This window comes from Tetrao urogallus (assembly GCF_951394365.1).
Source record: "Tetrao urogallus genome assembly, chromosome: 4".
In the NCBI taxonomy this organism is placed as follows: Eukaryota; Metazoa; Chordata; class Aves; order Galliformes; family Phasianidae; genus Tetrao; species Tetrao urogallus.
In genome coordinates this window covers 9,521,715-9,664,126 of record NC_136817.1, presented here as the reverse complement: position 1 = coordinate 9,664,126, position 142,412 = coordinate 9,521,715, and the positions used below count along the sequence as shown (strand labels likewise).

The following is a 142,412-nucleotide window of genomic DNA, read 5'->3' as shown; positions in this document are numbered from 1 at the left end:
GGGCCATGCACCCCAGTGCAGCGAGGTCGGCTTCGTAAGCGCCGACGCCGCAGCAGAAGGGTTGGGTTTGTCCTAGGGGTGAGTTGGTTTGCCCTTTTGCGCATCGCGTCCGTTCCGAACCGTGTACGGGTACATCGGAGGCGTGTGAAGCTGCTTGTCAGGTCAGAGCCGAGCGTCAGGCCGGGGAGACGCAGCCTAGCCAGACGTATCTCATAGCGTGACAAGGAACAGCCCGTTCCTCCCGTTGCAACGCGTTCAACTGGAGCGCTTAGCTTAGCTCGTTCCTCAGAGCACAGAAGAAAGGTTTTAAAGAACACTGTCCTGAAATCGACCCCCATGCGTGATCACGGCTCTCTTACGGTATCTAGAGAATTTTGGTGGAAATCTTTGCCATCTGAATGTGGCTCTAACGTTTCCTTTTTTGCTTGCAGAAGTTCGTTCTGAATAAAGTTGTCAAGGGTGCTAACATCACAATGTTAATCGCGTCCGTCTGCAGCGCCGTCGTCGTGCTGGTCATCACCTACCTGGGGTGCCGAAGTCTCCCTCGCTGCTCCTGCTACGACAGCACAACCGGGATGGTGAGTGCGGGGCTGAGAGCTTCGCGTTATTGCACGCTCACGTTACCTCGGCTTTGCCCCGGCCGTCCTGCTCCAGTGCTGCCAAGGGAAGGGGGTGTCAGAAGGACTTCAGCTTTCCGTCCTTCCTTTTGCTTCCTCCCAGTTCTTACTTACCAGCTCGCAGGCTGAGGTTTGTGATGGGGTTCTCTCCTTCGCAGGAATGGTTGCAGCCGTGTGACGACCAGACTCAGGCCGTGGAAATGGTTTGCGCCGTACAAAGTGAGTAACTCTTCTGATCTGCGTATTTGGGCGTTCGCTGGGGTTACGGAAGCAAGGTCCTGAATGCGCCTCAAATCCCCATAAGCAGAATATTCTGAGCGGGGACCCTGGAGTTTGTGCGAAGGGCTACGACGCCTTACAGTTCCCTCTCCCTTCCCCGTGCAGGTCCTGGGGATGGCATTCTTAACTTCCCGACTCGGTTTCCAGCACAGGACTGTGACACGGAGGAAGATGCATCGAAACCTCCGCCGTACATCAGAATGGCTTGAAAAAGTGACGGACTGATCTAAAGCTGCTCGTTGAGACGTACAGTGAGACGGACAAAACGAGTTTTTCCATCTGAAATCTTTATGCGCTTTTCCTGGGCCTTTTAAAAAATGCACACAGAAGGAGAGAAGCCGTCGAAGGCCCGACAAAGATCCCACCGCAAAGGGAGGGACCTGCAGATATTTGGGGACATTCAGACTCCGTGTAGCTGAAATAGCTCACTGCCTTTGCGAAGCGTGAGCTTTTTTATCCGGCTTTTGTACTTTATTTGTATCTTCTTTCACTGGAAATCATTGGCAGTTTGTCTAGCAGCGCTAGCTGTAAACATTCAATTATTAAAGATCATTTATTTTTAAAAGAAACGGATTGCGGTGTTTTCCCCTCATCTTCTTCCCATGCTCATTGAATCATCTGTCGCAAAGGGTCCGCGAAGGATCCGCCACGCTCAGCTGTTGGCTGAATAGTCGCCCTCCAGCCGGGACGGGGCAGGTCACGTCGAGGACAGGAAGACTTGCAGCGCCAGTCCGACGCCTCTGTCGAAACAGAGCTCTGGGTGCATTCGTGCCTGGGGCCAATTCAACTTATTTGTGAAGGATAAGGCTAGGTTGATAGGGGCTGAGTTAGCGCAGTTCCTCAGACGGAGTCACTTTCCTAGTTCACCTTTGGAGAGCGAAAGTTTGAAGTGCTCTGCTGAGCTCTTTTACAGATCTCGGCTTACGCGCTACCTTGGGAGGAGCCATAGCTTTCAGTTGAGTTTTCTGAGGAGTATAGATTCCCACCTGCACTGAAGAGTTCGCTTCCAGGTAGGCCGAGAAGCATCTGCAGCACGTAGGTCCGCAGGCTTTGAGCGTGCCGCAGGTTGCCGGTCCCACGGCACACGTTACCCGGCACTTCCGGCCGTGCGGGACCGGGCAGGTTCACCTCCTGACTCCAGTAACCTCCCGCTTACTGGAAGGGTGAGTCATGCTTGCAGTGTAGCTCCAGGAAGGAGAGAGGTAGGAGAGTGCCTTTCCCTTTCCCAACAGGTGAGGGAGTTATGCTGTTCCCGGCTTTTTTTTGCTAGAGACCCAAGTCTTCTTTCTTATACTAGGAAAAGAACCCAGACGCTTCGATGAAACTGGGGTTGTTTAGTTTGGAGAAAAGGAGGCAGAGGGGAGACCTTATTGCTGTCTTGCAACACCTGAAAGGTGCTTGCAGCGAGAGCAGGGTGGTCTCTTCTCACTGGTGACAGGTGACAGGATGAGGGGAAATGGCTTCGAGTTGTGCCAGCATCAGTTTAGATTGGATGTCAGGAAAAGCTTCTTTACAGAAAGGGTTGTTAAGCACTGGAATGGGCTCCCCAGGGAGGCGGTCGAGTCACCATCCCTGCACGTGCTTACAAACCATTCGGCTGTGGTGCTCGGGGACAGGATTTAGCGGAGGGCTGTTAAAGTGAGGGTAGCACAGTTAGGTTGTGGTTGGACTTGATGATCTTTTAAGTCCTTTCCTACCCGTGAAATTCTATGAGTCTATGGTTCTAAACCCTAAGCTGCATATTGAAGATTGCTTACAGAAGCTGGCACCTCCCTCCATTCCCCTTGGCACCCGGGTGCATCCGAAATCTCAGTCGCCGGGCCTGCTAACTGCAGGTAATTAGTCAGTGAGAATCCACCGTGAGCTTCCACCTGACTGTCTGTCACTCTGTTGTTTTACATTATTTGTCTCTAACATAGTAAGCCACAACGCGAAGCAGAAAGTGATGCCGTGCCTTGTCTGTTGTACTGTAGCAAGCATCAAAGCAGCGCGCGTGAGAGCATTCCCACCCTCCGATGCTTCTGGCAGCCTGCAACCAATTGTTTTTTCTCTTTGAGCAACAGAAACTGTTGTCCTTGTAGATTAAAAGCGAGCAAGGCTCCCCGAGAGGTTTGTGTGATTGCTGATTCTTTATACCATCTCGGCTTTGATTCTCTGTCTTTTGACAGATTTTGCCTTTGAAGGAGCAGCTTGCTGGAAGCGTTTTGTTGTCGAATGGTGCCGCTCAGCCACCACTCCGTGCCCAGGTGGATGCTGCAGTGCTACCGGAGATACTGCGTTGTAACATTGCCTTATACTGGGAGATAGGACAGAACCGAACGACGCGTGCAGCCTGGAAGCAGCGACAGTGACGCTCGGGGACAAGGAGACCCACTGAGGACCCCTCGAAGGAGTCGCCCTATCGGTCTATTCTGAAGTAGGAGTGTAGAAGAGGAGCGCGCTAGAAACTAGAAACTAGAAACTGTAACTAGAAACTAGAAACACGCAGTCGGTTCAGCAGCAGCTGCACAACTCCCAGCGCCTGTCTGTGTTTTGCAAATCGGTTTTGCAGTCCTGTCAGAGGTGCGATTGCGGCACCGCTATCACGGTACCGGCACCCCGGAGCCCTTACGGCTGCACGATGCAACATGTCCTTTTACAGAAGGAGAGTTTCGAGCAAGGAAACACCTGCATTGTGGCAATCGGTGGAAACTGTACCTCCGTTCCATGCCAGTTTCTATCATTGGGTAGCAGTGCAGAAAATGTATTCGTGCTTGCAGCTTCCAGCGCTATATGCAGTAGGTGCTCCACACGTGCATCACGTTCCCCCAAAGCCCGGCAGCAGCTCCCTCACCCCCAGCGTTCCCCGGTGGCAGCTGGAGGACACTATTCAGCGTGCAGGCACCGTCCCCAGCACCTCCAGGAGCGACGAACTTGGCATTTGCTCCTCCCAGACTTTTGCTACTTGGCAGGCTGTTCGCTGATCAGACGTTGTAATGCAACATTAATTAAGGAACCGGTTTCTGTGAGTTAACATTCCACTGAGTGTGGAGTACGTGCCGCAGCCGTTTCCTACGTGGAAATACAGAGAAGGAGCTCCACAGAAGAGCTCCTCAGGAGACTGTGGTTGTGAGCAGGTTGGGATACGTATATGATAACTGCTTCTTGGGGCTTTTATCACTTCCCTTCCCACCTTGTCATAGCAATGCCCGACAGTAACGACAGTTTCCTTTATTCCTCGGCCCTGTTGGGGCCGCAGCAGTGGGCGTGCTGATGGGAAAATGCAGGAGAAGCCAGAGGACAAATCTGCCACGCCGCAAGGGCTGCAGAGTTGCCCCTTCCAGTGTGATAATGCAGTCTGTGCGGGAAGTGACTCTGGGCATGGACAGTTCTTGTTTTGTAGGGAAATATGGGTTGGCCTAATGTATAGCAGAAGTGCTATCTGGATCCTCGATGAAGGTCCTCACCCAAGTTGTTGCTTGGTCTCACTGGCTCTGCTACAGCAGTTCAGTGAATCACAGAATCACAGAATCGCAAGGTTGGAAATGACCTGCAAGATCATCTAGTCCAACCACCCTCCCATTCCTATCACTAAACCGTATCTCGTAGATCCTCATCCAGGCGCCTCTTGAGCAGTACCAGGGCTGGTGACTCCACCACCTCCCTGGGCAGCCATTCCAGTGCCTGACCACCCTGCGAGAGAAAAAGTTTCTCCTCATGTCCAAGCTAAACCTCCTCTGGTATAACTTCTGCCCGTTTCCTCGGATTCTACTATTAGCCTGGGACAAGAGGCCAGACCCTTTGACACCACAGCCTCCCTTCAGGAGGTTGTAGAGTGCAATGAGGTCTCCCCTGAGACTCCTCCAGACCAACCAATCCCAGCTCCCTCAGCCGCTCCTCATAAGACTCGTGCTCCAGACCCCTCACCAGTTTAGTTGCCCTCCTTTGAACACGTGCCAGGGCCTCAATGTGTTTCTTGTAGTGAGGGGCCCAAAACTGAACACAGTACTCAAGGTGCGGCCTCACCAGTGCTGAGTACAGGGGGACGATCACCTCCCTGCTCCTGCTGGCCACACTATTTCTAATGCAGGCCAGGATGCCGTTGGCCCTCTTGGCCACCTGGGCACACTGCCGGCTCATGTTCAGCCGAGCATCAACCAACTCCCCCAGGTCCCTTTAAAAATACAGGCTGCTATCAGAGAGACTCTCCACGCTCTTGCAGTTTACAATTCCATTCTGTGTGTGCACAGATAGGTCAGTGTGACAGTTCTCTGCGGGAAGCCGGAGGGGGGGGGGGTCATTGGCATCTCAAAGGGAGCAAAATTTTCTGAAAAAGAGCTCATGAAGTGTGAGAGAGGCCGTGCTTGTCCTTGTTACAATGTGTCGCTGTAAATACATCTGCCGCTGAAAGCCAGAAAGAAACAGTGCTTTCAAAGTGCAGGACTGGCAGGTGCCGTACTGCTTTCACACTCAAACACGAAGCAGGTGGCTTCTTTTAGCACTGAACCGTACGGGCATGCTTCACAGAGCTACGAAGTTGTCTTACGGCAGGACCTAATGTGAAGATTTTGTAAGGAAAGGAGGCTTATGACGAGCAGACGGGAGGAGCGAGAGGAGCCCTGCGCTTTTGGGTCCTGTCAGATACGGTTTTCCTCAACTCCCTGAAATCCAGTGAGTACCTGAGCATCGCAGCAGTTGGTGGAGGGGTCAGGCGTGGTAGACGGTGTTTTTTTTCCCTTCGCCCTTTTCCCTTTCCTAATTTTTCTCCTTTCCCCTTTTCACTGCATGAAACAAATTGTCAGTTTAGGTCATCGGCAAACTTTGTGTATAATACTGTATTTAATCTGTTAAGAAACTGAATGTAAGGAATGTGTTCTTGGAGAAAATTGCTCAAAAGGAGGTTGTGCAAAGACGGAGTAGCAGCTCTCCGGATGGTTCTCTAGTTGTCTAACAGTTACCTAAATCATACTCCGTTGTTCCTTTGCTTCGATTAGGTCGCTAAAATATGTATAAGTCTGTTAAAGGGTGAGCAGAGGTTTTTTAGAGCTGAGTTCTCGAGGCTGTGTCTGAGATGCAGAAACTAACGAAAGCATCCGTTAATGGGACGAACACATGTTGGATGGAATGGCGCTGGCGGGATTGTGACCTTCCAATTCTAAAGGAACAGGTGTCTCTATGTGACGCCGAGTACGAGGGCCGCTCCGAAAGGGACGCCTTGTCTTTTGCGGCGTTGGCGCATAGCTAAGGGCGGTGACTGCGTTCCAAATGAGTGTTTTGCGGCTGGGAATTCTGTCAGTCGAGCAGCGCTCTCGATTCTTGCGTGTATGTGTAATTATGTTTTTTTTCGATTAAATTTGTAAGCGTCCATGGCTGCACGTTTAGTATAGATTCAGAAGTATTTTCTTCCTATTTAACTGCACCCAGGTTTTCTGTTGGAAATAGATTTTTTTTTTATTATTTTTTTATTTTTTTTTTTTTTTAAGGGGCTCTCATTGTAATCGCGATGTTGGATTAACATTACAACGATCTCATTGTAATTGTAATTACATGGATCACCTGACAAGGGCAATGAAATAATTAGGAAGCAATGCCTTCTGAATGCTAATGAAGCAGAAGGGCCGAGTCAGGGCCCGAAGCAGTGATTGAGCACCTGGGGGCAAAGCAGGGCCCACCCACGGGAGCTCAGGTGCAGGCAATGTTCTCTAGCGAGCGCGAGGGGTGGAGCTAGGGTGCACCCCTTCCCAGTCCTCATTTCAGGGCCGGCAGAGGAGGAGGGAGTATTTCTCTTGAGGTCCCTGCCTCATAAGGGTTTTTTTTTTTGAAGGTAAGTAGGTTTTTTTCCCCCCTTGTTCGTGTGCTCAGGCCGTTGCTTTTGAGCATGCCCTCGCTCACCGCGGCCCACGATGCTGTGGCTCTGCCGTCGCTCCTCTTTCCAACACGTTACCCTGAAACTGGTAATTACCAGCAGTTACTTGCTGCTGGCGAGGGAGCTTTTTCTTTTGCTTTTGCATGAGCTTTAACGAGGCCTCGCTTTGCGAGGCTATTGCAACTTTGTTGCTGTTAACTCCGCGTTCTGTGTATGCCCTTAGGTTATTTCCACCGTCAGAACGCAGAGCACCGCAACTGTTCTCTAACGGCTTCGATGTTGTCGGCGCCAAGAGCGCGGCTACGGAGCTCCGTGGATAGGGTTCAACTGGATAGTTATCTTGTTACTTAATTACTCACGCCTTTGTGTTGCGGAAAGGTAAACTGCGGGAATGTCACAATCGGGTGGAACTGGATTTAGAGCGGGAGTTGGATTTTACTTTCCTACTGGAAGAAATGAACCTCTCTCGCTTTTTCTTGAAAGTGTGACGGGGGGGGGGGGGGGAAAGAAATAAGGCAAAGTTATGTTAGGATGATTGGCACGGCCAGTGCTTTCTCAGAGCTTTTTCTTTTTGTATTTCTTCACTCCTTGAATATGAGGAAGTCCTGAGCATAGAGGCCAACTGGTGTTACATTTTTCCATAATTGGTTTTATCTTGGCAAGAAACGTCAGCTTGCTTTCCATTGTTGTGGAACTGCTTGATTTCATAGTATTTAAAACGTCTGAAACAGAAATGAGGGTGGGCAGCTAGAAGAATGGAGAGTTTAGGCGCGGCGCTGCAGGACCGTAGTGTAGTAATGAATCCTGTAATCTATCCCGCAGTGGTGCCGGTAATGAACCTCTGACCCATTGTTTTTAACGTCATTTAATGGAGTGGGATGTTAGCACGGGGCTTTGGACTTTGACAGTCCTTGCGGTCCCTTCCAACTGAAGCTTTTTTCTCATTCGCTAAGATTTGGTCTTTGTTCAGTGAGAATATATATATATATATATATATATATATATATATATATATATATATATGTATATATATATATTTAGTCCTAACTTGTTGTGGGTTTTTTAATGGAAATTTCTGAATATGTAAATGAGAAGAGCAAATAATTGTAAGTAGTTATTTCAAAGCGTCCTGTTGAACAACAACTTTTGCCAGTTAAGAACATAGGACATACAAGTATAGTCTCTTGGTGGTAGAGCTAATGTCTTGTAGTTTTGAATAATCCAAAGGTCGGGTGTCAGTTGCAGCTGGGACTGAATTTTTTTTTTTTTTTTTATGAAGATCTAGGTTTGATGCTCCATTTGGGTTGTAGGAGGAAAACAAGGGTGCTAATACAGTAATGTTTACACTTGCTCCTCGGCGGTATTGTTTAGAGCCAGGGCCCCCTTCTCAGCGACGAGCCCGAGGGGCTGGGAGGGGACAGAATGGGGACAGCCGACTTAAACTGGCCATAGGGTTCCATGTCTTGCAGAAAGATTTTGGAAGGGGTGAGAGTTCACCTGTGTCTGTCGCTTTGTGGGTATTCAGCTGAGCATGGTCGGGGTGGTGCCAGTGAGCAATTAGTGGATTAGCACTCATTACATACAGCTGCATGCATTCACATGTACTGTTGGAAGTAGTCACCTTATCTTTATCTGTGTGAATACTGCAAGCTCGACCCATTAGTTTTTTTTGTTGGAGAGAAGAGCAGGGCAGCCTTTAGTCACCCCGTGGGGTCTAACAGCAACTGCTATGCCTGCCAGTAGTGGCAAACGAGCTCTTATTTGAACAGACACAAAAGCACCTCTTGAAAACACAGAAAGCTTTCCTAGAAAGCTTACTGCAGAAGTTGGTAAAACGCGCTAGTTAATTACACGGAAGGTGCTTGTTTCGTGGTGTATGTATGTCATGGGATAACTTTTTCCCTTCAGCCATACAATCAGCTGGCATCCAGAGTCTAAGATTCCTTGATGCCCAAAATTGAAGAGGTTGTGTTGTGGAAAATTAGTCCTTTATTTTGCATTAGTTTCTAATTAAGTACAGGTCATTTAAATACGAAGGGGGAAAGAGAATGTTCCTCACTAACCTACTGGGAGGAAACATACTCTGACAAAATGCCAGTAGGGTATTTTGAAAGCACATGATACAGAAGTTACTTTGGTAATGTGACACTAGAGAACCTCCCCAGCAGAAGTTGATGAGAAGGAGTTTGAGCACAAAGGTCTTAAGCCTGGGAGTAGTGAAACAGCTATGCCCGAGAGCGGCACATAAGGAATCCAAGATGGAAAATACCAGGAGCGTAGAAATATTGGAGCATCACTGGGGAAACAGGCATATGCAAAGTAATACCTAACAAACCCAGTATGATTGCTTCGTGAAAGCTGATTTTATGTTATTTAACTTTACATTCACTAAAGAAAAGGCAGAAAAACACATCAGAGCAAGGCTATGTATTACCACAGTTGTAAAAAAAGTTTAATGAGTCAGAAAAGTTATTACAAAGGTGTAAAATCAGCTAAGTGTTACAACACAGGCTCTTTTCCCATTTTCTGATAAACATACAGCCGTGCAAGAAATGTATAAAACAAATGCAATAGTGCCTGGATTTTATACAGGAAAGGTATCTTAACTATAGCATACTTCCAGCTGTACACGAGAACTAAACAGTATTCATCGTTCTTACTAACATCAATGTAACTGGCTCTTAAAGTTTAAGGAATCATTTCAACTACATTGAAAAAAAAAAAACAGTTTACTCAATCACATCATTAAATTAGTGCTAGCATAGCTCCAAGGTTCTCTTTTTGTGAAGCACTGTCTGACTTGACACAATTTTCAAGTCAGTGGAAGCAAGGGTATCCTCAAAGGCCACCAGGTCCAGCTTCCGGGCACCTATCGCAGTCACCTACAGGTGGATCGGGTCGCTCAGAGCCTCGTCCAGCCTTCCGTCAGACCGCACGCTCCTGAAAGAAACGAAGATAGACTTTAGTCTGGTTGGGGCAGTTGTCTCATACTTCATTTAAAGAGGGAAAAATTGAAGTTGTGACACAAATAAACAGTTTTCTTTTCATTTCTTCCACCAACAGGTGGACTTAGTTTCTGGCTATTGCCACCACTATTCTGAAATTATTAATGGACTTACTTAAAAGCAAAGGCTGCGGAGAGACAGTTAATTGAGACAGCTACAAGCAGATAGGGCTTGGCCAACTCAGGCTCGCATACAAACAATCATCACAAGCCAGGCAGGTTCAAGCTGTGCATTTGCAGCAGCATACTCAGGAAAGAGGAGCGATAAAATTTAGTGCCAAGGAAGAGCAACCTGCCATCTAGTTTCCTGGTATTTGAGAGCTAATCATAGGAGGATGCTGTTTGCAGTTGCAGGAGATTAGAAACTTAAAAAAAATAGGTTAGAAAGCTTCCTTGAAAAGCATAAAGTTTTTTTTTTTTTTTTATTTTAAGCTTTATTTTGGTTAAGGGATATAAGGGAGAGAAGGTATTTAATTAAGTGTGCTATGGAAGAATGCTGAGCCCAACTGGCCTTCTTTTACTTAACAGAATAAACTCCTAAAGATAAACAACATTTTTTTTTTCTTCCCCAGAAGAGAAGTCTGAACTCATCTGCTCCATTGCCATGGCACAGGAGTCCACCTTTGAATCAGATACCACTAGAACAGCAAGCAGGGTTGAAATAGCAGCATCCCCAGCCAATGCGGGTAGGTGAGAATCTTGCATCTAAAGGATAAAGCAGAGTTAATACCTTAGTGAGCTTCACTCAATTGAGCTTTCCTTTCTGGTTCTTATTGAGATTCTTTTTGACAGCAGCATTACGCTCTAGCTGTTCATCTCACCTTTTGATTTCAATTCTTTTGTTTCCTACAGAATATTTCAGAATAGGGCATCCATTTGGAAATAAGTAGACAGCAGCATGAAACGCCCAGGGTGAACAAACTTGATTAACATTATTATGTGGTCCAAGTGGCACGTTTTTTTTTTTTTTTTTTTTTTTTTTTTTTTACAAGCCATTTCTGGTCACAGGATGTGACCACAGTAGTATTACAGGCATTTGGCAGCTGAAGTTACAGCTCTTTGGCAAAAGCCGCATTCAAATATCAGCGCAGAAGAGAACGCTGCAAGAAGTCACTTGCAAGGGAAGAAGTACTGAATTGCAATTTTATTAATGTATGTAGTATTAATAGCATAGCAGCCTTGCAAAGAACAGAAGTATTAAACTACTTGCTAACCGGACGCATTCGCTGCTTCCCATCTACGTCTTCGCATAGAGGTTTAGGAATATTTGCTGCCACACACACATTACGAGCACTACTTGGGCTGCTCCTACCAATCGCTATTTCATAGCAAACATTTTTCAGTGCAGCCACCTCATTTCTTTTTGTTAATTGAGTTTAAAGGAGCACGAAATATAGTAGTCTCAGTTCATTTTGAGAGGGTGAATGGCAATCCTTTTGCATATGCCTCTTTACATATAAGCACCTCTTTTTTGTCACCTCCTGCGACAGCTCTTTCGGACCTGTCTTATGCTAGTGAGCAGTCTCTTCAACAGCTGCCTGGAAAAGTAACTAGGTACGCAGTCACAAGAACGCATTTAAGGTGTGTTGCTTAGCAAGAGCAGTTTTTTTCCCCTGTAAGTTTTAAGTTAACTTAGTAGCATCTCCTTGTTTTCATCCACAAATACCATGAAGTTCACCTGCAAGCCCACAGGAAAGTTACATAGAGCCATTCCAGCAGCAAATCTTGGTTTCCTTTTCCTTCAGTGCTATTCCTGCCACCTATTTGCACCTACAGTTAAGTACACATCATCTGGCACAGATCTCTTGGTAGAAGGTAGGCAATCTGAGAAGCATTTGTTTTACTTTGTTCCCTTGTTTTTGCAGGACTTGGAATATCTCCCCAAAAAAGAAAAACAAGCAGAGAACAACCAAGCAGCCAGCTTCCTCCACTTCTGAAGCACTACTCGAGGCCCTGCTGTATGCACTGAGCCGGCTTCACCAGGAATCCAAGGACGACAAGCTGCCGCCATGCCACCTCCAGTGTCAGAGCTGCCAACGCTGAGCTCTTGGCCTCCTGGGATGCCTGTGTAAGAGGTAAGGTCCCTTCAGCCAGCGGCATTCCCACACAGCTAGGATTTACAAGACATTCATTTTTGCTTTTCCAGCCCAAGTCCACCTTAGCAGGGCTACTCACAGCAGCTGTAGCCAAGGCTTCAGCTATCATACTTAACTGGGAGCCCCTCTGAGAAGTTAGCTGCAGTTAAGATGTCATTTTGGAATTGGAGTACCTGAGCAACTTGAGATAGCACTTTAGTCAAAAAGCCTGGCTGCCAGCGGGGTATCACAATGTAGTTAACATCATGGCTCAAACCTAGAAATAGCAACTGTTTGAGATCGTAAGCCCACATCAACACTATCGCTCCTCTAAGCTTAGCAGCTGACCTCTGTTTCAACCTCAAAATTAATACTTCTCCTCTTTCTAGCAAGTAGCATGGATTACCACAGCAGAATCCTCAGAGCAGGGAACAAGCACCTCCGGCTAAGCAATCCATGTGGGAAAAAGCCTCATGTTCTATCGATCCCAGTGACTTTAGGGTGAAGATGCTTGTTGTTGCAGAAACCTCATCGCGAACCCATGAGGAACACTCGGCTGCCTGCTGCAGGAGGATTTCACAGCCACGCACACCAGCAAGGATTTTTTCCAAGGCACCTATCTGCTCTTCAGCAAAGCATGGAGCCCAGCTTATTCAAGTCCTGCCTCCTCTCTTTGAGCCTGCAACCAAGACCACCCCTGGGCCACAGTGTATGCTACCAGGGCCCACTCCAAGAACCCAGCTACATACACTCAGTCACCCCAGCAAGTCTCCCAGACCCAGGGCATTCCCCAAAGCTAAGGGGAATGCCCATCTCAGTACCACCCCCCCCCCCAAGGGAGCCCTAAAGGGGCAGGGGGGGGCAGCAGGGCCTACTTGGCCCCAAAGGGGTGGGAGGGAGATAGGGGAGGGTACGGGGCCCTTGGGGGAGGGCAGGAGGGGCCGGGAGGGCAGGAGGGGCCGGGAGGGCAGGAGGGGCCGGGAGGGCAGGAGGGGCTCCTCAGCCCCTGCCGCCACGGGGGCGCCCCCGCGCGGCCAGCCTCTCAAAAACAGACAGCAGAACCCACCCACCCACCAAAAAAAAAAAAATATCTCTTTAGAGATAGTGCAAATTTCGCGGTCTAGCATTGAAAAAAAAAATTCGAAAAACACCCCCCCAAGTCACAAAACCCACAGGAAAAACCCATAATCACTGCACTTAGTAAAATGCCAAAGAAAAACAACCATACAAAAAAAACACACAATTAACTCCATAAAAAAAGGACTCTACTAAAAAAATTCACTTACTGCAATACCAAACAAGCTACAACACCAAAGAAATCCATAAAAAAAAGCAGAACTTAAACACTCTACTAAAAAAAAAAAAAAACAAAACAATCAACCAAGACAAAATATCAAGCTACAACATTAATCAACTCTAAGAATGAATAAAAAAATAATCTAAAACAACTCATTTACTCCAACACCAAACATAACTGACATAAAACAAGGAACTCTATAAAAAGACAACAAATCAAACAAGACTCAACTAATAAAAAGAAAATACTCAGTTCTTTTAGTTGCAATACCAAACATAACTCAAGCTACAACATCAAGGAACACCATAAAAAAAAAACCTTAACAAAGCAAAAAAACTCAAGCAAGACTCTACTAAAAATAACAAGTCAACTGATTAAGTCCAACGCCAAACATAACCAAGCTACAACATCAAGGAACACCAAACAAAACACTTCCTGGAACTGTAGTACCAACCACAAACAAGAGCCCCAGGAAAACAACATGAAATCACATCACCCAACACTAAACCTAATAACCTCAAACTCTAAAACTTAAAGACAACAACAGAAACAAGCCCCAAAAAGCATAGTGACTAATTCCTATACCAGCAATAGGACTTCTATCAAACCAAGAACAGCCATTACCTCACTCAGTTTAAAAAAAAAAATATAACCATTTACTTCTAAGACACACAGACAAGAAAGAGCCAAAAAACCAAAAAGAAAACACAACAACGCATGTAAGCGCCCAACTTCATCCCTAAAGCAAACTCCACGACAACAACAGCCTCAGCTAAATCTCATTTCCAAAGACTGCAAGCCAATGGCTCAGACAACTAGGAGACGGATCTGACTAACCAACATCAGCCTTACTGCACAACCAGTAACTCAAACAAACCCAGTAGAACAAAACGTACACACTTACCAGGCAATCCAGACTCCTGGTGAGAGGACAGACGTGGCACACAGTCCAGCCAACACCCATCGCAGGTACCGCTACTGCTGCCAGAAGCTAAAAGGAAAAAAACAAAACTAAGTCGATGCTGCTCGATAGACCCGGGAAAGGTCCACGTTCTGTCACATCCCAAAAACCGCCAACACCAGGCACGCTCACCGCAGGAAGGAGGGTCAGCCCGCTCCATCGGCGATCGCTTCCACCTGCACGGTCCCGCTTCGTCGCTGCAGCTTCCGGCATCGACCGCACCGGGACCTGCAAAGGAAAACGCCGGGGAACGTCGGGACCCCCGATTCCCACAAGGAAGGGCTGCACGAGCAGCGCTCCCCGTGCGACTCCCTGCGTCAGCCCCTTTCCTCCGGGGATCCTCCGCCGCGCGCTGTCGGGGCAGGAAACGCGCCCTCCCGAAGGAGGACGGCGCTTCCTCCCCTTTGCGGCCCTCGCCTGGCAAAGAAAGAAAAAACAAGATCAAGTGAAACAAAGAAGTTTCTCACGCGTTCATCTCCTTCCAACTGCCCCCTGTACTGCTTCACGCCGGCACCGGAAGGATGAGTGGGAGGGCAAAAGCCGTGCCTTGTTCTCACCCCCAATGCAGCAAGCAGGAGGGGCTTCGGAAAAAAAAAAAAAAAAAAAACCCTCAAAAAACCACCAAAAAACAAAACACACGCAACCTAGGAGACAGGGAATGACAAAGGTAATCCTGCCCTCCAGCCCAGGCCAGGGGTGGCGCTTGCAGGCTGCACACAGGCACAACTCACCTCCATCTGTAAGGCCTCCTACTGCTTCACACCGCACTACTACTCCTTCCGGACCCTAGACCTGTAGGGAACATTAGAAGAATCGGTTGCGTTAGGACACCCTTAAAGATAACGTACCCAGTGCCCCTGCCGCAAACAGAGACACCTACATTTAAACCAGGTCACTTAAAGCCCCATCCAGACTCTCTGGGCCATGTGCTCCCTTGCAGCTAAGTCCTTCTCATGATACGGCCTCCCTTCCAGGAGGAAACAATATAATACAATATCCTGGATTGGAAGGGACTCCAAAGATAGTGGAGTTCCAGCCTCCCCATCTGATACTAGGCCTTGTTCGTGGCTCCATCCATCCTACTCTTCCACAGCCTGTTCCCATGCTTCACTGCTGAAAAGCTTCCCCCAGCATACAACCTATTACTACAACTCAAAACCATTCCTCCCTGTCCTATCTCTATCTACCCAGATAAAAAAAAAAAAATCTCCTCCTTCTTGTAAACCCCTTTTGAATACTGGAAGGCTGCAATTAGATCTCCTCGCTAACTTCCCTTCCCCTGAAGTAGCCCAGCTCCCTCACCCTGTTTTCATACCAGAGTCGCTCCAGCCCCACGTTCATCTTCACAGCTCCGCATCCTTCTGCTGCGGGGAACCCCAAACCTGCACACAGAATTAAAAATAGGGCCTCACAAGAGCAAAGAAAAGCAAACTCCTCCCCGTCTCTACTCCTCTTATAATGGAGCCCAGCATACCTTACCTGCCTTGTAAACTGTTACAAATTCACTTACACTGCAAAACAGACCCTGCAGAACACTCTACCCTCCTTTCTTACAGCCCTCCCTTTGCTTGCTTAAAAGCTGCTCTCTTCGCTTCCTGAAGCCTTCTCCAGAAGGAACAGCCTCAACTCCCACAGCCCACCCTCGTACAATAGGCAATCCATTGCCCAGATCACTTCCACAGCCCTAATCCAGAGCTACATTAGGCCTCAGGGAGAGGAACAACAGCCCTACTCTACAACCCCTAAGTAAAGAGGTGGGAGCTGAACAGCAACTCAACGCTAACCCTGAGAATCAAATGCAACTCACCATCATCTCTGCAACAGAGCCAGAAAAGCAGGGTAAAAGCCCAGCAGCCTTCTTATGGCAGACAGGGAGCCCTAGAAGTCCCCTGACCACTTCAAGCCCCAGCAGCAGACCCTCTGCTAAGGGATGGAGAGCGTGTCCCTGAGCCCCCTGCTCTCACAACCCCCGTGACCTTACTACTGCCATAGCTGCTTGCAGGTTTCCGCTGATCCTCGCTGCAAGGGGCTCCGCTGCAGCCCTCGCCCTGCAAAAGAACACAAAAACCAAAAGCTTAGAGTGAAGAACCAGCAGCTTAAAAAGAAAACAACATAAAAGCAGCCTCTCACTGTGCTTCTCACCCATGGTTGCACCATGCTTCATGCTGTTCCCACTCCCATCGGTGCAAACAGAAGGGCTTGTGGCCCTCACACGTAGCAGGGATGTGCTTCACCTCAGGAAATCCAGCAGCAACCCAGCGCAAACTCCTGAAAGAAAAAACAAAACAAAACCAAAATAAGAACCAGAAAACAGTAACCCCCTTGCCCACAAAATAAGAAAAGTCCAGCAGGAACCCCGCGAAAGTCCTCCACCGAAAGCAGACAGAGAGCCCAGCACTCACCCACCACACAAAGGAGCAGCAGGAAAACCTGTGTGGCTCCCAGCAGCCTCCGAAGGGGGTTTTAAAGGGCTGTGGGGCGGGCCCTGCCCAGGGCTTCTAACCAGGCGCACCTGTGCCTGGGCAGCCGGGGCCCCGCTGCACCTGCGAGTCGTTGTGTTGTTAGCACAGGCGGGCCTCGTTAGGGCTGACAGGGTGCTGACAGAGATCGTGGAACCCTTAGGCCCGGCTCAGTGATCGTCCCTGTGCACAAGGTGGCCGTGCGTGTCCCTGCGCTGTGAAGGGGGTGCTAGCACACTTAGGACGAATGGTGCGAGGCTGGGGATGAACGCTGGAGCCGCAGCCTGGGGGGAGGTGAAAGATACAGGGCGCTCCTGTGCACAATTAGAGGTTATTAAATTTTGTTTGAAATCTCTAACTGCCATTCACAAAAATACATGCATAACAGACCATGCGTGTTAGTGTTCCTTGTCAAATACTTTCGTACAACACTCGCCGTCTTTCTGACTGTCTTCCGGTGCTCCGCTGTCTTCTCGAGTGAAGGCGCTTTATCACAGACACGCAGGCAGACGACAAATCGCACCGGCAAATCCATTTCTCGTTGGCATGCGCACAGCTCGAGGTGCCTGCTGTCAGGATTCTATTCTATTCTGAGCGCTGCAGTCTCGATTTTCAGGTGGAGAGCATTCAAATAAAGTGCAAAGCTGAGAACTGAAGTGCCTGCTTACCCTCGGGGATGCCACGACAAATCAGGAAAAACCACCTAGTCTTATCACAGTGGTTTCTGCTGTTATGACAGTTATCATACTTAAATTCTGTACGAGCTTTCATCCGGGCACCGCGATGACAACCCTTGGTGCTAGCCAACGTGCTTCTGAGGTACACCTCCCTTAATTCCCGTGCCTCTCTATGACGTGCCAGCCCGCTCCCTCGTGAATCGGAGCATCCGGAGCGCAGCTCTGGTTTCTAAGAGACCGCCTGTGTTCCTGAGGCAGCCTCTTGACAGCGGCGGACAGCGGAGACACTGCAGCCATCCCCACTTGTCTCTGCCTGCGTCAGTGGCACTGCAGAGAATAAAGCCGCTCTACGACACTTATGGATCAGGCAGGAAAACCTTTGCAGAGCTACTTAAATTGGCTTGGGGCCGGTGCGTGCTGCCAGCAGGCCACAAAGTATCTGTAAAACAACAAGTGGGGCATGTGGAAAGGGAGGTGCTGTGCCTGTCCTTTTGGATCCCGCTAAAAAACGTGACCGGTGACACCGATCACTGACCCGACCGGATTCAGACGGAACACGGGCAGTAAAATAATGCGACTGTTCTTCCGAGCCCTTCGCTCGCGTCTGCTCTCTCAGCTCCTGAAGATGACAGTCGGTTAGTTCCTCCTCAGGCAAGCGGTTCATCCGATTCACGGGGCATTGCTCCCTTTCATTACGAAAAAGATGAAACAGCTGCTGAACAGGCCAATGTGAAGATACCGAGTGATCATTCGTGGTAACAAACAATAACCTTCAGACTGCACGGGTGACTCTGCGCCACAGGGCTGTGTTGCATAGCTCCCTCCCTGAAAACAAACCTCCGTAACACAGCAAACCCCGATCTCGCTCCAGGTTCGCGTGCGGACTGACCCATCCGGTCTCAAGAGATGGCAGAAGCCTGCGTAGCCTAACAAAAGGCTTCCTTAGCTGTTTTTTTTTTTAAACATATATACGTACTTTCATATGCACTTACGAAACAAACTATAAGCCTGACTAGTCTGGGACCACGGTGACAATGAACGCTTACACAGATGCGACAATTAAATGGCAATTAGCTAGCCTTTGTTCAGTTTGTCTGGTGTAAAATGGATATGACCAACTTACTTAGAATATTTCGCTGTGTTTTTGTGCGCTGTGCTGGCAAGCACTGAATGTGAGCCTTCAGAGTAAAAACGAATTCTCCTCGCTTCGTGTTCACTGTAAGCAAAACGCAAAACGTGCGTGTAACTGTTCGGTACTGCAGAACTGCCGGCCAGAAACCCTATCATTTAAAGGAGCTGAAGGTGCTTTTTGTAGTTCTTAGTTTAGAGCCTTTCCGTTCACACCCGAGGACTCCATCGTGCTATAAGAACGAACTCAGAGGAGATGACTCAGTCGATGCCTAGAAGGAAAGGACCGGGAGGACGCACTGAAATGTCACGTTACATTCCAGCTACCTCAGTAATGACTGTTTCTTAGACCACAAATATTTCTTACACTTTATTATTGAATGTGAGTGCAAAAAAACCCCAAACACAAGGAAGCGCATAGGCCTGCCGATAGCTATTTGCCGTACGGTATGTTGTGTGTCACAAAATAAGCCATAGCCTAATGTTTGGGAGCGAGGCTAGCGGGAAGCTGGACGGAAATAAGAGCGTGACTGTTCTATCGAGGGGACGAATTGCAAGGAAAGATTCATTATCGCAACCAGAGGCGCAGCTGCAGGAAGTCAGTTTAGAGTCAGATCCTTGCCTGTACCTTTTCCCAGATCTAACCGCAAGGCAGAACTGGTGGGATGCAAGTATCTACATGTGTGCATGTACGCACAGATATTCCCTGACAAACAAATTCTACTGCGAAGACAGTACGCCCGACATGTCTGTCTAAGGCAAGCATTCGATTTTGCACACTGTACCATTCCACTGTACGCGTCTCATTTCAAGCACTGACTTGAAGTCATGTGCCATAAGGAAAATGAGGTGCAATCGATCCTATTTCTGCTTTAACGTTGGGGTGATCTTTCAAAAACAACGCAACTCCCTCAACAAAACAACCGAATGCGATACGTCGCAAAGACGATGCCGCATTCGAGAGCTACAGGGAACGCAGCAGTGAACAACTGCGAGCACGGTTTCCGCCAAGCCTGGACTGACAGCGTTACTGCCTTGTTCAGGAAATGGAATCATAGGACCATAGAACCACAGAACGGTTTGGGTCGGCCCTTTAAGAGCATCTCCTTCCAACCCCCTGCTGCAGGCGAGAACACCTCCCACGGGACCGGATTGCTCACAGCCCCGTCCGGCCTGGCCTTGAAGGCTTCCAGGCTGGGGGCTCCCACGGCCTCGCTGGGCAATCCGTTCCAGTCGAAAAATAAATTTGTTTCCCTTTAAAGGCCCTGGCAGCATTTCCAAAAGCACAGGGGAAATGGTCCTCTGCCACGTGCCTGCCGCTGCCCTTAGCTCCGGAGCTTTTATGTACCCGAGAACTATCTTCTAAAGCCTGCCCTCGGTTATGTCCGTGGGGTGACTCCTATATGGCACTGTGCCTACGATGTAAGGACGGTCTCCTCGAGGAGTCCCCAGAAATGCTTGGAGTGTGCAAGGTCTGCTTTCTCTGCAGGGGTTCCAGGAACACACCGTGAGGGAGGTGCCTTTAAATGGGGAGCACTTGTGGGCTGCTGAAAATAATTCTAAGCCAGCATAAAACTTCTCCGAAACGATTTTAATCCAGCAGAAAACTCGGCTCGTTTCGGATATCGTGTCCGGCGCGCAGGGATCGTTGCGAGCACCTCTACGGCAAGATCCCCACTTAGCGGCAGCAAGGCTGCAGAATGATTTTAGTACAGAAAAAGCAGAAGAAGAATTTATCTAATTGAAATCTTATGGGGAATTTAATAGGCAAAATGCAGTTCCTCAAGCTGGAAGATGCTCGTTCAAATACTGAAGGCTTGAAAGAAATGTCAGAAATCATACACATCTTTAGGAATGTATTTTCAAATCACAATTCCACTAAGAATAAACCAGGATAAAATACACTGAGCAGATTCTGTTAGGGAAATGAATGAACTCCAGAGGAAGACAAGGATGGTAAATTTTTATCCTCTCCCCCCCCCCCCCCCCCCCCTTCCCCACTTTTCCCTTTTCCTTTCTGCAGCTCTCATAGGCCCTCCTCTGGGCCGTGTCAACACCCTGCTGCCTTACAAGGAGCCGCCTCCAGCGCACGTCAGCCTCTCCGATTCCAACTTTGCGGCCGTGTGGCTGCGCAGAGCTCACTGAATCCAAACGGGCGATGGAAGCCAGCAGCAATTCTTTCCCTATCAATGTGGCTTTATAGGCCTCGCCGATGACTCTGTTCAGCTGTATGAATGCTTTCATTTACACTTGCAGAGCAAACCGACAAAAAAAAACCCCAAAAAACCAACCCTTTCTATGAATCCCCCCTTCAAGCTCCAAACAGCGTTCCTTTTGTGAGAGCATTATGAAGAAAAGAGACTCCGGGACTTGTTTTTTCAAACAGCCAGCGAGACTGTCTGCTGAGCCCCAGCCGTGTGGCAGGGTAAGGGCTTTCCTTTCTGCACGTGAGGTAGGACTGCGAGTGCGACAAAGACGCCCCGAGGACACGGACATACGTTGAAGGCCTTGTAACTGCCAGCTTGAAATGTTCATTGCCTGCCATTGTCCCGGAAACCTCCGGCATGACCTGAACGTGCTACAAAAGGTCAGGGGGCTTCTTTAGGTGCTTGCAGAAATTGCACAGCGCTGACGGCAAGGCAAATACCGGGACGTGTTGTCAGAAAAAAACACAGACTCATTTTCCTCCCTTTATCACAGTTTATTATGGATTTTAATAAGAGAAATGGTATCACCGTTTTACTGAAAACAAGTGGAAATAGCCTGCGGCAAAGCCAGTTGTTAAGTTTCTGGCACTGTGTCTTACCCTTCCCCAACACATACAAAATAATGCAACGTTACAGTCGGGTAAGGTGAAAATACGCATACAAAGCGTTCGGTGCTTTTCACATCAATTCTGCGGGTAGAACGCTACGACTGACAGCCAGGAAGCGCACCGAAGCCCGAATGCTCACATTATCTTCAAGGCAGAACCATTAAAACATGCTGTGTGCTCAAGACAAGATTACATACGGAAAGCATCGTTTGTTTCCACGCCTTCTGAACGGCGCGAGAACCCTTATGTACAGGTTGCGAACGCCTCAGAGCGCAACAGATCTGCAGATGTCCGACGTCCCCTTTCACATCGGCGCTGTATCTACACGGCTGCCTTACCTCAGACCCCAGCCTGACTTCGGAGCGCTTCATTCTGTGCGATCCGCTTCGCTCACATCAATTCAAACACAAAAGACAACGACAACAAAAGAGCGTTTGCTGACGCGCTTACTAACACACGAGTTCAGATACTAACATTCCAGTTAAGATGGATCCTTTGGAGAAAAAGCATTCAGGACGTGAGTGAAAAATAAATGGTTCATTTATAATGCTACACGTATAAATATCAGGTTGCTCCTTGTTAAAAAAAAAACAAAAAACAAAAAACCAAAAACCAAACCATTAAGGACGCTACTTTCAACAAGCTGATCGCTGCTGAAAGAGCACCGTAAGCCCGGTCACCTAAGGATCAGAGCAAACACTGAAGTTCCCTTGAACACACGCTGCATTAACAACATTGCAGTCAGAACCGTAGCAGCTTCATGTGGACAGGAATAATATTATCTGCGTAGACTCTTTTAAAATACCCTATACCAAACCAGCCAAATGCAATGCTTTTCTAAATCTAGAAAAGAGTGGACACATTTTCGCTTGTATGGGTGTAACTTGCACTTCAGTGACACAATTTCCATAGCTCACAACATACGAGCTACTTTGTTTCAGTACTTTGTTTCTAGCCGGCACTGGGCTGGCAGCTTCTGACCTGGCCTTCCTATTTCCAGCCCACACGACACGTTTCACACTGCAAATCAAACCCCTTCATTTGTCATTACACTGCTTTAAAAAAAAACAAGTGGGAAAACATTGTCTGACCGTGGCATACGGAGTCGTACACTGAAATCTAAGGATTACATTTCCCTTGATGTAACCGTAAGCACCACAGCATCACCTTTGTCATGAACTGTGACCTTCAAAGAACAGAGCAAATGGTGGCAACGAGGGGAACGTGGAAGAAGACGGTTCTAGAAGAGGAATTACTGACTCGCAATGCCAGGCAGGCACGGCTTACAGCCGGGACACAGGCGTACTGTAACCAACATTTGTAACACGTGATCTACGTGGCACTTTTTTCTCTGTAAGTCCAGAGCTAATTTTTGCCTTTAAAACGATTTAAAGAAAATCCGATATTCCCTACGCTGTGAATGGCTGACGGTGTTTTCATCAGGAGGCAAACCGACCCGCAGCAGCCTTCGTGCGCGCTAGCGCAGAACAGCACGGCTCCTCGCAGTACGGCGGCCTCGAAGTTTCCAATACATAAGGCACGACTTTGAGCATCGAAAGTGGCACCCGAAGGAAGGGCCTGTCCTAGGCGTCCTCGTCCCTAAAGCAAGTGACCGCGTTGCCTTGCAAAAAGCTGTCTTTTCCAAAATATTTTAAAAGCATTTATCAGCAGGAGCATCCTCTAAAAGCTGCGTCTTGGAAAACCCCAGTACGCCTCGGATAAATGCACACCTATTTTTATTTCAATTGCAAGTGCTTACACTTACCCCGGCTCGCTCGACTCAAATACTGCACGCTAACAAGCCAGTCGTCGTTAAAGATTTAAATCTTAGTCAGGTCAGAGAGGCTGAAGATAGTTCTAGTCCCGGTTCTTCCCCCACGTCCCGTGCTACGGGACTTTCCTTAAGGACAGATTAGTCTCGCAATTAAGGATGACGAACTGATGAAGTGCTACGTACCAAATAATCGCCTAGAGGCAGGGACGACTCGCTCGACTCTCCCACCGCTGCCACGGAGAAGCGGTTTACCGTACGACGACAGGGCACCGAAGCCCACGGTTTGCACTTGCGCCGACGGCTCTACCTTAGTCCGATGGTCCAGTCTGCTTTCAAAATGTTTACTTAAAGAGGAAGAACAGGCCCTCGCTTCTCAGTTTGCTAGCAGGCATCCGATACTCCTTTGCGCGTCACAAACCTCGCCACCCGCTGATGTGCTCGTCGAGCTGCCCGGCTGTCCCGAAACGCTTTTCCTCCTACGTTATCCCAACGCAGGCAGCAACCGAACACATCAGTAAACCCTCTTACCACTTTCTTTTCCTCTGTTTTACTACTTTTACTCTGCCACGAGTGACAAAAACGATCTCGGAGAGCCAGAGCTTGACAAGACTTGCTTTGTTAACACTTCCTCCGAAAGGTTACTTTCCTGCATTTCTATAGTGGAACTTCAGTAATTCAGAAAGTGGAATAAGGAAGCGCAAGAAAACGAGAGGGGCACATCTACACCAGAAAAAAAAACAAACGACACAGTAAAGTGCCAAAGGGATTTGCTATAATTGCTACCAAACCCTTGATCTACGTCGAGATCGTAACCTGGGAGCGTTCGCACAGGGCACGAGGTGGCAGCAACAAATAGTGACACTTAACACCAGCAGGTCACGGCGGGTTTCGGTTCGGGCTTTATGTGTATTTGATCGCGATCTGGGGGTTGACTTAGCATTAATGGCTTGTGACTTTTAAGCTTGTGAGCCAGCGTCATAAATATGGCCTCCACGTGGTCATTGTCATTGGGGTTTTTGGCAGAGGTTTCGAATAACGGCATGCTGTGCGTATCGGCAAACTTCTGGGCCAAGTCCGTGGGTACCTGAATAGCATTTCGCAGGTCACATTTATTGCCAACAAGAATCCGTGGTATATCGCTGGCAAGGAGGTGTTGTTTGCATTCCTCTATCCACGAGGGCAGACTGTGAAAGCTGGCGATGTTGGTCATATCGTACACAAACACGACCGCGTGGACGTTCCTGTAATAGTGCTGCACCATACTCTTCCTGAAGCGCTCCTGGCCCGCCGTATCCCATAGCTGGATCTGAAAACACAAAGGTAAACAGAGAGGAAAATGTTTTACGGCTCGCATTCGGAAAATAACACGCGTTACCTACGGCTAAGAAAGTCGGGCGATCGCAGCAAATCGCTCTTTGGAACCGATGACGCCGCACAGTTTGTACCAAACAAAACGACTGCTTTTACAGAGTTTTCAGAAATGGTTGCTTCCACAACGGTCTGCTCACAATTGAAGCTACGAAGAAATCGCGAGGCGACTTCATAACTAAGACGCATTTCGGACGGTTTACTGAAAGCGGCGCGTTGCAAGATCTTTACACAAAGCAATACGAAAATCCTGCCACTGAAGCTTTTCTAGCAAAAAACAAATCTCAGCCGACAGGATTTTTTCCTGCCAAATACGACGGCGTCTTCCCCGAAGCGCTGCTCTCAGCATTAAGGTAACGGCCTACAGGGGCAGAGTCCCTAAAAGGAACACCAGCAACCCTGCAAAAACAGCTACAGCAAAATAAACTGCACGAAGCAACAGCTCAGCCTCTGTACTCTGGTCCAGTTATTTACAGCTTCTGATCCACAGGGCTGAGAAAGATGCACGCAGTGCTTCTAAAGGAGTCAGCGAGATCACGAAGAAAACCAAAGTGAGGCATCCTAGCCTCTGACCAAAGGCAAACGGCAGCTGCAATTCATCTCTCTGCAGAGCAAATACTGCTTTTTGCTGTGCTCTGTTTATAGCCCAATTTCTTCATCTCCGTCGCCTGCCGAGACAGCCCGAACCGCTAGATTCCATACAGTCACTTCGCTTAAAAGAAGAGGCCCTCACCGACCGAGCCGAGAGAGAATTCTGGTTCGATGCCCGTACGGAACGCTGCATAGGCGGGAGACTCGTGGAAAAAAAAAACAACTGCAACTTTAAAGTGAAATATAACAAATTTGAGAGAAAAAAAAAAGAACCCAGCGTACGGCTGGGAGACCCCGGCTTATCGTCAGAGGACATGATGCTCGGGGATCGCTGCATCTAGTCTTCCCAACGGATGGACCAAAGCTAACACAGACAGGCGGCTGGTTTCCACAGGCGGCTGCGGAAGCTGAGGGCACTGTTCTCTCTCCGCCTCGCCCAGAAGCAGAACTCAGTCAGGCTTCAGGGAAGCGCAGATCCGCCCGCAAGTTTATTGCCTGCCTTGGGGACAAAAGAGGAAACTCAATTAAAGCTTTATGAATCTTTGCAGTTCAACTGCACCCATCGTTTCTCCTACGTTTTATCTGCATGCAGCTATCCGACCCCAAACGTGCCCTCTCAAATTGGTTTTCCCACCTGTGACAGTTTTACACTTCAGAACTTTCCTCTTTCGCCTCACCAGAAGAACTTGAAGGGACTATTTCATTTCGGACCCCCTGGTCAAATGATCTGCTCGACTGCAAAGGAGAACGATCTTTTTCAGAGATGCACCCTGATGAATTCACGTTACGTTTCTTGTCTCATTAGTATTTCAATATCATCCATCATCGAGGAAGAAAATACGCGTTTCATAGGAGCCCTTTAAGACGCGGCACTTAAATATCTGTCCTGTTCCCTCGGAAACACGAGCGCCGCTTCAATACGTCAAAGCAGCTACCGCCTCCTGCCTTCTGACTCCTCTTTCTGCAGCCAAGAAGAGCCGCTTCGTGAGCAAGGACTCCCTCCAAATGTCACTCTCTCTCAAGAGAAACAGAATGCTAGAAAGTACGTTGTCTGGCACAAGCTGGGGAAAAAAAAAAAAGAAAAAAACCCAAACGCAACTGCCTGTGGACGGCTCAGAGGCGCAGAACCCGATTTGGGGACTCTCATCTCGGCATTTACTTTGCATCCTTCGCTCTTCTTACGTAGCTCACTAAAGAGTGATGTCACCGCTGCCATCGATGTTCAGCGCTAAGGTCAACCTCAGGAGAGGAGAATGTAGCACACAACATTTGTAGAACAATTTAATCTATTCCTCACATGTGGGCATTAGTGTTTCATATGCAGCCGTCAGCCTGCTGCGTCGGCTACGGACGAATACACCCGTCTCGTGGAACTGGAAGAAAACGCGTGGGAGACCCTCGGCGAGATGCACTGTGCTTGCAATACTGCCAGTGACGCAGCGGTTTTCCAGCTGCAAGGGAAGTGATCGCTGTTCCGTAGCAGCACGGAAGCGACCGTTCAGCTGGCTGGGGGAAGGGAGGAGAAGGAATGGGAAGACACCGACTTACGCTCTCCTTCGAAGCAAGAGGACAAATCCCTCTCCTCAGCAGGCCCTTCGGGGCACGATGAGAACGGCAGCGATGGGATTCCTCTCAGCTTCTCTCTTTCCTGGTTCGACAGGCACGGCCGCAGAGATGCCGGGAGCAAGAAAGGTGGGGATGGGAAGAAGGGAGGAGGCAAACAACAAAAAGGGGGACTCTATGACATGCAGCATCCTCCTAACAGCTTCGGTTCCGGCAAGAAAGATGACGGTTATTCCTTTTCCAGCTGAAACAGAATCTCCTGGGAAGCCGGGCATGGGAAAAGCGTCTTCTCCTGTTCGCCACATCCCTCACCCAGAACCCAGACGTATTCCACGGGCAGCGTTTCAAAGGCAGCAGCGCCAGCCACGGCAGCTTCCATCACGACAGGGCACGATATCCCGAGCGAAGCACCTCGGCGCTGCGGATCGCGCTTCTTCTCGGTCACTGCTCTGCGTCAGCCAGAGCCGCTGACGACGCCAGGCAGCAAGACCTCACCGACGGGAAGATCTCTCTCCACAGGTTCTCCTCTTGTTACGGACAGTAACGGACCAGGGTGCAGAATGTCAGCTGGGAGCTGAAGAAGCGCTATTCAATCGTTTCACAAAGGAAAGGAGGAATAAAGGCTCTCGTAGACATTTCCTTTTCAGTTACCAAGGCCGTGGGGTGACAAAAGCACAAGAGAAGAGGTCCAGGGGTGCGACGGGCCTCCCACAGCGTCTTCAACCAGGAAGAAAGACGCTGGCTTTCAGCCGACCGTCAGCTGTAATTACCCGCTGACGGTACAGCCCCGTGACTGCTGCCGGTCCCTCTTACCACACAGCCACGAGCATCTGCTCGTGGAAACAAACCGTCAAGCAGAAGTAGGAGGGAGCTCGGCTCGGAACGACGTGCCTGGCAGCAGCCAAGCGCTCTGCGTTCGGAAGCGACCAGCGGTTCGAACCGCAAACGGCACAGCCGGCTGTTTTTGTAACGCTCCGTCAGCGCGACCCCGCGAGCGGAGCGCAGAATCGCAGAGTCGTTACGGGCGGGAGAGACCGCGACGCTCACCCCGCCCGCCCGCCCGCCCGCCCGCCGACCGCCGCCGCAGCCCGCCGGCCCACGTCCCTCGGAGCCGCCCGGCCGGTGACCGCGCGCAGCGCAGCGCAGCGCAGCGCTCCGCTCCCCGACGGACGCGCTTGGCTTGTTCCGGCGGCGGCCCGCCCCGCCGCGGCACGGCGCCGCGCGCTGCCCGCTACCTTGATGCGCTCCCCGTCGATGGTGACGGCGCGCTCGCGGAAGTCCACGCCGATGGTGGCCTCGGTGCGCTGCGGGAAACGGCCGGCGCAGAAGCGGTAGGTGAGGCACGTCTTGCCCACGTTGGAGTCGCCGATGACGATGATCTTGAAGATGCGGGAGCGCGCGGGGGGCAGCCCGCCGCCCGGCACCGTGCCGCTGCCCGTGAAGCTCAGCTCCAGGGAAGACTCCAGCTCGGCCGCCATCGCCGCCGCCTCGCGCCCGCCCCGCGGGCCCGTGCGGACCGCCTCGGGGAACGGAGCGCCCGGCCCTCCCCTCGCGCCGCGTCACGGCGCCGCGCTCCGCCCGCCCGGGCGCGTCTCGCGAGAGCTGCGCGGAGCGGGGTCGCCGCCCGGCCCTGCGGCGGGGTGCCCCGCGGGGGTGTGGCGGCCCGGGCCCGCAGGCGCTCGGGCCGGGCGGGGTGCGGCTGCGAGCGGCGCGCTCGGAAGGGAGCCGTCCCTGCCTACGGCACGTGGGGTGGAAGGGAACGGGCCGTTCCGAGCCAATCCGTTCTGTAGTTCGGTGCCGCTGACCCTCCGAATGACTGTCGTTTCAAACATCCCTATAAATATATACGCGCATAAACATTTCTGCGGATCTGCCGTACCGCTTGCCTCTAAATGCCACAAAGTTTCTATATTTACCGGTGTTGACTCTGGCCTCCAATCAATCAGTCCCGGGCAGCAAGTAATCCCACCTGCACTGTGCTCTGCCGACCGCGGCTGCGCGCGTGAGATCGAAATGGGAGACCTCGATCCCCACACCGCTTTGTTTGATGCGAGAACACGTTGAGCACTTTATTTTCAGCAAGTTTTGCTTTGACAGTAACGGCTCAGAGGGTGATGCTGTTACTTATTTCTGCGGGAAAAAGTTTTTCATCTTTACTGTTATCAAGGACGAAGTCCTGCTCCCCTTTAAATTAATCCCTTGAATAAAAAGTCCCCCCGGTGAGCAAAGCTTTTTTTCTTGGAAAAAGTCTATTGATGCCAACAGGTAAAAGATCTCTTCAAGGTGCCAGCCATACCGCTCAGCATTGCAAGGCTACCGATGAAAGGTTATCAGAAAGCAAAAACTACACTACACTTGCACTCGAAAACACTTTGATACACCGACAGAAATAACTACGAAAACAAATAATAGTAATGTAGACGCGTATGGGAACGACTGCGTCAGGGCCTGAACCTCTCACTGATCACTTGAAGGGAGCACAGAATCAGCCGCGGGAGCACAGGTGAAGGCAATTCACCTCTGCTGCTGGAAGGGGTGGAGCCTGGCTGCACCTCTCCCAGGCCCATTTAAGAGCTGGCTACGGGTAGGGAAGGTTTTCTTTCTGGAGGTCCCTCCTTTGCAGTTTTACGATGAGCCCGGGACGTGGGTAAGCACTCGATCTGTTCTCTTTTGCTATAGTAACCTGCTGAGCCAAACTCTCTTGTATATTTCATAATTATAACATCTGTATATTCACTGATAACGCAATATGGAAAAAAGCAGACATTAAAAACAAATGGAGGCCATGCAGCTGATGATGCGGTTAATAGTAAAGAGACTGAAGTTCTATTTTCCCACCGGTTTATTAAGTCGCTCCTTGCGCTACCAAATTTTCAGGCTTCTCGCTGGGTACGCGGTTCCCATCTTCCCATACGCATTTATTCCGGCAGGCTCGGTCTGTCTTTTCCCGTTCCGCAAAATTCAGCAGCGGCCTGCGTCTTGAGATGAACGATTCAGCGCCACGTGCGGAGTGCTGTGCTTCCTCGCTTTTAACAGATCTGAAGCGCGAGGGTTCTTCTCCACCGTCCCCTTCCCTTCTCTTTCAGGGTTTGAGGAAAGGTGAATTTAGGTTAGCTCACGCTATTCACACGGTATGCGTGCATTTTGTACCTGCCTATAATTTATTGAAGGCAGAACGTGGCAGGAGCTAAAAATTGTGTTCTCTCTATCCCGACTTGCCTTCTGTATTTCAGTTCAGAGTTTTGCAGAACTGAGAAGTGATGAAAGGGCAGGGACCGGGCCCTTCGTGTTAGAACTGTTGCAAGAATTAGATGGCAGACGTGGGAGGGGGCTCGCGGGACGGCCTATGCTGCTACTCTACTATGGAGAGCAGTTATGGCAAAAAAAACTGGAAGTGAAGGCAGTAACCACCCTCTGCTATGATAGAAAGACAGTCCTGAAAGACTGAACGGAAGGATTTGTGGTCATCGGGGTGCAAAAGTGGAAATTAGAAGTGCAAACGAGGCTACTCTGCAACAAAGCTAAGACTGCTTTCTAAGCTCTACGGCGTAACAATTTTCCAGTCCTACTTCATACAGATATCACAAGTGAAGCAAGATGCAGAATGATAAACGTTATTTGATTCCTCTAAGGAAAAAAAAGGCTTGAAAAGCATGACGTGAAGCACCAGAGCTCAACGCACCGCAGCAGTGCCAGTCTTCGCTTACAAATTAATCAGCAACTCCTCTTGCTCTCTCCCAAATAAAAGGCGTTTACGTAACCCTTGCATAACCTGCAGGGCAGAACAACACAGCAGCTGCCTCCAGTTCAGAAGCAGACAGCAGTACTCAGAATTCAGAGCGGTACGGCTCACTGCTTGGTCTGCAAACCAGCGAAGCGCCTCTCCTTCCCTTCGTTCACGACGGTACAGCAATTGCAGAAGTCATGCGTCTCCTCCAGGGTGTTATCTGTCTGCTTTTTTTCTTTGTGCTTAGTCTCTTCAGTGTTTTCAGGGGGAGTGACAGCAGAGGGGTTTTGTCATCTGCTGCTGCCCGTGACCCGCGCAAGGTTCCACAAGCGTTACAGCTAAGTAGGAGAAAGGTCCTTTGTACTTGATGGAATAGAAAGGTACCGATGAAGAGTCAGACCTGTTAAATATATACTTACACTTGTATTTAAGTGTACTTGTGTGAACGGCCACGCTAGTTCGGCTCCTCGTATCTGCTGCGCTTTTGGTCTGTGGCAGACCAGTCGCGAGGTGCCGTTCCATCGATAGACCTTTGAAAGCTTTAAGTTCAAGGAAGGCGGCGACCTGGAGCAAATGCCCCCCTCCACCTCTAAAAGAGAAAATAAATTACTGAGGACATGAATAAAGAAAGGATGCTGTTTTATACTAGGGCGTTATCCACTAAAAACCACTTTCGCTGCAACGAACTCCTGTTTCAGACTCAAAGGTATCAATAAAAAGTTATTTCTGTGATTACTTCAATATTTACGTATCTAAAAAAAAAAAAAGAAAAAAGCTGTAACTTCTACTCATCACTGCCACAGTATTTAGTCCGCTGACTGAGTCTGCAAGAGTTTGAAATGCCCTGGGTGAATAAAGCGTTGTGGACTTTTGGATGGGGAAGAGAAGGCTGCTGAACTTTTCCACCCTCCCTTCATTCTGGACCTGAGAAAAACAGCAAGTGTTTCCCTCTCAAACTGTTTTTTTTGTTTTTTTTTTGTTTTTTTTTTTTTTTTTAAACCTACAATAAAAGCATTGCTCAAATCACCACCTGGGGTCTTTTGTAGCCTAGAAGAGTGACTGAGGGCCTTTTTCCATATGCATATAGATGCAGCTTTTAGGGAAAGACTTCGTGACTTGTCTCCGCCGATGCTGTCCTTTTCCGTTCTTACTCCTGAGGTAGTCACATCTTTTCCCCTACTGGCCTTCCTCCATTTTAGGAGACACCCCCAAGCTTGCAACCCATCGGCGCGATGGGGCTACTTGCATCACAGCCAGCTGACAGTGAAGAGAACTCCGAAGGACTGCTGTCCTCCCAGGGATCGTTTCCAGCAAGGCCGCTGGATATCGGAGCGGGACGCTGAACCCTAGAAGGAAACGCTGGCACTCGTTTACAAACGGAACTCAGCATTTTTATTCGTTGATTGACTTCCTGCCAGTTTTTGTTTTTTGTTCTTTAATATCTGCTATCACCAGAGAAAAGCATAAAAACACAGTACAACATTATCGACCGGTTAGGAAGGCTGGAAGGGAAAGCAGATCCCGGTACGTTTGCGAGAAACTCGGCAGAGTTGATAACTTAAGATGTTTGAATGGATCAGCAATGAAGCAATAAATATGCTGCCACACTGAACCAACAAGAGGACTTTTGCTAAATTTGTGATTTATTGCATTACATTTTATAACTGAACGTATCCATCATCATACATTTGATCACCCACAAGGCAAATGACACTTTTTCATACGTTATGTGCTAAATGGCTAAAGTTATGCAGTAGCTGAACCGGGCTAGAACTAGTAGAGGTAGATACTGAATGGGCAGTGCCAGGCAGAAATATTTTGTCCCAGTACTTTTTACCTTTTGTTATGAACAACTAGCAGATGCAACATTTTCAATTAAAACAACAAACATCTTAGGGAAGCTACTCTAAGATGCTTTGAATTCGCTAGTGATGTTTACCTCGACATACTTCGGTCGTATTACAGTCCCTTGTTGTTACGGTCCCTTGTAAATTGGACAACCTTCAAGCTCTGGGTTTTCTGCCGCGATTTACCTGGAGACCGACGCGCAAAGCTGGAATCTTTGTGAACGTGCTACTCTTCGCTTGAACCGCTCTAGAAGGAATACACACGTACAGCTTCCAGGACACAGGAGACCGCGTTTATATTATTTACAGTTTCAGTAATCGTTCTAGCAACAAAAAAAGAAAACAAACCAAACCCGACTTCGATGCTTAATCTAAAACAGAATTTCTATTACGCTGCCTCCTCGTAACTCCCTTCAGTCTCCTTTTGCCAACATGCCGTATCAGCTACTCCTGGCCGTTCTCATCGCTGGCTGTGTGCTCCGACAAAGTGTCTGCCCCGAAACAGGCTTTGAAACTGGCACGTGCAACTTACGTTTCCAGGAAGTATCTCCTTCCACCGCCAGAGCGGTTCCTAACCAGAACGGTCCTGGAAACAACGGTCTTTCCCAGCCTCAGCAACTGTCTTCTTCCACCTGGAACAGCGCCCGCTGCTAGCACGCTCACGGGCCGTTCCGTTCCTCCCCGACACTGCCATCTAATTAGACTACATCTGCATCACGTTCCTCCGCAGCATCCCAGAGCAGCGGGTCAGGCTGTACTCCGTTACCGGACGAGCCCAACTTTCACTTCCATACGATAGGAGCTATCGTATGTTATCCATCAGGTACGCGCCCCATTTTGAGAGCAAATTTCCGAGAGGGGGAAGACGGGGAAACGATTTCGAAGCTAGCTAGCTGCTAGCACAAAACGCTTACAAAACATTTGAAGCGATCGCAAAAAGGGGAACAGATAATTTTGACTCAGGTCTACTGAGCTGCATTACCCTATCAGATGCTGTAGCACGAGTGACGAATGTCTGAAGTGCAGCTGTGGCACGTGGGGTGCTAGCGCGACGCGAACGATGGCACCGCTGCTCAAGCCCTCAAAGGCGTAACCCAAGACCGAGTCCTTCCATTTGGTACGTAGGAACTTTCTCACGTGGTGACGAGATTGCGCCTGCGCCGCGAGTTTCCCGCGCCCGATCTCACCCTACTCTCGCTGGTGTTTCCCTTCTGTATATAAAAACAACTACAATGAGGTGTTACGCCAACTTTCAGGGGCTGCTGTACAGCTGAGCACCTCCAAACCTGTAAAAACAAACCGAACGCTAAAGGAAGATCTGTTAGGCTAACAACACGCGCCTCGTCAAACGCTCCAGAAAGATCGACTAGGCTAACACTGTCTCCCTCATCTAGCCCTGCCGATCTTCCTGAGAACCTCAGAACCTTCTCCTTACGCTAGCGAAACAACCGAGTGAGACTTCATTCTGTACCGACACCGGGAACGTCCTCTCCCTGCAGTCACGCTACCATTAAGACCTCGTCCAAAAAGTGTAACCGTAGGAGACGCGGAGGCTTTTAAGGCATTGTAAACGCAAAGGCGTGAGATTTGTTACGGAGTAGCTCCTTCCAAGAACGTTTCATCTGTTCGTACACGCCTACCGTCCCGATGTGCCCGAACGCTCTGCTCTCCCTACTATCTCAGCGCATCTATTACTTACGTACATTCTGAGTCCATTTCCCATTGATTTATGCAACATGCGTGAACCCAAGCTGCAGTTTTGGCTAAGGAAAATGTATGGTTCGAGTCCCAGCCCTCCTACCCCTCCCGTCCGCCCCCCGAAGAAAAACAACCCCAACAACAAGGACCAAAAACCGATATCCACGTCATGCGACGTCAGCCGTGGCTCCACTAACGGCAAAAGGATGTTGCTTCAGGGGAAGCTGTGAAATACTAAACCAGAATCTGCCGCTAATAAGCTGTTCTAGATGGCTCTGACTGCAACTGCAGCTGCTGCTCATTCGCCTTGGCAGCTGAACGCCGGCATCTGCCATTTATCTCCGTACGGAAAGGGAAGTTTTCACTGCAGCACGACGCTGCGCTGCTACTTCACAAAAGACGCGCTCAGGCGGGTTATAACTGCGTCTCCAACTCTTACAAGCACCTCCTCGGCCGTCAACCGCACACCTGAGAAGTGCGGAGATGAAGTGATAAAAATTCCTACGCCAATTAAAATAACCTTCTAGGTCAGGGAAACTCTCTACTTCCTCGCCCGAATCTCCGCTCTTCCCGAAAGGAACGAGGAACTGATCCGAAAGCATCCCTTCTGAGGCGCAACAGACGCCTTTGCAAGTCTCGGGGGGAATCGGAATGGATATGTAGATGAGGATTCTGGAAGGCCCGTACAAATATCCTTTCCCGCTTGCATCGTGAAGGATGACGATCCCGCTTTGAGTTCATCTATTTCGATGCAAAAACAGGCGGGGAACAAGTAAAGCGCACGATCCCGTTTACAGGCGGCATCCAAACCGCATCTGGAAAAAACAAAATCGCTCGACGCTAGTCACGGACCGTTTAAGAAAGTGAGCATTTATCTGCCTCCAGCTAAGCGTCAGAAGCCAAGGGAACGGCAGCCATACTCAAAGAGGCGAGGCCAAGAGCTCGCAGCTCGCGTAGGCAAGACTGAACCATCTTCGGTGGTTGCAGAAGGCATGCAGTCCGAGTATCTCAGGCCACAGAAAAGACCGAGATCTAGACGTTAAAGAGCAATTGGAGGCTCTACAGGCATTCTAGACCTCTGAAGCCCGGCGGATTAAATAGACAAATACAGCGATACAACATATATTTCCCACGTGAACTACGCCACAAACATACGAGAGGATCATCTGACCGAGAAAAGAAAGGGTTGCCGAACGCGCAAGCAAAAACTGACGCAACTACAAACCTCAGGATTTGCGACCTTCCCAGATTTGCGACCTGTACCATCGATCACTGACATCTGTTACGTGGTAGAGGAAGGCTGCGTATCCACACGACGGATACTCTCTGACCGAACTCCTGCAGCAAAGAAGGCACTCGCTTTGTAAGCTGTAGTTTATTTTCTGCTCTGCTTTAGGATAAACCTATTAAAAAAACAACATTCGGGGACGTATCTATATTATTAACACAGTAGACTCGCGGAACGTAGCTCGACTCGGAAAATAATCTTCCACGGAAAACCGGTGGAACGAAAAAGCCAAGCGGAAAAGCATTCTGAGTTATAGGACTAGCCAGACATTCAGTATTGACGTAATTCGTTTGCGCCTTATACTCGACATCCGCCCATCGGCAGTGACGCGATCAGCGTAACCCGACAGCGTAGTAAGCCGACCCTGAGCTGCGCTCCTGGGAACCCGTTCGTTTTCAAAGTACAACAGAGATTGGTTTAAATATTCACACGAGTGTTTTTCAAAACGTTTTATTGCATCGTATTTGGTACCTTATGTTTGACAAAGGAAATTACATCTGTAACTGCAGGAATAAGAAGCTGGTCTGTTATTGAAAAAAAATCTTGGGCCCCTTAAAAGTTACAAAGTCTCGGGCTTGCCTGAAACAACTGAGCAAGAAATATATTCTTAGAAATGTAGGGCTTCAAGTATTACAAACCTGTGACACTGTGGAAAAGTTCCAGAGGTATCTAAACTGCAGCACTTTTTTTTTTTTCTGCATAACGTGAACAAGGCCTGCTGAGGTTTTAAACTATTAGTCTCTTGATCGCTCAAAACGGTAGTCGGGAGTTCTCCTCTTGGCAACGTCAAGCCATAGTATGTTCTCATTTTGCTTTCGCTCTACGTGAAAAACGCGTGCTATCTTTCCTAATTAGTTGGTGCCACATCACAGTGCGTAATTTTATTTGGTTCTTGCATTACAGTTTTAACAAGCTCGGCCAACCTATTCGGACAGGCGCATCTCCTAACCAGCGACGTGATTTCTTCTCCCCGCCCCGCCTCCCCTCTTTCATTCAGAGAAATCGTTTCAACGGGTTCCCTGGGTTCCCTCGGTTAAAAACTGTGGTGCAAGAACACCAAACTGATCGTGTACAGTGAATTTCAGAGACGCAACGAGCTTATGGAACACACTACGTTTCTTAATTCGGCTTGGTATCCGTACGTCCCAGCATCCGCAACGTACCGCGGATGTTGCGGGTTTCTCTCTGTTTATTCTGATTTCACATTGCATACTTCCTATGGACTGAATCATCCCCGCATCAAAATCAGTCAGATGCTAAAGCCCCAACAACTCTTTGTGCTCAGTGAAAGAATCCAGTGCTAAAACAGCATTTTCGCTGTCTGAGATAACAGTAATCTCACAAGACAAATTTAAAGTAATATTTCTGCCACACACCTGCTCCGAAGGCTCCGCGCCTCCAGATTTCATATAAATTAGTTTAAAAACATGGGTAGGTAGGTAAGGACGAGGGTTGTTGTTTTTTGTTTTTTTTTCTCTTCAATTTTAGCAGCTTTTAATTTTTAAGAAACCAAACAACCTATATCCAGTAATACGTTAGATATTTTATATATATACTTTGTCAGCAGGATAAAAAAAAAAACGTAAAACTATTTGAAGGCAACAGTTTTTTTCCCTTCCGTTCTCCGTGTAAGTTAGAACAATTCAGCAGGTGCGTGACAAAAATATTATACGCCAGATATGGTCCAATGTCATTTTTTTCCAATACAGTTGTTCATATTTCATTGGCCAGTTCTTCAGGTTCTGCAGAACTATCTCCGTTAACTGTGATCTTCATATCCTCTTCATAACCAGGGGGCATGAAAGCCAAAGCGTAAGGGAAAAGCTTATGACAATTTGCTCTGTAAGTTTCAGATGCTTCTTTACAGTCTCCAAGGCTACCGTCACATAAAGCTTCTAATACCTCCATACAAGTCTAATTAAAGAGAAAAATAGAGAAACGTTACCGACTCTTCAACGTTCACCCGAGCACTCACAAACAAACCGCGAATCCCGAGAGCTGTTTTCAGGTGTCCGCCACCACCGAGGGACTTTTTTCTAGCTAGCGGCAGCACGATGTAGCGGCGTAGCTTCCTCTGAAATGATGCGCTTTCAAGGGATTTAAGCAGCAGCTGGGAAGCTCAGCTGAAGGCAAATATTCTCATTCGTCACCTATAACTCATTTTCCTGAAACTACTCTTTCTCACTGCTCGGCAAGCGGGCTTATCGGCAAGCAAAGGCGCCTCGACTGAGGTCCCCCCCAAGACTTTTTTTGGACGCACTAAGCGTTTCAGCAATACGTGACATAAATGCACATTTCTATATTCTAGAACCCATTTTTCGTTTGTTAAAATACACCACGTTTTCCTAAAATGTACTTTGGTGAATGTACCTTCATACAGCAATCGGAAGAACCGTGGAATGCAGTTAAAACGTAAAAAACGCGCTAAGTGAATAAACCCAACTCCAGGCGGTCCCATTCCTGACAGTGCAAACCTTTTTACCCACATTCGAGGGTGCGTGACTTACTGTGCGTGGCTGCAACTACTGAACGGAACCGCAACCTGGGTTTTTCACGTCCTGCACCTTTATTTGCACTTTTGTATCCACGTAACGATTTAGAAGAGGAAAAGGAGGTTGCCTGCTTTTATGGTTTTGTTTCAATGTCATTTGCAAACGTGAGAGGCTGAGCTTCCAGAGAGCTCGTCAGCATTCGGCATCCTTCCACCTCGCACAGCTATTCTTTTCCCACTCCTCAGGAACTTACTATAGCTTTTAGTTGCTCTGTGTTGAGGGTGACTGCTTTGTCCCCCTCGCTATGGCGGCCTGAAGTTCTCTTCGACAAGCCCTGTACTGCCCTGCGTGAGCTCTGCGCCACACGAGAATATACAGGAGGTCACGTATATCTCATTTAACATCTGCAACGTGCCCAGAGACATGTGATCCCTACTGCACATCAAACGTCACTTCCTTGCTTATGAGAACGCGTTTCGAGGTATGTCTATCCCCCCTTCAGATCCTGATTTTAAAGGGCACTTCCACTGGAGAAATAACACGGTTTCTGCCTAGCTATTTATTACACGACGCGTGCAAAACGGAGAAATTTTCGGTGCCGATGACCCCGACGGCCCTTTCTCTCACGTGACAACCCACGCTCCCTAACATCAAGCGCAGCAATCATTTCACCTTCCTCTTACCTCTGTAGCGTGCACAAAGCTTTTGTAGACAGAGAAGCAGTACTAGTTCACAATTTATGTCTGTTACCTGAAGATTTCTGTTAATGAGGGATTCGTCCAGGGTCATCGCCAGCTCCACCGCTCTTTTCTGACTGGAAGGATCTAAATAGTACATCATTCTGGCAGCTACAAGAAGAAACACGAGCTTCAACATTCAACGGAAAACCAAAAATTTATTATAAGCAAACATAAAGTAGAGATAGACAGTGTGACTAATAGGCAGTATTACCGTAGATCTGCAGTAGCAGCTCAAAATAACACAATGTGAAGCATTACAGATGATACCTGAGCAGTTAGGAGGGCAGCTGTTATTAAACGCTAGACAAAGCACTGAAACCAGTAGGTCGCTTCTATCCTGCAGGATAGGAGCGTTTGGCAGCAAACCGTACGGACAACAAAGAGAACCCATCGGATCCGCTGCAACAGACCACGGCTCCTTCTAGCAGCAGCGCTCCTATTTCTGGGGCGCAAAAGACATCAGTGCACTGAAACCCATTACAACACGATCGTAGCACAGAATAGAGACGCAACCGAGCAGAAGCTCCGAGTCCCACACGAGGGCTGCTTGGAACTCAGACGTCGGAGAGGGCACCGAGAATGAACTCGCTATTCACTGAGGCCAGGTCGACTCGCGGAGCCGAGACAGCAACGCTGACCCCTTGGCGCCTTACATCCCGCTTTCCCACTATAACACTGCAATACCTGATTGCGGGTACTCAGCACGCTTCTCGACAGTCAGTCTCTTCGAAGACACGTATTAGAAAACTTCACAACTCTGACCCCAGGCGAGGGATAGCATTCCGCACGGAATGAGCAGTTTGTACGCGGCTGGTGCAGGCAGCGAGAGGACGCTGCCAGATCAAAGAGAACACAGAAGCCGGGCAGGAAAAGGAAAAAGGCAAAATACCTGATAACCTATGCGGTAGCGAGTCATAGTTCTTCTTAAGAAAAGCTTCATTGAAGTTCTTTGGATTAGTTGCTCCAAAAAGCCGATTCATCTCTTGGTTCAACACTGTTCTAACTGCATCAGGCAGATCCTTACTTTCAGACACTAACGAAGAGGAAAAACAAGTTAAACCGGAGGTAATCGCAGTCAAATCCACTTCATGTTTTTATTTTTGTGAAATTCGCATTATTGGCACGATTGAAAAGGACATATCTCAAAGGAAGATGCATAAAATAAGGTAAGTAACCAGGACTGCTTGGAAAAAGCTGAGATAACAGTTTTCTGACGCGCAGAAAAAAGCCGAAGCCATTTACTCCGATACATTGTCTATCTTGCTGATTAAAGGCTATTAGGCTCAAAGACTGAGACGAGAAAAGTCTCTTCGTAAATATATCTGGTCCTTAGCCATCGAGACGAAGAAACACTTCCGGGGAAGGGAGAAAAGCCTTCCAGTCATCCAGCGCAAAAAAAGACGCGATTCTACTCCTTCTCCTTACGCTGACGCAACTGAGAGCACAGAAGCCACGTCACTCATTCTGCGGTTTCCATTTGCTTCTCTGGCTCTCGCAGGGACTCACCGCATTGCTCACAGTTGGAAAGATACTAACTAGCACTCGTTCAAAGACTAACTGGATCCAGCCGCAGTTACGCTAAAGATACCTAATTTAACATATAGTCAGATGCTTGAAAAGCTTTCTAATGTTATTACTAATTATTTTGCGTTAACGATGCTAACAGTTTGTAAACTAAGAACCAATGACCGTATGCAGGTTAGGCATCATCTGGAAGCACAGACAGATGAAGTCATGCCCAACAGATACGAACCGCTGCTGAAGAGATGAATCATACACTCGTGAAGCCAAGGATGACTGGAGTCGATAGCAAAAGCTCTCTTCACAGACTGAAGCATCAGAAGGAACTTCTCTGGAAAAGAAAGAATTGGCAAACGGTCAAGAAAACGTAGCTGACACACAACGCCGTACGCTGCAGGAAAACTTAACGTCTGGAATTAGGATGATCGGAGCAAATTAAAGGTGAGCGTTCCACAGGAACCGTTTCTTCTGCAATACACATTCATTTAGCCAGTGATTTAGACCTGTTAAACTAGGAAGTAAACTTGAAGTTAACTAGTTCATAAAGCATAATATTTAACTGATGCTAATATTCAACTGATTCTAAAGCTGAGCGCTTCAAAGGACTCCTTAGCAAGCGTGCATCGCTTCTACACGCTGTGTGTTCCGCAGACTTGTGATGCAAACGAGTAACGAGGGCAACTGCAGGCTGGGAGAATTAGTTTTACAGCCCAACAGCTTTACGAGCAGCAAAAAAACCAGATAACCAGCAAGCGTTCCAACTCTGCATTCTTCACAGAATGCTAATGGCTACGTTGTTTGCACAATGAATCGTTACGTCTCCGCAGGGTCTGATTCCTCAATAGCCCAACGCGTGGCTCTTCAAGTCCTACGTTAGAATCCAAACGAACACGTTGCTTTATTCCGCCACAGCTCTTACCTACCTTTTCGAAAATAAATCTCGAAGGCAAAGAGATGCGTCTCTATTTTGTTCTTCACTAAATTCTTCAGGGGGGTTAAAAATTTAATGGCTTCTTCCAAAGGTGCTTCAACCTACAGATTCCGGGAAGGACATACAAGTAAGACATTAACAAGTCTCTCACAAGTCAAGCTGCATCAGACGGTTACCCTCAAACCGTAATGCACGTGATGCTTAGCACCTGTTATAAATTGTGCTTATTCTCCTCCGTGTCTGAACACGGACCGTCAACTCTGACTGCTTCGCGACGCTTACAAATCGTATTTTCCTATTAAGATACATCTTGGCCTTCTGTCATATATCAGAAGTAACAACAATTGCGGCTGAACCTGCACAGTCGTGTGCCGAAAGCTACGCACGCAGGCCTAAAACGTCGATAAATAATTGATTTGTGCTCGTTCCTGACAGAGCCTGTTCAAGCGAGCTGCAGGCAGGTTCCGGACAGCTGCCGGCTCGTGGCAACGTTCCCACCTAAGACATTAATGACGGGTTAGAAGTAACTAGCTACCGACATCGGTCAGCGGCTCTTAGCTAGCACAACTCTGTAATGGCTGGCTTAAACACAAATAAATTTGGTTCATTTGGACTCCTTACAAACGGACCTCTTGCATTAAAAGATTAAGGATCATTAGAACAAGAAAATTCTGCTGTCCCGTGTAAATTCTAATAAAATTCATAGAATCCTAGAATCACAAGGTTGGAAAAGACCTACAAGGTCACCTAGCGCAACTGTCAACAAACATAAGTTGTCTGTCTGTAATGCTCTTGCAACGTTGAAGCAATTGGCTTCATTAAGCTGCACAAGGAAACGCCGAAGATGGTGACAGACGCCTCGCAGAGCTCTCGCTAATCACAGACTCTATCAGTTCTCGTTATCAAAACTTAATGGTTTGCACATGCTGCTGGGAGCTCACGTAAGCGAGTGGCAACTCCACACTTAAAAACTGTTCAGAACACACCAGTCCCATTCCAAAGCTACGTGCTTAACGCCAAAGTAACGTATCAGCCGCCAAGGAAATCTGGTTTCCACTGTGCCGGGAAAACCGTTTGCAAGTGACCAACAACGTCAAAAATGGTATTTCAGTCCTGACAACCAACCGTATCTGGAGCTCTCTAAAGCACGATTCCGATACTAAATATGGAATATAATTTGCAAAGATATGTCAAAGGAACGCACTATACAGCTGTAACTATTCCCTATAACTTGAGGACAGCTTAGGTTTTCACAACATATCCCATCACATCCTCTGCTCCAGAGCACGCCATTGAAACCAGTTCAATCTCAACGAGCATCACAATTAGAGCTGCTTCTTGCAATACAGTGGGAGTAGTTAAGTTTCTCGAGTCCCTTGGTTCCTGGCTGTAAATTACACTTTGTCTGCTTTCCAGTACGCCCCGCAAAAGCCAATAATATTCATCGCACCTGCAAAGTGAAAATACTGGATTCCCAATCCAGCAATACTCGGACGCTGTACTGCCGTGAGTAAAGCATTTTTGCTGTCAGTTTTCCCGGTATCTTCCCCCACCTTTTTTTCCAAATATTTTCCTGCTCCTTCCGGACACGTTATCTCAACAACCTTCTAAAAGGTTGTTGCGACCCTTTCTGACCCTCCTGCAGAGGGATGCTTCCTACTCCCGATTTCAAAATTCACCTCGCTCTAGTCGACTGCTGTTTCTAAACAGCTTCTTCCAACTTTCCTTCCACATTCAAAACAAACGCGATTAAATGCTGTTAAAGCGACCTGTGCCTTTACGCCTCCTTCTCCACAAAGCGTCAATGCTTATTAACTCAAAACTTAATATGAGCCACGACGAGTCCAAAAGCAATCAGGTTACATACGGATGTGCACCTGTTCAGCTATCAATAGGGTACCGTCAGCAAACACACAAAGAAGCTTTCACCCGAACCAAGAGCCCGTGACTTCAATTGCGACCTTGGAAAACTAGGCACAAAAGCAGTCATTTTATTAAACTGTTCACAGTATTCCCGCCAAACCGTTCCTGGCAAATAGGTTTTACGATGTAATTTTTTTTAACGCTGCCCGCAAAAAGCAGGTAGGCGCAAAATAACCAGGTTGTCAGAATGGCTTTCAAATGGTCTGCAAGCTCACAGCAACTTCCCGTAAATTTTGGCTTAATGCGACATTAGTAAATACCTTGGCCAATTTCTCAGGAATCAGTTCTTCTTTCGGGCCTCCGATTTCTTCATCGTCGTCATCTTTCTTCTTTTTCTGATTCCTCTGTTGCTTCTCTTTCTCAGCATTCTTCTTCTCCTCCTCCAGCTGTGCTTTCTTCTGTGCTCTTCTCTGCTTATTTCGTAGCTTCTTTAGCTCCTTATCAGACATATTTGCTGTATATAGAGAAAGGGCAAAACGGACAACATCGATGCGCAACGTTAATGAGTGTCAAGTGTCAGGTGCCACCGACTTTTAAACCACATCTACTAACCACTGACGCCGCTATTAAAATTTTAAAAGTTTGTTTAGTAGAGAGATTATTTATAGTCTACGCTGTTATTTCTTTTGTGAAATGAGGGCAACAGGGGTTTGAACAATTAGAGCAAGCTGACGGCAAGACTAAGTCGTTACCAAATGACTTCAGCGTCAGGAATAAAAGCTCACGCCGACACAAACTGATTTCTTCCTTAGGCATCCGTAACAAAGAAATTATATTTAAGGTATTAAATAGCGTAACAAAAACAAGTTGAATGATCATACTGCGACGTAGAAACCTCCAGCTTTGCTTTTCGTGTCCTACCAATACCTTACACTTGTCTCACAGTCAGATCCCGCCCTCCCTCCAATTAAAGCACAGAGAAATCATTGAAAATGCATCAGAAAGCAGCTACACGGAATTCGGCAACGCTCCTGCTCGTCTTCGTATGAACCCAAATCCACGTAAATGAACAGGAAACGGGAAATCTTCTACCTGGACGAGTTCTTCTCTAAGTATTCAAAAGCCTTATTTCGTAGCGCTAGAAGCGCCCCAAGCCGCAACCACTGAAGTTGCTCTCCCTCTAATGAGAAGACGGGCCGAAAAGAAATTAAAGACTTAAACTTCTTTTAAATTAACAGCAAGAGATGGCTACATTTAACCCGCTAGCCATTTCACTGCGTGCCGATTTTTACGTGCATCTTCTTCTTCGATCTGTCACAGATGAACAACCGTGAGATTTCAATGTTTTGTCAGCTGTTTCCTAACAGAAATGCTTTCACTTAAGAATTACAACTGTTACTACAAAAAACAAAAATCACTGATTTTTTCCTACTAGATACAAACTTATATTTGATTAACTGTCTGTAGAATATTTACTTTTACTTCCAGGACAACTTACTGTTTGAGTTAAACGCTTCTATTTGGTTACAATAACAAACTTGCAGTTGGCAACCGTAGAAGGGTTGGGCCCTCTTAAAATATTCACCGATCAGTGAAACTTAAATGAATCCGGAGGGTTGAATACCTGTATCGGCCTCGTGCTCTTTATTTTCATCTGTTAAGGGATTATCGTGAAGTTTCAAATATATCTCTATGGCAATCCGTGCCGCTTTGAAGTAGAATGGATGTTGTCGAAGTACATCTTCTAGCTTTAACAAGTCCACGTAAGACCTAAGAGTAATCTTCCTCATGCAGTAAGTGTGGAAGTCAAACTGGTCGTCTGTGATTTCTACAAAATGCTAACACAACACAACGTCATTTAGCAAGCGTTAATCACGTACTAAACTTGACTTGGCCCGCTTCCCTCCCCTCCAAAAGGAATAATTTAGTAGAAGACTGCTGCTGACGCTAACTTTTCCGAGTGTGAATTAAAAAAAGCAAAAATGTCATGGTAAAAAAAAGACAAAACCGCCAAAACAGAAGACATCCTAGGTCAGAACCGAATCGTCCAGCCCACAGCATCTCAGCTGTAACAACCCTCTCACAACGTGAACTTTAAGAGATGATCCTGCCTTGATTGCTAACAAGTGACACTCGAATTTTTCTTTTATTAACTCATTTCATTTTTTCATTTCGTACTTCTGACTTCCATCAACTACTGTGGCAATTAATTCCACGTGGCGTGGCACGAGAAAGTACTTGCTCTTGTTCTGTTTCCTCAGCGTCACTCAACGCGTTTGTTTCAGGGAAAGTCACTCCCCTCTTCCACTTGCCAATGTATTTATGATCTCGTACAGCTGCTGCTTGTGAAACTGAGGATGAAATACTAGGTGTGACAAGCTAAGTGCACTCCCCTCGTGTAGAAACTATTCCATAGCTTATGTTCTACCGGCTCTTTTTTAAAAAGAGCAACGTATGATAATCAAATGTAAACTACGGATTTCCATAACGGAAGGAAAAGTAATTCCCAACACCGTTAGTCCTTTCAGCCAATTTTCAGCCAGTCCTCTACATCAGCACAGATTCTGGAAAACTGCTCCGCAATTTCTCTCCCGAGCAGCAGTAATTCACAGCAGACAGGCAAAGTGCTCTTCTAGTCCCTCCTTCCCCAACTAGACACGTTTCTTTAAACGGTTTGTGCCAACAGAATGTGGTCTTGGCCACTGTTTGGGAATCACGTTCACGGTATTTCCTGTGAGCTGCTACAAATAAGTTCTGCCAGCAGAGAAGCGTCAGCGATGAAACATTAAGTGTCTCCTTTTGAAAAGATGCGTTGCTTCCTGCTACTCCTCCTTTCCAAGTACTTCACACCCTCAGCTATCTTGTCATGTTAATACGCTTACCTGCTTGAAAAACAAATAAAACATGATACGGCTGTGGGTTGCTGTCGTCGTTTAATTTTGGGAATCTGCACATCCCAAACTTCTTTTGTTCGCTTACAGTGGATGTGCATTTGACGTGCAAGGTTTTATCCCTCTGATTTTGGATAATATTTCTACTTTAAGAAGTTTCCATACTTCTAAAAGTTTCCCTTTCAATCTGTAGCTTAGTCTTAGCCTTTATTTTGAAAGGAGAAGATGCTAGAATGAAAATAATGAACGCTGTTTTTGACAGTTTCCTGTTCCTCCCCGGATCTTTACAATACTTCATATACTCTAACACACTGCTATCTAATTTTAAGGTGAAAATATCCTTTTTATCAGCTCCCCGGCGTCCAACGAGAAACAAAAATCACTCCGAGAGCTACACGAAGTACACGCTTACTGCTCGACAAGGAAACATACCAGCAATGTAAATTTCAGCTAGTACTTTTCAACCCAGCCAGTCTGACTAGATACGTACTCTCTCAATTTCGTGGCATTTCTTAAGTGCTTCTCCGAATTTATTCATCGCTTTGTAAGCCTGCGCACATTCTGTCTGAAACCACATGCACTGCATCTCATTCAAGTTCTCCACTGCCGAGGTTCCTTCCTACAAGCAAAAACAGCGTTGTTAAAAAACACATCTCAATTAGTTAATCAGTTAAAAGCGCAAGTGAAAAGGCCAGGGGAACGCTAAATTTCAACAGTGAGGTCCTCAAAGTACCGACGCTGCCGTAATACAAATTATTCCTTAATATACATTAATGTATTCCTTTTGTGCATTTGCACTCCGATAAAAGCTTTGCTGCACCACTGCCATTGACGTGGTCCCATATTTCCACGGCATTATCTGTCTCCTTCACGCACAACGCTGCGTCAAGCAATGGGCAAGACGGATTTGCCTCGCCCGTTAATCAGGTCTCCGAAGTGAAGGACACTACTCCTCTACGCTTCTATTTTCAGAAGACTCAAACATGCAGTGAATAGACACGTAGTGACCACTTAGCTGCGATATCCTCACTGTAAGGATAGCAAAGGCACTCATTCAATTGCTTTTAATACCGTGTGCGAGTCTATCGCATTGCTAAAGCAAAGCAGTACCAGTAGTTTTGATGATTTCTGATACAGAAATGCTCGCGACTGTCTGTCTCATCTGGTATTTGTATGTACTTGCACAGATCTGTAGAACTGACGTGCCTTTCAAGGTCAACACCAGTTTCGGCCATTCACAAAGTTTACTCCAGTCATGCAGAAAAATAAAAAATAAAAACAAGCTAAGCAAGAACGAGCCAAGAACCAAGGCTGGGAACACGACGGATAATATTCAAATGTAAGAGTACGGAGAATGCCCCAAATGAAAAAGAAAGGCAGTCTTCCAATGAGTCGCATTTGAGCGACAAGAAATCAGAAAAACGGCCCAGGTTCCACTTCCAATAGCTTTCATTTAGGACTTTCAGAATTGTTTTTCAAGAAGCTTCTACTTGGAGCAGTAGAAACAAGATCAAAGGAAGATGAAGACCAAAAAGGGCAACGTCGTCAAGTACTAATTTTGACGTTTCCTTCCGGGCAACTACGCTTGCTTTTCTGACGTCATCTTGAAGCCGCTTAGGGCATGCAAATAAGTCAGTAGGACTGCATTCAGAATAATTTTGCACCTGTACACATAAACACGCAAACCTCCTGAGGTTAAATCATTTTTTCTCTAAGTTTCATCTGGTGTTTGCCTGCACGCCCCCCAAAAAATTTATTTTCAAAGGAAGTCCTTCGTTTTCCCTCCTAACTGCCCCCGCTCATACTACGGTACTACAGGCTTTCCTTAGTCTTCAACCAAGAGAAAAATGGGCAAGACAGAAACGATAGGGCCGGAACTAAACAACCCCATTGTTCGAGAAAGACATCAAGCGATTTTGACTTTCCTTTTTATAAAATACCTACAGCAAGATAAATAAATTTCAAAAGCAACTAACCTATGAGACATCTAACCTATTAGAATAGTTGACGGCAGGGACAAAAGCTGATGCGTGAAATTCAGTAATCCGTACGGTGCGAACTTTTCCTGACCGCTGACAGAGTAAGCAGATGCAAACAAAAAGATACCGTGTGCAGCTTCCCTTTGTGCCTACTGACCGTGGCTTTGGGGATGAAAGCTGGTCTGCAAAAAGATGGCGTTTTAGGAATGCTCTCATCCCACGGCCACACAATTTCTTCACACGAATTTCTTATTTATAGGCACGTTTGACTATTCCTAACGTATTCTGTGAGAACAAATATTAAGACCAGAGAATTTTCATCCAGATAGGGCATCCCTACTTGCATTTTCCCTACTTGGCAATGAAAAAAGGTAAAATGCTTTATCTCCGTATTTTCCGTTAATTCTAAAGAATCGTGCTGTGTAACTCAAACCGTGACGCTGACTACAACAATCAGTAAAGCCAGAAACCACAGTTCATCCGAAACTGAACCTGAGGATTGCAATAACTTTAAGTGGCAAGCTAACACAAGACTCCATACGGGATTAGGCCTATGTTATGCCAAAGAGTTATAGTTAAATGGAACCGACCCTCGTAAATTTCGAACACATTTCCTCTGCTTCTTTAATAAAGTTTGCTTTCAACATGTATTTTGCACATTTGGAGTTGATAAATCGGTCTGCCGTGTCCAAAGCCTGAGCCTCATCCATCCACCTTGCAGCTTCTTTGATATTTCCAGCATGCTTAAAGAAAAAAAGGCAAATTAAACTCAGTAAGTACACAACGCGCGCATTTTCTCCCCTCACTGCATTAATCTAATCAGTTAATTTTTTATATGTTCCCTTTTAAGTGGCTGTCCTGAGGAAAACAACATATCTTTAAAGGGGAAAAAAAACCCAAAGCAACTACTTTCTGTTCTTCTGGAGTTCCAAAGGTCTCTCAGCACAGGAAGTTCACTTAACACCGCTTGGGATAATCCCATTTTCATAGAATACCGCGCTGCAGCTGAGGAATTAGTTTCAAACAGTTAAGAAAATAAGGGTGTGTACGCGCTGTCAGGTGGAGAACATTTAGAATATCAACTACGTTCTGCAGTGAGGTTTTTATAATTCAAAACCGAATTGTAAATTGACAACGTACATTTGCAGTCCGCTTCTCCTTCACCGAATTTTAAAAATGGGCTGATTCAGACAGAATGAAAAACCCAACCGGTCCATCCATAATCTACTTTAAGAACTCACTGAAACACACTCAAACATTTTCCATGGATTCTTTGCGTCTCGCTTAAGACAAGCCGAGCATTTTGATGCTTCCTCAGTAACACCGAAGCGTAAATGCGTGTGAAAACTTTCATCGACTCAAAATAATAACCACGGATCACCAAGTGTGAGCCAGGCTTACCTTATAGATTTTTGCCTTCACAAGGAACAGCTCTATCAAAGTGGGAGTACTTTCTATAGCAGCATTTATGTATTCTAGAGCCAGCGACGGCTGCCCTATTTTATCGTAATGTTGAGCCAAATAATACTGGACCCAAAGTAAAGTGGTTGGAGGTTCTTCTTTACCGTCATCTACAGTAAGAAAAAAAAAGAGTGAGATTTTTTTGCTTCAGTTTATTCAGACAACATAGCAGAAAACAAATTCTACGCGCGTAGATGCTGAAGTTAATTGTGCCTCTCTGTCAGGCTGCCACACCAGACCTGGGAGCGTTTCCAAGCTCCAGTTAAGCTCAACACCTTTTAAGTCTGTCTAGACAACATTTGAGCACAGTTTTCTTTTCTCACACTGTGATTTCCTTTCAATGAAAGGAAGCCTGAAGTGGCGGGTCAGAAGAGTTGCGTTTGGATCCAAGTAGCCCCTCAATCGGGACAGCCAGATGAGCGGCACTGAGGCGCGCCCCACCTGTTCTTGCACAACACTGCTTTCAGGTGAAGGATAAAGCACGAAGTCCTGCTGAGCGCAACTGCTGCCCAGTAACGACATGAAGCATTTCAGCACTTGTAGCATTTAGATGCTTTCCACCCACAAAGTTGATTATTTTAAAATAAAACTGTCTGTTGACAGCTTTAAAAAAGCTTTTCTATCTCTACAGTGTCACAGTTCATTTAAGCACATCCTACGACAACTGCTATTCACAAGTCAGAAAACTGCAGTTGTGCTTCATGGTCACAGCGCTGCTGATTTTCAGATTTCTGATTTTTGTTACAGAGCACAGCACCTGGCAGGGGGAGGGAAAAAAAAAGGACCTGGATTCTGGTCCAGTCACCCGATAGGACGTAAGTTAACAAGAAATTGTACCGCTCGTTCACTTTAGGCTGGAAGAATACTGTTTATTTGAATGAAATTTAGCATCACAGCAAATATTTCACCGCAATTGCAGCAAGTTATTTCCTCAAATGGAGAAGTACGTGTATTTGAAATGCCTGGACAAATTAAAAAAGCTACCGAGTATCATTACCGTAGCCTCAGCATGACATTCAATGGAAAAACTCAAGCAACTTCTCGAGGAAGCATTACATTATTTCTGCAGAGGGAACAACTGCTTATAACTTCAGTAAAGATGTCTTTAATGTTCTTAATTTATGCTGTCATTTGAGTAATCTTCATTATCATACCGTTATAACCTACCTACTAAAATTTCAAAACCCCTTTCGTTGATAATTTACGCAGAATAGCTTTCCTAGGTATTTTCTTTTCAACATGGTTATGACAGTGACTAAAGAAACACGAAACTATCAGAGAGGACGCTACGGAGGGGGATTCTGTGAACGTAGAATCATGCCTTCCGACACAACTACATTCGTAACCTGGAAAAGGATTTCAACTCCCAAAGAACAAGTGCACAAAGAAACAAAAGAGCAACGCAAAACGGACACCGTCTCACCACCAACTCTGAACGGGAGAAATCCCTGCAGAATGCGCTACCCAATCAGTGTTGATTCAATTGTTACTTATTGATATAACACTAGCTTTCAAATTTCAGTTTTCTGAAGAATAAGCAATTCAAGCCCTGAAAACGGGATACTTGAACTCAAAACCGCAAGAGAAACGGTAACTGGAAATTTGAGTAGAGACTTCAAGTTAGACAGCTGAAATCCATTTTAAGGACGGTTGTGGTTTGGTTCTGTTTTGGTTAAGAAGGAAAAACAATCTCAAACTTCTTGCGCTTCGCTGATTCTCTGCCTCTGAATGGTCGCAAGGTTCCTACCAGGCACAACTTATTTCAAGCATGACAGTTTAGCACTCACCATTTGGGTTAAATAACCGGCAACTTCTTAGGGAGGTTTCGTAACCCACCACCAGCTCTTCAATGATTGCCACCTACACGTGCAAGACAAGACCAAAAGGAAAAACACAACAATAAAATCTGTGGGCAAGATGCTACGGCGCTTCAGTTTGAGCTGCCTGGCGGTCCCCAAACTAGTTATTCTTGGGCAGAAGGTTCTGCAGCCACCTAAAATGTCACGCATACGGGAACATACCCAGTCTCAGTTAAAAAAACAACAAGCTCCCCTCAGTTCAACTCTATAAAGTCTTCAATTATTAAGTCTTAGTTTTCTGCATTCTGCAAATGGGCACAAGGCTATGTATGCTTGTACTTTATTTTTCCGGATATACTAGGCCATAATACACAACAGTGCAGACAGTACTGAAGGAAAAAAAAATTTTTTTTTTTTTTTTTTTATCTCCCTAGTGCAGAACAGCTTTTAAGAGACATCATGTAAGAAGTGTGAGAAAAGAATCCTACCTTCTCCTTGTCTCTATATAATGATCGTAAGGTATTGAAGACTGGCGGGCAACCTTTGCTGAAATTCATCCTTAGGAACTTGTCCAGACACTCCTTAAACTTTTCACCTTGAGAGGAAAAAGACCTGTTGATTTTGTTTTATCACGCATCACTTCTCAATTGTGTACAAGTGCTGTTAGAACATCAGCGTTTAAGAAGGAAGCACTAGTGTAGATTATTAGCTGCTCGGCCAAAACGCATTTACCTGACAAAAAATTCAATGGCAATCTTCTTGGAACTAGTCCCCTCGGGTATTTAGTCCAGGCTTCCTCATAAATCTTTAGCCTCTCCATCATATTAGCTGGAACAGAACAGAACAGTTTACATTTTCTTTTTTTTTGTCAGGATGAGAAAGGGCAGAAGGAAGAGAAAGGAAACATTTGCATCTGCTTAGAAACGATGAGAATACATAGCAACGAATACACACTTTGATCATTTATAGTACTATGTGCCTTCAGGTATTAAGTACGTCTAAATCCCCCGTCCAGCAGTGTTTACAATTCTGTGCCCCTTATCTTAAAGAAGGATTCTCGTCTTACTGTTGTTATCGTGCCTTTTTCCAAAACCTGTACTACCCACGCCGCGAGATTAAGATAAAAACTATAAAAAAGAGCTGTAAGAAGTAATTCTTCTCTATCAACAATGCACGCGGAGATGACTGCCGTTTGTGTTGCTGCTGTTACAACTTCCTCCCTACAACGCATCAAATCATCACCTGGTTTAAGTGCCTTTTCGAGGCCCTTGTAGTAGGCCCAGTTTTCAGGATTTCTTTCTTGCAATCCTTTGTAGACATCAACAGCTTCTTCAAGTCTGCCAAGTTGAAGCAGGAGTTCTCCTGTGTGAAACGCAACGAATTTTAGTACGGTAACAAGAGAGTGAAGCAATGTAATATCAATAACTCCACAGCAAAAAGATAGATAATCCTCAACTCCACAAAGATGCTGACTTTAAGGAAAAAAAGATGATAGTTGTATCACAAACCAGCTGACAGATGACCTTTCACTCTAAAAATATGTGCACTTGACATAGCATTCAGTGATTCAGCCGCCATTAACTCTTGAAACTTACTTTAAAATTTAATCTGAAAAGCAAGATGCACATATTCTTTCTCAATAGTTATTTTAAGGACAGGGAATGAGAAGTACCACACGGTATTTCACGTGTACAGAGCTGCAGATCAAAGAAGAGCTCTTCAGACTGGTACCTAACGAAACTTCAGCGTTTTAAAACAAAACACTGATCTGAGTCATGAATGCTTAAGATCATGCAAGCAAGTTTTCCTTCAGTCATTCTTCAAAATACGTTACAGTCACTGAAAGTGAGGTCTAGATCTTGATATACATAGCATCTTCCCCGACGCTGGAGTTGGAACGTAATTCAATTTCCAAGTTCTCAATGAAAATCTGTGTTTCACAATGCTTTGCTATGTGCAAATGGGAGGCACTAGAATATGACACACGAGGGACAAAACATCGTCATTCTACACTAAGGCCCTGGCTCTGTTTCAAGAGAAAAACAAAGAAATCAGATTCCAGTGTGGGCTATGAACTAACAGTAACTCGCTAAGTCGGAATTTTTACTTAAACAGTGAGAGGACGGCACAGCATCAAGCAGAACTAAGGCGTATACCAAGTGTACCTGTCAGTAGAGCTGAACGAATCCAACTTCTGCATTTCACTGTTGGAATTTCAGAATGATAACGTACAGTGTGGTTTGGTTGTTACATGCTAGACGATTACACTGGACTGCTTATCTGGACAGTATCTCCATGCATTGCAAGAGTGACTGAGGAAAACCAAAAGCCTTCCACTTGGCCCCGATGGCCAAGAAGGCCAACGGCATCCTGGCTTGCATCAGCAACGGTGCTGCCAGCAGGAACAGGGAAGTAACTGTCCCCCTATGCTCGGTTCTGGTGAGGCCGCGCCTCCAGTACTGCGTCCAGTTTTGGGCCCCTCGCTGCAAGAAAGACACTGAGGCCCTGGAGCGGGTTCAAAGAAGGGCCACAAAGCTGGAGAGGGGTCTGGAGCACAGGCCTTATGAGGAGCGGCTGAAGGAGCTGGGATCGTTCAGTCTGGAGGAGAGGAGGCTCTGGGAAGACCTTATTGCTGTCTACAGCTACCTGAAGGGAGGTTGCAGTGAGCTGGGGGACAGCCTCTTCTCTCGTGTAACTGGTGACAGGACTAAAGGGAACGGCTTCGAGCTGCGCCAGGGGAGATTTAGGCTGGACGCTAGGAAATACTACTTCTCTGAAAAACTGGTCAGGCACTGGAATGGGCTGCCCAGGAAGGCGGAGGAGTCACCGACCCTAGAGGTGTCCAAGGAACCTTTGGATTTTGTGTTGAGGGACATGGTACCGTGAGAACTATTAGTGATAGGTGGATGGTTGGACCGGTGATCTTGAAGGTCTTCTCTAACCTTGGCGTTTCTGTGATTCTAAGATTATTCCATCCTTTCAGCACGTGGCCTGTCTGTCAGGACCAGCATTAAATCCTAGAGCAGCTAGGCTCTGGCTATGCTACGCAAACAGAATTTTACCTCACCAGCTCAGAACTATCTGTCTGAAACGCTCATCAGCTCCAGAATTTCAGAGCAGCAAGTCTGCACTCTGCTGAAGACTTACCTACTAGGGAGAGACACGCGACAGGCGCGGCGCAGCCGCAAGGCAGGTTGTCCTTTACCACAACAGTTTTAAAAATTAATATAAACACCGAACTAAGAGTTTGTTTTTCAATCTCAATTCCAAAAGACGGAGAAAGCTGACAGCAAAGGCATTCCATTGCTTAACCGTGCATTCAAATGCGTCTTTGAGTAGTAATTACCTTTAGTTTCTTCCACAGCCAATTTATCACAGATCTGTTTTTCATAGGTACAAAGATGCTCCAACGCTTCTTTATGTAGTCCTGCCTCACGAAGGACTTGATTTTGATACAGCAGCAGCTCACTGTACTCGTAGTCCACTTTATCAGGTGATGTCTACACAGGAAAGAGGCATGAGAAAGCTCAGCTTTCTAGAACTCGTTTGGGATTTCACTCGTTTGACTAAAAAAACAGCATGAAGTTTTCGTATCACGAAGGGAAACGGTGCTTCCTTTTTGGCTTAAGAAGCAATTCACGCAGGAATGCCACGATCTCCTCTTACCTGCTGAGTCTTCCTAAATTCCTCTAAAATTTTTGCTGCCATTTCATAGTCTTCCAACAGATGGTAAGCAATAGCGTAGCCTATCCATGATGCTCGTTGTGCAGGTCGGAGCTGAAGCAACTGATATCTTGTTTCCTGCAAAAGAGCAGCTATTCGTTTTCTTGACTTTGTTCTGATGCTTTGTGGAATTCCCTAAGCAAAACTGTTTCCAGTGTCATGAAACTTAACAACTGGCACTAAAATGTACTTTTCCATACGGAAAAGGTTGCTCTGAACCAAAGGAAACAAACTTCAACAGGTAGCAATTGTCTCGGCCAAATTAAAAAATTATACAACTAGTAAATCAAATAATGCAATAAGAATGAGGATCACCTACGGTATGGCTGCATTACGCAGCACTGGAGCCAAGTACGGCAAACAACCCTGCAGTGAGATTAAAAAAGAATAATCTGAACACGTTAGAGAAACTGCTCAATAATCCAACTTATTTTCAAAAACTATTGAGTAAATGCTTTTAACACCGGATTTCATAATGTAAACGTGGCTTTTTTAAGTGTCGTGCAATAATTTGCAGTCTTTACAGCAATTCCCTCGAAGCTGGTAATACGTGTAAGTACGTATACTTACCCTGTAACCTTCAAGATCCCTCATTTGAATCTGTAGCAGAGAAAGATCTCTCAAGATTTGAAGATTGTCTTTGTCCCATTTCAGTGCATTTCTATAGCATTTGATAGCTTCATCATATTTCTTGTCTGATCTCTGAAGCAGACCATAGACATGCCAACCTGGAAAACTCTGTTAAGGATTCCACTGAACTTAAGCAGGTAGAAAACAGACCTAACCTGGCAGTGGTTGGTAAAAAGCTCCAAAGCCATTTTATAAACAGTATCATTGCAATCATTATACTCCTCTCCTCCGCTGTACAAAGCAGATGGAAAATATGGAACTACTGACCAGGTTGATGGATACAGTGCCTGTAGTACGTCCTAAACTCTACTTTTAATGTACCGGGGAAGAAATTGCAGCATGATCTCTGAGAAAGACCATCAAGCGTACTTAAATCTGCTTCTGAGTAAGGGCTTGATTAGACAACTGAACCGATGTGCTTCCTGCATTCTAACTGTATGACCAGTTCTCATCAATGCAATAGCAACTACTAATGTTTCTGAAGTAAATCACATGCTTAAAGGCCCAGTTCAGCTCCCGACAAATTTAGAGTCGTGCTCGAACGATAAAACCAAATTTATACAACACAAGCCAGAATAACTTTTGATTTAACTCCACCTGCAAGAATAGCTGCAAAGCAACTGCCTATTGGATAGTTTAAGCATTCCTAGATACTGGACGCGGTTTCAAATTCTCAAATTCCATAACTCTAAGCATAACTCTACTGGCTCTTGCTGCAATTCCACAGGTCGAGGAGTTAAAGAAAAGACTTTCCCATTCGTAAGCAAAACCTCTCTTCCAAAAGGATGCAGACATGACTCTTCAAGTCATTCCTTAGGCCTCTGCGCACCAGCTCATAAGCTTCCTCTTTCTTCCCTAGACAGTTTAATGTTAGTCCTTTCATCGCCAAGGTTTCTAAAAACACAAAGATCAAACAAGTATCAGTGATTCGGTTCTACGAGATTTTCAATGGAACATAATACCTCTATAGCATAAATGTAACTGCAGACTCCATTAACAGCATGAAGATACTGCGTTTTTTCCACAGGGAAAAATAAACTAGCAGATTATTGAGAGTATCACAGACAGCAATAAGTTACATTCAATAGTTCAAGAGCCAAAGCAAAGATTTTTATTTTCAGGACATAAAAAACTTTCTGCTTTACAAAACCTTTTGGAAGATACTAATTTAAACCGCTCGAGCATCTATTCACAAAACGCTTGGAGACTTCTACAAACCCATCCGTGCCAACCTAGATCACAAAGAAAATTTTTGGAGAGAAGTCAGACTCAACTCAGCAGTAAAAATACAGCAAGGGGCAAACAATTTTTTCGTCTCTTCCAAAGAGACCATTCCTTCGGAAGAAGTAATGAGACCACAGAGCTGAGGGATACGTACCGTCCATAGAATGACCTGGGTTGAAAAGGATCTCAAAGATCGCCTAGTTTCAGCCCCCCTGCTACGTGCAGGATCTCCAACCACCGGACCAGGCTGCCCAAAGCCACATCCGGCTTGGCCTTGAATGCCTCCAGGGATGGGGCATCCACAACCTCCTTGGGCAACCTGCTCCAGTGCGTCAGCACCCTCTGTGTGAAAAACTTTCTCCTAATATCTAACCCAAACCTCTCCTGTCTCAGTTTAAGACTCTTCCCCCTTGTTCTATCCATATCCACCCGCATAAACAGCCGTTCTCCCTCCTGTTTATACGCTCCTTTCAAGTACTTGAAGGCCACAATAAGGTCTCTCCGGAGCCTTCTCTGAGCAAAACAATTCCGGTTCCTTCAACCTTTCTTCATAGGAGAGCTGCTCCAGCCCGCTGATCATCTTAGTTGCCCTCCTCTGGACCCGTTCCAAGAGCTCCACGTCCTTCCTGTGCTGGGGGCCCCAGACCTGGACACGGTACTGCAGAAGGGGCCTCACAAAAGCTGTGTAGAGGGGGACAGTCGCCTCCCTCTCCTGCCTAGCACTCCTCTCTCAGCGCAGCCCAGGATATAGCTGGCCCTCCCGGCTGGAAGCACACAATGCTGTGTGCCGTTGAGCACCATTCAATCCCTTTCTATTGCCTTGCATTACTTTCTACGCATCGGTGAACAGTAATTTCCCCCGATAAGTGAATTCAGCATTACGTACTTGTATTAAGAAGCTTGCATCATGTTAATGACTATTAAGACTTACAGCATAAAGAATGGCAAGCTAAGACTATGGTAAGATCAGACTTTAAAACCACAAACCTTACCAGCCATGACTGCGTGACACGGTGCAGGTTTTTGGATGACTCGCTTTTCTACTTGAAGAAAATCCGCTTAAGGATTTATTTTACACAATTTATTTATATTATAATATAATATAAATATAATATAAATATTATATAATATAATAAATATATAAAAATAATAAATATATAATATATATTTCTATTATAATATAATATAAATATTTATATATTTATATTTATATTTATACAATTAAGGATTAAGGGCAAATCATCAACAATAAGGCACCATATAAATTTTTACAGCTTACTGAATATAACTCATTGTGGACTATAATATACTTAAGAGAATAATTGCCAGTTTCAGTTTCTGCGTGGGGAAAAAAGTGAGCCCGTGCCATTTGAAAACTTACCTCCATGTTCTGCAAACTTTGGGTTAGAAAGGATCTGCTTACAAAACTTCAGCCCATTTCTATACTGCTTATGTTCATAACACCGCTGTTGAAGAAGAACAGAGCACGGTTATTCAAAACATTCAGGGTAAAAGTAAATCGCACAGAAGTGAACTGTCAGCAAAGACGAGACTTTTAGAAAACATACTGATGTTTTATTAAGACCTTTTTACCTTCCTATAATTAAAAATTTTCCCATGCCCAGATAAAGTACTATGTTCCGGTGGCAACGCAAAGTTAAACATATACCTGAAGATAGCTTTCAATACAGCATGCTCTCAGATAAGACAGCACAGAAGAGATGTGACGTACCTGAGATAAGACAGATTCAACCTTCCCGTATGCAAACCTTATTTAATAACATAGCTTGGTAAGCACTCAACTCATTGTAGCTCAATCACCTTCCACAGAAAGGCTGCGAGCATTTCCAACAACCACAGAGGCTGTGAAAACAAGGCGCTGGGTCTTGGTTTAAGCCATCTCTGTAAGCCATCTCTGCAAGCAATCTCTTATAATAATTTGAACACCACACAGGTCTGATATACATCCGAGCTCTCACAACCAATGCACGCTAGCATTATCTTGCCACACTCAAAATTGTGATGCAGAAAATTAAGCAATTCTGCAGTCTCCGCAGGTAAAGTATTACATTCCTGTACACCCTGACAACTCACACCTAGAATCTGGTGACACGTTCCGAGCCCGCAAGTGCCAGTCATGCGCTTCTTTACAAGGCTGGAAGTGCTCAACACAGAAGATCTGTTGATAAGCAGCGATCGCTCCATCGCTCAGATCGCATGAATTGGAGCCTCCTCAGACATACTGCATCACAGTGAGGATGTATATACTAAAGAAGTACGGAAGTGCTTTGTATTTTGCTACTCTTCCATTTACAGGTTAAGTGTTTAAAACGAGAGAAAACCTGCAAACAACCAGGAGGGTATCAACAGTTCTCTGCACAGCAATACAAGAGTCCTGTGGTGCCAGCGGCTGGAACTGCCTTACAGCTACAGTGAATACACACGTAACTGACTCTGAAAACTTTCAATACATCACTTTGGCAGTAAGCTTTCAGATCAACAGGTCTGAGCTGAACGTGATGCTGGCAATCTGCGTGGGCCAGAACTGCTACTGGCCTCCCTGCATCTCTCCAGAGCTGCAATGCTCGATTTCATTATTCCCATATGCAACTACACTTCTTTTCTGCACAATATTTCACAGCGTTTAGGGAGCAAGAAGGTAACAATCTCAGCATGCAAAACCACTGTGAAGCATGCTGTTAAATGCGCTATTATTTTGGGTTGCCAAGAATAGAGTCATTACTAATTCTTAGTGGTTTTATTGGTAAAGATACTTGTCCACACTGAGGCCGAGTAAACCCAAGAATTAATGAATGGGTGTTGGTACGACGTAGATAATTAAGATGGTTAAGAAATCTGAGCTCTGCTTGCAAACAGAGGTTCTCCAAAAGAAATCCACATAAACTAAGATTATGCACTGCATACGAACACAATGAAAGCCGCTTCTGTATCTTCCACATCTTCCTTTCAGCAACCCATGTTGCATTCCAAGCGTTCTTACTAAGTATTTGCACTCCATAAACATGAACGTAACATTTGCTGAACTCTACTACGGTCAGAACTGCATCGGGGAGGTAAGGCTGTGTATGAGGAGAAGGTTCTTCCCCAGAGGGGGGTCAGGCCTGGAACAGGCTCCCCAGGGCAGCTGCAGGAGTTCAGAAAGCAAGTGAACGATGCTCTCAGACATAGGGCTTGATTATAGAGTGGTCCCCTGCGGAGCCAAGAGTTGGACTCAACGATTCTTGCGGTTCCCATCCAACTCAGGATGTTCTCCGATTTTATGATATTATACGAAGTGAAGGACAGCTCTGGCCTGAAAACCACAACCGAGGAACTCTGCATGGCCAAAATACTTCCGTGCAGCTCAATAGACTGAACTTTGGAAACATCTGACTTTGGCATCACCAATCAATGCCTCGATCCTTCTAAACAGAGATGCCAAAGATGAAATGGATTCAGGACCTCTACAGAAATCCACTCATTTCAGGGTATGTTCTTTTCCGTCCTCAAAATTCTGTTGCTTTACCTGTTACGTTTATTAAAGCCAGTTTAGAATACACTGCTGCTACTTTCTTTCACAAAAGCTCTTAAGTGTTCACACGCGTAAGGTATCAACAGCTGTATTACCTACAGAAACCGCCAAGAACTAAGCGCCTATTTAAGCATACATTATTATTTCTAGACACCAGCAGCAAAGACTTCAAGAGTTCATTTTGTATGTGAAAAGAATTTCCTGTATCCCTCCAGCTAATCCTGTATTTTCCCTGTGCTTTAGTTCTCATTTTTCCACGGTTACACTGGACATCTTTGTTGTGTAACGTAACACTTGTCACTCTATTTGACGAAGCTATTCATTATTTCACGCGCTGAACTTTCTCCCCAGAAGAGAACATCACTACAACTACAAGCAAATTCTTCCTATTTTTGAAATTTGGGGATATTGGAAGAATAAAAGCACATCAATCCTTACACAGTCCTGTATCTGAAATGCTTCTGTAAACAGCGTCCTGATTTAAGTAATTTAAAAAAGCTAAAGGACAAGCATACTCCTCATTTATTGTTCTATTTCACAGAGCTCTTCACCAGAACGAAACCAGCAGACCCATTCCCAATATTAAGAGCAAAGACCTGGAGCCAACGTGTTTACTTGCACAATGAACAAGGCCTGAAGCGTACTGCAACACGCTCTGAAACTGAATCTTTATTTCACTGCAAACACGACTGAACTGACTGCGAAACGACAAACAGTTTTGTTGAAGCCAACAATTCGCTTGTGTGTGACTCATCTCATTATGCAAGAGGACGGTGATGAGAAAGAGGCACAAGGCATGAACAAACTTTTGAAATCAGTTTCAGTCTCTTCCTTCTGCCAGTTCACAGCCTGTGCCAATCTCCGAACAGAAACCAGAGGAAGCAGCAGCTCTGTGAGCACCGACACAATCTCTTTCAGTCATTTAGGCAAACACCATGAATTTCTAGGGTTTCATTTCATTCCAACGCCATGCCCCAACTTCAGTATAGGAGCACAGAGACATGCATTGCTTGAGCACAGCCCCAGCTGCTGCGGTCACTGGAAAGTCTTTAAGAAGAGAGTCTTAGTGGCTCTTGTTTACCATCTCTGGGGGCAAGAGCGTTAAACAAAGCGAGAGCCAACCCTTTGCAGAAGTTCTTGTAACAATGTTCCTGCTAAGAGCACCATCTTTCCTCAGACCGTTCCTCGCTGGCTACAAAAATGCATCCGTAAAAATACATCACACCATCTGCCCTTAAGTTTAACTGAGCTAGACCAGAGAGATTTCAGGTAAAACAAAGTTCAGAAAAGAAAACTCTATTAAGTAGTTACATGGATGCTATGGGCACGCTTAAAAAAATAAAAGAGCACATCCACCTCAGCGTCTCGGGTTTAAGTCGCTCTGGCATCACAAGGGGTGCCGCTTAACGCCCCATCTTCTCTTCCAAAGTAAAGATGGAAACACCAACCATCAACTTCAAAGATGTTTTTGGTTTTTGTTTTCTTTTTTTAAATGAAAAGGCTATACTAAGTAGCCGTATTGCTCTCAAGGTTCCCAAGAGCTGTACAGCCAAAATATCGGCTGAAGACCGAAGCCAAGGCTCTTGCTTCCCACGCTGGTTAAAAGGGTCACGGGACAGGACAGTGGTCAGAGGACTCAAAAGGTACCACTGTAAGGTGACTATCCCTATCTCCAGAGGCAGAAAAAGGACAAACCGTCTTTCAAGAAGAAGGGAAGGAAGACTAAGGGTTAGATAACAAATCTGTACAGGCATCTTGGGGAAAAAAAACCCACAGCAACAACAAAAAAAGAAGTCTGATTATTATTTACACCTTTTGGATATGACCTGATTTAAGAAACTGGCCAAGTGGCTTTGATCAACCACTTCTCACAGCTGACAGCACAACAGCATCAAGCCTTTTTTTCTTCTCTTTCAAATCACCCATCATAAAAGCTGCCGCCTAGGCACCCTCCCATTCGCTCCCACTTAGGTGGGTGGGGAAGCAGTAAAACCTGCCACAAAGTGGTGCAGCCACGGGAACTCCAGAACACGTCTCCATGCGTGTCACAAGCGGTGACGAGGGGTGCTCCAGGGCTGCGTGATCTGTTTGAAGTACAGCTGTTCAGATGCCAGCTATGAGCAAGAAATCTTATCTCCAAGCACTCTCATTTCATGTAGTCCAACAACCAAGCTTTCACCTTGAAGTTTAAGGAGAGTCAGCCTAAATAAAGCTGCAAATGAGAGAAGGAAATGACGAATGCAGCATGAGCCACTGTGACATGTGCTTACCAAACCTTACTGAAATCTTACTGATGCAAACCTTATTGAATCCTTCGCGGCTCGAAGGAGCAGAAACACAAAAGGAAAACCTTTAGGAAAAGTATCCAAAAAAGGGAAAGGAAGAAGAGTTACACACAGAAAGATAACTGTAAGCTAAATGCCTAGCCTGGAAGTGAAAAATCAAATGACCTGCTGGGGGTCAACGAGCTTCTGTAAGAGGAAAGAATCAGTGAAAGAAAAAGTAAGCAGAAAGTCTTCTTCTGGGTCACTGCTTTCCTCTCAGAGGAGCAGTTTGTGGTGGCTATGCCCAGGCATCACACACATACAGTGGGACAGCTATTCTACAAAATAACATCTTCCACAGTTCCAAGGACTGCAGCGCTGCCTCCCCTAAGCTCCTGCACACGCACACTTCTGCAGCCAGTGTGCTTGTGATGCTTGCCAGACAAGTGCCCTGCTACAGCTTGTGACAACATGCCAGGAAAAGACATCAAAGTTCATCTTCTAAGAAGGCGATGTCTAAAGCTATAAAAAAAAAAAAAAAAAAAAAAAAGACTATCAGCACCGATTCTCTAATACACACTTGCTGCCCCCTTGAGTTTTTCCTTTCCTGTGTCACCAGATGTGTACAAGTATTCTAGCAAGCTTTTCTATACACGCTGTAGCCAGAAGTACAGCCTACTCCAAGCATACCAAGATTTTTTTAATGCCCATACTCAATCTCTTTATTACATTAGAGTAAGGACACGTGCTTTAATACAATTATACTAAAAGCCAAAAAGGTGACTTTGTAAAAAGTAGGAATTCTTTAAAGTCACTTCAGATGACAGCAGGTAAGGCAATAATTGCATTCGTTCTTCTCCCCCCTGCTAAGTACTTATTGACTGGAGCTGAGCAAACAGCAATTACCAGCCAGACTGACAGGAGGAAACAGAGCTATAGCCTGTATTCTCTAGAATCCAAGCTCAAGGCGGAAGGAGGGCTCATGTTCTAGAGTTTGAGACACCAAAACTGGTTCCAGACATCTAAGCAGAATCAGCCGGCAGCCAGCCTTACGCGCTCACATTCACCACGCTATATGCGAATGAATTCCTCTGCATTTCTTTCTTGATGGCCACCATAAACCAGAGTGAAAAACCTTACCCAGCAATTCCACTGGTGACCCAACAGGTTGAATGCAAGGCAAAACCGACAAACCAGGGGGCTGCTAGAGCTACCTGAATACTCAAGGGCTGCCAACAAGAGCACAGACAGCACTTCTATACAAACTTCATTCGGCACTGCACTATTTGCTTTCTCTTAACTATAAGCTAAAATATTCTAGAAATTTTGCAACGTTAAACTTGTAATTCACAGCAATAGGTTCTGAAATGGAAATAATAGTGTGCAAATTGTAATAAAAAACTGAATTCTGCAAAGAACAGTACAAGGTACTTAACTCTCTTCTAAGATGATGCGTTTTCTTGGGTCACGAGGAAGTCACATTTTTAACTCCATTATCTGCAGGAACTAGCACTAGTTCCATTGCTTCAATGATGGTAACTCTGCCAAAGCTTGCAACTTAATTTAGCCAATACCAAAATACGATTTTCTTCAGAACCAAATCAGAACCAAAACTGGATTCTGCCCCAAACCAGTGGAGTGGCGACCTTAATTTTCATCACTAGTCCGCTGTACTCCACCATACCTCTCTTCCTCAGCAGGTCACGTAGCCTGTAAGCCTCATCAACAAACAGCAGTATACCGCAGTCTATTTGCCATCACATTCAAGCGATACCGGCTTGGGGAACCCACTGACATACGCGTGCGGGTAAACGCTTTGCTTGCTCCTCAAAGTTCCCAGCAGGAAATATGATGAAGAAGGGTCTGCCTGTGCCAAAACAACGGAGGGATTCCATTCTGCTACCCACTTCCCTGAGGGACTGCGAGGTTGAGCAGAAGGTGGAAGAATTCTTCCAGCTCCAACGATACACTCCTTCAAGGACTGCACTGCAGTTCCCAGCAGCAGCCACAACCATCCTTGTGGCATCGTACAGGAACACCAGCAACTCCACTGGTTTTTGCAGCAGAACGTCTGGGTGTAAACGGCCTTAGCACTAGCTAAGGCATGCACCTGAAATGCGTAATGTGCACACCTGCCACTCAGAAGCTATGTGCTCCTGCAGCGCTGTTCAGATGTAGCCAGTTAGAGGAGAGTAAATCCTGCCAGTGTGCAGCTCGAGGTTTCCCAGCAGTTACTCTCTCTACGGCTAGACTAGATCAGGTCAAGTCACTAAGGTGCACTAATTCAAGCTAAAAGGAGTAAAGAAGATTCTGCAAGCTGGAAGCATTAGGAGCAATTGTTCACCCTGTCTTTTGAGCACTGACCGTAACAAGCGGCTCAACAGCTCTAGACAAGTACTCCAACCACAGCATTCCAGTCCACAACAAACAAAAGACCTGTATGTGAGAAGATGGAAAAAATTAGTCAAATCTAACAGATAATGCTGAAAAACTCCATGGCCAACTTGCATAAATTTTTGCTCTCAACTAGAATTGACAACTAGCATCTTCCTCCACTGCCGTGCAGTTCACAAACACAACGGCTTTGTCTAAGGAACAGTTACAGCAACTGTCCAAGCCAAGGGACCAAGGCATCTTCCTCCTCCTGCACAGCCTGCCTTACTTTTTGGGGTGAATGATACTCCACAGACAGCATTCCAAGGCGGGATACATCAGAAGGACAGGTTCAAACTGCAACTAGCAATTAAGAAGAAGAAATACATGAACCTCTCCACTTAGTACAGAGGAAGGAAAAATCAGCCTATGCTTTTAAAGCAGCCTTGCATTGCAGCGTTTGACAAAATCCAGTGGGAAACAGCTGCAGACAAATAGTTACAGCTCTTCCGCAAGTAAGACTAAAGTTCTGAAGCAAAACTTTTGCTGGAAAAAAAAATAAATCAATTATTCAACGTCAGCTCCATTGCTTACTACTTGCTTATTTTGCTTGCACCCTGAAGTCCCCTCAAAAGAAGAGTGGCTGGCAGGACAAGGGAGGGAACTGTACCCTCCTCTTTGCCCTTGAGAGGCCCCGTCCGCTTCCAGGCCTGGGGCTTCCAGCAGAGGAAGGAGGCAGAGCTGCTGGAACAGGTCTACAGCAGGGCCACGAAGATGATTAGAGGGCTGAAGCAGCCCTCCTCTGAAGAAAGGTTGAGGGAACTGGGCTCATTCAGCCCGGAGAAGGCTCCTGGGAGGCCTCATTGTGGCCTTCCAGTACTTGAAGAGAGCTTATAAACAGGAGGGAGATTGACTTCTTACATGGGCAGACAGCAATGGAACAAGGGGGAACAGCTTTAAACTACACAGGGAGATTCAGATCGGATGTTAGGAGGAAATTTTTCTCACTAAGGGCAGTGAGGCAGTGGCACAGCTGCTCAGAGAAGCTGTGGTGCCCCATCCCTGGAGGTGCTCAAGGACAGGTCGGATGGGGCTCTGGGCAGCCTGAGCTGGTGGGGGCAGCCCTGTCCACGGCAAGGGGGGAACTGGACAGGCTTCAAGGTCGCTTCCATCACAAGCTATTGCATGAATCCATAATTTTAACCTCTCCTTCTTGGGAAACATTGTCACAAATCTGGCCTTGTGTCAAGTCAGATCAGCTGGCTTCTGTCCATTTCTCAGTATTTCCAGGGCTCAGGCTTCATCTCTGAATCTTGCATGAAACTGATAAAAGATCTGGCAGGGATAGCAAATACGCATTATACTTCCACGATCGTGTAAGTAAATAAATTCAAATTCTAAATTAGGATTAAAAAAAAAAAAAGGGGCTCCCACAAAAGGTCATTACAGACTCGTACGGATATTTCAACTCAGCTGCAACTCGTGACACAGCCTGGGGCACGTGCTGAGGCCACTGACACTTTCTACCTTTGTATTATGTCCGAAGTATTCTTTACACTCAGCTCTGAGGTATGAGATGTTGTCTTGCAGCACTGAGTCATTGCAAAATACCTAATGCGACTATTAAGATAAAAAAAAAAGGTCGTTCTTCAGCATGACCAGGTTTGCTACCTTGATTGTGTGCCATCATGGGAGCACAACATCTCTCTAACAAAGACACAGCAATGCTACTAGACACAGAAGGTCCATCCTTTATTTCCATTCCAATGTTTCAACCAAGCCATTTTTTTCCTCCTGCTTTTGGGAAAGCCAAGTGTAGCATTCCTTCTTACACGGGGAAAAAAGTGATTGACGTTTCTGCAGCCACAATATCGGAAAAGCCCTGATAGCAATTCCGTGTTTCAGATGAGACACAGCACGCGGTACAACTTCAGAGGTGAGCACACCTGATTACAGTACAGTCATGCAAATGCAGTGACGATCGCATACAAAATGTGCTAATTTATTTGGTGACCGATAAAAGCAAAATTTTGAAAATCAGACTTTAATCTTGTCTTTAATCTCCAAGTGAGACCATTTAAAAAGATACTCCAGGTTTGCCACCTCAGCAGCCTTGGAGTCAGCACCCAAATTGCTGAGACGGCATTATCTTCAAGGACTGCTGCTGCCTAAAGCACAAGTGAAGGAGAAGCACAGGTCTGTCAAGTTTGGAAGCGGAGGGACAACGAGCAGATTATGGAGTGAAGACGCAGGAAGATGGCCCGGCAGGAGGGACTTGGCACATTCACAGCAAAGCAACAAATGAGATGCTGTTCAACAGGCTTTTTTTTTTTTTAATGTCATTAGGAAGTTCCTACAGCTTTTAGTAGAGCGCTCGACAAAGCTGTGGACAGGAAGAACAGCTCAAAGACAAGCACGCTTGCACAGAGCAGCATTATCACAGCAGTGAGCAACCCAAGGTGAAACACAGCACTCTTCCTCCTGCAGCAGACACGCTGGTGCTCGTGATGCCCTGCTGCAGGACAGACTGCAACTGCGCAGAGCCAAGCCCTGCCGGCACTTAAGGGAACCGATTCTGACCACCCATATGCCACCCCAGGCATCAAGAGCACAGCACAGAACCACCAGACCCGAACAAAGAGCTTCCATCTTATACAACGTTACAAACTTAGGGATAGGCCAGCACTGCGCTCCACTTTTTTTGCCTATTACTTCTATGTGCTGGATTACAGATCAGTACAACCTATTAATTCAGGCCTAAATACACTTAATTCCTGACTTACTCACTGACATCACGTAATACAATGATCTTTCCCTTAAACACATGGACTTCACTTTTGCTGCTCAATTTGCACTCAACTGGAGGCAAAGCCTACCAGCTACAGTGAGCACATACATCTTCCTGCTCTGCCAGAACATCCTGACTCTGAAAACCGTTTCCTCTGCTGCTTCCAGGAAAGTGAAAAAATCCCACCTCAAATAGCATTGCTTTTAGTATTTTCAAAGTACGTTTCAAATATATTCAACTCCTACATCCAAAACAAAGTCTGTTGGATATTGTTGATGGGATCTGTGAAGTAGAAACTCAACATACCCAGTGAATGGCATCTGATCAGATGCGGTGGCATAATAAGCTGGCAGAAGGCCAGAGACGTTCACCAGTCACATTTGATACAACTCAGTCAATCATATTTCCTGCAATTATTTGTCTTATCTTTTCTAGTAAGAAAGGCATAACAAAAAACGAAAACACTAAACTGTTTCCTCCATTAATTCATAGTGCATCCAGATTTCTGAGTGTCAACGTTAACTCCTCTATTCCTTCGGTTCTCGTATTCAATATTCTACCTTATCATAGAATCACAGAACGACCTGGGTTGAAAAGGACCACAATGATCACTCCGTTTCAACCCTCCTGCTACGTGCAGGTTCGCTAACCACCAGACCAGGCTGCCCAGAGCCACATCCAGCCTGGCCTTGAATGACTCCAGGGATGGGGCAGCCCTCTTCCTCTGCCTGACATCTTCTTCAGTAATCTGTGGACCGCTCAGAGATTTTCTGTGTTTGAAAGAATGACACGGACTCAAATCATTCCAAATGTTCAAGTGGACCCCAAAAAAATAAGTTGGGAAAATGTACAGAGCCGCTTTTCTTCTTCTGCATTCTACAGGACCTTTGGCAAATGGCAGCAGCACACAAATACCTACCTGCAGACTTAAGAGCAAGTAGTTCACACCACGAGAACAATATAAGCTAGAAACTTTATTTTTAACAGAAGCACAAATTGAAGCAGCATAGCCATCAATCATCTTGTGACCGTTTGTTTAGCTTTTTCTTGTAATTCAAGCTGATCACACAGATTCCTTTCTCTCTGCACTACAGAACATCGAGCTGTGAAATGCCATTCATATGGAAAACTTCTTTGTATTAGAACCTCCACATACCTGTAATGTGACTGGAAGAGGTTAGTCTAGTTAGAGTGTTGCAACAAACAAAGGCAAAGCACACACCTTTCTGAACTCCGAATTCGTCAGCTAAGTGGAAATGCTGGTTTGCAAGCCCTTCTATATGCAAAAGAAACTCACAGATCACGTAAGCTGTTTTCTACAAAACAAAAACTCTGAAAAATAATAATTAACTTGCACTACAGAAAGGTAAACGCAGGTTGGGAAGCTCAATACGGTTTTTGCAAGACCTTAATATTTCACTTCTGTACTACAGGCACATTTCTTAAAAGAAAGGCAAAGGAACGAGGATTCAGAAACAACACTTATTTTTTTTTCTAAAGTTTCTTTTTAAACTTCACTTAGAAAAATACAAAGGTGCTCACCTGCTTAGTTCTTATGTTCACTACTTCCAGAAAAACCTAAGTGTGACTGATATCCCATTTCTGTTCATAGCTTCACTGCCAGCAATCATCTATCTGAAGTGTAATGCACCCTTTCAATAGCACTTGGCCTGGTTGCCAAAGCATCTGCTGAAAAATCCTCATCCAGTCTTGCTCCCCCGGACAGCTCTAGGTGCCTGCCCGGGCCAGAACATGCCAGTCCGGGCCAACTCATCTGGCCACTGCACCAGGAAGCCTGGCAGCCTGGTACTTCTTTCTGCTGCTCACCAACCCTGGGCCACAGGAAGAGTGGCTGAGGGCACAACATCGTGAAGGATCACAGCCTTTTGAAAAGCAGGGCTGCGTCAAGGAAGGGTTGTAACAAGAGCGGTATAGAGAGGTGGCGTGGGAGTAGGAAAGGTGTGTTTCCGTGGGCTTGCATGGATAAATAGGATGTGCTAAAAGACACCTCACACTCAAGCCAACCACGTAATCAAAACTTTACAAAGCATGGTCATTACCTATAATAAGGCAGACAAGTAGTTCATTAGCCATGTTTTCAGCATGATGAAAACTGACCTTAACCCTTTTTTTTATTCAAAAAGACACCTCAGACGGAGCAGCCTTAATACTAGACTATGTGTCACCAGCTTACCTCTGGAAGATGCAGGGAAACAGAAAGCCAAATAACTTGTAGCTTAAACAGTACCTGAAATTCTTGTGTTTTTATTGAAGTTGTTCAGGTAAAAAGACCACAAAACTGTAATCGCTTCAGTGTACAGACTACAACAGACATTTCTCTTCAGTGATCTGAACCAGCTCTACTGTTCCAGCTCAAAATGTGTACGTGCTTAAAACACAGCCAGGCCAACTGCTGGGCAGGACAGAATCCCTCCAAGCAGAAATAAGCTTCACAGTTCCCTGTGCCTGCTCTAATCCTTCCCAAGTGGTGTGTCTTCTCATGTCTTTACCAAAGGGACATGATTTATCAGAGAGTTGTTAGAGTTGGGCTAGTATGGTTAGGTCGTGGTTGGACTTGATAGTCTTTAAGGCCCTTTCCAAACTGAGCGACTCTATGATTCTATGAAATCAGAGGTTTGCAGCTCTACAAACAAGATCCCATTTTCACAACGTTTTGCAGATCAGCCACGTGCACCGCTTGCATGGCAGAGGCTTACAGAACTCTAGCAGTACAGCTGCTTCGGGAGGCCTGCGCTACTTCTCACTGCTGGGCTCTGGAGGGACCCCACTAAACCAAGCCGGTGGGGAACATAAGTTTCTTGGACAAAACAGAGTTTTTCAAAAATATATACGTAGTTCGTGACTCTGATAACACACCCTCCTGACCAGTCGAGGACGGCTGCGGCCAGCCCTAACCTGCTAAAAAAAAAAAAAAAAAAAGCTAAACTTCAGCAAGGCTCCCAAGCCTCCACCGCCCTTCACTTCCTCCTCCAGAAGCCGCCTTCCCCGCCAAACTATCGTGACTGCTAGAGCACAATCCGAGCTCTCAGGAGCCCAGAAGGCGGCCGTGTCGGCGTCGTGCGCTCGCAGTGCCCCTGGGCGCTGGTTGCGGCAGCGCCTATGTTACCGCGGCCCTCCACAAGGCAGAACGGGGGCCGCCGCCCGCGCCGCGCGGCCCGCCCGCTTCCCGCCCGCCACTCACCAGGATGCGCTTGAAGAGAGCGTTCTCCTTGGGCGGCAAGCTGACCGACGGCATGGTCCCGCCGCTCCGCTCCCGCCGACAGGCTCCGGGAGGGGTGGGGGGGCGGGCGGGCCGCGTCCCGTTCCCGCCGCTCGCTCGCCGCCGCCGGGAGCCTTCCCCCCGCGCCGGAGCCTGGCCGCCGCCTCCCCACCCCCGCCGGCCCGCCCCGCGGCTGCCGCGTTCTCCGTCCGCCGGTCGCGGGCCCGGCCCCGTGCGCCCGCCGGGCTGGGCTGCCCCGCGCCGAGCCCCGGGCGGCGCTCACGTGGTCACGGAGCAGGCCGGAGAAGCGCCGCCAAAATGGCCACCGCGCGCGGCTTCCCCAGCCGGGTCACTGCACGCAGCGCGCATGCGCCGCGACCCCGCACCGGCCCCGCCCGGCCCCGCCCATTGAATCATGCGTCGCCGCAGCGAGGGGCTTAAGTTCTGAGCCCGCCCCTCAACCCGGGCGCTCGTTGGCCTTAAAGGACGCGGTGTGCGCCGTGGTTGTGGCTGCCCACGCGCGGTGCTATCGTACTGCTTGTCCCAACGTCCCGCAGGACCGGTTCCGTGCCCTGTGGGACGCGCGGGCTGCGCCTGGCCGGTAGAAGGCGCTGTTTGGCGCAGTCTGTGTGACTGCGACCGTCCCGCGCCCGACGGACAAGATGGCGGCGCCGTTGAGGGTAGTGAAGCGGCTGCAGCTGGCGGGTGGCGGGCCCGGTCTCGGTGAGCGGCGGCAGCGGGCCGATGGGGTGTCTTGTGGTCGCTTAACTGGTCTTCGTTACTCACGACCGTTACGCGTTAACGTGCACTGGCGGGGCTTCGCTGTGAGTCGTGCCCTGCAGCTTGCGGTCACGTGTCCGTTTCCTCACTTCGTTTTGAATCCCGGCCGGTGGTGTCCCGTCGCGGTGCCCTACGTGTCTCTGTTGGAACATTATATATTAACGTGACTAAAGTCTTCTGCTTTTACAGCTTTGAGTCGTTCTGCGTTTTTTGCGAGAAAGCGCACCTATGACCAACCAAACTGGGTTGGAGTTGGCTTGGCTTTCACCACCAGTGCTGCCCTGTGGGCTTTTGTAAGTGTTGGTTGATTTTGTTGAGCTTAACCATTTCCAGATCATAGTGGTCTAAAGGCAATAGCTACTATTACTTGTGGCGATGGTGTAGCAGGTGTTAAGTCAGAGGCATGACTTGTGGATTACTTATGCCTTACCAAGTCCGTGTTGTAATTCACTGTATAAGAGCTTTTGGGCTTGATGTTGGAATGAGCAGGATGTAGTTTCTCTCATGAGAAAATATAAAGGGTGAGCAGCATGTGTGAGGGTCAAAATTTCCAGGGCAGGATGTATCCCTCCTCCCCTTGGTCCAACAGTTCCTTTTTGGGAAGTAAGAAAAAAAAAAAATGACCAGCAAAAACTCTTAGAATGCTATGAGTCTCAATGGACTTGGAAACCCATCTGGTCCGAGTCTTCTGCTGTGGGTGGGGATCCCTCTGACCAGCTGAGGCTGCCCTGGGACCCATCCAACCTGGCCTTGAGCCCCTGCAGGGATGGGGCATCTACTGCTTCTCTGGGCAGCTTGCACCTGTGTCTCACCACCTGAAAAATTTCTTCCTAATGTCTAACCTAAAACTCTCCTAGTTGAAGGGAGGGAGAGAGGGGAAAAGGAGGCTGAGGGGAGACCTTATTGCTCTCTTCCAATATCTGAAAGGAGCTTAGCAGCGAGAGCAGGGTTGATCTCTTCTCACTGGTGACAGGACGAAGGGAAATAGTCTCAAATAGTGCCAGGGTAAGTTTAGGTTGGATATCAGGAAGCACTTCATTATAGAAAGGGTTGTTAAGCACTGGAATTGGCTCCCCGGGGGAGGGGGGTGGGGGTTGAGTGCTTAAAATCCCTTTGGATGTGGTGCTCAGGGGCATGACTTCGTGGAGGGCTGTTAGAGTTAGGGTAGTGCGGTTAGGTTGTGGTTGGACTTGATGATCTTTAAGGTCTTTTCCAACCTGAGCAAGGCTATTATTCTATGTCTTACTGGCCAATTGATAATATACATCTAATTTGCCCTTTATCTTCCCTGTGTTCCCAGTGATTACCTGTTGGCTTACTTTCTGATATTAGGATTTCATTTTTCAGGAAAAAGTGGTGGTTTTTTTTGTTGTTCTGTTGTTCTGCTTGTGTGTTGTATAGCCATTTAACATATGATGTTTTTATAGCTTTTCAAGCAGCATAATGAAGATGTAATGGAATATGAAAGAAGAAAACAAGAAAGGGAACGTAAGTGTACAGGTTGTTCATAGTAAGTATGCATGTAGAGATACTTTTGACACAGACCGATAATCCTGCTCATCTTTCATTTAGTTGAATTATCAACGTCTTGATTGCTGGCTTTTGTTTTTTGTAGTGTTTTCTTTAATGTTTTGTCTGGGCTTTTTGATATTTAGCCACTGCGCTCCCAGTTTCACAATCATAAAGTGACAGGTATTCATTTATGTGCATGTTGGCTGTTTGCTTTTTCTCTTAAAAATGCAGATGTGGAGAAAACAACCTCTGTTGTACTAACAAATTTAGATACCAAAGGGCATGCCTTACGAGTGCTTTAATGGCAAAGAGTTAAAGACTGGGTGTGGGGCGTTTTCCTTAGTTTTGATTGTGTTACCAAATAAGAGTGATACGAAGTCAGTTCCTTCAGATTTGTGTTGTTAAGGAAATAATAAGAGTCATTGCCATTATTAGACGTCAGGAAGAACTGTTTCTCTCAGAGAGTGGTCAGGCACTGGAATGGCTGCCCAGAGAGGTGGTGGAGTTGCTGTCCCTGGCAGTGTTCAAGAGGCGTCTGGACGACGTGCTGAGTGATACGGTTTAGTGCTTGTGGTGGCAATGGTGAAGAGGAGATGGTTGGACTGCATGATCTTGTAGGTCGTTTCCAACCTTGTGATTCTATGATCCTATGGATATTGAAAAGACAATTTAACTGTGTTTCTACCAGCTGGCTCAGAGCAATTCAAGTGTTATTTGAAAGAGATAGTTAAAACTAATACAGAAAACCTTGTAGCGTTGTGGCTGTTTTCCTCCCAAGATTTCTTGTGCTGCTAAACACCTCGAATGTTGTGAAGCTTTTCTATCTGACTACATTGTATGTATTTTCCCTGCATTTGTTGTTTCCTTGTATATGTATTTGTTGCTAAGGGTTTTTTCCCTCCTCTTTCCTAGGCTGACCAAATGTTCAATAAGAAATATCATCAGTTGTGTCCTGTGAATTAAGGAATACAGCAGACCCACCTATAAGTATTTAAACTCTTATCTGTTCATTCATTTCACGTGCATAATTATAAAATAAAGCGTGGAGGAAGCCTCTGAACACTTCTGTTGCCATTTGTAAATTATTCTACTAGCTTTTATAAATTTTCTGATTGCATTTATGTACTTGATAGTTCTGAAAATAATGTGGATCAAGTGTGTGGTTTTGCGGAATGTGTATTACGAAGTCGAGCATCAGTTAAGAGACAGCCCAGCAGACAGCTATAAGGGAGCTGCTTGTCCAAGGCATGCTAGTCAGCATCTCACGGATAGTGCCGTGACTTTGCAGAGTTTCTGAAAGGCAGCACCAGCTGAGTGCTTGCAGGGCTGTGCTCCGGGTGGCACAGAGGCAGGAGCTGGCTAAGCCGGGGGCCGTGCTGGCTGTCGTTTGTCTGTGTTCTAGCACTGTCTCGCTGTTCCCCTGGTGAGACGAACAGCTGCCGTTCTGCAGTCTTCTGAGTGCCTAGCCCTGCACTTGCTGTAAGCCAAGGTCAGGCAAGGTCGAAGGGAATAAAAATGGAGTAGCGACAATGACGCTGCCTGCCTGTGTGGGAGGGGAGAACCAGCCGCGCTGTGTGACCCTGAGGTGCTCGTGAGCGGGTTGGAAAGGTCTCGCGGCTGTGATTCGCTTCCTGCGGGCTGTGAGCGCCTCGACTCTGAATCTCTTTTTTTCCCTTTGCTTTCAATTGGGGCGGCTTCTCCGGCGTGTTTTTCACGAACGCATGGCGACGAGCACTTCTAAAGAAGTCCCTGCTTCTTCCCCTCCCACCCGGTGCGGTCCCCGCGCTGCGGCCGATGGCTGCGGAGCCGTGCGAGCTGCGGGCTCGCCCAGGTGCGGCGGCACGCGGCCGGGGCGGGGCTGAGGGGAGTCCCGCCCTCGGTGCGGCAGAGGCGGGCCGATCGCAGCCCGTTGCGGTGGCCGTTGCGGTGCCCGTTGCAGCGCCCGCAGCCCCGCTCTCGCCGCCATGTACCTGTGCAGGGCCGCCTCGCAGGCGCTGGCCGCTCGTCTGAGCCGGGCGCCCTCGTCCGCCGGCCGCCTCGCGCAGCGCGGTACGTGCCGGGTGCGGGGAGGGGACGGCGGGGGACGCGCGAAGGTCGCGGGCGGCGGGCCGGTAGCGGGGCTGCGGGAGGCGGGTGCCTTGCGGAACGGCGGTCCCGCCGTCGGGAAGGGATGCCGCGCGTGCCGAGGTAAGCGCTGCAGCCCCGGTAGCGGGGCGGACTCGGCCCCGCGAGGCGGGTGATACCGGGCGCAGTCCGGCGCGTGACGGCAGGCACTGGGCTAGTGTCGCTCGCGACGCTCGTTTTGATGAGCAGCGCTATGTGGTGAGACGTGCGTCGTAGCGGATGGGGTCGCGAAACGCAGCCAGGTGTCCGCGGCAAGTGGCAAGTGCGGGTCCTCCTTATAGCCGTGTAGGGGAACCCCAAGGCCGTAGCGAGCATCGCAGCACGGCCGTGGTGGGCAGAAAGAAATGGCTTGCGCTGTCATCGCCGTGCTGTGTGTGCTCCGATGGCGTTGTGTAACCCTGCTCTGCTCACGTCCCGGCCAGCATCTGAAGGTCAGCTGGGAATGTAACGCTGCGAGTTAAAAGCAAAAGGCTTCATCCTAGAGTTCTCTGCTGCTGAACCGAAAGGAATTTGATACCTCTGCTGCTTGTGAGTGCAGCAAGAATGACTAAAGGCGGGTTGATCCTTTTACTTTCCTTAAGCAGGACACGTTTGTATGACTGCACCCAGTGAGTGGAAGCTGCCAGGCATCAATCATTCTCAGCAAATCGTAGGCTCACTGAGAGGTTGCAGATGTGCTCCTCATTCAGTTAGGCAGCGCTCCCTGTTCTACTTCATAGTCCTACAAGCCCTATCTCCCAGTTTTGCTATAGCTTTTTCAACCATCTCTTCCCATAATAAAGTTCAGGCTCCGTAGTTCTATTTTATGATCGTATATTAGCATCAATTTCACATCACTGTAAAGAACGTTTCTTTGTAGCACCTCTTCGCCAGATGTCATCTGGGAGCGTTCCTGGCTCTTCTGGAGAGAACATGATTTACTATCTCATCACTGGGGTTGCTGCATTCGGTGCTTTGTTCTACGTAAGTAGGGGGGCTGTCTGTGCTTTCTGAGCTGACGTAGATCAAAGTGTGTTCAGGGTTTTAAAAACATGGTCAAAAAATAAGATCTGTTAATAGAATGTGAATGTTGTGGCATGTAATTAAATACAGTTGCATGGAAAAATCAGTTTAAGATAACTAATGAAACGTTGCATATTTCTTGCTTATTTCACTGTTGTTTTGGTGTGTGTGACTATTGAGATTCTCGGGGGAAGATTGGAAGTTATGTGAAATGGATTCCTCCAAAGATGGAATAAGGCATCTGTCTCTAACACCTTGCCTCTTCTTGCCAACTGCAAACGTTAAGAGCATTGTGCAGTGGGCAGGATGGATGTGAAGGAAGCTGTTTGAAGCTGGGAGGGGAAGATTAGGAACCGGCTTAATTGGGGCACAAAAGAAGATAAGAATATTAATTACTTAGAAAAAGCATGCTTGAGCTTTGTAAGCACCAAGTGCTTTCAAGCTTTTCCGGCAGTCTTTCACCAGCCTTTCTCTAAGTTTGTCAGACTGTGCTGCAGGTCCCTAAGTCCTTTATTTCATAGCTCCCTTCCCTCTCTGAGAATTGAGATCCTGACTAGCACATCCCCTAAAGGCACAAGTTTCTCTCTTCCCCAAAAATAGCATGGTGAGTGGCATGTACTTGTCCACAATACCATCGCTCTTGTGTTACTGCCTGGCTGAAAGAATTACAAATCCTCTTGCTGCCAGCTTTTTGATTAGTAGTTTTTTTTAATAAAAATAGAAACCTGAGCATAACTGCCTTTTGAAATATTCTGTTCAATCTCTGAAGCACTGTATTTTTCTTCCTAATTGCCATTTGTTTCATTAACATGTTAGTAGAGAAAAATGGACTTTTAGATGTGTTAATATTGCTTGCGATCATTTGATATGCCTTTTACGATGAGCAGTAGCACTTGTTTGAAGCCCTTTCCTCTCCCATTTATTTTGTTTGGTAACCTTTGTTAGCTATGTATTATCTCGTGTGTATATGAGTTAGATACGTATTTAGATATGCTGTTTTTCAGACCTACAAAGTAGTCGGTTCGTCCCGTAGCAAGTACATTGAACATGTGAATGTTCTCCACGAGAGAGGGCAGAAACACAAAGCTGACTCTTACAAGGGTAAGTGGAGCTCCTCTCTCTTGTTCTCTGGGTACGCGAGGATCCAGAGCAGATTTCTGGTTTATCTGATCAGGCCTTCACCATCCGAGTCCTTGTCTGCTTTCTGTGACTTGGAGCAAAGACTGTCCTGCTCGAATGTTGGAGATGGGCTTCATGTTTAGGCAGCAATCCTGTGACTAAGCTGCAGTATCTTTGGATGAAAGGAGTTAATGTGTGAACTACTAATTCTATCTTGGGTATTTTCATTTGATATACTGAAATCTTAATGAACTTTGACTGAATGCTGTCAAAATCAGGTCTTTAGCAGTAAGGCTGGGAAGAGATGACAGCTCTTTCTCAGTCAACAGGTTGTTTCCAGGCCACGTGTGTCAGGAAACACCGTGGAAATGTTGAGTTAGGAACAAAAGCAACCGAATAACTAGGTGAAGGTAGTAAATAGAACCCATTTCTTGTCCCGTTGCTTGGATTGAATCCTTTTTATTTTAGGTCTAAATGAAAAGCAGGCAGCACCTCAGTGTATGTAAATCCTTACATAGTCCTTCATGCTTAAATAATTAGACCAAGTTAGTTCAGATGCTTGTAATGGAATGTTGTCTCTGTCCACATCAATTAGTGTTACAGCACAGTTAATCTGAAAGATGGAACTTGACAAGCGTGGCCTTGCTATCAAAAGCAATTATAAAAATGGCGTTAAAGGACCTCGTCGTGATTATTGATTTGCCACTTTGAAAAAAACCAAACCTCCTAAAGACAATAAGCACAACTTTTTAAAACGTGAAGCCATAGCTCTGGAAGCTGTCACTTATTTTTTTTTCTGAGGCTGGCATCTGGAGAATTGATTTAATATATTTGCGTGCTCAGAAAGAATAGGTCGGAGTATGAGTTGAAATTTCTTTTCCAGAACGAAATCATCCTTTAAATTGTCTGCCTCTAGAATGATTTGTTTTAAATTTCTTGAAGTTCCACAACATGCTCTTTATTTTATAAACTTCAGAACTAGCAGTTTTTAAGATTTAAAATGGCAAAGTGCTTTAATTTATTTTAAGCTGCTGGGAATGATGCAGATCTCGAACTTTTAGTCAGCAGAAATGTTGGTTACAATTTTAGTGCACTTCCTTCTCGTCCCCAAAGCAGAAAATTGGGCTGGGACCCAAGTACATTTTTTTCTCCCGGTGACCTTGCCTTCTGCTGTTCAGGGATGAAACCAGAGTTATGCCACTGCAACCAGAAGAACATAGTAGCATTAATTACACCTCCCAGGCCACTCAAAATGTCAGCACATTCCCTCTCCTCTCTTAGGGTTCTGTTTGCAAGGTACTGAGCTTTAACCCTAGTTTACCAAAACGCTGTGCAGGATACCAGCAATCAGTGATACTGTAAGCCCCTGGAAGGCTATAGCTGTGCGGCTTGAGACCGTGATAAGAGTATTCAGTGCTCTGTAACTTAACTGCCGCTTTGGGCACTCTCCAGATATCCCATGATCTGATACATTTTGTTGTTCAGTAATTTACCTAAATTCATGGCAGATGACTGCTATGAATAATGAGAGGCAGGAAGAGGTCTAAAACTCTACCGGGCCATCCGGTGAAGACCTCTGACGCTTGTTTTCTCTGTTAATTTGGATATTTAGACTCCTGACTAGATGCTCAAGCCCGAGTTTTTAATTGGACTCGTGACTAATTCCAATTCACAATACGAAACCACTGTTGAATCAGCTCTTTTTTCAAACCCTTCTTCTTTCCTAACTGTATCCTCCCCAAAGAGGTTTCTATGCTTACTTTTCCAAGGGAATCATCTCTGTGCCTTCTCAAAAGAATCTTCCCCCCCCTTTCTCCTGTGCCCTGTGTGGTTATATTTCGGTGTGTATCTTGTCATGGCGTGTTGCCCCAGTGTTGCTTTTCCCAACACTTCCACTGCAGCTTATTTCTCCCTGTTTTCTTTACATTCACTTAAGTCCTTACACTGTTTCACAGCAAGCATTGCTGGTTAAGAACTATGCTCTCAAAGTCGTCCAATATCGTTTAGGATCGTTTAAGTTCAAGCTTACGTTATGCTGTAAAACTCTTGGTAGCAGTGTGAAATGGAGGAGAGTAAAGCAGCATGCCAATCGGCGCGCTGTGCCGTGTTTGCACCCTGTTATGTAATAAGAGAAGAACATTGTGCTGGAAGCACTTAGAACCAGGGCGCAGCTGATCAGAGGGTGTCTCTCCTGATCCAAACAACTTTGGTGGTTCTTCATTCTGAGGAAAGTTCTCTCCTCGTACCCCAAACCAAACTGTCTGTTACTAAGACCTTGAGGTAGCAAACAGTGTCGACAAAGTGAATGAAACAATCAAATGTCGTTGTAGGCTTTTCGCTTAATGGTATTTTAATTAATTATTATGTGACATAAATGACATAATAAAAAAACAGCAAATATTCTGCAGCTCTTTTGATCTCAAAGCTACTCTGACATAAGGAAGGATTTTAAAATGCCTCTGGCAGAAGCTGAACGTGAAGTAACAGTAGGACATTTGGAACATTATTGACGATTTGAACTGTGAAATGATGCTTGCCTTGTGGAACATTCTACTTGCTTATTTAGCAAATAGTGAGTTTCGTCTTCCATTTGCATGTGTCTCCTTTAGCTTACTCTGTATTTCCTACTTTTTCAGCGATGATTTTTCTTTTTAACTTAATGCAAGCTGATTCAATCTGTCTAATCTCTACTCTGCTTTTACACTTTCCAGACTAAAATACAAGGGAAATCTCTTTCCAAACCTGAGGAAGTTAAACACCAGGGACAGTCCTTCACCATTGCGTACCTTGCAGCCTATCCTGGGATGACTTTATGCCTTCTATTGTAAAACTCCATCCTTGTGAGACTCTAAAAGAAATACCTATGTTTGCAAGGCCAAACCATATTGAGCTCTTATTAATCTGCTTTCCAGAAGGCAGTGCTGAGATCGAGAAGCTGGCTGTTCTGAATGAATGCACCCTATATTTTACTGTCCAATAAATTGTACTGAATGCTGAGCTTGGCTGTTAGTCTGTTCTTTGTGTAATCGATGTAGGTTTTCTGAACTATAGCGTTCTCTTAAAGGGACATGGTCAGGTTGTGCAGTACCGAGCTTTGATTTTGCCTAACGATGAGTAGGCTTGTGTTAAAACCTGAATGCGAACGGGTAAACTTGTGTTGGTGTAAGAAAATCAAGAAAAAAAATTGATTGGTTCAATTTATGATCAAATACTCTTCAAATATTCAGAAAAAATCTGACTATGTCTCTTCAAGTCCTTCTCTTTTTTTTCTCACTTAGTTCATGCTGTATTGCAAATTTTATTTCCAGTTCTGTTTTGTCACCTGGTGAATTGGGTCCGGTAGTAAACTTGCAATGGACACTTGCTCTATAACTTTGTTGATCTTAGTGCATACTTGCATGGTGTTTGTGTACTTTCACTGCTTTGTGCTGTTAGTTTGTGATGACTTGTCTCAGCTGAGTAGTAAATTCACACGCTTGGGAAGAATGGGGTTTTTCATTTCTACAGGGTGTGACCCGCAGCAGTAAGGCAGTTCTTTGAGACAGCTGGGACTTCATAAAATGAAAATGAGTCATAGCTGGTCATGTCAGTGTTGGGCACTGTCTGATTAACATGCTCAAGTTATTTTCTTATTTATATACCTAATTTCAGCAGGAATCCCTTGTTTCTCTCTGTCCCACGGATCTTTTCCTTCTTACTTGAGTGCTATGGCTTTTGCAGTCCAAAGCCTGGTCACAGCACAATCAGTGTAGCTTTAAAGGATGCAGGATGAACAGGGATAGCAGAATATCTCTGGGGGCACAGAGACGAGAGATGCCACAAAACCCATCTGAAAGCTAATTTTGAGTTGGGCTCTGAACTGTTGTGGGTACTGCCAGCCAAGGTTGCCGCCTTGAAAATAGCCCTCCCCAAACAGAAGCCGTGCCTTGAATTGCAGTGCTTTTAACGTGTCAGCCCTACTGATAACACATTATAGAAGAGCTTGTAAGTATGCTACCGAGGGGCTTATGTGTGGTGTGTAATGCCACTACTGGGTGCAAACTGGGCAAGAATCCACCTCCCTGCAAAGTCAGAGTGCACTGTCACTGACCCTTTTGATAGAATGGGATTGGAGCAACACTTGGTACGATCTGCTTCCTATCACTTTTTTATTTTCATCCTTCCCTGCATCTCCACCTTTTGCACTCAGTTGTTTAAAGCCACACTGTGTGATAATATACTCAAGCAGCTGTGACACTTGGTAATTAAGAATATGGTTTCTTTATCTTGTAAACATCTTTTATGGTGTCACACTTGGATGATAGGGGAGATTAAGTTCTGATATAATGACTTGCTCTGTAAATTCTGGTCCCGAATGTTAGTTAGCTTCCCATTTTAAAAATTGAAAGTGACGGTAAAGTATTCTGTGAATTTGTATTGCATGCATGCACTTTACACTTTCTTTATTTGTATTAAATAAACCTTTAAAAGGTGGTGAAGAGGAGACAGCTGAAGTCACTGGAGCGGACGTGGCCACAGAAGAAGCCGATGGAACAACTGCTGCTGGACCTGCAGTACAGGAGGAGACTTCTGGGGTTACCCCAGAAACTGGAGGAGAGAGTGACTTGCCGGCTGCAGACACACCCACTGCTGTGGAGGGAGCACAGCAGGAAGCTGCTGCTAATTCAGAAGCTCCTGCAGTGCAAGGTTAATCTATGAATGCGGTTTTTGTGCGTGTGTGTTCAGTTTTGAAACTCTGCTTCTTAGGACAGTACGAAGAACAAACACCAGCATCCCTAATGGAGGTTGTCCTGTAGTGCAAACTAATTCAGGTGTTACCTTGGCATATCTTGAGCATAAGAAAGTGATCACAGCTTTCAAGAAGGCAACGTTAAGGGGTAAGCGTGTAATACAATTGATTAAACCATTATTCCTGTGATCAGATTCCTGAGGTTTCCTAAAGCTTTTCCTAAGATGTTCACATTGAAGCGCATAGTTCTTCTGACAGTGAACTTCAACAGAATTAGGTAATAACCCACATATCGTTATGACATATCAGATGAAAAGTTTCAAAATGCATAAAACATCACATTAGAACTAAAAACAATTTAGCTGGAGGCTACGGATCTGGTACTCTTAACTCTGTTCAGAATACTTTGTCAGTCCTTTTTAATTTTAGAATAATAAAGAAGCAACTACGTCCGTAAGTTGCATCAAATGCAGAATTTTAATTTAACTTGATTTCTTATTTTGTTATTCAATCAAACTTATTTACTGCTAACCTGTAAGTGTAGAGCAATAACTTTTCCGTCTTGATTGGTTTGATTAAAGTTGAATGGGACACATCTAAAGCAATTGGAATTATTCGATAGGTAGGAAAGCAGCAAACATTACCATTTGGTATCTGCAGTTCTTTAAAAGCAAACGAAAAAGAAACTGTTGGCAAGTCTGTGATGAAAGAGAAAAATCACTGTAATCACAGCTTTGGAAAGGAAAATTTCATTGGGGCTGTAGTAAGTGGGAAAACCAGTGACAGTTTTCAGTTTGATCGAACATGGAACCTTTACTGGATGTTCTTGTTGGACTTCTTTTGGGAAAATAAGCATGCATCTTCTTGGAAGGAAAGATTCAAAATGCGAGGCAAACTGAAGTTAAAGGGATTTCGGTTGCGAGTGTGTGTGGGGTTACTGCAATACCTTGAAAGGTATTGTGTGATTCCAGAAATATTTTTGCCTTTTTCCTTGGTGGCTCCCTTGAGGATTCATCTTAGTCGCCTCTTTGACAAACGAACTTGGGATATGGTGCAGCTTCTCATATTGTTGACTGCTCTGAAAACTTTGGATGTGAATTGGATTTTAATTCTTGTGTGAGTAGTTCCTGTGCGAGTCTGCAAAACCATCTACTGAAAGGATAGATTTTTAAAATAATGCTCGGTCCAGCCTGTAAGTACATTAGCTGTGACTATTACTGTTTACATAAAATGTTTATGAGGTAATGGTTAAATTATTCGCAGCTTAGAAAAACCAATCGAGTTATTTCTATGGAAAGTTTGGACAAATTAATTTAGGAAGGAAACATTCTGGTGTACCTTAAAGTTAATGAATCAAAGCTGCTGAGAGGTGCTGTAAGATGGTCTTTGTCCGCATTGCCCTACAGAGCAATTGCAAATTTTCACTCTTAAGGAGTGGGCATTCACTTGTACCCAGAAATGCTGAACGTTCCTTTCACAGTGCTGATCGTGGGATAGTTACTGACTGCTGGGGAGGGTGGGATTTCTGTATGGTAAATATTCCTATCGTTCTCTTGAAAACAAAGTGGCAAGGGCTCTAGACTCTTGCCTCAGGAACTTTGTGGGTAAGTTGAATGTGAGTATTTAAAGCCAGGCAGGGTAACTCTGTAGTTAGTTACTGTTTTTGTAAAAGCGAACTGGTGTGGTGTAACCATTAGTAACTGGGGCCGAGCAGGTGTGTTATTCAGCAATTATGATTTCCTCCGTCTATTTTCTCTGGCAACACAGTGGAAGCCCAATGCTAGAACGGTGCTTCTGTTCCAAAGGCTTTTAGAAGGGATTCTGAGGGCTGTATCCTTTGTCCAGTCTCACTACAGCGATGATTCTCTGCCGAGTGGCAAAGCTGGCAGTAATGAACATGTGGGACATAAAATTGTAGAGATTGGTGTCAGACTGTTGCTTCAGCCATCTTCCTTCCAGCTTCTATTGGAGCCTTTCGTGTTAAGAAGAACATGTCACATCTCGCAGCGGCTGTGCTTCACCTCAGTGATCAGCAGCATCTGAAGTAAGGAAGCGTCTGATCCCTGTGGTGTTTCCAGGATGTTAGAACTAGGTTTGGAGAACAGGTCTGTTGTGCCACTGATCACTAATCAAGGCTGTAGTGATTAACTGTGCATAAGCTACGAGTGAAGGTTCATGTGAGGTTCCTCTGCTAGGACTAAGTTGAGCCGTGGCCGCTGTGTAACCTGAGTCCCATGGTGGGAGGCTGCCAAGGCAGCTGTGGCCCTGTCAGTGTGTCACCTTGGTGCTCCTCTGCAAGCCCAGTCCAGGCCCAGCCTGCCAAGAAACCACGCTTCTGATCAGTTGATGCCTCAGGCCCTGACCTTGTGAAGGTTTTAACAAACACTGGGGGGTCTGAACACGAAAGTTTAAACCACTATCACCAGTATCCCTTTCCTAAAAGCTGGCTCCAATTGACATTGTTAAATACAAGAAGAGAGTATTTTGATTCAGAACTTCTCTGGACGTGTACCACTTTGTTCAGAGTGCTTACCTGTGTCTTTAAAAAGTGGTGGTTTATTTAGAAATTAAAATTATTTTGGAAATACTTTTCGGTTCTGCATTTGACCGCAATGATCCTTCTCTCAAATGAGAGAAGAAGCATCTGTACTTTTACTGAAGCAGGGAAGTGTTTTCTCTCAGAACTGACAGGCAAAATGTAGGCTTGCTCTGAAGAGCGCTCATTTAAATCGTTTTGACTAGTTTTGTTGATAGGGTGATACTGCTTCTGCAGATGAAGGTGCATTTTCATTTCCATTAAACCATCTGCTTTTTTAAATGCAATTGTTTCCTTTCAGATAAGGCTTCTTCAGAAGCATCTTCGGAAATGTAGGTTGTTCAGCCAATGGGCAATCATCTCAGTGGTCCAGCAAGCAAGTAAAATGAATGTGTGAGTTCCTATGGATGCTCAAAAATGAGCAAAACCTTGGATGTGGGCACTTAGGGTAATTTCAGATTTAGAAATTTACATTCCATTGCTGGTATCTGGAACTTGGGGAGACACAGTTGTAAAAACAAAACAAAAAAACCCACAACCAACCAAACAAAGAACCCCAAGTATTGTGTTGTGTTACTCTCTTCCTGAGATTTTAGATTCCTCTAAGGTCTGTTTCTACTTTCTTTATTACTCCCTTGGTTGCTGTCTGATGCTGGTAAGTTTCATGCTGTTTTCCTTATAATGTGCACTCTATAATGGTAAGTTAAGATCAGTTATTTCTCCAGTGTAACAAATGCTATGAAATGCACAGATTGGCAAGATACTGTTTGGATTAGGCACTGCTGTTGCATTAGTAATTGTTTTAGTTTGTTGGACTGCTGCTAAAAACTCTTTTTCAACTCAGATACAGACATTTAAGGTTTTGGCATTACCAGCTGGAATAGTGTATGGGAACTATTGAATCATGGCCTGAACCTCTGATTGAGGCAAGCAATGAGTCAGCTGTGGGAGCACAGCTTAAGGCAATTCACCTGTGTGATTGGAAGGGGTGGAGCCTGGCTGCACCTCTCCTAGACCCCATTTGAGGGCTGACTGCTGCTGAGGAAGGATATCTGTCTGGATATCGCTCCTCTTGGAGTCTTTTTTGGTAAGCCCAGGATATGGGTCACCTTTCAGTTCATTTTTGATTATCCTCTAACACGGTAATCTTTTCAGCCTAACTTCTCTGTATGCTTATTGATTATACTTCTGTGTACTTGTTGCTTATACAGATCGTAAAACCATTTAGTCCACAGCCATGATTCGTAGATATCTGTAATGTAAGTTCTTATTAATGCTGTGGGTATTGAAGGGTGAGGTCTCTTTTCCACTTATCATTTCAAACACTGTTCTCCCATGGCTGGATTTAGGAGTGGTGCGTAACTATGTTTGAGGAGGATTAGCGTGTGAATGTGCCAGTGTTTTCCATGCTAAGCTTTGAATGACACTTTAATGCCAGTTGTCTGCAACCTAGAGAAACAAGTATAGGCTGTGCTGGGCAGGAGTCATAGCTTTATGGACAGAGCTTTTGCTGACCCCATCATGCAGCGATGCCAAGCAGATAAAAACACATGACATGGCCAGTGTACTTCCAGGTTTATTATCCTGGTAAATTACCAAAGCTGAGCATGTACCCAGCTGCCTTCTGATCTGTGCTGTGCCACCGTCACTATTTGGAAGTTGGCTGAAACGTCCTCAGAGTAGTCTGTGATTGCTCAGAATTATTTGGAGGCTTTTAAAATGGCAGTGCTCTGAACAACAAATGCATTCTTCTGGTCTTTTGTGTGACATGTAGGAAGAAGAAAAACTGCTCAACCTGTAGATCCTGGTGACCTTAAGTGGTGGTAGAACGCAGCGTGGGTAGGGTTGGACAGGATTAACAACTGTACCACAATTGGAGCTGTATGTTTGGAGTTGGTGCTATTCTCCCTGCTGCCTTCATCCTTGCAGCTCACCAGAGGCCTTTTCTATAGACAAGTTTATTGCCTAAAGTGAGCCTCTAGATGTAGAATGGTGTAACAGCAGACAAACAGATTAAGGAAAGTCTTCACTTAATCTGACTAAATTTAAGATGAATTATGAAGTATAATAAAGATTTTCTGTCTTGAGTATCCTCTTAGAATATTTTAACTTTCCATTGGTTATGGTAGATGTGGCTAAATGTATTAGGCTTTAGAAAACTGAATTATGTGAGTGTGATCCTATGAGGGCAGTGTTCGTAGTGGTGGAAATACCTTTGGCTGTTCGTGCTTCGTATTTATCCATTTCTTTATCTGTCCCTTGGGCTGCCATGTTTATCTGCTGTCCTTCAGATTGCTATGTGTTGCCCACTGTTATCTTCTGTTTTTCCTCCATGTAACTGAGCTCATGGATGACTTGTTATAGTGGAAAGAACAGGAACTTCTCTGTAGTGTTGGAAGAATGGGAGCAATATCATCTTGAGTGAGATCACACAGCATTTGTGGAACAAGTAGGGGACCAGGCCCAGCCAGCCAGCGTGGGTTCACAAAAGGCAGATCCTGCTTGACCAACCAGATGTTATTATCGAGTGATCTGCCTGTTGGATGAAGGAGAGGCTGTTGATGCAGTCTACCTAGACTTCAGCAAAGCTTTTGACGTGGTCACCCACTGTATTCTCCTGCAGAAGCTGGCAGCCCGTGGCATGGAAAGGTATGCTCTGGTGAGTAAAGAACGGGCTGGATGGCCAGGCCCAGAGAGTGGTGGCGGATGGAGTCACACCCAGCTGATGATTGGTCACAAGTGGTGTTCTCAGGGGTCGGTACTGGGCCCAGTCCTGTTCAGTATCCTTATTGATGACCTGGGTGAGGGCATTGAGAGCACCTCAGTAAGTTTGCAGATGACACCAAGGTGGGAGGAGCTGTTGATGTGCTTTGGGGTAGGAAGGCCTTGCAGAGCAATCTAGGCAGGCTGGGTTGCTTGGCTGAGGCCGGTAGGATGAGCTTCAACATGACCCAGTGCCAGGTCCTGTACTCTGGCCACAGCAACCCAGGCAATGCTTCAGGCTTGGGGCAGAGCGGCTGGAAGCCTGTGTGGAAGGAACAGGCCTGGGGGTGTTGTTGGGCACCTGGCTGAACGTGAGCCAGCGGTGTGCCCAGGTGGCCAAGGAGCCAACGGCAGCCTGGTTTGCATCAGAGATTGTGGTGCCAGCAGGAGCTGGGAGGCGACTGCGCCCTTGTGCTCAGTGCTGGTGATGCCAGACGTGGAGTACTGTGTTCAGGTTTGGGCCCCTCAGCACGAGGAAGACGCTGAGGCCCTGGAACGTGCCCGGAGAAGGGCAGCGAACTGGTGAGGGTGTGCAGCACAAGCTTTAAAGGGAATGGCTGAGGGAGCTGGGATCGTTCGGTCTGGAGAAGAGGAGGCTCAGGGGAGACCTTACAGCTCTCTGCAACTGCCTGAAAGGAGGCTGTGGCAGGTGGGCAGGTGGGGGTCAGCCACTTGTCTTGTGGAAGTAGTGATAAGACCGGAGGGAACGGCCTCAAGCCGTGCCAGAGGAGTTTCGGGTTGGATGTTAGGGAACTTGTTTTCTCTTGCAGAGTGATGGGGTGCTGGAACAGGCTGCCCAGGGAGCTGTTGGAGTCACTGACCTGAGAGGTGTTCATGAGACTTTGAGATGCCGTTCTGAGGGACAGGGATTAGTGGGGAAATATTGGTGGTAGGGTTAGGGTGGATTAGATAAGCTTGTAAGTCTTTTCCAAACTTAGAGGTTCTGCAATACTATGAATATTTAGGTAATAATTCTACAAAAGCTGTGAGTAAGTAAAGGCATCAGCTGGTAAATGCAGAGAATGTTCAGTTAAGATCACCTTTACTGAAAAGAGGATTTTACAGCATGCACAGGGAGCATACTGCAGTAAAAAAGAAAAATAAAGCATGCAGAAGAATATTCATAGTATCCTCCTTTACAGAAAAAGCCGCAAGCAATTCCGTTCTGTCTACTTGTGGTGGCAATGCAAACCAGTGCAGGAATTTTCATACTGATTTTTGGGCAGTCTTTCTCATCGTGGAGTCAAACCACTTTTCTCCGAACAAACGAACGCTGAACATTGCTTCTTTGGAAACTGTCTTAAGTGAATAGGAGTACAGATGTAAGGGAGCCAGGCACGCCCCACCTTCTCAGTTCTGTTTTTCAACTTCTCACAAATACGTTCTTGATCTATTTTAAAATGTGGCAGATTTTGACTTGAAGCAAGTTCTACTCCATTGCAAGTTTTGTTTTAGTAGCTCTTTGAACTGTCAGCAGGGAATGTTTTGCTCTGAGTGTCCCTATGTTTCAGGGACATCCCAGAGACCCACGGTAGAGCTCACAGAGATTTTCACTGTATGTTGTGTAAACATAAGCATCATATTTTGGTGTGAGTTGTTCTCTTATAAACAAAACAAAGAGGAAACATGTTCATCTGTCAAAAGAATACTGTTCCGCTTTTTCTCCTTTGGAATAACTGAGTGTCTCTGGATATGTCATAGGTAACTTAAATTCTGAAAGCTTTTTTGGTTCTTAGGTTAGAGTGCATTCAGTGGCTCCAGGCAGATTCCATTTGTGTTATGCTGGCTATCGGGTATTATTTCAGCTTTGTAAAACCAAATTCTTCTGCAGATAACATTGGCAGAAGTAATTGAACATGACTTGCTCTGTGAAAGATACCAGTCTCCTCATGACTGTTGGGGGGGGGGGGGGGGGATGGGAGGGTGGGGGGTGAAAAAATAGGGCTGTGAGATGGTTCACAAAAGTGCGTTTTTAATATAGTAAGCGTGTAATGAGTAACATAATAAGCAGTGTAATGACACCTACTGGCTATTTTTATTGGTAATCTATAAATTGGTGTTGTTAGACTGCTTAAAAATAATCACAAGGGGTCAACAGCAAAGCACTGGGAACAAGGAGAGCACTGCTGCTGTGCTGAGTTAAGTGGCCAAAGGTTGGGGAAGTTTTGCTGTGAGAGTGAAGTTCTGAATTCCCAGAGTGCCCTCCACCCCCAGCTGTGTTGTTTGTGCTTCTACATGTGGACTTTTCCCTCTTCCCATGCAGCGCTGCGTGAGTCGATTTTCTCTATCTGCCTTTACTTTAAAGGGTGTTTTGCTTTCACAATGTGGAACGTTTCATCTGCGTGAGGAGTAATTTCTATACATAAATATTTCATTTGTTTCTTTTCTTAGTGATTGTTAACTAGCTGCTACTGTAATGGAAGTTTGAATACCTAACCCTCACGTTAATGTGGTTAACAGTGCAGACATGACTCTAGATGAGTGCCAAAGGTGAAGAAGTTAACAACTTTTTTTCTTCTCTTTGATCTCAGTGTGGTGGGTTTTGTCTTTCTCATTTTTTTTTCCTCAGGAATAATGGTCAATGAAACCTCACATATGAAATAATAAGTATATATCTGACCTTTCTTAGCTCAGTTTGTTAGCGTTCATGCATGATGTGAAATAGAACTTGGAAAATCCACTTTACGAACACTGAACTCTAAAATCTGACAGTAGCTCTCATGCAGAAGGGCTCTCAGAAATGTTATCTTCTATAAAACTTATTATGAGAGCCAAGTTCTTAACGCATTTCACGTCCACTGCAATCAGCGTCTGCTCAAATTGTTCTTTAGCTCCCTTTCACTTGCCTGCTTCAGGATCACCCTACAGCAGCTTCTTGTTTTCCAGGTGGTGGGACATGGCTGCCAGTGAAAGTAGGTTCAACTTCAGAAGAGAACTGTGAGTCCCAGACAAAAGTCCAGACCGATTCCCATCTGAGAAGTCCCTCAGGGAAGTTTAAAGCTTGTTTAGAAAGCTTCAAAGCTTTGGGGGAAGATGTTATGAAAGTAGTAGGATCTGAATTCTGAAAATCTACCCGTATGTTGTTGCTCTTGGCTAGAGAAGGTCAACACGTGTGATTTGAAATTGCTTGTTTAAATTATTATCTGGACCAAACATCAGTCAGTCATATGGGCATTTAAGTCCCTGCTTATCATGTTTATCTGTTCTGCTGGGAGAATGCTGAGCTTGCTAACATTAAGACCAGTCAATTGAAAATCACGAGAATGCAGAAACGCAATGCATTTGGAATGCTTTCTGTTCTGTTGCAAACACACAGAGAAGTCCTGCTTCCTCAATGCTGGAACTTATTTAATTTGTAGGACTGAAAACTGTGTTCTTAGAGACTGTAGGAATGGTAACTTTGTACTAAAGGAAGATTTTTTTCACTGAAATGGTAGGGATACAATTCTCTACAAAAGGTACTTCTGGGTGGAACTAGATATTGGACACGGCCAACTGGAGCTTCCTAATGCTGCTGCTTTGTTTAAAAACAAAACAAAAGCTTAATTTCCTTTTGTCTGAAAAGTCAATTTCCTTCTCCATACTCGCTCAATTCAAAACAGGTGGGTTTCCAGAGCAAAAGCAGTTTGGCATTGTTTGATGTGTGTGTATTGCGCAGTTGGTTCTTGCCGAATCTTGTTTCTGCACGCAGAGTTTGGAAGGGCATATTTCTTCTCTAAATAGTGACTTGTGGTTCAGGATGAATCATTTGAGATAGATTGGAACACTCCAAATGTGTTTTTTAAAAGATGCTGAGGAACTGCAGTAATGTTGTATAGTAGCTGTGATCAAGCAGCTGGGCATTCAGTGCAACAAATGCTACCAACAGTACTTAACTACCGTGTGCCTTCACTGCAGAGAGGCAATGAACAATGCACGTTATTTTCAAAGTGCTTAGAAAATGTACAAAAGCTGATGTAAGTAGAGAAAATGGGTCCCAGTCATTGCTGTGCAAATGCATCAGGGTTTCAGGCTTTCAATCTGATCAGTCTTCAGGGAGCAACACCATCAGCAAAGATGTTACAACATCTCTGGAGCTCTATTTTGAAACACAAAGAAGCTTAAATTTTGTAGAATTGTAGAACTAACGGAAGTGAGAAGTGATTTCATGAAGTTAAATCAATATGCAGGGAAACAAAAAGGAGAAATACCAGAGCTTGGCGCTTTGTGCTACTAGTTGGTCAATAAAAGAGGCAGGTATGGTGATCTGTTGTTATATTAAATGTTCTTCACGGATGTGATACTTGAAGAGAGAGTAACTTCAGATTGTTCTCAGGTAATCATTAACCTGGAGTTGCCCTGGGATCACTGGGATTCCCTAGAGCAGAGAAAAATGTGTTTACCTGGTGAGTGGAACGCAGCATTTGTTCCAAGATGGAGCCTCTTGCAGAGCAAGGAATAGACTTGTTTTGGTATATCATGTTCATGTTCGAGATAGCTTTCATGTTTAAGGACTGGTACAACACTGTATTCATCGTGATGCCATCTTTGGGAGATGTGTTGGCAATGCAAATACAGGGAAAGAACACCACGCTTCTCTGCAAGCTGTTCAATTTGAAATTGAACAACCAAAATCAACCCAAGATCCTCCCCGATCTGTATGCCCTACTGCACCTTGGACTATGGAGCACACGTGACACTATCCCGGGGAACAGAATGGTAATGTAACACATGACCACATTGAGTGGCTGACTGCATTTCCACCTAAGTTCTAATTGTAGCAATATGGGGAGGCTAATATCTTGCAAGTGTTACATAGTTTTTCTATATCTATACTGATATAGAATCATTTGTGTTGGAAGGGATCCTTAAATGTCATCCAGACCAACTCCCTTACAATGAACAGAGATGCCTACAGCTACATCAGGTTGCTCAGAGACCTGTCCTGCCTTAGCTTGAATGTCTACAGTAATGGGTCTTCCACCACCTCTCTGGGCAACCTGTTCCAGTGCTTTACTAAACTCCATATACTTATATAATTTTTTTTTTTTTTTAAGATAAGCTTTTATGAGGTTGATGTGAGGCACCTTCTAGTTGCATATATGTCAAAAATCTTCACTGGTAGCAATAATTACAAAATGAGCAGGACTTATTTTCATAGTGCTCAAAACACCAAACGACTTTTAGTAGCCAGTCTCAATTGCAATAGGGCAATAGGCAGTGCTTAAACGATCTTCCTGGGCCAGCCCAAATCTTTGCTGAGGGTAATGTGTGAAGCAGTGGGTAATGACTGCACTAACCTGCCATGGCTGATATGGCTGTGGGCACGCATATGCTGTGTATGAGCTGTTTCCAGCCTTTTCCTCTTGAGAAGAGCACTTGTGATACAGCACCAGAAAGGTCCCTCCAACAGAATTCTGTCGGTGTGCACTCAAAGGGTAAGTGTGAGTGCTGCTCCACTTTCTGAAGAATCAAAGTACAAGGTAGAGTGTTCTGAAGTGACCAGGGACAATTACTCATATGTACAGACAAACATTTTCAAAACTGCAGTGCCTAGGTTAGGATATGATAGGAGATATTTCACTGGAGTAAAATTTGGAATGTAAATAGTGGATAATATGTTTGATCTTCCTGCAGAGTGTAGACACGCGTAGAGGTACTAATGAATACACATAATATGGACTTGGCTATACAAATATATTGCCTTATCCTTAAGGAGAACTGAAAAATGGCTAGTTGGCAATCATGCTACGCTGGAATGGCAGCCTGAAGTTAGGACGCTTTTTTTTATGTTAAGTCTACTAATTGCATCTTTGCAAGGATGCACGGAGTATGAGTGCTACGTGTGATGCTGTTGATCAAATGAGGATTATTTCTATGAAATCTTAACCATCGGTATTTTGTGTGTCATTAACAGTTAGGGAGAAAGCAGAAAATAAAAGCTGTAACCGAAAGACAACGCACAGCTTAGAACCTTTTTTCTAAATGTGTGGAAATAGCTCACGTTTATATCTTTTTGCCTCAGGGCTAGGAAGAGTCAGATACCTGTTGTGACATTTTATGGAGTTCCGCTTGCAAAAATGTATTTGCGTAGCAAAATTTAATCATCTTGTATACCCTGTTGCCTTCAATTACTTCCAACACACGTGGTAGGTGGGCACTTTGAGTTTTGTGAACCTGACTGCTTTCCCTCTCTTGTGCTGGTGAACGGAGGGGGAAGACAAGACAATTATCTCTCTAATTTGATTCATAGAAACTGTGAGTGAAGTCTTGGATGTTGCAGCTGCTTCTGCCCGTGAGGAAGACTTGGACAGTGTCGAGGAAGGAGTAGCCTCAGCAGCTCAAGAGATGTCTGACACGGCCACGAGGAACCAGGACGCTGATGCTGAGGAGTCAGGGAGAGCTTCAGAAGGTGCTGGAGTGCAGCTGGGTCTGAAACCTTTTATCTCCAAAATGGCTAATGGCTGTTTGCACTGAGCTGGCTGAAGTGGCGCCTTGTGTTGTTAGTGGTGACGTAGGGGGAGCAGAAAATGTCATTTTGGAACTGTTTGCTGTGCATTAGAAATAGACGCAAGTTGGGTGCTGGTGGCATTTGAGCTCAGTGCCTGGCTAAGTGGCTGGGAGTGAAGTTCCCTTCTGCTACATGGGATGCAATATGCTTTTTTATAAAGCCTCTGACTTGATTTGAAAGACAGCATCTTACGCCACAAGTTACACCACTGTGAAGAAAAACATATAATGCACTATATGCAAACCTTACAATGTTTTGGTGCAGCTATTAAGGATTGTTCTTCAGTTTGAATGATAGAATAGCATGCAAAGAAAAATGTGTGATAAGATCATCACAGCAGAGATTTTCAAAGCAGTATTGAGGTTTGGCCCCAAAACTCTATTACGGCTAGATGTATTAAGTTTTAAGGAGAAGTGTCTGCATGCCCAGTGTGACTTAGGAAATCATATCCCCTTAGTCCAAAGGATCCTTGTTGTTTATAGCTAAGTAAGTTATTTCCTTTGTTTCTGCATGTATACTATTCGTTGTTTCTCATTGGTGTTTTGTGTCCACTTTCAGTTTCTGAGGAGGAGAAGGCACCTGGAGAAGTCGCTAAGGAACCCTAAAGGTACACAGCACAATTGCAGCAGGAGGTTTCCTGCAATCCCCCTTGATGTCTTTCCCTGGTAGTGGCGATTGCAGCATGTGGAGAGTCTGCATGTGCGCTCTGATGGTGGATTTGTATTTGCACACACTACAATGGCCCAGAGAAAAAAAAAAAACAAAACAAAAACAAAAACAAAAAAAAAAACAACAAGGAAATAAGAGGAAGAAAGTAGTACTTCTTATTGTTTAAGAATCATTGTTAGCATCTTCTAGATGCCTAGGGAGCAATGCTTTCTCAATTCTCAATCTGGGTATTTGTGTAAGGAATGCTTAGGTATCATCAATTGTGTTTATTACTTCATAGAGAAGAAGTATTTTGTCCATATTTTCTTATTCCATGTGACTCTTTTTTCAAAATGTACAGTAAGATGCTAATAGAACCCCAAGGGGAAAGAAAAGCTTGGCTACAATATGAACAAGAAGCTTGGTAGAAAATGTATTAGTAGAAGCAAAAGAAAGCTAAGCAAATAAAGCTCCCAGGTCAGGAACTCTGCAACTTGTTTTTATTCTGAGTTAGCAATTAATACACTGGTTATTGGAGCACCAGTACAAGAGGAGAAGGAAACAGAGGAAAGAAGGTGTTACTTTTCATTGTGTCCTCAAAAAGCTCGATGTCTACAAATCCTGAGGACACACAAACGATGCAGTAGAGAGAAAGTTATAGTGGTAGGAAGTGTTTATTTTATCCTTTTCTTTTTCTCCACCTGTCAACATCTTGCTGCCGTAAAAATTGCAGCACTGTTATGCTAGTTGGCATTTAAAAAAATACTACTTATTCAGTGAAGGGGCAGTAATGGAGGACATTATCACATGAAGCCTGGAATTGATTCTGAGAGTTTGAGTAAGAATACGCTGTTGTTGCCCTTCACTTTGAGAGTATGGAGCAGTTCTGTGTGTGGGTCTCGGCCCCAAACTGGCATGGCCATGGAATTAGTTAAATTGGTGGTCTCAGCAAACGTAATTGCTTGACTTCACGCTTAAAGTTAAGCGAGAAACTATTCGTAGGTGTAAGGAGTAGCGAATGTGCCCGGCGTGCAGGGAAATAACTTACACCTGAGTTGCAGGGCTGAAGTCAAGGGATTCATTGAATCATGCTTTGGTGGGGGTAGCTGAGCAAGTTCTTACAGGCCATCCGATGAGTAGGATTTACGCAGCAGTAGTGTTTACGTGCTGTAGCTCACGTAACCTGTAGGCAGAAATACAGTGTACTTTGTATGTTTGCAAAGAAACAGACGTGATGAACAAAGTCTGTTGCTAAACATCCACCTAAAATGCATTTTTTTTTTTTTTTTTTTTTTACCAGTGAGCTGCACTGATGCCTTTGAAAAGTTTACCAGACAAGTCTGTGGCAATCGACCAGCTGATTCCTGTGAGAAACCTCAGGCTCTTCCTTGGAGACATAGAACAAGCTGTGCAGTTTGTCTCACCACACGTTACATGTTAGGACCGGTGTTCATTGCTGCAACAGACAACCTAATACGAGTTAAGTTAGTTAGACAGGCGCTGCTGTCATTAACAACTCTGCTTTAGAAAGTAGCACCCAGCACCAAGTGCCAGAGCGCCACCCAGCATGCAATAGATAGATGTGCTAAATGAAGCAGTAGGCTTCACCATATCCCTGCCAGGTGAGCTTGTTCTAGTTCCTGGTTGTCCAGGTGTCTACTTTCATTTCTTACTTGAGGTCCAAACTGCGGTGCTTCATTATGCCGCCATCACATTCCGCTCCAAAATGGAAGTTAAAAGTTCTAAGGAAGTTAAAACCTTATGCGAATTACCTGTTTGCAGTTGTAACCATTGGACATTTGGCTGTACTAAACATCTGGTTTTCCTCCTGTGTAAGCATTTTACATGCTATGCTTCCTCACACCATAGAAGCCCATAGTAAACATTTTTATAGCTCTTGCTCTGAGAACAAAAACTGTGTGCATGTAGTAGCAATAAGTGCTGTATTGCAGCTTGACAGAAACAATGAGCATCAAAAGAAAGCTGGTTGAGGTTGTTTTTATTGCTCAGAGAGGTGGCTCATACTTGGGGGTGCTGAGCCCCATTCCTACCAAACTTCGTTCGGTTTGTTATAATCTTTGTGTTCTTCTGCCTTAGCAGTAAGTGTCATTAAAAAAACAAACAAACAACAAAACAGCATTGAGAGAAGACTCTTGGACAAATGAGCAGAAATTTAGGCTGTTGTGAAGCTCCTCTCAGAGCTGGCAAAATCCCCATAGGTGGCTATGGCACAGGTATTCAAACGGATGAGAATCTTTAGGGTCTAATGAGGAACAGAATAGCTATGGAAAATCAGAACAAGCAGTTTGTGTCACAGTACTTTCCCTCTGAGAGGGGCGCGTTGAAAATGGGACCGAATGTGAAAAAGAGCAGGGAAAAGGATCTACAAGACCCTTTACAAGCCAATAGCCTTCCCCCCACCCCACCATTTCTTGCCTTGTCATTGTTGTCTTAATAATGAAAACATCTCTAATAATCAGTTTGCATGCTGATGCTGTCCTAACCCTGTTCTGCTATTTGCAGGCACACAGTTGTATATCTATTAAAAAGTGTTTACTGAGATCCTCATCAGCTAGAAAGTGTTGCAGCCATCACAGCATAATAATAATTCTAAATGAAGCCTAAATAAAGTATAGTGTACGCAATTAATATAGTAACTCTGAACCAAAAGGTCTGACTGCTTTCTCTGCAAGCAGAAATTTGAAGAGATGCTGGAAGGGTAATTACAGTGTTATTCCTACCCATTGTGTAGAGAAAGTCATGCTGTTTCCTTTATTTATAGTAAATAATTAGTGTCTCAACAGAAATATGGCCTAATGCCCCTGCACTTGTTTGTAAATACCTGGAATAATGCTGAAGCAAAATCAGGCTCCTGAGCACCACAAAGTTCTCCTACTTACAGGGTAAAGCCTCTGTGATTAAACTGTTTTTACAGACAGAGCTACTGCAATAAAAGTCTAAGGTTGATATTTGTTGGTTGTTAGTCTGTAGTTATCTGGTAGATTAAACATTCTGTGATAGATAGATGTGTGCTCTTAATAATACTATTTCAAATTTAGCCATTTTCAATAATAATTCCCAGTGGAATAAAGCTCTAATTTCTACACCTGGCCGTAGGGTTTCTGACACTGTAGGACTTGCTGACTGCTTCTTAACCTCTAGAGTTCTTCAGGTATGTGGCAAACAAACCACAAGGGATATGTATTAGCCCAGGGTAACTGATGCATGAAGAACAGAAGCTCAGCATATGGGGTGCATCTCAAAGCCTATTATCTCTCAGTTTCCAAAAAAATCTAGTAGTTTCAGGATAAGCCATATATATATATATATGTATGTATGTATAAGGAGATATATATATATATATATATATATAAGGATAAGCCATATATATATATATATATATATATGGCTTATCCTTATATATGTATCCTTATATATATATGCTTCGTGTCAGAGGTCCTCTATACAATGCTTCTGAAGGAAACTAGAAATGCATCATCAGCTTCAGCTGTGATCACAGTGCACTGTGGTTTGCTTCAAACTCATTTACCCTGCATTAACAGCAGATGTCGTGTCCTGTAGTAGGAAGATGGCGAGACTAAATGAGATGGGGAGAAAGGCTGTGCTTGACAATATACTTGAAATCCCAGGGTAAAACTTGAGAGTCTTGTCTTTGTCTGAACTTCCAAATGCTTCTCTGTGCTCAGCAAGTGTCTGCAAAAGCAGGCAGTGAAGCGTTTACCTCCCTCTAGCGCCGGTTCGTGGAAGGGTGACCACCTGCTGCTGCTAGCAATAATTTGCTTAGCTGTTGTGCTGGACACAGGTGAAGTTCATCAAAGTCTCAGTTGTACCCTTTCCCATGCTCATATCAATACACAATTTCGTTTTTTACTTCTTAAAAACATAAGACAATTTATTTAAATAGACACCTGAAACTGCAAGTTGGTGCTCAAAAGTTGGAAAATCTGAGGGTGAAATGCTTCAACCAGGATTTCTTGTGCCTGACCATCAAGGTTTGATGATGTGATTAAATCCAATTTTTACTTGGTTGTTTGGTGAACAAGCGAAAAAAAAAACCAACCCAAAGCATTGAACCAAGCACTGGAGCTGTGCTTCTTTTCTGTCTTTCTCTCCAGTTTTGTACCAACCAGCCTCCCCAGCTCCTGTTTTAGCACAGAAGGGGAAGTACACACAGCTCCTCCAAGCTGAGTGACAACCTAGGAGCTCAGTGGTTTGTTCTGTTGCGTTTGCTTGCAGATGGTACCACCTCGGAGGAGCAGCTACTGCAGGCACTGTTTCCTGTTCGCTGATGTTAAGAGATAAAGCGGTGTCTCTTACAGAGCACAGGCACACGTGGGTTGAGGGGACACATGTAAAGACACAAGGTATGCTGTGCCAAGGGATGCAGGAGCAAATATTGCTTGGTCTGCTGCCTGTGGATTAACTAGCTTATTTCTGGAGTGCTGCCCCTATTGTCACACTCACAGTTCTACTCTTTGGAATGTTTTTTTCTTGATTGCATGCTGCTGTTGCTCTGCTTACTGCTGCAGCAAACAGAAGGTGTGCAGAATGAGAGAAGTAAAGTTTATTCCACAGCCGTGATCAATGAATGGTGTGGGATTTCCTGCGTTCTGGTCTTTACTCCTCCTGGGATGCTGTGGGAGCTGTTGGCTCCTCCAGCTTTACTGGGACAGGAAGAAGGGCTTCTGATGTGTACTGGCTTCATTACACATTCAGTGTCATTTAGATATCTAGAATCTTGCTTATTCAGTGATAAATAATTATCCTTATTTTAAACCTTCTTGAAGTCTCAAAAGATGCAGGTGAGCTCCAACTATGCCCCAGCAGAAGTTTTGTACAGAAAGCTGTGCCATCTGTACTCTATCTCCCCTGTTTGGTATTGACTTCAGCGTGCAAACCAATTAAATTAAGGGGGAAAATATGAGGAAGTGGAAGAAAAGAGAGAATTATGCATATCCAGATGGTAATTTCCACGTTTCTTTCTCCCTCCGTAGTTAACATACAGAGGTCTGCAGAGACTTCATAGATCACCTTCTTGTAAACTGGTTTTCTCCCGCCTTCCTTCTTCGTCAGGCTACTTTAGTTCTTCAGTAGTGACTGGGAAATTCTGTTCTCCACTGAGGGCTACGTGGGAGTAATTAACCATTGGTTAACATGCACTCACGTAATCTAACAGAAGAGGGCACTCAATCAAAAGCAGTAGGGATACTAAAACGCAGAGCAGAGAAAGCATTCCCCAAAAGCTGAAGATGAGCAGGAAGAATTAAATAACGTACGATTTTGCTCACTGGGTTGTTTTTAATAAGCTGAACTGTACAGCTCCTTTTCATTCTGCTCGTTGCAGTGAGCAACTTAGTTCCAGGTCAAACTGCGGTGTTGAGGCTGTTGTGGCAAGATAGAAGCCAAACTTGGAGTTCAAGGCTTGACAGTTCTTGCCAGCAGGTACACAGTCTGGCGTTCTTCTCAGATGCAATCTTTGTTAAACTGATGTTTATGCTTGAGAATACAAACGTGGAACATCAGACTTAGAATCATAGAACGGCCCGGGCTGAAAAGGACCACAACGATCATCTAGTTTCAACCCCCCTGCGATGTGTACGGTAAAATCCTCGAATGAGGTCCCACGTCACTGCAACAATAACGTGACTCTTGTACAAAGTAGTACAGGGCTGGAGGAAACCTCTGTCGCTGTGGCTTCTGTGAAGCTTTTGTTTCTGTGTCCAGAAGGGTACTTGTAGCCGGTAAAGCCCCACGTCTGTCGCTCTGTTCCGAGCCTCCCAGACCAAGGGACGGAAGCGGTTGGCCGTAACGCTCCTTTGTGAGCGGGCTGACGGCGGTCCGCCCGTACCGACAGGACCCCGACAAACGCCACGCTGTGCAGCTGGCCGATTTCGCGCAGCGTGTGCTCTAACGCTGACAACCGCGACTGCTGGATTGCCTCACGAAAGGCACAAAACCTTTAAAGCCGACTGACGCGGCGGGGACTGAAACCGGACAAGCTCCTGCACAGCCCGGTTGAGCGCCGGCGCCGCGAGGCGCTATGAAGCTGCCCCTTCCCGAGGCGGGCGGCGGCTGCGGGCACGGCACCCCGCGGGACGGCTCGCACGCCGAGTGGGGCAACGGTTCCGGCGGGCGCCTGCGCAGGGGCCGAGCGGCCGCGCATGCCCGCAGCGCCCCGCCGAGCGGCTCGAGCGTGTGCAGAGGCGGCGCGGGGGGGGCCGGGCAGGTTGAGCCGCGGCAGCCGCCCCGCCCGCCGGAGCCGCCGCCGCCGTGGGGCGGCCTCGGCTGTGCACGGGCGGCGCCCGGCCCCGCCCGCCGCCGTCCCGGGCGGGCGAAGGAGGCGGCCTCCGCACCGCGGGCACGGTAAGGACGCGGCGCCGGCTCCCGCGGCGGGCGGGCCGGGCGGTGACGGGCGGCCGCCCGAGGGAAGGGGTCGGCGGCGCCCCTGCTCCGCGGCGCTTTCGGTTTCGAGTGCCCCTTCGGCGGGCGGCTCCCGGCGGCTGTCAGCGTCGGCGCGGCCTGCGGGGCGGCGGGGCAGCCCTTGTTTACGCGGGGCGCGGGGAAGATGGCAGCGCGGCGCCGGCCGCTCGCTCTCTCGCTGTCATGCGTGCTGCCGGAGCGGCGCCCGGCCGGCCGCTCCCCTTCCCCCGGCCCGGCTCGGGGTGCCCGCCGCTGGGCTTGTGTTCGGCGGCTCCGGCGCGGAGCGGGTGCGGCCGGCCCACGCGCTGCGCTAGAGGGTCCTCGGCGCTCCCAGAAGTGGGATTCTAGCAGTAGCGCGTCCAGGCTGCTCCGGGGTTTGTGGCCCGAAAGGTGGGGAATGGGGACCGCGTTTCGTGCCGTAATTTTGGGTTGAAACGGTGTGAATGCCGCTGGCGTGTTGGAGAAAGCTTTGTAGCAACGCGCTAGCGTGTGCTGAAAGCTCCTCCTGGGGCTTTGGTACAGCTGCCTGGTTAATTGGGTGCTGAGGAACAGAGAGCTCTGGATCTGGGGTTGTTTGCACGAGCCGTTGCTTCCCGGATCCTGAGGAAGCGAAATAAAAGGCTGCAGGTCCTTGTGGGACCGTGCCGTGGGTCTGAGCCAGGGTTCCCTGCCCTCTGCCTATCTCCATTGCTATCAGCTATTTAGAAAAGGGAGGTGTTGTATGGCCCCTTTGGTGGCACTCTGTTATGAGGTTCCAGCAGTGCCTGCCTCAGAAAGCCCCAGAACGTGAGGCTGTGCATCCCTGTGCTGCGCGGTCGCTTAGACGGGTGAGGGTTTCTATCTCCATAACTTCCTGACTTGAATGCTCTCACCCCTTTGGCCTCTAGAACATCCTTCGAAAATGAATCCGGTCTTGTGCACGCCACTTCCTTTGTTGTTGTGCTGTTTTGTTTTTAAACCCGCATCCTTCACTTTTTTCTTTGCGTTGGTCCCTGCTCTTTTATTATGTAAAGTGATGAATAATTTTTCCCTACTCTGATCCGCTGGGGAGTGGAAACGGATGTTAAGGGCCAACAATTGGCACGGCAGAGAGAGGAGGCCTGGGACCAAGCAGGGCAGTGAGGGGCGAGAGGGGTTTCAGGGCCAGTGGGAAGGGATCCTGTTTGTAGGGTAAAACATGGCAGGGTCCAGATAGGTGTACTGAAGTCACAAAGCTTTCTGCAAAGTGCTGGTGCTTTTTATGTCACCACGAAATTGCATGTCCATAGGATTGATAGGCTTCAGCTATTGAGCTTCCAGAACAAACTTTGGATGGTCAGATTACTTGTTAAATATACGTGGAAGTTGAGTTCCTCGAGATCCTTGCTGTGTTGGTACGCTGTTAGTTGGAGCCACGGTAATAATTCCTGTGTGTTCAGCAGTAGAATGACTGCCTTGTGAGGTGGGGGCTCTGATGCTTGGACACATGTTGTGACAGGACAGTGTGCTCTGAGCACTCCCCTGTTTGAGTTGTTTTTCTGTACCCGTTTGTTGTAGTTGATAAGCTGCTGCAACTAGCCCGGACTGTCTGTTTTGTTTTCCTGAAATACAAAGATTGCCCCACGTCAGCTTGTTGGGTAGACCTTGTGATTCTTTAGCTATGGAGAAGTTGTTTTTTTCTGCTTTTGCAGAAGCTTCTCTGATTCTAGACTTGTTCCGCATTTCAAGAAACCACAATGAACTCACAATTTCTTCTGTCAGGGAAAACATCTTGGAAAGGCTTTTCAGTCGGCATAACGTGTTTCTTTTTAAGTTTGTAGGTCTCAGGGTGAAAGTGACATTTACTGGTGTGCTCGAGGTGCTGCCTGTGCAAGACTGCTGTTGTACCCGTAGGAAGCCTTGGTTGCAGTCAGTGGGATTCGGCAGCAATCTCAGCTGCTGCATTTCTGTCTGTATAACTGATTCTGTGTGCAAGCCAACTTCTTTAGCTATTCTGACCGACCCAAAGGAAGGCCTGCTTGAAAGCCTTGGTGTGTGATAGTGCTGCTGGCCTCGGTCCTGCTCCTGCGGCTGTATCTGTGTAGGTATCAGCATAAATCTATCCTTGGGGTTCTGGATGCCAACCGAATAAAAGGGAGACATTGTTCCGGAGGCTCGTACACGTTTTCTGAGTGCTGCAGGAGCAGCTGCCTCCCATCAGTGTTACCCAGCGTTCCGGGTGTTTTTCTTGTTTTCTGTGTGGGTGCAAGCGTGTGGAGCTTTTTTCAAGCGCCGCGTTTTCTTTTGTTTGCTTACAATTGAAGTAAAACTAAACCGACTTGCACATTTATGCTGAGTTTTGTTTTGAGCCAAACCTGGCGTAGGGGAGGTGACGTGCTGTGCCATCTTTTTCATGCCAACTTATCAACTTCAGTTTTCTAATTCTTTCGAGCTGTGTGCTTGCTTTGCTGTTAAGTGGAGAGCGGTTGTGTGCTGAGGGATTGACTTAAGGTTCTGTTTTTGGATGGCCGTTACGTGCTCAGCACAGCTGTGGCATGCAGTGTTTTTAACCTTGTCTGGTAGTTGCTGAAAGCATCATAGGAGTGTTTGGATTTCTTGTGGGGAGGTGCTTGGGTATGTAGCACAGACCATTTTGCGATTCTATTTCTGAGGGTGAGAGCAGCTCGGTTTCTTTCTGTTTTCCCACAGGATATGTGTTTAAAGAATTAGATATGGTGCAGCAAAGCCCTTTTCCCTGTTGTAAGGGACTTGATGGAGAACAGGCCCAGAGTTGTCTGAGATTCAAGGTGGAGGCAGGAGGATGTCCTGGGGTGTGCTGCTCTGCGATAGGGTAGAAAGCGAATGCTTGGCCACTTCCTTCAACAAGAGATGTGTCTGCAGGACTCTATCTCGTGCACAGCCCACGCCTACCAGGATGTGTGTTGTTCTGTTTGTCTGAGCACTGCTAAACCAGGTTGGGTCAGTGGGCTGCTGTCTTTTTCCACCCTGCAAGGTTGTTGAATAAGTTACTGAATAGGAAGAGTCTCTGTGTGAAGTTGGAATCCTGATTACCAGAGACTCCGTAGCTTTCGTTGATTCCTTTCCTGGACTGTTTTGTGTCATCTGTCTAAATATACCACCTTTTAGCGAACACGAGGGTGTAGTGCCCTAATGATTCTCCCATTTTCTCTTTGAGGGTTTTATTCGTTAGAAATGTTGGCTGTGCCTGGAAAGTGAGGATGATCTAAGAGCGTGTGTGTTCCTTACATCACCCTAACTCTGCTTCTATAGGTAATTGCTTATTCACTTGGAGAGAAATCAGTGCAGAATTCATCTAAGCTTCTTCATTCCTAGAAGCCAAATAAATACATTTCTTTCTTTCTTTCTTTTTTGGCATAATCTGATCTACACATGAAGCGTTCTCTCTTGTTGCAGCTGCGTTAGCCACCTGTGTGGGATTATCATAGGTTCAATATGACCAGACAGGAGTCGTGGTCTAGTATATGAGTATTTATTTGTATTGCTGTACAGCATGGGGACCAGGTTAGGCTATGCAAGAGTGCTGCCTGAAGCTCCCTCTGCTTTTGTATCAATGCGTTATTCCTGAATTGCTGGAATAATGTTGGGGCTTGGAATTGGTTGGAGCCTGCGTTTCCAAACTGAAATAAATTTTCCATTTGTTGGACTCTTTTTTTGTTGGGTTATGATTGTGCTTGGCAGTATTTCTAATGTGGATGATCACGTAAAAGTAGAGCAGTCTGTTTCCAGGATAAGTGTTTTTTTTTCTTTTACTTTTGGTTATTTTTGTCTATGTTGGGCTTTGGAGTTGTACTACAACCATAGAATCATGGGCTTGGATTAGAAGGGTCCCCGAGGATCATCAAGTTCCAACCCTCTGCTACAGGCAGGGCCACCAGCCTATAGATCTGGTACTACACCAGATCAGGTTGGCTTATCCAACCTGCTCCAATGCGTTGATCTCAGTGGAGTTAGCTGCAAGGGTAGTTGATATCAGATTGGCTTCTTATGTCTGATGTGGAATATGTGCTTTCTCCTGTGGAGCTAAGAAGCTAAACTTCTTAGGTTGCATCGTGCTGTAGCAAACTGCTCCTCACTGCCCGGGGTTTATCTGCCTCTTGGAAAGAAACAGGAGATAAACAGTAATACTTAGGGTAAATATATTGTAGCTGTTTAGAAACAAAGCTCTACTCCTCAGTCTAGTCAGGAGAGATGGAAGAAGTTGCAGGTTGTGTATCTCTGTAAGCTCAACCAGTCTGTGATTTACCCGACTTAGAGTGTTATGATGTGCAGTGACCTTCTTCAGACTCTGGACAGTTTCCTCTAGAAAAAGGAAAAAGTGGTGCTGCTGCAGTGCTCTTTAATTTAAAAGATAACCATCCGATGTGTGTTGATGGGATGTGTGTTATATAAAAAAGGCAATATGGTTGAAAGTGTTATGATGAATCTATAGCTGTTATGGCTGTGGAATCGGTAGAAAAAAGAAAGTGTCATTTAAAAAAAAAACATATCCTGACTTAATAGTAGCTCTAGGAAAGCCATGCTGGCCCAAATTGCGTGGTTTGTATTGCATGGTTTGTATGTATCTGTACCTCTGTAACTTTGGATTTCTCACTGACATCAAACGTCAACATGGTTGTTATTTATTATCTTTTAATAAAAAGTTAGTCTGATTGTTAGTCTGACAAGTAAGCTCTGTCTTTTCTATATGGCTGTGTTCAGTTTTGCCTTTACCAAGGTCAGCACAATCTTTCTCTCGTGTTCGCTGGTGCCCTTTCTTGATGTAGAGATACAGCATGCAGTAACTTTCTTAACTGGTGAAAGTCTTTTTAATATCAGCGGTGCAAATAACTTAAAATTATTTTGTATTTCAGCTGCCTTCGCCTAGCAGTTGTACAGAAGTGGATTGTGAATGTAAGCCTTTGATAACCTCAGCCTATCAGCATTATAGTCCTTGGGATAGATAGCAACTCTGCAAGCCTCTTCAGGGGATGCACCATGACATCAGCAGTGATTGACACTGGAGGCCCTGGCCTGGAGTTCGACAGCAATGGAATGAAAAACCACGAGGTTAGACAAATAAGCAGAATCTATTTACTAACATGCTTTATACTTTCTATCCTATTTTGAAAGAAAAAGCTGCTGTATGCTTGTGTGTGAAGTGGACGAGGGAGTGTTTACAGAGCAGATGGCTTTTCAAGGATCTCTTAGCACATAGTTGTTTTATTGCAGAGAAGTGGAAGTAGGAAGCTTTGAAGCCTGCTGTACAATTTCAGACTGAGCTTCCAAAATTAAATTCAATATTAAGCATCTCTTTAAATTAATGGTCTTAGGTATGACTTAAGGTAGGATCAGGTGAGCAAAACAATAGAAGGACCTTTTTCAAACATTGTATTTGCTTGTATTTTGCATTCTTAAAAAAAAAAAAAAAGAAAAAAACCCACAACAAAAGCATTCTACTGTCCTGTAGGTAGTAGTAAATACTGTAGCTGGCAGGGTTCCACTCCTGCAACACTTGAACAGATTAAATATACTGCCACAGATATTTTGATCCTAAAACAAAGAAAGATAGGCATGTGGGCTTCAAATTAGCTAGCTCTTTTATGGTAACTTACATACTTAATCCAAAACATGAATGCTCATAAGATATGGGTCAGACAAAGGTATGTTGCAGTATATGCAGAAAGGCTTGATTACATTTCGTATGGAGCAGAGCGAGAAGAAACACTTGGTAAAGCTGAGTAACTTAGAAGCTTGGTCTTTTCCAATATCTTAAGATTAAAAGCATCAGATAACTTTAAGTGCTTAGAATCAGTAAAAAAAAGACCTTTGAGATTCAGGAGTATCCCCTGGGTGAACAATAAGCTCTACTTGTTTTTTTTTTTTATATCTCTTCCTTTAGAAGAAAATTTCCTTTAAAAATCTTCAGAACTGTTATAATTATTCAAAAAATATGTAAAAGCATAAGAGAAAAACACTGATTTGGAGTTCAACAGTGCAGTATTTAGAGGGTTTTTTTTTGTTTTTCCCTTTCTATAGGAAAATGAGCCAGTCTCTGAATTCCCAGCTGTGATTGTGGAGCCAGTTCCTAGTGCCAGACTAGAACAGGGTTATGCTGCTCAGGTCCTGGTTTATGATGACGAGACTTATCTGATGCAAGATGTAGCAGAGGAACAAGAAATTGAGACTGAAACTGTGGAAACAGGTAGACTTTAATTTATTTTTTCATTTCTTTCTTTTCTTTCTTTCTTTTTCTTTTTCTTTTTTTCTTTTTTTTTAGTAGATTTTCTTACTTTTAGAGGTCCCTGAGGAATGTGGCTTTACGTTTACTCACAGGGTAGAGATCCTGACCTGGGATCAGACCTGTTAGCACTGCAGTTAATTGTACTTAGTTTCAGCGGCAGCAGGACTGGGGTTTGACAGGTAAAAATGTCCCCTCAGGTTTAGGATGCTGTATTTCTAGCACTTTGTGCCCTCATAAGTAGGGTAATCTTCATTTATGCGTTTGTTAACTAGATAACCTGGAGCTCTTTAAACTCAGCTGAGCCAAGAACCTGGTTAGAATTTAGTTCTACCGTGTGTCTGAGCCAAATAACTGCAGGACAACTGGCAACATGGACTGCATTGTTCTACTCAGCCTATCTTCAAACTCCTTCCCCCTCCCCCAAGAGCTGTGCGCTTTGTTCCTTTCTTCCTACCTTTTTGGTCTGAGAGCAGTTTTATTGCTGCTTTAGTGGCAGGAGCGCATGGCTGAAGGGAATGGAATTGGACTGTCCTGTTACAGGCAGAAAGCTTAATGGACTGAAATGAACTCATGCTATACGGTAAAATAAGTTATGAATGAAGAAAAGAGTAGAGCTTGGGCATTAAAGCGCCTGACCTGTGCACAGAAAGATAGACGTACCTCTAAACCTTTCTGCAGAACACATGCTTGTGAGCTCTGGACTTCCTGAGGAGGACCACTGGCTGTTTGAACTGTCTGAAAAAATGAAGGTTGTGCTCCTCTGAGAGCCTATGACATCTGATGGTCAGGATGCTGCTGTGTTGCAGTGGCTGTCACCCGCCCTGTCTGCTTTCTTGTGCTACTCGTACTTATGAAACTTCGAAAAACATTCCCCTATGCTAATTTTGCTAGAACAAATAGCAGAGAAACAATAGAACTAAAATGTTCTATATTTTTCCTAGAATTAGCATGCTGATGTGGGGCGGGGAACTGCAACCAAAGGGAGGAAAAACCCTCCTGGGCAGTCTGTACTAAACCCCTTGAGTGGAACGTGGCTGGCTGATACACATAGCTTGGGGCTGCTTAACTTAGAGAGTTTGAATTCCTGTTGTCACATAGGCAGAACACAGCTGGCTGACTCTTCTCACAGTTGCTGAACTTTGTAGTGCAGTAAATATGTGCACGTTTCCATCAGACAGAGTGGGTTAAAGTCCAGTTTCTCCCTAAGCAGTGGATGCAATTGCTCATACATTTTTGGAATCGGAATGTTAATCTCACGTGGCACTGCATCAAAAATCACATGCATCAACTTTGTAAGATATGTATGAATGAATTGTTCAGGTCTTGGAATGCTTCCAGTTCAATGAAATGCAGTTTAAATTAAATATACTAATTGTAAGTTACATTAATGTAAAGGAAAGATATGAACTGTGGCTTTTTTAGAAGTTGCTTTTCACTGGGGTGACAAAACTTATAAGATGAAGGTAAGTGGGAGGTGAGGGTGCTCCTCCCAAGAAGCTGGCTTTTATGAATTAAACCTGTATTTGAAAGCTTTCAAGTGCTGATATTTTGATACCTTCTGCATTAAGTAGTGTTGCTTTTTGGACATGAAGTATCCTGTTTCTCATGAGTAAGATTTTGATAGCTTAATGGCTAACAGAGCAGCGCTCTTAGAGTAAGGAGCTATTGCAAGTGAGCTCTTTCTGTCTTTAAGTATTATGTTTTGGCCACAGTCAACTGGGGGAAATGCCAATTAAAAACTCAGAGTTCTTCTCTAGGATTCTTTCTTTTTAGCTGCTGCTCAGAAGTATATTCAGTACGTTCAGAAGGGCAGGAAATATGAAGGACCCAGAAAACATTCACTTGGGTAATGTGCCATTACAAGCAATGGGCTGCAGGAGTGTAAACTGCAGCGTGTTTTATTTCCATGTTCGTTGCTAAAGGCGTTTGGTAGGAAGCAGCTTGACATTGGAGATGAGGTAGAAGATGCTGTTGTTGATGTTAATGAGAAAGCAGGCTAAAACAGAGAAACAAGTAAAGATGATATACTAATGCTAAGAGCATTTCAGGATCCCTGTCTGGTGAAGTATGTGCTTCTGGTATGTCCTAATTTAGATACACACAACAACTTGTTTTCTGCATATCTTGGGAAAAAAAATCATGTTGTTCAATGAACCCCTTCTGTACTATGCAGTTAATTGAGTCCTGTATAATTTAGTAACAGGCAGCATTTCTAGCCATCAGATGCATGGATCAGCGCCCTTTGTGATCAGCATGGTAGGGTGGCTGACGTGCTTCTTGGTCCATTGAACAGTCCACCCATTAAATCCACCTTTCCAATTTGGAGAGAAGGATGTTGTGGGAGGGTTGTGTCCAAGGCCTTATTCTAAAGTATGGTTACCTGTAGGCTCTACGGTCCCCTGGTAGCAGCCTTTCAGTATCTAAAGGGGAGCTACAGGGAAGAAGGGGACAGACTCTTTATCACCATGTATGGTGATAGGGCAAGGGGAAATGGCTTCATAGTTAATGAGGGTAGGTATATATCAGATATGATGAAAAAGTCAGTTACAGTGAGGGTGGTGAGGCACTGGAATTGGTTGCCCAGCGATGTGGTGGAAGCCTCATCCCTGGAGACGTTCTCAGTCAGGCTGTACTGAGCTCTGAGTGACTTGGGCAAGCTGTAGGTGTCCCTGTTCATTGCAGGGGAGTTGGACTAGATGACCGACCCTAGTTGGGCCTTTTAAGTGTTCCTTCCAACTTGACCAATTCCATGACTCTATGTATGCTGATGATTTTTTATTTAATTTGAGGGCAGTGTATATATACATATCTGTATTTCTTTTGGACACTTTCCAGTCATCCGCTAATCTATCTTATTTATCTTGATTTGTCGCTCGGGAATCATTAATCATAATTAGTCAATTAACTATGAAAATTAACCCATGAACTATGAAAGTAAAGCCCAACAAGGTTACCGTAAGAAACACCAGCTGGTTTAAGTTCTGTTTGTCTGTCCTGTTCCAGGAAATAAAAAGCTACCTGTGTGCTGGGAATGGGGGAAAGACTTGATTAAAAGAGTTATCTAGGGAAAATGAAATGCAAGGGTTTTAATATTTTCAGGTGCTCATACGACATTGTTGGTGGAAGTAAAAAGCCTTTCTGATGTTTCAAAGGCGAAGTGTTAGCCTTACATTGAAATAATATTTATCTTCCTGTGCACGATATCACTCTTATCACCCTTTGGACTATTGGGAACAGAGTTACCAGCTTTGTTTATTGGAACAGTCAAAGTGTTTCCATCACAAGCCTTCTTAACAATTGGTTTATAATACATGGATTTTGTTTGCTTCTACTTCCTGATTACTTATCCATCCTTACAGTGTTTAGCCCTTCACAGCAAAACCTTTGTGGTTTATGTAACAGCATAAACTGCCATCCCGAAAGGAGCAGCCTCTCTGAAAAGGAGTTAGTATAGTTGTCTGCCATGACACAGAGCCCCTAATGTGGATGTGTATGTTAGTTAATTAGATGATGTAATCTTTGGATTAACTCTCTATGCAGATCTGAAGGTACCACAGACATGATCTGCTGTTCTTGTATGTGGATGATGCTTTGCCTTTGAGCCACGTTTCTTTGAATGTGGTGTTCCATCAGGAGTCCTCCTGTGGTGCGAGCTGAAATTCTGGTTTAATTCTGTAATTGGTATTGCCACAGACGGGTGGAAGGTGTACATGAAACTACTTTCATGGACATCAGAAAATGAGCCCCTCCAGGATTACATCCTGGAGGATGGAAGAATATTGTGCTACAAAGACAACAATGATGGTATGTTTGTCTGTGATCTCTGAAGGTTTTTTTCTGCCCGGAAGTTCCTGTAAGTTATCAAGTAAATTGATAGCCTTTGTTAAGGAGGGAGGAGATGGATATGCAGTGAATTAAGGCTTAGCTCCTCCCCCGATAAAAGAAAAGCTTGAAGAAATGTTTATTTTTAAGGCAAATCTTCTTTTGGAGAGGAAAGTTCAGGTTATTACTCAGTTATCAGCATGAGAACCAGTTACGTGTGTCTGTGTAACAAAGTCCCTAATTGTTACCTGTTCCGGTATCTGCATCTCCTTGTCTTCTCTCATCATCATTGAAGTTGTTTTCTGCTTGCTTATTTTAGGTGTGAACCTGTGAACCCTTTGGTTTCTATCAGTTGTTAAATGTGATAGACTTAGATCTGGTAAAAACCTTACGTTTGATTTGATTATGTGTACGTTGGGGTTAAACAAAGCAAAGTATCCTTCACGTCCAGACGTGATTTGATTGAACTGCCTCTTCTACAAGACAAGTGGGCATTTGGTGGACATTGCAGTAGTGCTGACATATTGTGGTGATTGGTCTTTGTCTCCTTACTCAGACAGCTTGACCGAAATGATTCTAAGTGCAGAGCAGTGTGCTGTAGAAGGCTGTGCTGATTAGAAACCAGAGTCTGGATGTTCCATGAACCACACTGAACTCTCAGCGTAAGTTGGTGCTGCCTTCATCAAAGGGCTGAGATGATGCCCATTAGCCAGATGAAAGAAAAAAATCAGCCATGAAACTTTGAGTGAAGTGCAGAATAGTTGCTCTACTGCTAGGATTAAATGTCCCTAACATGTTCATAGCTTTAGAATGCGAGTTCACATGGTGTCAAAAGAGAAATTGCTACTACACTGGTGTGAGTTCTCACACTGTCAAGAAACGCATTGCATTTTTGCTAGCTAAATATCAGTGAGGATGAAACAAAATGATGCCCCTCCAGTTGCATGTGCTACTTTGTGTAGCTCTTGGAGCATTCCTGCTGCAGACAGGAACGCCTGTTTTCAGTGACACTTTGAAATCAGATGCAAAACTGAGCGGCAGCTGAAATTTTGTGTCATATTTGCCGGCGTTTCCTTTTCTGAGATATTAATGGAAAGAGCTGGTGCAGGTGCTCTGTGGTTGATGTGTTTGTGTAGCAGTAACGGCCTGGCTGTGGTATTCAGTTCTGTCTAGATTTCAGGTTTCTACGTTGCTGCTTTCAGTGCTCCTTTGGTGCTTTAAGAAAAAAAAACGAACATTGCAAAACTAAGTTCTTTGTTATAAAACCTAATTTAACGTATGCTTTTCAGTCATTATTATTTTCTATGGTAAATATGAGGCTGACTGAATGGCTTGCTAGAATGGGACGTTCAGACTGGCACGCTCTTTCTAACTTCCTAGTCTAGTTCTAGTTGGTAGTGAGGAATTGCAGACTGTTGATCAAAGAGTCAGCTGCTATATTTTACTGATGGAAGCTGAGCAACTTGGTAGTGTGTGTCTTGAAATCAGAATGCAGTATGATGTATGCTCATGCCAAGACAAATTTGGTGTAAGATAACGGTATTTATTGATCAAAGGTATGGTGACTGACTCATAAGGAATAATTTTATTATAATTATGCAAGGGATTGCGTATAACAATATTTTTTGAGACATAGCTGTCTGTCTTATTCTGCATTCACAAGAAATCATGCCGGTATTGAGACTTCTGTTATTTTGGATGACTCCTTTCTGTTTACCTGTGGTATCCAGTCCTGAGCGTGTTTTCCTCTCTATGTGGGATCACTAGTGGCCGCACGAATAGTGAACACTAGGAGCCTAGGTCTACCCAACCTGATATGGTGTAGTCAGAGACAGCCTTAGCACAGTACAGACACCCTGCTTAGTATCTCGCAGCTTCTTTGAGGGGCACGTTGTGTTTATCTTGCCGTTATTTCTGCTGTTTTCTGTAATGGAATCCACAGGGGATGCTAGTGATTATGGTGATAGGCTGATAAAGGGGACTGTTGCATCCTCTGTCGTGTTTCTGAAATCTATTTCGTTACGTCAGAGGGTTGCAATGCAATGAAGTGCCAGCAGTTTCATGGTTGCTGTCCTCAACAATGGGCTATTTCTGTAATTGCTTGAGGTGAATTGCATGGGGATTCTGTGCAAAACTGGCCTGGAGTTCTGAAATTACTTGAAACTTTCTAGTTTGGATGGCAGTTGAGTATTGTTCCTCTGTTATCACTTAATAATAGAATGGCCTGTGTTGAAAAGGACCACGATACTCATCTAATTTCAACCCCTCTGCTGTATGCAGGGTTGCCAACCAGCAGACCAGGCTGCCCAGAGCCACATCCAGCCTGGCCTTGAATGCCTGCAGGGATGGGGCATCCACAGCCTCCTTGGGCAACCTGTTCCAGTGCGTCACCGCCCTCTGTGTCACAAACTTCCTAATATCTGACCTAAACCTCTCCCGTCTCAGTTTAAAATCGTGTCCTGTCACTATTGCAGGCATTCGTGTAGACTGCAAATGCCACCCAGTGACAGATTGCTGCCTGCCCTTGGCTCTTTACACAAGCAAAGTCAAACCAATCACTGCCAAGAATCAGTAACTGCTTTAAGATAATTTGCCTTTTCTGGCCAGAGCTTTATCATTCTGGAATCGTCTGTGGATAAAAATAGTTAAGTACATGTCTGTCTTTGCGATTCAATGTTTGCCATCAGAGATGGGCATGGAAGGATAAAGGTGCCATTAGAGGGCTGTCATTTTAGCATGTGGAGTTACAAACCTTGTGAAGGACATTCCTCAGGGAAGCTACAATCTGCTAACAGAGGTGTTTCCAACATGTTCATCAGAACTTTGATGGAAAAGGAAACTTGGCATGGGAAACTGTGGGAAATGAGACTTGCAATTTCTCTGTAGTTGATGTACGTTGTACTGGTTTTGAGGACTGCCCAAGGAAGCGCTGGATAGGTGAGCCTTTCTCTTTGCAGATCAGCTGAAACCTTTCCCTTTGTCTTAATTTGAATTCGTACATCAGCTGCCTAGCATGCAATTAATCCCATCCCGCTTCTTCTCTTGGGTCGTCTTTCACTGTTAAGGAATAATCAGTATAAAGGTGAAACTTGTGTCCTTTAACTTGAATGGAGTTGTTCGTATGCGTTATTAGGAAAGGGTGAACTTAGAGCTATTTTACTCCTGTATTCCAAAGTGTAAGGTGGTATGGTTCACTTACATTGTATTCCTGTTACCCAAGTGCCTTCTCTGCCAGACTCTCAAGTGCGTGGAGTTGGAGATGTGTGTCTGCTGGAAATGCTCTTGAAATCACTTGTGAATGCACAAAGTGGTAATTCGTGTGTGTCATTAACCTTAGTGTCAGCGTGGGCTTTCCTGAACAGTGGGACGCTGTTGGGTTTCCCTTTTCTCCTTAATTCTGGCAGTCATTGCCTGTAGCATGTGGTAAGGTGTGGGTCTACTTGGAGGAGGCCTGGCTGCCTTGCCAGCTGAGCTTGCGTGAACTCATGACAGTGAAACACAGCGTATCCTAACGGGTTTAAAAACCCCTGTATTTATTTATTAGCAGCGGAGGAATGGAAGTTCATCTTCACATGGTCCTATTCTGCAATGTAATTATTTCTTGCCTCTCTGGGCCTTGTTTTATCGTTTATATCGTTTTATACTGTTTTTGCAGCCCTGTTGCTAGCCCACTGCCGAGGCTGGAGGCTTTAAGAGAGATTAAAAAGTGCATGCTTGCTTTTTTTTCCCTAGCGACTGTAGGTTTGTTTTTTTTTTCCCCACTTGAAATAGTAAGATTAGATTACTGGGACGAATCAAATAGCGTTCAGCATAAAATACCGCAAAACCACGCGGTTCAAACACAAGGAACCGCAGGGGAAAAGCGGCCTTCCTCCTTCAGGAGGGTTGGCCGGGCAGGGAGCTGCGTGCCCGCGCGGTGCCTTTCCGTGTCCTTGGGCCTGGCTGCTGGGGAAGGCGGCGGTGTCCCCTAGCGGGAACGCGCTGCCAGGAGGAGCGAGCGCTGCGCTGCCTGTGCGTGCGGGGCTGAGAATGGTGCCCCACCGGTGTGTGTGTATGAGGGGAGAGGAATACGGTCGCGGAATTGCGCTCCTAAAATGCCGTGAGAGCGGCGGAAGGAGTAGGGGGACATCAGAAGGATGCGAGGTGCTGAGCGGAGCAGTTGCGGGCTTTTATTCTGAACGCTTCCGACTCGCGCTGCTCCCGTCCGTCGCGGGGATGCTAAAACGGGACGGCGGGCGGCCGCTCGCAGCCGCGGCCTTTCCCCTCGTCCGCCGGGCCGCGGGCAGTCTGAACTCCGCGCACAAAGCGGCGGTTCGCCCCCTGCGTCATCGAGGGAGGGTCGGAAACGCGCGGCCGCGGGAGTCCCCGTGCGGGCCCTGAACGCGGAGCTCCGCGCGGTTGGGGCGGCGTCGCGGCACCCGGCGTCCGTCCGCCCCCGCCGGCACCGCGCTGCGGGCGGCGCTGCCTCGCTGCCGGCGGGAGGCGGGCGGCCGCGGGGCCCCGGCGCTTTCCCCCGCCCGCGGGCGGCCCCGCGCTGCGGCGGCGGCGAGTGCCGGCGCGGCACTTCCTGTCTGGGGCCGGCGGCGGAAGGATCGCGTGCGCCGCGCCGCCCCGCAGGAAGCGCCGCCGCGGTGCCCGCGCCGCCCGCCCGCCCGGCCCGGCCCGGCCCTGCCTCCCGCCTGCCGCACTTCCCGCGGCAGCGACTCGCCGGCCCCCGCCCCGCGCGCCCGGCGGGCAGCGCGAAGTCGCGGCGGAAGCGTCAACATGGCGACCTCCCTGCACGAGGGGCCCACCAACCAGCTCGACCTCCTCATCCGCGCCGGTAAGCCGCGGCGGGACGGGGGAGGGGGGGAGGAGGAGGGAGCGCGGCGCGCCGCGACCGGGCAGCAAACGGGCAGGAAACGGGCGGCGCTGGCGGCGGCGGCACCCGCCCGGCTCCGGGGCTCCGCGGAGCGGTGCCGGGCGGGCGGGGGGCCGCGGCGGCAACCAGGAAGCGCGCGGGCCGCCGTCCGCCCGCCTCCCGCCACGCCGCGCGGACGGGCCCGGAGTCGCGGCGCGGCCCCGCGCTCCCGTTCCCCGCCAGGGTGCCCTTTTAAACTCGGCGCGGGCGGAGGCGCGCGCGGCCCACGTGTGCGGTGCGGCTCGGGGCGGCCGCGGTCCCCCTCCCCCCCGAGCCGCGCGGCGGAAGCGGCCCCGCGCCCCCCGCTTTCGGCACGGGGGGGTCGGGGGGGCGGGGGCGGCGGCCGGAGCGCGCCCAATGGAGGGCGGCGGGGCGGGGCGCGGCGGCCGCCAATGGGCGCGAGGCGGGAGGCTGAGCGGCGGCTCCCCGCGGGTTGGCGGGGCGCGCGGCGGCGCCGAGGGGCGCGGAGTGTAAACACGGAAGTGGCGGCGACGCCGCGCCGGGCGCACGTGGTCGTTCCCGTCGGGGGCCGCGGGCGTCTGCCGCCCTGCGGCCCATTCCTGTGCCCACCGGCCGCCGTGTTGCGGTACGGCGGTGCGGTCGGTACCGCGAGGTGAAGGCTAGGCCCGGATTGTTCCTATTTGGGGCTGGCTCGGTTGCCGGCCACGAGAGCGTCTCCAGTCAGCCGGAGAAGGATAGGTGTGGGGCTGGCAGATAACGTTGCTCGCGGTACCGGCCTGGCAGCGCTGCTGTTCACTGTGCTCCTTTAAATGTTGGTAGGTGAACCCGGCGAACTTCTGTGAGGTGCGTTAATGCCCTCCATCCGTGCTTGGAATTGGGAACCCCTCATTGCAGCGCTGTGCTGGTGCCTGGCTGCATTAAGGGATAAGCTGTTGTAAGCCCTGGGGCTGCAGCTCCGTGCTGACCTTGCGCAGGTGAAAGGAGGTTGCTGCAATGCAGTGTCACAAAGCTCTGTTTTAGAAACTACAGTCTAGCTCTTCTTGTACCTGTGGTTGCTCCTGTTTTGGGAGCACTGTCAAAGGTGCGCGTTGCTGGTGCTTCTTGCTGTGAAGCTCAGCTGCAGCCCTGTTGGGCTTAGCTACCAACCAAGTTGGGCTTTTTGCAACAGCAGTTGGGAGCCCTGAGTACACACAGCATTTGATAGGGAAGGGAGAGTGGGGTTGGGAGGCGCTCAGTCAGCGTTGGAGATGGTTCTCAGCTGGCCTGTTCTCTTTTCCTATTTAAAAAAGGAGAGCTGTTTTCTTTTCTGGTAGAAACATAGATTATTTTATAAGCAGATGTTTTTCTTCTGTACAATAGACCAGAAAACTTAGTTTTAATGTGAAGTGTGCCAAAAAATGTGCCCTAGAATCTTATTACTTCCTGAAAGCAACGGGATGAGATTTGGGTTAAAAGAATGGAAACAAACGTGGTGTCCCACAGCCATGGGTGAGCAGAAGGGCTGCTGCAGTGTGCCCGTGTTAATGTGAGCTGCAGGGATGCTGCATGGTGAGGAACCTCAGTGATCTCCCGTGGCAGTGTCTTTTGGCTGCAGTTGGCGTTCAGGTGAGCGCTGCTGCTCCTCTGGGTGCAGTTCTCCCCCACGCCTCTCCTGAGGAGCGCTCCCAGTGCTGCAGTGCAGGGGAACTGGGCTGATGGCTCTCCCTTCTGCGCATCCCACCCTCTTAGTGAGCCTGTCCCTCGGTGCTTGCCCTTGCTGTCGTCTGTTTACAGGATGTCTTTGAGAGTGGCCAAAAGAGTTTTTATTTAAAATTGGCACTGAGATGTGGATTGATGCTTTTCCCAATGTGTCAGTGCAGTAGGGGTTGCCCACCACATCTTACAGATGGGGCTTCCCCTCCTCTCCCCTCCGCTCCTGTCCTCTCCCATCTCCTCCACTCTCTCCCTTGCTCCTGGTCAGGTTGGCATGGTGCTGGAGTGGTGTTGGAAAGGTACAGAGAGACGCCTGAGTGACCTTGTTGCCCTTGTCCCAGGTAAGTCAGTCATTTGCCTGTGTGTGGCTGAGACTTCCCTTGGGAAGGAGGATCACTCAGGTAGAATGTTGCCTGCAGGGCCTCTCTTGTGGGTGCAGGTACCCCAAGGCTTGGGACCGCCCTGAGCTGCTGCTGGGAAGGGCTGTTGGGACACAGCAGGTAACAGCCTGTCCTTTGGCAAGGTTCTCTCTGCCCGCAGGGTGAGCTTTTGTTGTTGCCCTGTTCTGGAATGCCAGCCTTATCAGGTGCCTACTGCGCAGGAGATAGAGCCCCCTAAATAGCATCTGGGCAGGGCAGTGGCAGAGGGTTGGCTCAGTGGGGTGTCTCATTCTACTAGAAGTTTTGTGTGTTTTCCAGGCGTTGCTAACTTCTTGCTTGTAGGGTTTTAAAGCTTCTAGTCCTTACTTTTAAGGTCTGATTTGCTAGCTTTTCCCCACGTGTGCCTGCACTAATCTGTTTCTGTCAGGTTTCCCGAGGCAGAAGTAGCAGCAGCGGTGTTTTCCTGCTTTCCAGCAGGCAGCCATCACTTGTTTCTCAGACACTGTCGGTAACAGGATAGGTGCCTCAGAGCTGTCGTGGAGAACACTCACCGAATGCCCGTCGGATGGCAGGGGCTGCAGACAGGTGACCCTGCTGCAGCTAAAGATAGCCCTGCGTCTGGCTGCAGGGCACTCGGAGAGACACATTGCCTTAAATGGTGAGCTGAGCTGCAGGAGCCGGCACCTTGTGCTGCGGTGACACGGGACAGGTGGCTGTGCTGCCTGGGACCCTGCCCAGCCTGCCCACGGGGCAGCGCCTCGGCAGCGCCGCAGCTGGCATCCAGAACGCCGGGATTCCCTTTTTTGTGGTGTTGTGCTGGGGCCGGATGGTCTGCCTTGTATCCAAGTTTAAGTGCGTTCTTTTGGAGTCACTTTAAATTAGTTTTATTTAACTGCTTAGTTTTCTTGAGTTTTCAGAACTCAAAAAAAAAAAAAAAGACCTTTTCACCTTAGTCCCTCAGCTGTTGTTTAAGAGAAGGCTTTGTGGTTTTGTTGTTTTCTCATTACCAACCATGCCCGCTAGCCCAACTTGCCAATGTTTTCGGCATTAGGTAACAAGATATCACTGCTGTGGAAATTAATCTTGTTTTTGTATGTACACTTTATCTAAATAGACTGAAAAGCTGAAGATAAGTGATGTTTGTAATTTAATGGGATCACAGTCGGAGATGGGTTTGCTTCTCTCTGCTCTGTCATTTTACAGCCATCTCCATCACAATTCCTATTTTGCTTAAATAGGAAGTAGAGGAGAAGCCCTCAAAAGTCTGTCTCTGTAAGCTCTTGCACTCCTATTAGAAACAGGGAGCTTGGCTGTGAGCCAGAGATCTCAGAAGTGGCAGTGTTGGTTCTCGTTGGCTGCTTGTCTCATGTCTTCCCTGAACGTTTCTGTCGGTAGTAAGGTGTAATGGTGTGAAGGCACCGGACAACTTCTTGATCTTCATGTTTAAGATTGAACAGCACTGTTGAACAGACAATGATTTGTATGGACTTGAGCCTAGAGTGTTCAAGGCCAGGCTGGATGGGGTTGTGAGCAACCTGGTTTAGAGGTGTCCCTGCCTATAGCAGAGGGATTGGAACTAGATGATCTTAAAGGGCCGTTCTGACCAAAACCATTCCGTGATTCTGTGACTTGTATGACTAATCTGGTCTCATAACGCTTTTATCCTTCTGCAGTGGAAGCATCAGTACACGGAAGCAATGTACACTGCACAGATAAGACAATTGAAGCTGCAGAGGCCTTGCTTCATATGGAGTCTCCTACCTGCCTGAGAAATGCCAGGAGTCCTGGTATGTCAGCTACAGTTTTTCCTCTCCAAGCAGTTTTTCTTTCCACTAATGACTAAAACCATCATCCTGTAAGAAGCATGCTTCCAGGTGGTATCATTTACCTGAGTCATGTTGTTGGGTGCACATACTTGAATAAGCTACACATTTAAAGTGGACTTTTCCATCTAAACATCAGGTAAAACTTTTTTATTGTGCAGGTGATGGAGCACTGGCACAGGTTGCCCAGAGAGGTTGTGGAGTCTCCTTCTGGGAGATCCTCAGTAACTAGCTGGAACATCATGGTCACCCTGCTCAGGGCCTCCGTGTTTGAGCAGAGGTTGGGCCAGGTGACCTCAGGCATCTCGTCCTACTTAAGTCGTTCTTTGATGCTATGAACCTGACATTGTGCTTTGCTAGAATAGTTACTTCGAGGGAAAATTATTTTCATCTGTTCTTCTGTTTTAGAAAGAATATCTGAATACAGGATGTTGTAAATTGTTACCAGTTTAAAAACCCAGAAGTCAGTGTTGATGATTCCTTTAGTTGTATCTTCTTTCTGAAGTCACTTAATATACACCGGATGAAATCGTGATCAGATTGGAACCCAAAAGCTATCAAGTAGGAAATGGAATTTGGGATGCAAACCTTAATGAACTAAGGATCAGGGATTGAGCTCTAATTTTCTTCAATTAAAATTGAGTTTAAAGTTGAGCTTAAATCAAAACAGTATTGCTTTGATATAATTATCTTATGCTCGACAGTGATCATAGGTGTGCATGTTTTGGGGAGCGGACTGATTTTCTACATGGCAGTTTGTTGGAATTGAATCTTGCTACATTTTTGCACGTACTTTGTTTAAAGCAATTTCATTTAAGAGAGGTTGGAACAGTCAAGTAGAAACTTCGTAACATAATTTTTCTTTTTTCCCCCTTTTCCTCTTAGTGGAAGTTTTGGTCCCTCCTTGTGTGTCAACCCCAGAGTTCATCCATGCAGCCATGAGGCCTGATGTGATCGCAGAAACTGTGGTAGAGGTGCCAGCAGATGAATCTGAACCAATGGATTCATCTCCTGCTCGAACGTCCCCTGATATCCATGAACGAATGAAGAAGAAAAAAGGTGCGTATGGCTCCTCGTAGCAGCTACCTCAGGGTTTATTTCGTATGCAGGCAGCCACAGATGGTGCAGTTGAGATGGATACAGGTAGGTTAGATTAGCTGATTTCTCTGCTCAGGTTATCAGTGTGATTCACGTCTGAAATGCGAGTTCTTAGAGAACAGGCCTGTGACAACATCCAAAAGTAGCAAGAGATGCGTTTTACCAACTGCTAAGGAAAAGGATTTCTTTTATTGCTCTGTGCCTTGTTAAAGTGAAGTCTTCAGAGTGGGGGAAGGTAAAGAAGGATTCAGAAAGGACTTGAAGGGGGTAAATGTTTCTCTGGAATAGGTGTGTGAGAGCAGCTGGTTTCAGGAGTCCTCGAACGGAACAGTAGAAAAGTTACTGGCTTACAAGAGCATAATTTGATTTACAGAATCAGTACAGTGTCTTTCTGGGAAAGAAGTATCTTGTTTGTCTGATCGGTGTGCCTTGGAGGAGGCACTAATGGGAACAGTGAACAAGGTCTAAGCATTCAGCTACCAAATGAGATGGCTCTGAATGGTCGGTATCAGTCTGGTCTAGCAGTTTGCTTACAGGCATGTTATAAGTCTCTTAACCATAGGAGGACTTTATTAGAGATTCCAGCTGTATGTATGCAGGGTTGCTTCTAGTTTAGGGGAAAAAAACTTCAGTGTCATGGTAAAGCATTATATAGCTGAGGTCTACAGTTTGAGATTTGGTGAAGTCACATGCACGTCACAATGGCTGTAACTACCCTAAATGACATAAGCAGGAAAATAATGATAGTGCTTTTTTATAGCTGTATATTGGATTTAAACCGTTTCTGTATTTTTTTTCACTGTCTGTCTGAATAGTCATCAGTGGGCAGATTATGTTACAGGGCTGTGCTCAGAAAGCTGAAAGTGCGTAAGGTCATTCAGATACAGCAATAGAGTGATAACTTCTGTCGTCATAACTAATGCTTGTTGAATTCAGCATTTACCAAAGAATATTATTCATCAGCAAAAGATAATGCTGTTGCTCCTGAGGAAGGAGATTTACTTGCTGCTGCTCTCCTCAAAGTGATGGCAGAAGCCAGGGTTGTTTGCAATCTGCTGCCCTAGGTTATGATCCTCTCCCCTGCTTGGGCCCGTTTACCTCCATGGAAAGGTCAGTGGAGTGTAAAAGGGTGAGGATTTCCCTGACACCGGAGCACAGCAAGGGGCTGCGAGGGCAGAGCAGCCCCAGCACCACCCTGAGACCTGCGTCCCAGGGGCTGCACGCTGAGAGGAAGCTTGCCTGTAGCTTTTAATGGGCAGATGTGGAGCGTAAGTGGGAGTTTTGTGGATTCAGCTGTAGGATTTTGTAGGAAAATTGATGCTTTGATGGGCATGTGCTCTATCGAAAACAAAGCAGGCAGAAGGGTGGTAGGTTCCAGAGTAAGAGAGGCATGTGACTAAAGGAATGCAAATACACTGGATTTACTTCCTATGTGTGGTGTGCACTGCACCTGCCAGTAATTCATCTGAAATGAGGTTAAATCTGCCTCTGGAATAAGCAGACGAATGATGCGTTAAATTGGATGTGCAATATTCATAATCTAAGAATGGCAGTTTATCCATACTTGAAGCAAGGAAACAGCATTAAAAAAAAAAAAAAAGAACTTCTTCTTTCAGCAAAATCGAACAACAAAATGCTTTTATTCTGCATACAATTAATACTTTTCATTTTTCCCTGCATGTGTTGTGTGCGCAGCTGGCCGTAAACCCAAGAGCCAACAATCGACCATTTCAGATGGGTCTCCAGACCTAGGTATAAAGAAGAAACCTAGAGAAGGCAAAGGTATAATTTTACGTTGTTAAATCATGTCATTTATATGTATTGTGTGTCTCGTAGGTAAAACTGAGATCTTGAAAACTTTGGTAGGTGAATTTGCACTGACTTCATTCGGTCTCAACTTTATTTGATGTCTTTGCATTTGTTGTTGCAAGATGAAGTACAAGGATGTTTCTAACTCCCCTGCGTGCCCTGTAATACAACCCGTACATTTTCATTTGCTTTGCATTTATTGCTGTCTTGTGTGGTGTGTGTTAACTTGTTGCCAGGCACGTAATTTGCTAAGCTGCCGCTGTAGGACTTGCTCTGAAGTAGAAGCAGCTTGTGGGCATTTGTAATGTTGAGGACTGGAAATGTGTTCCCTTAATTGATTCACAGACATCAGTGGGAATGTGTTGCTTGACTAATAGATACAAATTGGCTGAAGGGTAAAAACAAATGATGGTATGTTTCTCTGCTGCTTGAGTGAGGAGCTTTATGCAGAAGAGTCATTATTCTTATTGTTTTTCATGATGAAGAGTCCTGTCTTGGTTTGCAAGTCCCAGCTTTTCACCCAGAGATCAGACAGACCCACAGCACCCACTCACAGGTTACTGTTGAATTGCAGTGCAGTGTATCAGCTCTTAGCCCTGCCTAGGTGCAGAACGTGGATCTTGTTCCCAGCTAACTTCATGAATAGTTGTTAGGAAGTTGTGCTTACAGCTAGGAAAATAGAGTTTCAGTGACTCTCAGTAGCAGTGTACCAGCTGAAAAACCATGCAGTTGTCAGCACGAGAGCTGTTATTTCAGGATTTGTTTGAAAGCAGGATCTCTGCTATTTACGTCATTCCTTATCTGGGGACAGCTCCTGAGTCATGCTTGTGAGCAGGCTGAGGAAGAATGGATGCTAGCTCATGGAAACCGGTGCAGAAAATAATTAAGTTTCTAGGCATCGGTCTCTGTTGGTGCCTTTGATTTTTCACTGTAGCAGATCTTTGTATTTGCTGTTCTTAAAAGTGCGTCTTGTTTGATTTTTCTTTTTAAATATTTTTTTAAACCTTCTTTGTAATTCTGATGTTGCTTTTAGTGCTTCCTGTTATCTGAAGAGCATTTGTGAACTGCCCTTGTTGCTGCAGAAATGACTTCCTGTCCTTCCAGTTTGTGTTTCTATTGCTGATTTCTCTCCTTAGCTGTTAGTTTTATCAAGTGTGAGATGTTACTACTCTTTTTTCCAGTTTCTATGGGCGCTTAGGGTATGCTTATGTTTGTTGTTCTCACAAGTTATCTCAGTCCATATTTTACACCACAGCTGGCATAACACACATTTTCTTTCTTCATGAAGGTTAACTTTAAGTCTTGCAGAATATTTTGTTACTGGCTTAATTTTATTTACTGTTTCTTTTAAAGAAGGATTTGCTATATGCAGGTTATTTGACACGTAACGTGTTTCTGAAAAAACAGGAAGTATTGCTAGAGCTGAGTGCTGTCAGCAGATTTAAGTCATGGAGGAGGAGAACGGCTGGTTGTATGCAGCTGGAAACAGGTTGCTTGTTGTCCGTGCAGGCACTTCTTCCTCTGTGCGTTCTGGATGGGTACGCAGTAAAGCAACTGTAGATAATCAGCTTGAGTTTGTTATATCGAGGGAACTGAAGGCTCCTTAGTTGGGGTGATAGTACTAGTAGCTGTCCTCACATAGAAGATTGAGAGTTTCTATCTGTCTTAACTTCCCTTATTTTGTTTTTGCTTTGTTTAAGTGCTGTTTTAAAAGTGTGGACCGATAGCATAAAGCTGCAGGAGAATTTTTTCCCTCAGAGGGAGCAGAACTGGCCTTGAGCCTTTCAATATAAGTGCTGGTACAAACGTGACAGTTGATACAGTGCCTTGTATCATTGACATGCTTTCTGGCTGTTAGTCCTTGTATTTTGAGACTACAGCTGACACAGTGAGTGGTGTTCCCCAGGGGTCGGCACTGGGCCCAGTCCTGTTCAGTATCCTTATTGATGACCAGGGTGAGGGCATTGCGAGCACCCTCGCTACGTTTGCAGATGACACCAAGGTGGGAGGAGCTGTTGATGTGCTTTGGGGTAGGAAGGCCCTGCAGAGCAATCTAGGCAGGCTGGATTGCTTGGCTGAAGCCGGTAGGATGAGCTTCAACATGACCCAGTGCCAGGTCCTGTACTCTGGCCACAGCAACCCAGGCAATGCTTCAGGCTTGGGGCAGAGCGGCTGGAAGCCTGTGTGGAAGGAACAGGCCTGGGGGTGTTGTTGGGCACCTGGCTGAACGTGAGCCAGCGGTGTGCCCAGGTGGCCAAGGAGCCAACGGCAGCCTGGTTTGTACCAGAGATTGTGGTGCCAGCAGGAGGTGGGAGGCGACTGCGCCCTTGTACTCGGCCCTGGTGATGCCACATGTGGAGTACTGTGTTCAGGTTTGGGCCCCTCAGCACAAGGAAGAAGCTGAGACCCTGGAACGTGCCCGGAGAAGGGCAGCGAACTGGTGAGGGTGTGCAGCACAAGCTTTAAAGGGAATGGCTGAGGGAGCTGGGATCGTTCGGTCTGGAGAAGAGGAGGCTCAGGGGAGACCTTACAGCTCTCTGCAACTGCCTGAAAGGAGGCAGTGGCCAGGTGGGGGTCAGCCACTTGCCTTGTGGAAGTAGTGATAAGACCGGAGGGAACGGCCTCAAGTTGTGCCAGAGGAGTTTCGGGTTGGATGTTAGGGAACTTGTTTTCTCTTGCAGAGTGATGGGGTGCTGGAACAGGCTGCCCAGGGAGCTGTTGGAGCCACTGACCTGGGAGGTGTTCATGAGACTTTAAGATGCCGTTCTGAGGGACAGGGATTAGTGGGGAAATATTGGTGATAGGTGGACGGTTGGATTGGGTGATCTTAGAGGTCTTCTCCAAGCTTGGTGGTCCTATGATTCTGTGATTCTATGATCAAGTAACAGACAGTTGTAATGATCAGCTAGATACAAGCAAAGTATTTCACTGTGCCAAATTGCTCTGTACTGAAGGTAAGGTAGGTAATAATTGTGTCAACTCTGTGCACTCTTAAGGTATATTGGTGATCTTGAGACTTTCCAGGCGTGGAGATGAGTTCTAGATGCTACTGAAAAAGGCTCCTGTCTCCCTAGCAAGATGTACTGTGTGTTTATGTCTACCATGCTGGATTTTGGATGCATAACAGCAGCATGAATGTAAACCTGCTCAGATAATACATTTGATAGTCGTATCTTTTTCTTCCTCTGAAGTCGATAGGCTCGTATTCATGGTATGAGGAAAGGTTAGTTTTCTAGGGAGAGAGGATTTAAAAACAGTTCAAACATTTCTAAAGTTAGCTTTTGTGTTAAATGCATAGCAACCATAATTGCCAGAGCAGCAGAATAGATGGCCTTTGAGTAACATAACTATTCCATAGGCCTCATGTGGAAAAATGTTATTCAGGTCACTAAGAGTTTGAAGAAAAAAGGAAAAAGTGTTGAGTCAGCAGCTCCTTTCCAACAGAAAAAATAAGGCACTTTCAGGAATGATTTCTCTCGAAGGTCAGTTTTATTTCTGCAGTGAAACGGTTGCAGACCTCTACAGGATTTGTTGGTGAACCCAGAAATTGTATTTCTAAGGACCTAAGAAAAACAAACAAATAAACAAACAAAAAAAACAACCACTTCACTTCACTAAAATACAGCATGAAGATTATCCAGAATGATTCCAGGATTCTGGAACGTCTTGACTCTTTTTCTCATTTAAGTCCTATATTTCTCTGAAATGCAGCTGGATTTTCATATGACTTGATTCTGTACTTGCTGTTTATTGGAGCACTTACTAAAATATTGGGTAGTCTGTCTCTGAGATCATCATCCAGAAGATGGAAACTATAATGAGATTTTTCTAAGGTAGTTAACTTCTTGGACTCTGTAAGAGAGGCCTTTCAACTGCCTTAATATATTTTTTGTTGTTACGCCCTGCTACAAACAAGTGCTGTGCTGGGCCATTAAACTTCAAGAGTTAATGATCTCTTTGCACGCAGAAAATATTGGGGTGTACGTTTTAATTTGCCCATGGCACCTGCTGCTGGCTTGGAAGCATGATCACGTGAATTGAGATGGCCATTCTGAGGTTGTTACTCTTGTGGATCTGTCTTGGTTTTCCCTTCTTGAATTGCTTTAGCAGTCTTCTCCAGCACTACTGATAAAACAGAGGTATCTTTTTTCCTTCTGCTTTTCTTTCCCTTTTGCTCGGTGTAGTCAGAGTCCAGGCAGCCCTCAGGTTATGTTTTATGCCATCCTGATAGTCATTGTTACAGATGTTGTCTTGTGGCACCTCCAGTGGAAATGGTACAGAAATTGTACACCCCTGAAATGTCTGAGAAGTGTATTGAACTCTTATTCTGTAGGCTTCTTCATTCTGTACCTCCCCAGTTGCAGGAAGGTACGTGGCATTTCTGCCGTGTAAATCCTTGCAGGGAGTAGCTGGACTGGCTTTGCACCTAGCAGGCCTCGATCATTGTGCAAGATACATTTGGATCGGAACACGGGGCTGTCAGCAGCGGGTGTGAGAGTCCCCTTGGTGCTGATGTCCCATTGAAGTCAGCAGGATGATCCTGGACAGGAAGTTGTGGCCTTACTGCCGTTTGAGATGGTTATTGAAGGTTGTATGCCTTTGTACGTGATTTATTTCTGTCGTCTTGTACTTCAGCATCTTGAAGTGCACTGGCTTTTCTCTCCTCTGCTTAAGAAACTGAGAAGAAAATTCTGAGCTGTGTTCCTATCTGCGCAGAGCAGCTGTAGGTTGTAGAGTCTTGGAACACCCTCCTGTACTTCTTTTCTCTTTTCAAGAACTGGGAATTGAAGAGGCTCCTGTGCTATCCAACAGATCACCAGGGTTAGCTCCTTTCAGAATGTAAATATTTATGAAAGCTTTACTAAACAGAATGAATGAATGCTTGCAGGTTGCATTACATACCATCCTCTGCGTAGTGTTTGCCTGTAATTTAGGTCATTTGGAGTTAGCTATATATGGAGAATTTTCTGCTGTCCTTGAAAGTGGATTTCTAATGTTCACATGCTTTCTGGTTATAGGAAATACAACATACTTATGGGAGTTTCTTCTGGACCTTCTCCAGGACAAAAATACTTGTCCTCGTTATATTAAGTGGACTCAGCGAGAGAAAGGAATCTTTAAGCTTGTAGACTCGAAAGCTGTCTCCAAACTATGGGGAAAACACAAAAACAAACCTGACATGAACTATGAGACCATGGGAAGAGCTCTGAGGTAAAATCTTAAGCTGCTACTTACTTACAGCTCCTACTATAATTTCATATCTGACTCTTAAATCCTCATGTCTAAAATGAACTCTATAGAAATAATGCGCATTCTGAGGTGTTAAAAGCTGCCCTTTTGCTGACTTTGCTGATGAAAAAGCAGCAGTTTTGCAGTTCCTTTTGCTTTCCATGTTACCAGTTAATTTGCAATTTACTTTTAGAGGTTTGTGTTTAAAAGGCCAGATTTTTTTTAAGCTGGATATTTGAGATGCTGTGCAGCTTCTTGCCATGCCTTCTTACATTTTATTTTTGGCTGTGGTTATGTTAGATTTTCTTGCTAGCGCAGAGCGAGTTTTTCTCTAGAATCTGTATCAGTTACCACTTAATGGTACTTCTCTTGCAGATACTACTATCAAAGGGGAATCCTTGCCAAAGTTGAGGGACAGAGGCTCGTTTATCAGTTTAAGGAGATGCCAAAAAATATAGTTGTCATCGATGATGACAAAAGCGAACCCTGCAGTGAAGATTTGTCAATGCCTACAGATGAGAAGTCATTGGAGAGAGTGTCTTTATCTGCAGAAAACCTCTTGAAAGCAGCAACCTCTGCACGCGGAGGAAAAAACTTGTCTCAGTTAAGCTGTACCAGAACAGAAAAAGCAGTCACCAGAGTGGTGAATATTGCCTCACCAGCACACGATTCATCATCATCTCGCCCCTCGACAACCACTACTACTGTCCCAGCATCGTCGGCTCCCAGGTTTGTATTGATGTGGCTTGGGCTTGTTGTTCACCGATGAATGACGAGCAGCTTTTTGGTTGGGATGGTGTCTTTATTACTTTGTATGCTGGAAGTCTTCTCTGATCTACAGGCAGCCATGAATTGTGGTAGAATACTGTGAAAGTGTGGTTTATGAGACAGAGCCGCCTAGCAGTGCACTTGCCCTCAAGCATATTTTAAAATCGCGTAGAGAAGAGAGAGATGGATGCTGCTCAATCTACAAACTCCTATTATGAGATGGACAGGAGGTTTTTGTCCTCGTTGTTTTTAAGGAACCAGTTAGAAAGCTGCAAATTTGGGATTTGCGTATCGCTGTTTTCAGCTCTAACGGTTTAAATGCACGTTTTTATTTTGCAGGACTGTACGTGTGGCAATGCAAGTGCCTGTTGTAATGACCTCTCTGGGACAGAAAATTTCTACTGTGGCAGTGCAGTCAGTGAATGCAGGGTCGCCGTTAATTACCAACACAAGTCCAACAACGGCAACAACTCCAAAGGTGGTAATCCAGACAATCCCTACTGTGATGCCAACGGCTTCTGAGAATGGAGACAAAATCACCATGCAGCCTGCCAAGATCATTACGATCCCCGCCACGCAGCTGACGCAGTGTCAGGTACAGACAAAACCAGGCCTGACTGGGTCGGGAAGTATCAACATCGTTGGAACCCCGTTGGCTGTTAGAGCACTGACCCCGGTGTCCATAGCTCACGGGACACCAGTGATGAGACTATCGGTGCCTGCGCAGCAGGCGTCAGGCCAGACTGCCCCCAGGGTTATTAGTGCAGTAATAAAAAGCCCGGAAGTGAAATCAGACACAGCGGCTGTAACGCAAGAACGTGAAGTGAAAACGCTGCAGCTCTTACAGGAAGAGAAGACGGCAGATGGGAGCAAGACTGTAACCCATGTCGTGGTAGTTAGTACGCCCTCAGCTATCGCGCTTCCTGTGACAATGAAAACAGAAGGAATCCTAACGTGTGAGAAGTGAAGAACAGGTTGCTTCCAGCGTGGACTTACGGACTGTTACTGTTTTGTTTAAACTGACATAATTGGGGAGGGAAGTGGAGGCGATCGCCACGTCAAAAAGGAGAGTGGGGAAGTGTTAAAAAAACATGAGTTGCATTGGAGACTTAGTGGGGAGAAAAAGAAGTATTTTTCCCGTGTTTCAGTGGGAATGGAACCACATTGCTATGCTGACAGAAACGGCCTCTTCCAGTCAGGAGACAGCTGAACCCGTGGAGAAGGAACGGTAGAGAGACTGAAAAGGGACCAAGCAGTTCACTACGCTGTCACAGCACACTAAGACCTGGAACACTAAAATTGAATTGTGTGAGAGGTTTGCCTTGGTTTTTGGTTTTTCAGGGAAGAGGAAAGTCTCATTTCTAGAAATGGCAAAGTTGATGAATCTTATATGCATACCAGCAATCACTGCTGCGTGCCCGCAGTACTCAACTGGTGCTAAGTGAAAACCTCTGCTACTAGGTATTGTAGAATGTGAAATAAAGGAGATTGAAGAGCTTCTAAAAGAAGACAGAGACCTAGAGGGATTTTTGTATCATAGCTTAAGCAGATTTAAAATGAAAGCCTTAGACTGATTTTCAATTATCTTTCTTGAAATAAGCTAATGGCTTGTTTGTTTAAAGCTTTTTTATTAAAACAAATTTTTTTAAAAATCTTGTACCTAGCACAGTATTGTTATAGAATTACATGTAACATATTTTGTATGGTAGGTAAAGTCTGTCTAAATTTCTTAATTGTGGACAAAACAGCAGCAGGCCTCCGGCCTTCTGCTGTAACATGCCTGTGTCTCTCACTTAGCCTTGACATCTGTGCATACATTTCAGTTTCAGCTCTACTCTGTCACTTGAAAGGTCACACCCAGCATGAGCTTTCGTCAGGTAGTTCTAAACCTGTAAATTTTTTTTTTTTTAGTTGAAGTTAAGAGGGAAGTACCAGTGTTCAGAATGAACTATAATAGTTTGTATATTCAACATTTGAAGTATATTCTATTTTGTTGTACTCTTGTTTCAAAGTGTATTCAAGTAGGTTTTACTGAAATATAGAAATGAAATTTGTTTTGTCTGCCTTCTGTTTTTAACTTTTTCCTTTCAGCTGTTTGGTTCCTGTTCTGCTTACTTGAAATCATCTGGGCATTCAGCCTCACGTAGCTGGGATAGTGTGGTAACATGGAGCTCCCCAGCACTCTGACACTCCACGTGGCTGGCAGCTCTCCCACACAGTGCGCCGAAATAGGTTTCGTTGAAGTATTTGAGAAGCTTGCAGTAGTTGACTTCTGACAGGGGTCTCGTTCTCTAAGCTTTTTTGACATGGTCAGCAATACTCAGTGTTCTTCCACTGTTGCTGATTGGACGAGCACTGGAGTGGAGTAACTCGAGTAGCTAGGAAGGTACTGCCCCGCAGTTCATAACTTTCTGTGTGCTCCCATTTGCTGTAAAGCAAAGAAAACAGGGTTTGCTGAAATGGCTCTGAGAACCACTGTCTCGTGAAGCTCTGTGGACGACTTACAGCTCCTCCAGTAATTCTTTCATTTTCTAAGGCTGCACTGCAAAGTAAAAAGGGGCAAGTGAGCAGACTTCACTACTCGAGTGTACTGATCTCTCTGAGTGTCTCATAGACGCAAGTAGAAAACACTGGTGAGTAGAAACTGACAAAGGAGAAATGTGTTGCACTGTTGCACTTTTTGATGCTGTTATCATTGACGTCTTCAACTGTTAATATTTTGGCTTCTACACAAGTCAATAATTTTAGGTAACCTCCTCTCCTTCCCCCCCCCAGTGAGGTAAGTATCTAAATAGGGTTTGTATTTATAGTCACCCATAAGGCGTGGGTGCAGGGTGAAGCTCGGGTGAGATTGCAATGCAAGACTTACGCCACAGTGACAGCCTGCTTATAAGAGTGTGGCCTAAAACAGGTGTGTAGTAGCTCATCCTGTTTTCATGGGGATCCACAAGTGGTTCTACAGCTGTCACTACAGGAGCAGCCCATCGGCTTGCAGGTACCCAGGTGCTCAAGAGGAACCTCCAGTTGCTAGCAAGATGCTCTGGGAAGTCTTCACAGCAGGGACTCGGTAAATCTCAAAGTAATCCAAGCCTGAATGACCATTTATGTACTTCATGCCCAGACGAGCAGTTCAAATAGAAATCTGGAACTGAGGTCTTCATTGCTTATAAATGAGGCTGGTAGTAAACAGCTGCCCTGAAGTTTATTTTTTCACATTAACTTTTAAAGCTAAAAAACAAGCTACCCGCAGAGTCCTAGCAGTAAGCCTATTCTTGCCTTCAAATGGTGAGAAATGTGGGAATACTTCCATACAGCCAGGCTAGCACGTGGGGACTTTGTGTTTCTTCTTCTGAAGAGACTTGTTAGACACTCTAAGCGGGGAAGCAGAATTTAAGAACAAAGGGATGAACAAAGCTGAAGCGGGGGAAACAACTTGGGTGTAGAAGGCAGCAATCCCTTCCACCAGTAGTTAGCCCAAAGAAGAAAAGGTTCTTAGAGATGAACTGTGCTTCCAGGTCTTGAAATGAGGGAGAAAGGCTCTTTCACAGGGGGAGGTGAACGAGAAGGAAGAGGATTTGTGCTGCCAAGGAGGAAGTGGGTCAGAAGGCCATGGCCAAGGAAGGGGTAGACCAGAAGGCCAAGTGGGGAAGCTAGTCAATGGGAGTATGCTTACGGAAGTTTGTGAGGCAACTCTACTGTGTAAAGGAAGTGGAGCAGGGTGAAAAGAGGCAGGCAGTGCTTTGTGCTGTGTGGGTAAAATAGGCTGGAGACAACAAAGGCAAAAGCAGTAGTGTTTTCGAACCCACTTTTCTAAGTCTTGTCAGTGAGAAATGATTCTCTAAATGACTGTTACTTGATCGTGTGTGAAGGGGAGATGCTGTATCTCACAGCATGAAATGTATATCGCTGGTGTATTTGTAGTTAAGACCTTTCCCACACCTGATTTAGATGCAAAGTCAACTGAGGGCAGAGTACATTCCTGGAAATAGATAAGGATCTCCAGCTGACAACCTCCTCCTGTTAAGTTAGATCCAGGATTTCATCATGTAATGGCGAGAACAGAAGGAATGAAGGCACAGATCGCTGCTGCTTGCTAGACAAATAGCCCTCAGCAGTGCGTGCAGTTAGTGCCCACGCTCCAGCTGGTGATGGTCCTTTGGCTCTCTCCCCTGGCCACGCAGTGAGAGACAGCCGTGTACCAGCTGCCTCAGGACATGTAGTAGAGGTAGGTTGGGTGCTGCGAGAATCTCAAATCAGTATGAAGGTGCATTGTGATGAATCAGTACTTAGCAAGGTCAGAGAGAGAAGTGCCTTCTCGTTCACCATTCCACGTATGGCTCCGTATGCCCCACTTGGTTAAACATTTAGCTGCTAGATGTAAATACAGGTGGCCTTTGTCACAAGGCAGGTGGGGACTTCAACATGTCTGCCTAGCTGCTGCTCTTCAGTGTTGCGTGGTTCCTCTGTGTTGACATGACCAGTTGTTCTTCATCAGAAAAACGTGTCGCCTTGTTCACAAGCCATGCTTACAGGAGGCAATCTCTTGTAAAGGTTATCGTGGAGGTTTTCTGAGCTAAGAACAAGATTGCTGACTGTCACTGCACTCGTGCAAGCTTGCTCTTTAACATTCTTTTTCATTCTGACGCGAGTAATTGCTGTGTGGGCAAGAAATACTTGTACTGATGATGGTGAAGGACATGAAGTCAGGATGGAGGAGCTTTGGTCAGGTCTGTAACACCTGAAAGACAAAGGGCTGCTAACCAAAACGCTGAAGTTAGCATCTACATACATTGTTAGACTTGCAGTTCCTTTAAAAGTCTGGTCCTGTGTAGCGCTGCTGCCTTAGGCTGAGCCCATCCTGGGCAAGTAGTAACTCCTGTGGATGCCACGAGTGGAATGAAAATGTAGTGTGCAGTGAGCACGCTTCACATAGAAGACATTAAGTCATGGATTGTTATGGTACCACTGATACCGCATTATGTGTCATGATTATTTTTCAAATATCCTCTTGTAATATTGTAAATTATAAGGGTGCAAAGGGTAATGCTGTGTGATCTACAGGGAAAGCTGTAACGTGTGGCAGCTTGAAACATTTCTGCGTTGTGGCTAGAGAAGTTGAAAAAGGAATCTCATCCCGGAGAATTATTTTTGTTGCTCTCTCTTGAACTGATAAAGTCTATCTTTCTGTGCAAACCTGGTGGAAGGGTTTTTATTCTTCATCGAAACTTCTTTCTGGCATCTCAAGCTTAGCATTCAATTGCAGGGTTCTGTGCCTTGGCACAAGTGATCTGGGAAAAGTGTGGTGTGGGGAAGGCTTGGCTCTTCTGGTCCTCTGCTAACTAATTAATATGATGATACTAATTAGTATCTATTAGTATTAGATATACTAATTAATATGATTATAAATGTGGACTTTTGGACTTGGCAAATCGTGTTTGAGGTGATGAAGGAGCAGTGAGCCAGAGGTGCTGAGGAAGGAAAGGGGAGCGGTGCATGAAGCCTCAGTTCTTACCCTGACACATCCAGCGGGGTCTTGGTTATGTGTGGAGACCATCCCAATCCATACAAGCTAAATTCAATGCTTGCTTTGGAGACGCAGTGAGCTTATTAAGTGGGAAAGTTTCAAGTGACACTACCTACTTCTGATCTAATTGTTATCCGAGAGAGAGCGTTCTAATAAGCTTGCAGCAGCTTCTGCCTTTCAGCGAATGGAGTAAGTGGGTCACTTCTTCCCTCAGCTGGCCTGGGGGCGAGGGGAAACTGTCACTGCTAGAGCTAATGCAGTTCTTATTCAAGATGCGAGCAAGGGAGCTGCAGAGACTTGTAGCCTTGGTGTTCTTATGAGACACAAAATGAGCTCTGAAGACATTTTTATTCTGAGCGTTGTGCTGCTACACTGGAAAAATAAAAGAAACTCCTGCTTTTTCCAATGAAAAATATTTACCATACTGATTTTACAGAGGGCAGAAGCATTTCACTGCTGCAGGCCTCACGCTTGCTGAATAAAACAAAAGCAAGGGCAGTATTTCATTTGAGCTTTCAATAACATTATCTGCAAAAATACATTTTATAGCAAGTACTGGAATAAAAAGCTGAAGCTGGCTGGGAAGTTAGCAGCTCCTGGTTGAGCCTCGTCTGACCTTTATTACAGTATAATGGAAGGCATTTACTGTTCTAGGAGGCATGTGTGATTTTAACATTCCTCCCCCCACACAACTCTCCCTTCAAAATTGCCCTGTAAGGACATGAAGCAGTGGACACTCACTGCCATGTGTCCAGGGCAAAATGAGCGTCACAGCCCTTTTCTCTTTAGAAAAGCTCTACAGTGATGGCAGCATCACAGAACTCATGCTGCCTGCTCCCACTTAGATCTTCTCATGGGAGAGTTGAGATGAAAGCCAGGGCACTATCTATCCTGGGCACTGTGAAGCAGTGCCACGCATATGAACGCTTGGATACCATTCAGAAAATGGAGCTACTCACACAAAAGCAAAATGGAAATCAGAGCTTTTTTTTTTGTATGTTTTGGCTTTGTTTAAAGACGGCTCTGCATTATCTGATTAATAATAATGTATGCTTATCTTTGCCTTACTACTGCAAGTGTAGTTTCTTCCAGAAACTAACAGAAGAGGATGAATATAAACCCCAGCTCTCTGGTGTGACTTCTGTGGTAGATGCCTATTAGCAGTGCTGTTTAATACATCCATGCTGTAGTGTAATTCATGGGCTGTGGAAAGCACATACCTGTATGATTTCTTGCCCTTCAGGTGTTTCGTAAGCGACAACCGGAGCTGCCTGTTGTGAGGAGCCAGCCCTGGTAGGCATCATTAGTGGCTCCTCAGGGAGGAACACGTGCAGCCTGGGGTGCAGTCCTGAGGTGAGGGCTGGCACTGTTCGTAGTGTCAGACAGCTGATGGGAAGAGAAATACTTAGGGTAATTTAAGGCCTAGGCTTCATTACTAACTAGGGGAGAAGGCAGCTTAACTTCTCCTGAAGTGTAACCCCTTTCCCTACAGATGTGCTGTGAAATGTAGGCATGCAAGTTTGAGAAACACCGCTTGCTATGAAAGTGGCTGTGACGATTAGTAAGGTTAGGACTGTGGACCAGGAGGAAGGTCTGGAAGCGATAGTATCATCCACTTATACTAAGGAAATGTAAAAGATGGCAGTACAGGATATTTTCTTTTCCAAAGGACTTTTATTATTAAACAACTGGAACATTTACAAGTTACCGTGGGCCTTATGCAGCATGGAAGTACTGCTTTATTTGCTTTGCCGAGTCTCCAAGCTATCTACATGTCAGACCAACTCCAATTATTGGTTCTCTCCTTTCCCTTCCCCACATCCTGGCACAGTGGCACATATACAATCCACATATTCAATACCCATGTCACACACAACAGCTACCACCCTACCCCACCTCTGTCATGGCCTAGGATCTGGGCCACAGAAAGAGGACCTGTAAGTGCTCCTGAGTGCTGCTGCCGTGCGATTTCAAGTCAGGTACAGGATTACCAGCTTCTCACAATAAATAAAATTTGTTTTCTAACAGGTTCCAGTGTAAATCTAGGTTCCGAAGATAAATAAAAGGAAGTCTTTCAAAATGAAGATTGGCCTTTTACTGAAACTGCAAGATGGACAAGGATATCAATTTAAACCATTTATAAAGGTAATACTTGAAGCAGACAAGAAAACACTCCTTGTTAGGCGTGTACTCTGGAGGGAAGCACAGCATGTACACCTACAGAGCATCCGTGTGATGGACTCATGCGCATTCTTTGGAAAAGTGAGGATGTCACTACAGGATGTGCTGCAGTTAGCCCGTTTCCTCACTCGCTGGAGAGGGCCTTGCTTACACTGTGTTGTTACCCCTTCACTTTCAATAGTCTTCCTCTTAAGTCGTGTGGAAATAAGAAGACTACACCAATCTGATGTTAGATTTGTTCATGTCTACACCTTGTTTAGCTTCCTTCATCTGCAACAGAAAAGGACTTAACAGAATCTGAGAAGTCAAGCTTTGTTCCCTTTGGTACCGGCACAAGCTTAACATCAAATAAACAAAATTAGCATGCTGCCAGGGCAAACTGTTTTACATACGCACATTTAACTTTAAATACTCAGGCCTCCGCATTCATTAGAGGATTATACTCTTAGCACAGGGGTTAGTGAAAGGATAAAGCTCATTTCCCTTCCAGTTTTCAAATCTGAGTACAGAAAGACCATCATTACAAGAACACTGACTCCTTTCTTCCTCCTTCAGAGGCTACGGATGAACGAGCTCTGAAGGGTAAGTGTAATTCCAAACAAGTGCCTAAAAGAATGTTTAGTCAACGGTACTTCCTCATCCTTAATAGCTTCTAGCCTCAGAAGTTTTCAGTAACACAAAACAACGGTGAATTAACATATGGCAATATCGGGTGGCATTCCAACCAATTATAACAGTCTGTCAGGGTCTTGGTTAAAACTAAAGTCACACACCAACGACAGGTGATCTGAAGGGTAATTGAACGAGGGCAGCCTGTTGGGCCCAATTTGCTCTTCAGTCAGCAAGCCTAGGGCTGAGTTCACATTCAAGGCATGCTGGGAATACCAGATATAATCCAGCGTATGCCGGCACTCTCCCGAGGGCCGAATCTTCCAGGTGGTGTACGGGGGCTCTGACTGCCCGTCGGGGCTCAGCAGCTTGTACGCGCTGTTTAAGTTGAGGCTGGAGTTGGAGAATTCTCTGTAGACCTCCTCGGTCGGCTCCGCGTTGAAGTCTCCGCAGATGATCAGAGGGATCTTTGCACCCTGGGTGATGCTCTTCAGGTTCTGGAGCAGGTCGCAGCCCTGCGCAGAGCGGAACCTCTCCCAGCCAGTACGAGCCTTCAGGTGGGTGACGGCGATGCAGAACAGTCTTCCAGTTTCACTGCACTTCAGTGTCTGAGCTATGGCTACTTGGTTGGTCTTCAGTTTCATGGCGGTGAGCCGGATGTTTGCGCTGTTGATGAGCTCGAAGCGTTCTTTGAGGAAAAACAAGGCGCAGCCGTCCGGCCCGTTGTTCTGCTCCACATCTAGGCACGGCGACCACGGCTTCGGGAAGAAAGTGCATTGATAGCCCAGTCGGCTCAGGAGTGGCTCGAAGGTGTCAAAGTAGTGGTCGACTTCTTGCAGGCACAAGATATCCGGCTTGTAGGCAAGGATTTCCTCCAGGATGAGGCACTTCCTCTCCTCCCATTTCAGAGCTTCCATGGGGCACTGGACGAAGTTGTCTTTGCCTTCTCCAAGAGCTGAAATGAGAGGTGTGAAAGAAGGAAGTTAGCAGTGGCAAAAGTAACTCAAATTCGAGACTTCTTCCCCTTCTTCACAAAGGTCACCACACTGTCTTCCACCTGTGGCTGCCACAGCTTACCTGAGACAAAATGCAGCACTGCAGGGGTTACTTAAGTAGAGAATACGAGGGCAGTTCTTACGCACAGGATTGCCCTCTCCCACCCCAAAGGTGAGGCTGTTGCATAATTCAACTCACAGTCCTGACTTTAGGGCTCTGAGAAAAATCGATAGTGATTATTTGGAAGAACTAAGAATTCCTGTAACCCACCTGAATCCCCAAACAGTTCAGCGATGCACCAATTACACCTGAATCCCCAAACAGTTCAGAGATGCACCAATTACACCTGAATCCCCAAATAGTTCAGCGATGCACCAATTAGAAAACAGAAGAGCTTTACAAAGAATCTTACAGAGATGGGTCTCTGTTCTGGGAGCTGACAACTAAAAGTGACAGGCGTGTCTTTTTTGGACACAGCATGTTCTAAGTCAGGCATTCAGAGCAACTTCTGGATTCAGAGATGGCAGAAGAGGGAGCCCTTTTTTCTTTCCTTCCGAACGGAAAACAAGTTGCCGTTTCAGGTGCTTAAAATTTCCCCCTATCAGCTGGGCCTCGCATCAGTCATCTCTCTCCCTTAATCCTGTCAGCCCCAGACGTGTCTAACTGCACAGACACACCTGCATTTTAAACTACTTGCTGCATTTGGTCTTCAGGTTCCAATTTGAGCTCCTACCTTGGGCGAGGATGTTCCACTGCATGACCCGGATGGGGCGGTGGTTACTGGCTGTGTTTTTCTTCAGGTCCACAAAGTTCCTCTGGAAGCGAGGTGGTCGTTTTTGCAGAACGAGCTGGCATTCCTCCAGCAGGTCCTTGGGGTCTATGGGCTCCAGCTGAGCTGAGTCAGGCTGCTCCAGGCAGTCCTGGTGCTGGGACACTGCACTGCTGCTCAGCGTCTTGGCGAGCGCGCTGTAGAGCCGGCTGGTGCTGTTTCCCATGGAACAAGCTGCAGAGGGAAATCTGGCATGAGCGATGTTCATATGCCTTATAGATAATCTTGTTGCGCATGAGTCACGTGGGGTTTGTGCAGAAACTTGCTCCCAAGACAAAACAGAGATGCAGAGATAGGGATTAGTTCTGCTCACGGTCCCGTCTCGTTTTGCTTGTTACCGGGTGCCGCAACTGCTGCAGCATGCAAACCCTCTCGTTTAAGACAGCGTGCAGGCATCCCATAAGCGGAGAAAGGAGGTTTTCATTCAGAAGGAGGGCTATGATTAACTTCTGCACGCTTTGTGGAAAGCAGAACAAAGTGTACTTTTTCCCTCCTCACCGAGGAGAGCCCAGCAGGTAAACAGACACTGCCTGCTCCCTGTTCCACGCACAGCGTTAACGAAGGCAACGAGCTGCACAGCCCAGTGCCCTGTTCCCAATGTGGATGACTGAAGGCCCATGGAGCAGCAGTTAGCTGACTCTCTGCTTCAGGTTAATATTTAATAGCAACCTCCGTCTAGGATTTTATTCCCCCTTACAGCAGCAACTTTCCCTGAGTGTTTCAGCAAGCTCACAGCTTGGGGTGGGGAGAGGAGACACGGTTCACAGCACTGCTTTCTGTGTGGGCTGGTGACAGGCATGTGGCAGGGCCAGGCCTGGCGGGAGGGGAAGAAGCAGGACAGGAGCCTGAGCAGCTCAGGGAATGAGGGGAGGCAGATAAATGAGCAGGAGACTCACGGACTAGTAAAACAGGTGCTTTTAAAGGTACTAAAAAAAAATACTTAGGTGTTCCAGATGTGTAAGCTAATGGAATAGTGCCTCTACTATGCTCAGTTAGGGGTTGCTTAGCGCTGCTTGAAGGCAGTAAGTTAGGAAGAGAAATTGGACATAGGAAATCCTCCATCCTCACCCCATCTCCATCCCTAGTGAGGTACCAGGAGCTCCCCAGGCTAAGAGGTGAGCTTCTAAGGGACTGCTTACAGCACTTCAATTCCAGAAATGTGGTCAGTTCAAACTATTGTCCAGAAGCCGAGCACAAGCAGAAGAGATACCACTTAATGGCCAGGGAACAGGGCACAGCCATGAAGCCCCTGAGCAGGACCCCAACACTGCTGTGTGGGGAAGGAGAGCGCACCAGGAAACACTCTCTCGAGGTTGTCCTTGAGCAGCAGGGGTTGAGCACAGACAGCTCCCACGGTGTGATGTTGCAATGGGAAATGCCAGCTCAGCACCGCCTGCAGTTACTCAGTGAGTGCGTAGAAGAGGAAGAAAGAGAAAGGGACAAGAGGGCACCTTCTCAGCCGAGGTGTGGTCTCAGCCTTTCGAAGAACACGGCACAAAGTCCAAGGCTTTTTCTGTCACCTAATGACAGGACCGTGCTCTTTACTGTGAAGGCTCTGCTTCGTAGCCAAGGCCCGTGGGACAGCTGTCCTAGTGAAGCAGAGAGCACTGCCACACCTCCAGCCCCAACCCCAGTGCTCGTTGTCCTGGTGTGACACACCGGCTTTCCGCTGTTCCACTACGCGTGCAGCCCTTGCTGCCGCTTGCCGTTCAAGCCTTGATTTTGGCAGCGTGCGGGAACGGCACGGTGGGACTCGGCGCCAGTCACAGCCAGAGCTGAAACCCTGCCCGAGTGACACTCTACAGGCCCGGTCAGGAGACGGCTTTAGCGTCGGGCCCTGACCTCGTGTCAGGACACGGGGCCTGCCAGGGGAGCGACCTCGGGCAGTTTTCGCACCCGGGGCCGCGAGGCCGGGCTCTCGCGTTTCGAGCGCGGCACGGCCACCGGCACGCACGGGACCTCGACCGCCACCCGCGCTCGACCGCAGCCGACCGCGCCGTGCCCAGCGCCCCGCCTCGGCGCGTCACACCGGTGCGCAGCACGGCTCTGACAGCGGAGCTCCTAGAGCACCGGAGAGCCGGAACCAACCAACGGGGGGCTCGGCTCCGCCCAGCGCCGCCACTCGGGGACTGGGGCAGACCCGGGCCGCACCCCTACGCCCCTCGGTCCCGGCCGGCCGCACGGGATCGCTCTCCCCCCCACCTCTCCCGGCACCCACCTGCGGGGGGCGGCGCGGCCCCCGCTGCAGCCCGCGGGGCGGCGGGACCGAGGGCCGGCGGACGGCGAGGCCGCAGGGGCGGCGAGGCGGCGGCGGGCGCGCGGCGAAAGGCGGGCAGCGCCGAGCAGAGGCAGCGCGCGGGACCCTGGTACATGCTACCGGCGGGGCGGCTACAGCAGCGGCTCCGCGCCCGCCCCGCGGCGGCGCTTTTACGGGCGACGGCGACGGAGCGTCCGGCACCTACCAGCTCCGCCTGGCGGGGGAGCGCCGCGCGGGCCAGCCGCCCGTTCCCCGCCGAGCTCGGGGCTCGGACCTCCGGTGGGATCTCCCCGGTAGCGTTCCGGGACTCTCGATGCCGCGGACGTGGCCGCGTGGCGCGGGGTCGCCCCGTGCCGATCGCCTCGCTCCCCCCGCGCGGCCGCGAAGTGGGCTCGCCCGGCGGAGGCGTCGCCGCGGAACCCGCCGTGACGGCAGCGGCAACGCGTGACGTTCGAGCGCGGGGGGCGGTGCTGCCCGCGTATCAGGCGTGGCGCCACGAGGCGGCGTGCGGAGCCAGGGGTTGTGCGTCTGTTTGGCGCTGCGTTGCGCTGCGCCTGCCTGGGAGCGACCGCGTGCCGGTTCGCCTTCGTAACGCTTACGCTGCGCCTTGGGCGTGTAACTGTTAAAGGTATGAAGTTAGCATTCCGCCGGCTTTTTTGTTTCCCTGTAATCTATCCTCCGTCCCCTTTCCCTGAAGGGCGGATGCTCTCTGAACACGCAGCTGTTTTCCCCACCGACTGCTTTGCACTAGAGCCGGGCGGGCTGTGCTCCCAGGTGCGAACCGGTGCTTTGGCTGCTATGTTGTAGAGTGACGCGGCTCGCTGGCCAGGAATGGGAAATACGAGTTCTCCTGGAAATGCACAGAGTGTGCTGTTCATTTAGGGTACGTGTGACTCAGCTTCCCAAAACATCTCGTGTCTCTTCTCCTTGGTTGCCGTGGGGTGCCTGGCTCTATTTCTGCAGCCCCAGGGATTCCCGTGCTGCCTGCAGCCCATATCCTGAGAGAAAGCAGTAGGATGCTCACAGTTTAGGTCGTTGAGCAGCACTTAGGCATTGGCTTCTGGGCACCTGTGGGACTTTGGGTGTGGCTTTGGGACGCCTGCAGGCAGGCTGGGGGCTATTTGAGCACGGCAGGGCTGTTGTGTTGTGCTGACCTGATGAAATTCTGCTATGTGCCAGTTTTTGGAGAGGCAGTAAGGTTGGAGTGGCCCATGAGGAAGGCTGTAGAGTGGGTGCTGTGGCAGGGCCAGGTTTTGTTTGTGGTCAGTGCTTTCCCTTGCAGGATAGCAGTGGTGGAGGTGCTGGCCCTGCAGTATGCAGGGCTCACGGTGGCCACACGCTCGATGGCACACAGAGATATAGGGCTGGGGTTGCCCCAAGCAAGGAGAGCATCTTGGGGACAGCGGTTTCATGCACTTCTATAAGCGTTTGTGGAAGCCCTCCTGTAAATGGTGAGCAAGGTATTTATGTACTGAGTAACACTGCTGTCTGGCTCCCCTTGAGAAGCAAGGTGCTGACTGGGGCCTGCCACAGCTGAGGTGGGAAGGCCAGGAGGGATCCAGAGCCTCGGTAGAAATAACCTCCAGAGTGCTAACGTTCCAACTGGGGAATAACCTCTGCTTTTCACACTTTATTCCCTCAGTTTCACGGTGCCCTGGTGTCCTGGTGACCGACCTCTCCAGTGGTTGGGTTCCAGCTGGCAAGTTCCTCACAGAGGCGGTGTTGG

At 46.3% G+C, this 142,412-nt stretch overlaps 6 protein-coding genes across 14 annotated transcripts; 3 read left to right on the top strand and 3 right to left on the bottom strand.

Annotated features, from left to right (window-relative positions):
• Window positions 1-23,793: 23,793 nt before the first annotated feature.
• RAB33B (RAB33B, member RAS oncogene family) lies at window positions 23,794-27,931 on the bottom strand (the record flags this gene model as incomplete). The annotated part of the gene is made up of 2 exons (XM_079534566.1): window positions 23,794-24,237; window positions 27,689-27,931. 2 exons carry the CDS (start codon window positions 27,929-27,931, stop codon window positions 23,794-23,796), a joined length of 687 nt encoding a protein of 228 aa, XP_079390692.1.
• An 8,795-nt stretch (window positions 27,932-36,726) lies between these two features.
• Window positions 36,727-70,480, bottom strand: NAA15 (N-alpha-acetyltransferase 15, NatA auxiliary subunit; the record flags this gene model as incomplete). Its single annotated transcript, XM_079534854.1, has 20 exons — window positions 36,727-36,927; window positions 38,256-38,353; window positions 39,135-39,278; window positions 39,999-40,097; window positions 40,690-40,798; window positions 42,881-43,074; window positions 44,185-44,398; window positions 45,942-46,070; window positions 48,021-48,173; window positions 48,832-49,001; window positions 50,679-50,751; window positions 51,179-51,285; window positions 51,423-51,518; window positions 51,933-52,052; window positions 54,037-54,190; window positions 54,357-54,491; window positions 54,984-55,139; window positions 55,831-55,937; window positions 57,649-57,733; window positions 70,427-70,480. The coding sequence occupies 20 exons, from the start codon at window positions 70,478-70,480 to the stop codon at window positions 36,727-36,729; spliced, it is 2,598 nt and encodes an 865-aa protein (XP_079390980.1).
• A 490-nt stretch (window positions 70,481-70,970) lies between these two features.
• NDUFC1 (NADH:ubiquinone oxidoreductase subunit C1) lies at window positions 70,971-73,776 on the top strand (the record flags this gene model as incomplete). Of its 2 annotated transcripts, XM_079534314.1 has the most annotated exons (4): window positions 70,971-71,167; window positions 71,414-71,517; window positions 72,652-72,712; window positions 73,649-73,776. In XM_079534314.1, the coding sequence occupies exons 1-4, from the start codon at window positions 71,107-71,109 to the stop codon at window positions 73,651-73,653; spliced, it is 231 nt and encodes a 76-aa protein (XP_079390440.1). In that variant the 5' UTR covers window positions 70,971-71,106. The 2 variants fall into 2 exon arrangements, with proteins under 2 accessions (XP_079390440.1, XP_079390439.1); XM_079534313.1 differs by lacking the exon at window positions 73,649-73,776 and having other exon boundaries at window positions 72,652-72,735.
• Window positions 73,777-74,700: 924 nt separating this feature from the next.
• Window positions 74,701-94,104, top strand: MGARP (mitochondria localized glutamic acid rich protein; the record flags this gene model as incomplete). The annotated part of the gene is made up of 6 exons (XM_079534355.1): window positions 74,701-74,785; window positions 75,720-75,823; window positions 76,867-76,963; window positions 81,452-81,667; window positions 93,242-93,418; window positions 94,058-94,104. The coding sequence occupies 6 exons, from the start codon at window positions 74,701-74,703 to the stop codon at window positions 94,102-94,104; spliced, it is 726 nt and encodes a 241-aa protein (XP_079390481.1).
• An 11,458-nt stretch (window positions 94,105-105,562) lies between these two features.
• ELF2 (E74 like ETS transcription factor 2) lies at window positions 105,563-129,257 on the top strand (the record flags this gene model as incomplete). 7 transcript variants are annotated; one of them, XM_079534726.1, is made up of 8 exons in its annotated part: window positions 105,563-105,634; window positions 106,604-106,769; window positions 119,237-119,350; window positions 120,308-120,445; window positions 122,180-122,266; window positions 127,312-127,504; window positions 127,898-128,251; window positions 128,630-129,257. In XM_079534726.1, 8 exons carry the CDS (start codon window positions 105,563-105,565, stop codon window positions 129,255-129,257), a joined length of 1,752 nt encoding a protein of 583 aa, XP_079390852.1. The 7 variants fall into 7 exon arrangements, with proteins under 7 accessions (XP_079390852.1, XP_079390851.1, XP_079390853.1 ...); XM_079534725.1 differs by having other exon boundaries at window positions 120,272-120,445; XM_079534727.1 differs by lacking the exon at window positions 122,180-122,266 and having other exon boundaries at window positions 120,272-120,445.
• A 7,466-nt stretch (window positions 129,258-136,723) lies between these two features.
• Window positions 136,724-140,801, bottom strand: NOCT (nocturnin; the record flags this gene model as incomplete). 2 transcript variants are annotated; one of them, XM_079534755.1, is made up of 3 exons in its annotated part: window positions 136,724-137,559; window positions 138,334-138,617; window positions 140,644-140,801. In XM_079534755.1, 3 exons carry the CDS (start codon window positions 140,799-140,801, stop codon window positions 136,724-136,726), a joined length of 1,278 nt encoding a protein of 425 aa, XP_079390881.1. The 2 variants fall into 2 exon arrangements, with proteins under 2 accessions (XP_079390881.1, XP_079390882.1); XM_079534756.1 differs by having other exon boundaries at window positions 138,334-138,603; window positions 140,648-140,801.
• Between the last annotated feature and the right edge of the window lie 1,611 nt (window positions 140,802-142,412).